The sequence below is a fragment of the Gobio gobio genome, assembly GCF_949357685.1.
Source record: "Gobio gobio genome assembly, chromosome: 2".
NCBI lineage: Eukaryota > Metazoa > Chordata > Actinopteri > Cypriniformes > Gobionidae > Gobio > Gobio gobio.
Genome location: NC_137098.1, coordinates 62,559,396 through 62,703,574, shown reverse-complemented (window position 1 = coordinate 62,703,574; position 144,179 = coordinate 62,559,396). Strand labels below are relative to the sequence as shown.

Here is a 144,179-nt window from a genome sequence, read left to right as displayed (position 1 = left end):
GGATTAGCCAGGACATTTTTAATATAATTCTGATTGTATTCGTCTGAAAGAAGAATGTCATATACACCTAGGATGACTTGAGGGTGAGTAAATCATGGGATAATTTTCATTTTTGGGTGAACTATCCATTTTATATGATACAAATAAATGATTAACTTATTAAAATATGATTTGTGTGTGTGTGTGTGTGTGTGTGTGTGTATCTGCTCTTAACTTTATGAGGTATAAGCATTAAACACATTTCTTACCTATTAAACCTTTTTAAACTTAAAGGGATAGTTCAACCAAAAATGAAAATTCTGTCATTAATTCCTCACCCTCATGTCGTTCCAAACCTGTAAGACCTTCGTTCGTCTTCAGAACACAAATTAAGATCTTTTTGATGAAATCTGAGATGTTTTCTGAACCAGCCATTGACAGCAATGTCATTGCAACTTTCGAGGCCCAGAAAGGTACCAAAGACATTGTTAAAATAGTCCATGTGACTCCAGTGGTTCAACCTTAATGTTATGAAGCGATGAGAATACTTTTTGTGTGCAAAAACCCCTCAAAATAACGACTTTATTCAACCATGTCTTCTCGTCTGTGTCAGTCTCCTACTCTGTTGATGTAGTAAAAACAGTGCAGCGCTTCCGGGTTCTGCATCAGAACGCAGACTCACCATTGGCCAACGCTGTTGACGTGAGCACCACAACGAATGCGTGTGATACTGACTCAGGAGCGTCCTGATGCAGAACCCGGAAGCACTGCACTGTTTTTACTACATCAACAGAGTAGGAGAATGACGTTGAAGAGAATTGTTGAATAAAGTTGTTATTTTTGTTTGTTTTCGCGCACAAAAAGTATTCTCAACGCTTCAGAACATTAAGGTTGAACCACTGGTGTCACATGGACTATTTTTCGATGTCTCACAGATAAAAATGATTTTGTGGTGAAGTAAATACTTCAGAAAAAACTAATGTAATTTCTACATGAAAAAGTTAGTTCAGGCAAGAATTAAAAAAGTAGGTAAATTCTAGCCTAGAAATCTAGACGCACCCTAGCGGCAGAACATTTATTTTGCCGCAAGTGTAGTCCATAGACCGTAAAAAAATAGTAGTCTAGCAACTCTCGGTAGAGCTGAGAGGTGGAAAAACCAAACTCTGGTCAGGCCAATCACAGCGTGTGTAGAGTCGGTGGGCGGGCTTAACATAATGACGGCACGTCACGGCAGAGTTGCGGAGGTTCTGCGTGCTACTCGTAAACAAAGCTGACGAACAGCGGTCTTTTGAATCGGCTTTGGCCGCAACTCTGGAAGACTTTGAGTTAAGCTTTTCTTTGAGAAAAGAACGGCACTGAAGTCATTCTTAAGAAAAGAAGATGTGTTCGAAGTTTTGCCTACCGGACACGGCGAAAGTCTATCAACTAACATTAGCTCCGCGTCACCTTCTTCTTCGCACTGGTTGGTTGAGGCGCTCATGGCGCTTTCCTATTGCGTGCAGTGGGAATCTGAAAGACAACCGTTTATCCCGCCCCTCAGATTGAGCCCTGCCAATGGTGAGTTTCCAGACCCAACATCTTGATGTGGGTCTGGCTTGTCAGGCTAGGTAAATTCTCTATTTTTACTCAATTCAAGCTTGTAGGAATTAAAGCGTAAATATCAACGTTATAAAATTAAGTAAAACTACTCAACTTTTCTCATTCTGGTGTTCCCATCATGCACTGGGGTTTGAAAAAGATTTTTCGCTTTTTCCAGCTCTATTTACACTGTTTTAACATTGCTTCTGTTGTTAGGTTGATTAACTTGCGATTTTGTGACATTTGGAGTTCATTTTCAACTCTCAAAACACTCAAAAACAATCCATTAAATGTTACCGTCACTGTGTATTGTGTACCAAGTATTGAGGTCTCGGTGCTCAGGTGCCGCATTATTTCTATTATGTAGATATGGTATCTACACAATATCTATTGTGATGTTTACTTAGATATTTCTAAGTAAAGCATACACTTAAAAAGTATGGTTTAACTCAATGTTATATTTATTGAGTAAAATGTATTGCAAAGGAAACTTCAATCTTATACTGGACAAGTTCAAATGACTTATTTTGTATGTTTATTATATTTAGAGTTTACTTAATTCCCTATGTAACCCCCAATGTTCGAACCGCCCGCTCCAAACGGGACTCGAACCCGGGTCCACCTGTATGAGAGTCGGATGCTCTAACAAGGAGGCTAAATGCTGAAACCCCTAACGTCAGTCGCTGGAGCATCTCTTGAGATCAGAGGAGTGAGGTTTACTCGCACAGCGACTACTAGCTGGCCTCCGTTACACCTATGTGAAATTTACTTAAAAAATATGCGTGCAAATACTTGATTTAAAAATTAAGTAAATCTTACTTATTGTTTTTTTCAGTGTCCCCTTCTGGGCCTTGAAAGTGTTAATTAAATTGCTGTCTATGGAGGGGTCAGAGAGCTTTCGGATTTCATCAAAAAGATCTTCTTTTGTGTTCTGAAGATGAACGAAAGTCTTACGGGTTTGGAACGACATGAGGGTGAGGAATTAATGACAGAATTTTCATCTTGGGGTGAACTGTACCTTTAATATGAAATGCATGATGAAAATGTGTGTAATATATCACAACAAAACAACTTGAATTATTCTGTTTATATGTTAACTCCAACTCTCCCGCCATATCTATATTTAAAATGAATCCTCAGGATTTGCCACCCTGGGTCACATGACCATTAACAATTAAATTACTTCCTTGAAATGACCATTGCATATTCCCTTTGCTTACAGATGTGTGGAAGGGCCCTTCATGAAGGGATTCAGTTGTTCACTTTAATTTGTTCTCACTTTCATTCCCTTCCCGAAGTATCATCCAAGGGTGCAAAAACAGCATCCATAGATCCTCCTGAACCAAAACAACCAGCTTATGCTGCGTTCACACCATAACTACTGTCATAAAGATGGAAACCTGTGACGTTAGACTCAGAGCGGTTTGTGACTCGAATTTATGCGTTTCAGTGGCAACGCTATCAACGCTGAAATGAATCTGCAGCAGTCAGGTGGTACAGGTCAGTGCTCTTTAAGTTGTTTACATTCATTATTATTGTAAAGTTATTTGCTTTCAGACAAGAGATAATTTAACGCTGTCTCTCAGGACGCTTTGCAGACTCTGCTGTTTCTATTGCAAGCTGCTCCAAAAAATGCCTACCCTCCCTTTAATAATACATTTTAATACGTTTTTTTGCATATGACAATGAATAATAATTATGTTTAAGCAACATATCAGGCTCTATTTTGTGTGGAAATACTCCATCAATACACATTTTGGATTCTTTATGTAGCCTAACCTGAATCAACTCATAAGCTCATTAGTAGAAGCTATGTGATATAGTAGGCCTATAAATTAACCTTATGTGTGTGCTATTTCATGGTTAATAAAATATTAGCATGTATTAACTTCAAATGGCACGTGAATTGTTTGCTTGAGCTGGGTTTTATCTTTTAATCCTAAATGTAAAATGTTGAAATGACAATTTCTAAAATCTTTTGTCATTCTTATCTCTTCTGTGGTCTCTAAAATGATAAGTAGTGCAGTCTAATCATTGTTTCCTAACATAAACGTCAATGATGTAAGATGTGTGTAATTCTGCTCTCCCTCTCATAATAAGACCCAAACAACAGGATGGTTTCCTGGCAATGAGTTGGATCTTCATGAGTCAGAAAATGAGCAAATCAGAGTCTGTCTGATTTATTATTGCAGACAGACAATTTTCCTCAGTGTTTTTACTATTTAATTTGCTACGCAACTTTGGCCTGCCAATCAGCTGAGATTTTAATGGATTAAACGAAGGAACTTCACGACTGCTGTCTCAGTTGTTATTAACAATGAAATACTACTTGAATTCCTCAGTGAAGTGCTCTGGAAAAAGTCCTAAATGTGTTATATCGTTAATCACTTCTCCGGGTGAACACTTGATGTCGCTGTTGCTTTAGGTGTGGAAACTGCAACATGTTGGCGTTTGAGCAGCTTAGAAATGTATCCTAGTGATCTGCTGGCCAAATGTGAATCCTTCTTCCCGCTACAGTGGTCATTAATTCAAAAGTGAGCTTTGATGGAATTAACTCTATTTATTTTATGATTAGTCGTGCATAGTTTTGTTCAACCCTAATCTAGATCACACTGTTTTAAAGGCTTAAAGGGATAGTTCACCCTCATGCCGTTCCAAACCTGTAAGACTTAAGTTAATTTTTGGAACACAAATGAAGATCTTTTTGATGAAATCTGAGATATTTCTGTCCATCCGTTGACAGCTACGCAACTGACACTTTGACGCTTCAAAAAGAGATGGTAAAACTAGATTTCAGAAGAGACTCAATCACTTTATATGATGAACAGATTGAATTTAGGCTTTTATTCACATATAAACATTCATCAGTGAACATAAACAGAAGCTCAACCGAACCACGCAAGAACAAACCTCATTGGTTCTTGCAGAAGCTCAAACGTGATGCGTAACACGAGAATGAACCTCATTGGTTCTTGCTGAAGCTCAAACGTGATGCGTAACATGAGAATGAACCTCATTGGTTCTTGCTGAAGCTCAAACGCACTGCGTAACACCAGAATGAACCTCATTGTTTCTTGCTGAAGCTCAAACGTGCTGCGTAACACGAGAATTAACCTCATTGGTTCTTGCAGAAGCTCAAATGCACTGCGTAACACCAGAATGAACCTCATTGGTTCTCGCACATCAAGCGAACATGCTTGAGCTTCCGTTTACCACAACTGATGTGTGAGTTGATGGACTAAATTTAATCTGTTCTTCATATAAAGCGATCGAGTCTCTTCAGGAAATTTTGACTAAACTGCTACATTTATATGGATTAGTTTCACGATCTCTTTATGAACTTTTTGAAGCATCAAAGTGGGAGTTGCGTAACTGTTAATGGAGGGACCAAAAGCTCTCAGATTTCATTAAAAAGATCTTCATTTGTGTTCTGAAGATTAACGAAAGTATTACGGGTTTGTAACGACATGAGGTGAGGAATTAATGGCATAATTTTCATTTTTGAATCAACTAACCCTTAGAGCCTGTTCACACCGAGAACGATAACTATAATGATAACTAGCTTATTATTAGCCTCGACACCAACGCATAATATATTTCTGTTTACTCTTTAAGTGTGCTGCAAGATGAATTCTGAATGATTGGCTCAGTCAGTTCATCAGCTGGTAAAAATAGTTCTGAAAGTGATTCCAAGGATATCGTTCCACTGTGTCTTATCGTTATAGCTGGTGTGGATTCTAGTTTATGTTTAGAACTATTTTTATAACTGTCTTTATCGATATAGTTATTGTCCTTGGTGTGAACAGGCCTTTAGGCAAGTTAAAACCCATGCAACGAAAAAACCCACACAAATATACTTTTATTGATGACTGAAAGAACAGAGAAATCAGAATCCACAGTAAACTGGATACAGGAGATAATATAGTTTAAGTGCTACAAAATAACAGTTCTTTTCTAGCAGGTCATAAACATGTTATTACAACTAACTAAATGTACAGACTGAGGTACTTACGAGTTGTATGTTATTCTGGTTTGTGATGTATTCAGTAACAGCACAAGATTTTCTTGCCAAAAGACCTTTTGGCAATAAACATAAAAAAATCTGGTTTCTAAAATATTGCATAAAAATAATCAGCAAAATGCACTAAAATCTTCTACAAGGTAATGTAAACAATTAACAAAAATCCAATCATGGTTCCACTAACCAACAACATATAGGATTCAGCTTATTTACATTTGTAGTGCATTTCTCTAGTTTTTGTGAGCTTATTCTCTGTTATGACTAATAAATGCATGGTGACAGTTATCAAACATTAGATGAGAAAAGTGTGTGGCTCATATCTGTGCATGTACAATGCAAAAGGACACATCTTCATCTTCTAGGTGGCTGTGACTCTCTTCTTGTATTTTTACAGTACATTACTGGCAGCATGGTTGCCAGCAAGTTACTGTATTTTGATTCACAGCAATTGTACTGTAATTTAAATGTAACTTTTATTTTTAATTTTCTGTTTTAATGTTTTAATTTTAACTGTATAAAGCTCAGTTGTGCAGAACTTTGTTTGACAAAAAAAGTTTAATTATATTAAAAGATTAATTAAATTAACGTCTTTTATGTCTTAATTTGATTACCAGAAAATACACAGCACATAATTTGTGGGAAATCTTTTCATAGAAATGAAATTAAAAAGAAAAAAATAACATGGTTGTTTTTATTAATTCAATTTAAAGCTACACTGTGTGATATTTTCCCCCACCTAGCGGTTAAAAGGTATATGACCATCCAGTGAATATTAGTTTCTCCTCCTCTCAATTCCGATTTCGTTTTAACTCCTACGGTGGCCAATTTAGTCCAAGATTAACATGGCTTCCAGTGCGACCTCGTCCACATTCGACACGGTGCCATCGAGTGTTAAAACGCGAAAGGCAAAGCTTGAATTCACGGGTATGTCCCTCTTTGGCTGATGTACTTTCAAGATGGAGGGGCAACATGGCGACCCGCATTTGACCCCTCACCCGTATGTATTTTCAATGGCATATTATAAACTTACGAGAATACTTTATTACTTGAAAGAAGTAAATATACATTAATGAGCACATATATTTTTGAAAGAACTAAGTGTTTTTAGCTCAGAATAAACTAAAAAAAGTTACACAGTGTAGCTTTAAGTACCTAGTAGCTTACTATCTAGTACATATTACAGTATACAAACATCACAGACAATGGCAGACAGAGACCAGGGCAGCTCTGGCATAATGTCAATAACACTTCTATAAATGACTTACAGGTTATTTATAGTTATTGATGTAAATCCCTAAAGTACCGAAAAAAGGCACCGTTGGGTACTGTTGTGAATTTCCTTTTCCTCGTTTGAAGAAGAGACCAGGAGACGTTGGGATATCTTTAAAGCAGACGTTACTCGTATATTGAGAATCGTGCTGTTCTTCGGCTGAGGTTCCAAGTCTCCTGGTCTCTTCTTCAAACGAGGAAAAGGAAATTCACAACAGTTTTTGTGCCGTGACCCGGATAGAGTTCCAGCTTCCTCACCTGAAATCCAGATTGAAACTTCAAGCTCAAAGATAAAGATCTGCCCACGTTCCAGACTGGAATCCGGAGCGAAACTTCCAGCTGAACAAAGATTTCCAGACCGAATGTTTTTCTCAACCAAGGGTTGTGGTGAGTGCTGCTTTCTAATCCAAAAGAACCTAAGACCAGTACAAATTTTGTATCCTCTGTGCCGCCAGGCAGGGTAGAGTTATCAGACAGCTGTAGGGTTTGGTTAACTAAGTTATCCTCTGTTGTTCAGGCAGGGAAGAATTGGTTTTGCCTCTGTATTTTCAAGCAGGGAAGATTGGCTTCAAGCTAATAATTGTTTAAACCTCTGTTCAAGCAGGGAAGAATTGTTTTTGCCTCTGTATTTCAAGCAGGGAAGTTGTTTGCCTCTTCATTAAGAAGGTTAGCATAACGTGCTAATAGTTGTTTTGCCTCTGTTTTAGGCAGGGAAGATGAACATTTGGTTAATATTTGTGTTGTCCTCTTTTTTTTTGCCAAAGAAAGTTAACAATAGTTGAGCTGTGTTAACAAGTTTGTTGATCAGAGAAATCAATGTTTGTGTGTGGTAACAAAGAAATTCAAAAATGTTTAGAAAGAATGCTAGACTGACCCCCACAACTGAAAAAGGGGGTCTCGCAACTTCTTTGTGGACAGACAGTGATTTCAAATCACAGTTAGGAGTGCAGATGGATTTAATTGTCACAGAGAAAGTTAGACAAAAACTATAACTCAGAAATATGAGATCCATCCAGACAAGACTTGGAACAGCACGATTCTCAATAAACGAGTAACGTCTGCTTTAAAGATATCCCCACGTCTCCTGGTCTCTTCTTCAAACGAGGAAAAGGAAATTCTCAACAGTATCGAATTCCGGGTACCGGTACCGGTTAAAATGTGAACGGTACCCAACCCTATCTGTGACTGTCCTTGAGTGGCCCTGCCAGAGCCCAGACTTGAACTGGATTAAACATCTCTGGAGAGATATGAAAATGGCTGTGCATTGATGCTCCCCATTTAACCTGATGGAGCTTGAGAGGTTCTGCAAAGAAGAATGGGAGAAACTGCCCAAAAATAGGTGTGCCAAGCTTGTAGCATCATACTCTAAAGACTTGAGGCTGTAATTTGTGCCAAAGGTGCTTCAACAAAGAATTGGATTAGATCAGATTAGATTCAACTTTATTGTCATTACACAAGTACAACACGAAATGCAGTTTAGGTCTAACCAGAAGTGCAATAACAGCAAGTGCAGGATATACAACGGTTGCATAAGTGCAGGACATGGATATGTACTGAATATATAAATATAGAGATGGTCATTATTGAGCAAAGGCTGTGAATACTTATGCATGTGATTTTTCTTTCTTTTTTTCGTGGAAAAAGTGAAGCACTGTGAACACTTTCCGGATGCACTGTAGTTTAAGAGCATTACTTGTGTTTTACCTTATTTTCAGATAAGGTGGATATATGCACAAGACTGACTAGATGTTTAAGCAAACACACTGTGCAAAAGGCCAGGTTGTGTTTAGATGCGGGATGATACAGACCAACCTAAGCACTTTATTGTTATATGCTGCAACGTCATCAGTGCTAAAGCGGAACTGCCTGCGGATAGCGAGTAGGTAGGCCAACATGTTAGTACAGGGGCTGGTCATATAATTAGAATATCATCAAAAAGTTTTTTTTTTTTTCACTAATTCCATTCAAAAAGTGAAAGTGCTTGTGTATTATATTCATTCATTACACACAGACTGATATATTTTAAATGTTTATTTCTTTTAATTTTGATGATTATAACTTTGACAACTAAGGAAAATCCCAAATTCAGTATCTCAGAAAATTAGAATATTACTTAAGACCAATACAAAGAAAGGATTTTTAGAAATCTTGGCCAACTGAAAAGTATGAGCATGTACAGCGCTCAATACTTAGTTGGGGCTCCTTTTGCCTGAATTACTGCAGCAATGCGGCGTGGCATGAGGAGATCAGTCTGTGGCACTGCTCATGTGTTATGAGCCCAGTTTGCTCTGATAGTGGCCTTCAGCTCTTCTGCATTGTTGGGTCTGGCATATTGCATCTTCCTCTTCACAATACCCCAGAGATTTTCTATGGGGTTAAGGTCAGGCGAGTTTGCTGGCCAATTAAGAACAGGGATACCATGGTCCATAAACCAGGTACTGGTTGCTTTGGCACTGTGTGCAGGTGCCAAGTCCTGTTGGAAAATGAAATCTGCATCTCCATAAAGTTGATCAGCAGCAGGAAGCATTAAGTGCTCTAAAACTAGGGATGGCTGACGCGAAACTGACGTTTTGGGGCTTTGCCGAGATCCTGAAGCGCAGATGTTTCGAAACACTGCTCCGAACTGCGATTCGAAACACCCATGTCACGTGACTATGGCTAAATGAAGCTTCAAGTGTTTCATCAGGTGGCGCCTGTCGAAACTGTGTTGATTAAAGGGGGCTGGAACAAACCACACAGTCACACATCTGTTTAAACCTAATTCACCACAGTTTAAAAGTGAAGTAAATCCATCTTCACCTCGTGGGTTTTTGTGAGAGGAGAGAGATTTTGTGATAGCAGTGATTTTGTGATACAAGTGAGATTTATAGTGCGCTTTGGTTAGATTGATAGGTTTAGACAGTGACAGATAGGATAGATATAGTGACACATTCATATTTTAGATAGTGACAGAGAGCACAGCATAAGTGAGAGATATAGAATTATATTGATTCATAGGTGATATATAGATAGATATATTAATAGAATAGATAAAAATGGAGGCTCCACATAAGAGATGCCGGACATTTTTTTTTTTTTGCTGAACAAATAATCATTTACAAACAGCATGGCAATAACAGAACATTTTCGTATTACAAAATACAGATCAGGTGCTTGAAAGTACAGTAGAAAAATATATCAGGCAAATAAAAGAAACAAAAAAACATTAAAGGCGCTAGGGTTTTGTTTGAAGATCATATTCTTCTATAATGGAAAAAAGACTGATTGCATTTTCATAACTTTGAGGGCTTTTGTATAAGAGTTAAACTCATTATGAAATTAATAATATCTTGGTTTCACCTTTAAGAACTTGCATTTGTGTAGGCTATATACAATTTTCCCAGCATGAGGATGTTGTTAATCAGGAAGTTATCTTTGTTATTGTCCATTGCAAGAGATGCCGTACATCTGTGGTGTGGGTTCATTTCCATTTGGAAACACCAAATAAAGTGAGATGTGTGTATTGTGATGATAGGCAGCTAGCCTTCATGCACCATTTGAGGAGCACTCATCCTGGGATTTTGGAGGGTGCAGAGGACAACAAGTGTCCCATGTGAGAGGGTTTTTCAAAGGCTGGAGAAATTATATGTAAAAAAAAGAAGTCAGCTGAGTCCTTAAACAGCAGAGCAAATCATATTTTTGAATAAAAATGTTATGCAACAAATGTGACACATTCTGGCAGCTTCACGAAGCCTCTGCCTTCCCATAACTATCTAAAACTTCCTGGTATACGGCTGCGTTGACCTTGGACCTCAGAAAACACAGTGGACCAACACCAGCGGACCAACCTTGGACACAGAGCTCTGTGAACAGCCAGCCTCTTTTGCAATGACCTTTTGTGTCTTGCCCTCCTTGTGCAAGGTGTCAATGGTCATCTTTTGGACAACTGTCAAGTCAGCAGTCTTCCCCATGATTGTGTAGCCTACAGAACTAGACTGAGAGACCATTTAAAGGTGTTAAATCAACTTGTTGATGATATTCTAATTATATGACCAGCACCTGTACATGCAAGAGTGAAAAGTTTGTTACGTAGGCATTTATAAGCGCAGAGCAGGAGTTAATGTTGGGTTACTGTGTGCGTGCAAAGAAAGTAAGTGATTATTATCTGTATTCCTGTTTATTGTTAGGAGATCAGCTGTTTTATTCCTCTGATTATAGAAGTAGCCAATTAGTATGTACATCTTGTATTACCTGCTTGATTTCATGTGTGTTTCTGGGTTATGTTGAGGAGGATATATTTATTTATTTATTTGAGTTGATTTTCCTGTTCAATATCTTACAGAAACCACACATGTATGCCCAAGTTTCTTCAGTAAAGAACTCATCTACATACACAGAGTGTATCTCTTCAATTAAGAAAATATCTCATCCTGACAGACTGCCTGCTGTTTCGCACCCATCAATTTTAATACCCATGTACCGTCCTCAACATGGGAACCCCTTCGTTTCACACACATTCAAATAAAAGGACACCTATATGGCTAAACACTAAAATGGCTATTTAAATAGAACATCTAAGAAATATAATGGTAACAGTACCAACTGTAACAATTTCACTTCCACTCTTTCGACAGGTACAAAATGACGATGCCATAATGCCCAATACATGTGATCACCACCAATAACGCAACAGTGCACTTCTGAATCTTTGGTTAGGCCAGACTTCACAATTTAAATGTATAGAATGAACTGGTATCACTTGAAATTATAATGCATGTGCATTCGCATCTGGTGGCTGTTGTTCTCTGCAATGCTTCTCGTCTATATAGAAAATTGATATAGGAGATGAGCATGGTTACGTAATCCATTTTGCCTATTTGAACTGACAGTTTAATCTCTTCCTGTGCTTATCAAACAACTTGTTACTTGTGTCAGGGTGGGTCGCCTACAATGGTTCAGGCTGCAGGGTTGCCAAATGACTAAAGAAACGTTATAAGCAAGATGATAGAAAACTGTATGTTTCTCGTCTTTACCACCCACTGCAACTTAAAACAACGACTGAAATAAGCGCAGTTACAATAGCAAAATATGTGGGAGAGCGTTGCTATAATGTGACTATATTGTATTGCAATAGGTAGCACTTCATAGTCAATACCAAATCAAAACTAGTTTGCAAATCATTTGTAATTGAAAGAATTTAATGACAAAATCTGGTTATGGTTACACTTAAAATAGCTACAAAATAGATGTATTACATTTTAAAAACTTATACCATTAATTGTACTCAGCATGTATAGAATGTATAAGACAGATGGGTGTTGACAACAGTAAAGCAGATTTCTTTGTTCAATTTCAAATATCTTCGTTTATTTTCAATCCTACATTTGTGGCTGTGGTCTGGTTGACAGGGGAATCAATGTGCTTCAAAATTTAAAGGTCCCCCTGTGCCAAGTGTTCAAGGGCATCGCCCTCACAGCGCATGCAGTGATAGCCGAGGTCGGAGGTCACATCCCAGCAGCCCTGCTTTCGGTAGAAGTCAAGAGATGACTTGTTCCAGTTCAACACAGTGAAATTCAGCTGGGTGCAACCCGCAGCCAGACCAAGCTGAGGGCGATCATAAACACAAATCACAACAGATTGATTCAACAGCTTCTTATGACCGGCTGCAAATGCTGCCGTTATCTAGTATACACCCCCCCCCCCCCCCCCCTCACCTGGGAAACTTTTGCCATCAGAGCCTTACCAATGCCTTTCCCTGGAGATACTCACAGAAAATCAATAATCAGTTTGTTACATTCAAATAAACAAAAGCACACAGTGTTCTTTCCTTACCTCTGAACTCTGGCATCACATACAGATCCTCCATGTACACTGCCCGACCTTTCCATGAGCTGTACGAGAAGAAGTACAGAGAGTAACCAACCTTGGTATGACCTGTAAAGAGAATCATTCAGTCAGCTTGATGCAGAAAAAACATAATTTACAGACAAAGCATTATAAAAATAATCAGCTGCTGTCAGATTCAATACAGTCGCTGCTTTATCCTTCAACAAAAGCTTCTTTACAAACTCTCCATTACACTGTGCCTCGCTTACTAAACAATCTGCTTTCAAATGCTCCGAACAATTATATCATCCTCTGATGCCACCAGGGACACCATTAAAATAAGGCAGCGGATATTTACACCAAGTGCAAATAGTGATAGATGCTATTTACACTAAGTGTCACATCTGATCTGTGTCTTGCACTTGTGGGGACTTTTATGTTGTAGTTTATTAGTCCCTAGGTTCTATGCTTTGTTTCTGTGTCCTGTTTCCTGTGGGGTTTTTGTAGTTCTTGTAGTTTTTCATGTTGATTAGTCTCCCCAGGAGTTTCCCATTCACCACACCCCTTGTTATCTCATTTAGCTAGACTGTTTAGCTAGAGTGTTATTTTGTTCCTGGTTTTTGATCAGGGGCCCGTTCTTCGTACCTCGCTTAATACATCTAAGATGATTTGACAGATCCCAGATCTTTTAATCGTGATAACTGATCTCTGGCTAATTTGGTTCTTCAGACGAATTTGCGGATTGGATTAAAATATCTGGATTAAATGATCACAGATCACAGCGCGTTCTTGTGTTCCCTGAAGAGGGCAGATGCATCGATACTCGAAACCACGATCAGCAATGCAGCGATAGGTTGGCGTCAAGACAGCAACGTAATGACATCATATAATTAAAAAAGCCACCTGGCAAAAAAACTTGACAAATTATACAATAAAACCCCCACGAATTTCTGGACCTTTATAAGGAAACAGCCAAACCACCAAACCAACATAAAAGTTATGATAGATAAATTATAAATGTTTTTTTGTTTTTTTAACATGATTACCAATTATTTATATTCACGATTTTATACAGTATTTGTACACCCTTTACATTTTTATTTCAATGCTGTAATTTAATTTTTAATTCAATTTGGAGCAGATTTGTAACGTGACAGTATTAAAGTTTCTTAAAGGTCAAGATCAAATTCTCTGCATCTCTTGCGCTGCATCAAGCCATCCCATAATATCTGTCATCACTTAAATTAATGCACGGCTCAGAGTAACTTTTCAACATGTGTGTAAACCTCCAATAAAATTATAAAGTAATTATTCCATCACAAATAAATCGCTCAATCAAGTGGCTGTGTCTATATTATTATAAACAACATTATAATATTATATACATTCTCATATACATATACAATATAACATTTTTATTTTAAAATTATTATTATTGCCCCTGGTTCAGTAATGAACTCTTGTAATAAAGTAGCTGTGGCTGGGACAGATTTTAAGTATCACCTCAAGATGCAATCTAATCCTGTTTACATGAAATAAGCTGCTCCCGAGCAGGTTTAAGCTTACGGACCTGTTACTATGACAGCAAGTCCAGGATGAGCTTAGAAGAACCAAACAATCCGAGATCATGCCAAATCGTCAACAATCAAATCCAGCTAACTGAGTTAGCGACGTACGAAGAACGGACCCCAGTTGTTTGCAATATATGTAAACAGTAATTACATGTAATTTAAACTTTATTTTGATACATACTATTTGCACCTCAGTATTGTTGTACATTAACAGGATGCAATAATAACAGTGTAAATGATTATATTTATTAAAATTATTAAATGGATGCCACCTTAATGGGACAATAAAAGCCCTCCCTACACCTACCCCTACCCAATAAATGCTTTTATTATTATTAAACATTTCGTTAGGCACTTTATTTCCACATTTCGAACATTTTCTTAATTTTTATTAAAAGTAAATGCATTTCTGGTGTGATTTGAGAAAAGAGATAAGAACAAACTCTACAAAAGGCGGATTCGAATCCATGTCAAAGTCAGCGCCACTGAAGTCAAAGCACATTTTTAAATCGTGTTTGGCCCAACCAGGCATTGTTAGGCGGACTTAGTGCGAATAGCACTTGCCAACAAGGCACGCTATTTGCACTTGGTGTGAAAAGACACTGATTTAAAATAAATCATCTACTTGTTTCTGACGCTGGGATCCTTCTGAAGTCTGTACAGAGACACAGGCGAGCTGTTTAAACTGGACGAATCAAAGCAAATGTTCTTTCACTCTGAACATGCATCTTCTGTATACAATATCTAGTGTAGACAGTGTCAGTGATTATAATGGTTTTGCTTTTGACGCAGTGCTCACATCCAGGTTAACCAAATGTCAGCCGTTAAGTGACTGAACTGGCTATGATGATGTATAACTATTCATCAATGACTTTCTCTGGAGGCAGTCATATGTAAATGTATTTGCCTGGTGTATGAGCCGTTTTTAGAGCTTGATTAAATAACTGGTTTGTTTATAATGAGGTGGATGTTTTAAGCTATGAAACTTGCAAGGCGTTTTATGGTACAAAGTAGGGATGGCGAAAACTAAACATTTTCTTGACCGACCACCGAGCCTCATTAGCCGGTTGAAACCGGTTAACCGATTAGTTTAAAATATGCTGCGCTATTTGAAATAACAGCCGCGAGCCGCGCCTGCAATTTCGCAACTCTGTCGCATCTCTCTGCCGCTCTGCCTCCCGCTCTCACACACACACACTGTCCCGGCGCCGCCGCCTCCCTTCCACTCACGTCACTTTTTTAAAATCCCCTACAGCGCGAAACATGAGTCCCGCAAACGCGGCGCAGAGGAGCTTGTTTGTAATCGGAGGACGATGGCTCCTTAGTTTCGAAATGGTTTGGGTACAAGGTGATCGCGTTGAAAATAAAGGCATTTGTCTAGCGTTAGAAGCTCATCTGAAACATTGCCGCGGCTCATTTAAGAAAATGACAGCTCCGAAGAGACGCAGCTTTAGTTCGAGGTAGTGCTAACAATAATAAAGAAAGATGATGATCAACACCTTATGTGTTACCACTGAAATGTAGATGTAATATATTTCCAAATGTAAGCCCATCTTATGCGGAATGTTGTCTAATAGACTGCAACACGATAAAACCAATGGATAAAACAGGCACCTTCAGAATGCGTAAAAGACGCACCGGCCAAGGCAGGTCTAACTCACTGTGTGCCTTCTAATTAAGCACTGTATCACACAAGTTGCAACTTACATCTGTGTCGTTCTTTTTGGTGAAATGGTCCCACACACTACTTTTCTTTGCACGCTTCATACTGTCGTCTGCCCTGGCTCTAACTGCAAACCTTGTGAGCGCGCAAACCCAAACGCTGTGACGTCGCGCCAAATGTTTTTATTGGTTTATTAAGTACAAAGAGTCGAGTTATGAAAAATTGAGTGTGAGGGATTTGTTCACTTCACACAAAAAGATTTTGGAATGAGATGGCGAACTGTAGTAGCGTTTAGTCCACTGTCTATAATAGCCTAATTTAGAGATCACTTTTTTTTTTTTACCGACAACCGACAACTTTGATCGGTTAACGTTGATACGGTCAACCACCGGTCAAACGGTCATCGGTTAACATCCCTAGTACAAAGACCTCTTATAATCAAGGCAAAATTGATTTCTCATGTCATGAACCCTTAAAAATGTGTAGAAAATGTATATATGATGTAACTCTGGGGAGGTAAAGCAAGAGAATAAAATGGCAAAACAGGCTTATGTAACATCCATACACTCAGGCTAGACATGACACACAGGCCCAGATTAGATAACAAATGTATAACACAACACAGAAGGACAGCAGATTTTTGCTCGATTGCTGATCAAAGATAAATATCGAATCAGGCAGCCCAGTTCTTTTTTTCTCACCATCTCTGGACTTAAGATGCTCTGGCACTTCGGCAATAATTCCATGGAAAAAAGGGTTTTTGGAGAATCCATCCTGCTCCAGATCTATAGTAAAGAAGTATGATTAGTACCAGCTCCAAATTCTTACTAAAACAATCCACAGCATGAATTATTCCATACAAATCATTGTATTTGTATTGGAGAGATGTGACAATCATGCCTACCTCTTTGTGTAATCTTGATCTGGTCTAAAACTTTCTCATGCTCTGCCAGTTCCTAGTGTGAAAGATTTGACAATACAGACCAATCAGAAGCTTGGCCCACCCTGGCCCCATGCCAAATAAGCAATTTCAATAGTTCAGCTCCAGATTTTGAGAGAGATCATGGTTTTCGGTTGCTTGCCTTGAAAAAAATCTGCTTGTTATTTAAGTCTCTTTTTTCAGCTTAAGCATTCAAACGATTTTAAATCATTTCGCAAAAATACTCGGCCGCGCCCTATTTTCATTTTATTGTGATTTGGTTACAGTCAATCCTTTATTTTTTTCTTATCACAGACTGTTATTATATGAGTGCCTTGAACTATGGCTTATTGTCATGAGTCAATCAAATTTATTGGAGCATTTATTGGACAAAAATCCCTGTGCAGCTGCAATAGGGCTATCTTTGCAGGAAAGAGTGCAGAGAGCCAGACATTCAGCTGGTTGTAGCAAAGAAGTGATTCCCAGTAGTTCCTTGGGGAATGAACAATCTCACAAACGTAAGAGGCCTGATGAGCCTACCAGGTCCTCACGTCCTGAAGAGCCCAAGGACGATACTCAGTCACAAATTTTAGCAGCATTACATGACTTAGCTGGTAGACTTGAAATGCATAGTTCTCCAGTGAATGTACAACCATCCGCACTGCCTGCTGCATCCTCACCTGGAGATGAGTCAACATCATTTCAGGAAAGGAAGGATGATTCTATGGATGTCGTATCACTACATGCAAATAATTCACTTTGTGGTATTGAGGGGAATGTTGAAGAAGATGAGGAAGATGAATCCAGGTCTGACACTTCAGAAGAAGGCCTGCATTCTGATATTTTTTCACGCATTTTAAGTGCGTTAAGGAACCTGGGCCTTGATACTCAGGAAGAAGCCACAGCTCCAGTGCCCACACAAGGTGAATGGCGAGTATTTCACGTACGCAGCCTCCTGCGTCTAGTCCGGTGGCTGACGATTATTCCCAGATGCTGAGGAAAGCTTGGAAAAACCCAAAAGCTGCACCCACTTATCTATATAAATGACTGGATTGCTCATGACGTCATAAAAAGTGAAGCCGCTGCGCCGCCATGTTGGTATTCCCTAGTCAGCTCACGCGTTCTATTGAATGAATAGGACATTATATGATATTACTGAGAAAACATTGTCTAAGGAGACACCGTTTTTATATCTGTAGTCTCCCTGTACATTATTACAACACAAACGTCCTGTTTATAGTCAGGAATTTCCCCAGCTGATTAAAAAGTTACGTTTAGTGAACATCAGCTCGGCGGGCGGACGAGGCACTTCTGCGCATGTATTACAACTGTCAAAGAGCGCATTTTGAAATCGGAATAAAGATTTATGCCTTGTAACCTGAAATCGCCTTGTACTGTTGCGTTTATGCATTTATGTTGTACTGTAGTATTGTTTTATTCATACAATACGCTAACTGCAAATGTTGTTTCAACAATGATTTCGTTAACAGCATGCATTTTGAAGCAGTTCATTATTTAAATGATGATTAAATAAATATGTAATTCAACAACATGGCATACAAAACACTTATATAAAATACTTATGCTCATATAACACTTGGAATATATGGCAACTCATATGGAAACTGTAACGGCACAAATTTGCGCTGTCTTTAAGAGTCTGAAATAGACGTTGCTCAATCAGGAAATAAAATCCACACATCATAGCGCGGACTACTTTATTTCCGAGATGATGCATGGCAAACTTTGAATTGTAATACAATATAGTGCAATACAGAGGCTTGTATTAATATTGTATAAGCTATTCAATTTCTGCAGCTACACACACAAAAAAAAAAATGTTTTACTTAACCTGTTGTCTTAATGAGAAAGAATGGAAGAAGCCAAAAATTTTATTCAGCACCGCCCATATAATTGCACATGAAAAATTAAAATGCGTTTATTCTTTTGTGGCACTTGAAAAAATTATTTGGCGCCTAAGTTTTTCCCTTATAGGAGCCAATGGCTCCTTAATTGATATTTTTGTCTGGAGCCCTGAAACGGTAAATTCTCATGAAGTGACAGTTTATGCGTTCGTGTCCTCATATGGTGACCATAGACTGTGAATATGGATGTAGAGAAACTGGGGGAGGTTGCTGCTTGATAGTGACACATGGCAGAGATTACAAAGACAGTGAGCGAGTGTCACGCGCGTGTGTGTGTGTGTGCGCGCGGGCGCCCGCCATCCACACAGAGATGAAATACTGCTAAACATACTGCTAACGCGTTTTCATTTCCTCTTCGCTGGGGTTGGTATTTTTTTAACAGTCTATGGTAGCAACACAGCACAACTGTGTTTGCAATGCATTCTGAGCAGCGAAGAAGAACCGTGCAACGGTTAGGCAAAGCTTGCGGTCATAATAACTAGGTCTTGTAAGAAAATGGTATCGGATCGGTACATGGGTTCAAGTACTCGCCGATACCGATGGCAGAATTTGCTGTGGTATCGGTGATATTTCCGATACTGTATCGGAATCGGAACAACTCTAATAAAAACTATCACTGACAACTTTTTTACATTCACACGTGAGGCTGCGCGCTGAACAGAGAGCGCTGACACATCAGATGCGCATTTAAAACACAGACAGCGAAATGGTGTGAATACAGAACACTTCAGTACATGTTTCCAAATCATTATAAAGTAATTAATTTGTTGACTAGATGCTTCATTAGCAGGGAAAGAACAGCTATGTATGCACTTTGTAGTCGAGGCTGAGAGGACATTAGCATTAGGATTACATTAGCATTAGGATTACATTAGCAGTAGCTCAAGCAGTTAAAACAATGTAACAACTCGTGACGTGAGAAAGCAAACTGTATCGTCAAGCAGCCGACAGAAATATAAACAAATCAGAAACGTATTGGATTTCAATACATATTTTGTTGTTTTGATTAGATAATTGGCAAATGTTCTAAAAAAGCTGACTGTTTGGATTTATATGAAATGTTAACGCTTTACAATAATATTTAATTTGTAACAATAAGTATTGTTCATTGTTAGTTTTATCTATTAACCTTAGTTAATGCACTATGAACGAACATTAATTAAAGGTACAATTGTATTGCTCAAATATTAATACATGCTGTAAAATGTATATTGCATAATGCATATAGTTCATGTGAGCTAGCTAAATAAGCTAATACATCCTTGTTAAAGGGGTGGTAAAACACATTCTTTCGAAGGCTTGTGTTTGTGGGGTGCACTGTTAACATGTGTTCATGCTTAGTTTTTAAAAAATTTCATTATTTTTCATTTATTTGACCTTTATTCTACACTGCTCTGTCCCTCCTTGTAAAACCGGTCTGATGGTTTTCGGGTTGTATGAAGCCAGTCCCTCAAAAATACGCAGTGGGCTCAGATTGGTTAGCTGGCCCAGTGTGCTGTGATTCGCTAACCGCAGTGCACATTTGTCGGAAACGTCACGCCCCTTACCTTTACCTGTAAACTGTGCTTTGGTCAGTATTAGAAACAATGGCGTCAATAAAACCATACCAATCTGAGCCCGAATCAGACCCAGAACATTTTAGTGAAGATGATCGAGCAGAACCTGTTCAGTCCTCAAGAGTAAAGACTGCGGGTCTATAGTGATCGCTACTGAATGACACTGTTACTTTTGTATTTTTAGAACGATTATAGCCAAATATCTGTGGCAAGAACTATTAACCCAAAACGAGCGCTAAACATTGGCTTTACTAGTAGCCAAATCACACACAGAACCATGTTTAGCATGCCCGTAGATAAACAATACACAAAAGCTCTAATCAAAGAATAATTTACACTAATGCCAGGTTCGCTGTTGAGATTTTAACGTTAGTGTTTGTAACGTTAGGTGTTCGTCGGATAACGTTAAGTATGAATGAGCATTTAACAGACTTTGCAGAACAGCGTTGTCATCTGTTTACTTCCTTGCTACAACTTACAATTAACCTATTACAGGAAAACACATTGATGAAAAATAAATCAGACTTACAGGTTGTGGCCCGTAAACAGCTTCTGTTTGTAAATCCATCTTTCAGGACAAGCCGTTGTGCGAATCCGGCATTGAACTTGCGAAGATTGTGGAAGCTTTCCTCCGTGAAATGTGCAGCGGGAGCCGTTGTGGATTCACACACTGGCAGTGTTTGTCTCGCGCAGCTGAACCGCTGCTCATGAATTGCAAATACAGACGAATATTGTCCATTATGTCACATTTTCCAGTCTTCTCCTCCGACCCCTGTCTGTCTCGTGATTTATGATGGGCAGCATATATCTGCGACCTGTTCCCCTCTGTCACAAACACACATGCATATAACATACTGTATGTTAAAGGGTTAGTTCACCCAAAAATGAAAATTCTGTCATTAATTACTTCCCCTCATGTCGTTCGACACCCGTCAGACCTCCGTTCGTCTTCGGAACAGAAATGAAGATATTTTAGTTGAAATCTGATGGCTCTGAAAGGCCTCCATTGGCACAATGCACGGTTCACTCTCAAGACCCTTAAAAGGTCCTAAAGACGTCGTTACAAAGTCCATCTCACTACAGTGGTTCTACAATAACTTTATGAATCGGCGAGAATAGTTTTTGTACGCAAAAAAACCCTAAATAACGACTTGTATGGTGATGACGATTTCAAAACACGGCCTCATGAAGCTTCGAAGCGTTATGAATCAGCGAGTCGAATCAGCGGTTTGAATCGCCAAATTTCAGCAGTTTGGCGGTTTGACACGCGATCCGAATCATGATTCGACACACTGATTCATAACGCTTCGAAGCTTCATGAGGCCGTGTTTTGAAATCGTCATCACTATATAAGTGAGATGGACTTTGTAACGATGTTTTTAGTACCTTTTAAGGGTCTTGAGAGTGAACCGTGCATTGTGCCAATGGAGGCCTTTCAGAGCCATCAGATTTACACTAAAATATCTTCATTTGTGTTCCGAAGGCGAACGGAGGTCTTAAGGGTGTCGAACGACATGAGAGCAAGTAATTAATGACAGAATTTTCATTTTTGGGTGAACTAACCCTTTAAACGCTCTGCAACACACCCCCGTCCCTAGGAAGGCTGAACAAAGCAAGTACCCCAGACCTGCAATCCGGATGAAAATAACAGCGTTTCGTCGGCATTGGCCTTTATCACAGAGGAATTGAATACCGGAAGTGCGCGTCGAAGCAGTGTGCTGATCCTTCCGGTTATGCATGTTTTCAATGTGCTGTGAACACCTAGCTGAACAAACGACAATTAAAATAAGCATCTGGAGGATGATTTAAAAATCCGGACATTTTCCGAGACAGGAGAAGAGATAAACTGATCATTACTGTGTACAGGATTTTCCAAACTCTGTTGAACTTGTAGTTTTTTTAATCCGACATAAACCGAGGGTCGTAAACATACGTGATTATTTCACCACACGTTGTCAGTGCTCGTCTAAATAGTGTCCGCGATGAAGTGTGTGTGAGACCTGACGAAAAAGATCTGAATCAACATATTGATTTGTATTAATATTTTAGTCATTGTTCTGTAACTTTTCAGTGACAATCATTTCATTGTAGCCTACAGTAAATGTAATTCACACATTTATGCCAAAATTCAGTCACGCTGTTAACGTATTACTGTTTAAGATTAATTAAATGCTTAACATCGTTTACTTTCTTTAAGGCAGTTTCCGCGCATTCATTCATCTATTTATTACATGAAAATGAACCATGGTTTTATTACAAATAAAATAAAACATGGTTATTGTAGTTTATCGTGGTATTTGTAAAACTAATACAAATGGTAGTCAATCCATGAAAAAAAAACATGGTTAACTTACTACATTCTTACTATAATAAAACCATGGTTAACTTTCGTAAGGGTGTTTATCAGTCAAATTAATTTAAAAATGTAACAACAGGTATGAAATATGATTAGTAAGAGAAACACTGTTAATGAGAAGACTCAATCACTGGACTGCGGCAGGTTAGAAATGTATTTATTATTCAGAATGCACATTTGGATGGGAACATTTTAGCAGGCTGACGATATGAGACGTAAACATCCGCAGTTTGGAAATGCATAGGCCTACAACACACAAACATACAACTTCATCCCACCATATCAGTCTCACCCATGCTCTCCTCTATTCTTTTAGTGTCAGGAAATGGTCAAATCTGAGGTAAGGATGTCATTATTTAGTATTAGAGCACCGGATCGTTGCAGCTACACCCGCGTTTTGATTGCGTCGCGATGGGACCGGAAGTAGTGGTGCACTGCTTCACTTACCGGAAATAGGAAGTGTGATAAAGGCCTATTGCAACAACACCACTCCAGCCTACTAACCACAACAATGCAGCGATACAAAATGGCCTCATACCTCCTTATTTAATATTCTCGGAGGAGGGTTTTATGTAAATATTGGGGCTGGTGATGTCAGAGACCCGGGAGGAATGTGTGTAGTCGCCTGCTGGCCGTTTGCTGTAGTCCTTAGAAATTGATTTCTTTAAAAGCAAATATCTCCCTTTGCTTTAAACTGTGAACGTTGTAACTTTGCAGATGTTGTTTATGCTCAAGCAGCAACATTACACGCTAGCTAAAGTTAGAATAGTGAAATCGTGGTTTACCACCCCTTTAACAAATGGGACTTGTAGCCTGTTACCTATGACATTTACATATATTTTTCTTGGTTATAACTAAAGTAACATTTATAATATTTTTTTAATGTTTAAATTATTTTCTGTAGAATTTGTTCTGTTAAAACTTTTTTAATGTATCCATTTTACATATATAATTTAGCAATTTTCATGATTCAGTACTGTTTTTTATTTATTTCTTGTAATTAAGTTCATCACTGTTATGTTTATTTATTTATTTATTTTTATCCAGTACCCATTTTAAAAACTATCGGTTGATTAATCGGTCATCGGCGAGTGCGGTCCAACCTAGTTATCGGTATCGGTGAAATCCACTATCGGACGACCTCTATTACCAATTACTTTCTAAATCCCATATCAATCTTGACCAGTTGAACAAAGATAGACATAAAACTGCTCTTTTAATTCGTTCAAATAAATAATATAAAATTGCATTAATTATTCTTGAACTGACCAAAATATTTAAAGGGAGAAGGTTACATTACAGTGTAACATAAGATGTAAAATTATGTTAAATCCACTATTTTTTTATATAGAAATGTTGTTGTAGTCTACAGTATTTAAAATCACATCAGAAGTAACTGTAAATTACAAAGAAATTAAGAGTAATTTCTTACTTTACCTTGAAATTACAGTAATTAATTAATTAGCTAGTAATGCATTACACCAACACTGATTATGCAAAGGCTGTGTAAATCCATTCATCTGTTAATTTAGTTGATACTGACTTTATTTGATTGGTAATAGACATACAGTGTTGTCTTATTCTGATTGAATTGATTGATTTACCGTAAGAATCTGACAAAAGGGGACACAGATATAACAATACATTTATAAATACTATTCATCTCTGGCTTTATTGTGGTATTTTAGGGTTTTGATCTTCTCTTGACTGAGAGACGCATCCTGTATTTTATTGTATTCACAAGTTCGTTTACCCATATACTCTTTAGCTGATAAGGTTTTTAGCGTATTTGGCTTGCTGTCCGCGGTGGAGGGGCTTGAGGAAGCCGCTTCCACTCAAGCTTAGATTTACCCCCCAGGGACTACTAGTGCTAGGAAGAAGAGAAAGGTAAACATGAATGTAAGTAGGTGGAGTTGGGGAGGTGGAGGGATGCAAACGACGGATGCCTGAAGGAGGTAGGAGGCTGCTTATATGCTTAGCAGTTGATTGAAAGATTAGATGGGTTCACTCCTCCCGAATTTGCGTTTGTGTACGTTAATAATTGAAAGATTACATGGGTTCACTCCTCCCGAAATTATGTTTTGAACTTCACTTATAATATATCTCTAAACTTTGACTATGTTGCATATTAATAAGTATTGTTCATTGTTAGTTGTATCTATTAACCTTAGTTAATGCACTATGAACTAACATGAATTAAAGGTACAATTGTATTGATCAAATATTAATACATGCTGTAAAATGTATATTGCATAATGCATATAGTTCATGTGAGCTAGCTAAATAAGCTAATACATCCTTGCAATACATTTCCAATGCAGTCCACTAGCTCGAAGACAAGTGTCAGGTTACAGTGTGTCAAATGAACATGTCTTACTGTAACCCTGCCTTCAACACCGATGCCATTATACGCAGGTTAAACAGCAGAGTTAGGAGGATAATGAAAGACCGCGCGCGCTGTCGGTGACGCAGCAGATGAGCGTTGCAATCCTTCAGTTTCTAAAATCGTCAGAAATGGACGCACGCACGCAGGCGCTTCGACTCACCAGAAGCATGCGCGAGATGTCCTTACAGTCCTCGAGCGTGGCGGCCCGGATTGTGAAGTCCATCCTGAGATCAACAATAATAACAAACTGAGCAACAAAAGATGAGTGTTTGTCAACGTGGAATATTTAGAAATGGAAAGGAAGAGAGATGTGTTTACGTTGCTCTGACTCTCAGACGAAACTGCTGATCAACAGCGCCATCTGCATGTTCTTATATGACATGTAGTCCTATCATCATCACTATTGGCCAGTTGGTTTAAATAAACCCTTGTAAACGGTGGATTAAAATGTGTTGGCTATAGACACTCATTATTAGACATATATAGATGTATGCACGCCATTGTTTGAAGGATTGACCACAGAAACGTTTCTTCTGTACAGTAATGTTATATTCATAGCGGACTCGTGACAGCTGCTTTAAAGTCCCCATGAAATCAAAATGGAATGGCTTTTAGTATAAATATGTTAGCATTACTGTTATCTATATGCTAGTGTGCTACAAAATAATGACAACATTCACATTTAGAAGATAAAAAGCAGGGTTTGAAATTCTCATAGTTAATGTTAATACAACTAATGTTAACAAATGAAACCTGTAAAGTGTTACCAAAAAAATAAATAACGCAGATTAACTACATCACACACTGTAAAAAAAAATGCAGGTCCCCAATTGACCTATCGGTAAGCCCCGCCCCCCTTAGTTACTGTTGCTAACTCGGACAAACAAACGGAGTTGCTATATCTTCCAATGACAGTTGTCAGTGTGAAAACCTTATCCCAATATGTTTTTGGACACAGAATGTAGCGTATATCCCGTCCGAATGATGGCCAAACTTAACTGATGGTTTATCAAGTTTATTATGTCCTTTTTCACTCTAAAAAATCATCGTAAGAGCTGAACAAACAAAGCATAAGAAGTGCGCATTAACGTCTCATTCACAAACTATCTCTCTCCGTTGCATTACCATTAACATACACAACAAATTACACAGAAACGCTCATAAAACTAACAGTAAACAAACATACACACAGACCGTATGCCTTTTCAGGAGTGCAGTTAATAACTGGTAAACTTTGTATCTGCAAAACAACTCCGATAAACTGCAAGTGCGAGCTCTTCCTTTCACTATAATTCCCATCAAAATAGGAGTCCTCCTTAGTAGGACAGATAATGTAGACCTTAAACATATCTAAAATCAAATTAATTTACATATAACCAGTTTAATATGGAGAGGCACTGAAATGTAGACCTTCGTGTTTTTGACCTACAGTGTTACATGACGTGAGAACAGTTAGTTATTTCAGTTTGTGTGTTAGCAGGGACTTTAATCGTAACTTAACGAGAGTATGACAAACAGAAAATCCTCTTAGGATCCCTGGAGTCAGTGTTACAGTACGTCAGGCACGACATTTTAGCATTTTTGTAGCATAAACACCATCAAACCGATGAGAGCTTCGGATTTTCCAATGTTTCTCTATGGCGCGGACAGCTAAAGATGTCCGAGTTCCGGACTGTGCGCGACTGATACTCACCTGCCATTGGCTCATCTGCGTTCGAGGGGAGGGGCTTACCGATAGGTCAATTGAAAATGTTCTAGTGACTGATCACATCTAATTTTTTTAGTTGGCCAAATAGAATTTCTGTGAATTGATGCAATTTAATTCACAGAAATGCAATTTGGCCAACTAAAAAAAATTAGATGTGATCAGTCACTAGAACATTTTCAATTGGGGACCAGAATTTTTTTTTTACAGTGTGTGATGTAGTTAAACCTGGTTTATTTATTTTTTTGGTAACACTTTTAGGCTTCTTAAAATGCACATATCCCCCCCCCCCCCTCTCTCTAAAATCTGAAGCCCAGCCCCATACATTATAAATACACTGAAGCTGAGGCTGCAATCGGTCACTTGACTATTTTCTACATGGTGAATGGCACATAGTGCTCTATAGGGGATAGGGAACGATTCGGAAACTGCGGTTTTACCGAGCTCAACGGCTCTGGCCGAGCTGTGATATAAACTAAACGCTACTGGCTATTTTAAAAAAGGGGTGGAGCTGTTCAATATGTCCCGCCCTGTCTTCCTGTTTCAATGGAAATTACTTCAATATCTCGAAAAATGCTGTGCGTTTTCAGTCACTTCTGGGGCCTTTAACTGTTACTTTCATTATTACTAGTAATATTACCGTTTACTGTGTGGTTTAATTATTAGCTTGTGCTGATGCAGTGACCAAACTATTTCTCCCTCACACATTCTTTCATATGGTACGGTGTTGCCTCCAGGCAACATAGTCTATTTTAGTTTATTTTGAATACAATGAAACACCAATTTATTGGTCAAACCTATTTTAGGGAAGAAGAACTCAAATACTAATCAATGAAAGTGCAAAAAATTGGTCACATGACCCACAGGGGTCAATTTTGTGTCCTGTTTCAGCACATGTGCACAGGTCACATGGCTCCATATTTTCTCCAATGAAAGGTGCATTTTTCACTAGTTTCCGTCCAGTTAATCACCCACAAAAATATGAGTCACCTTCACTAGTAAGTAAAGAAGTATTTTCAAGAACTTTACATTATATATCATCAAATGTTTTAAAGTAAATAACAAAAAACTGTGTGTTGCCTCAAGGCAACATTGTACCATAATGGAATCGCATAAGCTCATACCAGACACACTGGGTTGGATGCAAATATAGTATATTTGTAAGGAAAAGAGTTCTCAAATTCTCAAAATGTATTTGCATTTTTGCATGATTTTGTAATGCACATATAAGATTAGTAATTCACATACTATAACTGCATATATTATGATCTGCACGTTTTCTATAGCATTTAAAAAAAGGTATAAAACACAACCGATGAGGAAGAGGATGAGGTGTCATGTGATGAGGAAGATGAGGTCATAGTGACAATCCGGCAGGGAGAGATCGAAGATGGAGATGAGGATGAAGATGCATATGATAACTTGATATGATAACTTGACACGATCTATTGATATGATAACTTGACATGATAACTTGATGTGATGGTTTGGTAATACTTGTGTTCCACGATGGTACAATGTTGCCTGAGAGCAACAGCTGAATTTGAAATGTTACTTTTTATTAAATATGAAATTTGTAATACATTATAAATTGGATAAATGTGTTTGTTCAGGTGTCTGGTTAAAGAAGTTGATGTTTTCAATAAATATATTTCTTTTTTCTACATGAAAATGTCAAATGTTTAAATTTGTCCGTTGTGGTACAATGTTGCCTTGAGGCAACAAACTTTTAAAATATAAATAAATAAAAAAATTATGAAAAATTGTATTGTTATTGTTATAGTGTCCTATTTTAAGCAGGAAAAACACCACAAATAATTTTTTCCTCAATGAAATCATATTGCGTACCATAGAGGGTTAATCATTCAAATATGACGCATATTCAACCAATATTATAGCTGGAAAAACCTTGAACAAAACATAAGGAGGACATAAAATGTTTGTTGGCCAACATTCATTATAGCAGACTTATTTGATATGACCATATTGTTCTTTTAAAAAATTAACTTAATACATGATGCAACTATCAGATACAGTAATGCAATAAACTCAAAGGCCTTTTATTCTCAGGTTATTACTGTAAATAATGTAGCCTATATTATGTGACTGAACAGTATAACAACATAAACATATCTACATATAAAATAAAAAAAGCATGAATCATATTGACGTTTACAAGCATATACAGTGTTTAGATTATATGTAAACAGCCCATAATGTGATCATGAGCTTTTTCATTCATTTAGTGTCAGTTGTGGCATTAGCTCAATAAATGTAAGGCCTACGATCAATAGCAGCACACATCCACACCACAAAGTCGCTGTTGAACTCTGTGGTGTAAAACTGTATTTTCAGAGTTTGTATATGCTGCTAAATATAGATTCGTTGACTCAGGCATACAGACAGGGTGGGGATGCTTTCATTTGAACAGTTATATTCAGATTTCGCTCTCAGAAGCTGGCCTCGTGCCACGCAAAACAGGTCCAGTGTTGAAGTAACGGACGCTGCTGACTGAACCGTTGTCTGAGGCTGACTAACGCAAGCGAGGGGGAAAATACTGCCGTTTTCCATCAGCGACGCATGATCTTCAGATGACGTCGGTCGGTCTGTGAATGATCCAACCGAATGCACTCAGTGCCCGCGCGCGCGCGCGCGCTTCTGTCCATTCAACGGGAAGAGCGCGCGTGGGTTTCAGACGGAAATAGGCTATAATGAGTTAGTGTGCTGAAAGGACAGGTGAGGTCAGACAATAGCTACATCTTCAGATAAAATAGGCTACTTGTTAAATCTAATTACCACATTCCGTCAGTCCTTGACAGCGCTCTCATTTTGAAGGTCGAGGCTAATTCACCACAGTATTTGAATTTCTAACGGTTTGTAGTATCACGGCTACCTTTTGTTTTAAAATTACACACCCAATAGATAAATTGTACATTATACCTAACCTAACACAAATAGCCCACCTAACGTTAAATTGGCCGCACAATGTTGCTTTATAAGGACTACAATGTTGTCTGATTTGTCCTGGGAAGTTCATATTTGGGAAGTGGTGTTGTTTACGACATCAGGTGCGTTCAAGTCACTTTTGTCGGCGCAAGATGGCGGTACAGCTTTTAAAGGCACAATATGTAAGATTTTTGGATTACAATATCCAAAACCCACTAGAACAGTATATTTTGTTGACTTGTGTACTTGCATTATCCCAAATGTTTCCAAGAACGTCTAAATCCAGAGAAATAAGCAATTTTAACCAGGACACAGACTGTGTCCGTTGCTTATCATGACATCATACCTGTTTTATTTTGTAGAAACCATGGAAACAACAAAGACACTTTAATATAATGTTTTATTAGACAGATGAGCAACTGTTTCGAATCGAATCATTATTATATAGCTCAACACAGTCTCATTGTTTAAATCTGTTTTACCGCGAGGGTCTCACAGTAGCCGAGCGAACGCACAGAGTAACATTATAACATAACTTTCGACACACTCAAGTGTATCTAATATGATAAAACTCTAGTAAAAAAACAATAATGTGCATCAGGTGTGTTTTGCTTTATGTTTGTAATTATTTTATGGAGCCACTGCCAACTTTATTGCTATATATATATATATATATATATATATATATATATATATATATATATATATATATATATATATATATATATATATATATATATATATATAGTTTATAATTTAGTTTAATAATTGAATAACCAATGACAGACCAAGTAGAAAGCCAATAAAAGAGATTTATCTGAAAGTTAAAATGATTCTATGAAGTCGACTTATGTTCAGGCATATGAATATTTTAATATATGAATATTTTAAGTTAAGATATGTCATAATAGAAACATATTGAAATCAAATGTAATGATTTCACTCAATTAACCTATAGGTTTTAATGAAAGCGAAGATGTCTGAAATGTAAATCTAATTCTTGGAAATATTAAATAATAAAACTGTTAATTACAATAATTATTACATTTAAAAATAATAACACTGGTAACAACATGCCAATTCTGGATGAAGGATCATCTTACCCCAAGGGTCTAATTTTTTCTTCAAATTAATAACTATAACTTTTACTCCACAAATCCAAAAACAAATGCCTCATTAACTAATACAAACTTTGATATTCTACTTAATTCAATGGCATAAATCACTATTTTCCAGAGACACAGAATTAGATCATTTAACCTCAAAAATGTTTTGGCTGACAAAATCTCACAAATGTTGATATTCAGATAAAATGACAAAATTAAAAATAGCGTAGCCATCAAAAGTGCTGAGATGAGATTTTGTGTAATCTAAAATTAGGGGGTGGGGGGGTCGGGGGTCATCTTGAAGAAAACACAGAGCTTCCCACTAGCATTTATGACTTTGTGGGGGCCTTCATGTGCTGTCAACTCGTAAATATGATCTTTCTGACATGACTTGAACACACCAGCATTCTTATATATAGCCTAGTTTAAGTCTTTATTTAGTAAGGCTAAAGGGACATGGTAAAATCCCCTGAGAAACTTTGAATTTGCTTACAAAATGTTTGTGTTCCCCCAAGAAACTTTGCGTTCACTCGCAAAGAACAGGAACGTTTTGACTTATTCGTTTTCCTCCCATCTCATATTTTAAAAAAATGTATTAATTAATTAAACAGCAGCTTCAAATTCACATTTGGGGTATAATTGTATGTGTAATTAATAAACAAAACATAAATCTCTCTTCAAGAAATGTTAACTAAAGACCTATACTTTCCTATAAATCCATAGTAAATGTATGGTTAGGATCAAAACTGGACTGGAAGTTGACTGGAAAAAAAGTTAATTCTCTTCTGGGTTTTAGGACTGCAAACGGAACATCTGAATCTGTGTCTGAAATGTCAAGGACTTCACTGACGTAAAGAGGACCAGTGAGTGATCAGCAGATGTATGGAAATCCTGAAGGTGTGGCAACATGAAAGGGAAAATGGATGCAACTTTTTTCTTTACGCTACATGGTGCCCCGGAATAGGCTCATTAGTAACAGTGCAGCGCCAAGAACCATTATATAACTGACATTAACACTTTTAACTACAGCGCTTAGAAAACTCATGCATTCATGGAAAAATAACGGCCCTGACGTCACAGCCAGTAGCCTAAGCCCCTTTTAAACACACCTCATAAAGAACACCAGATGGAAGAACAAGGCTCAGTCACTTCACTTATGGGATGCAAGAACCTTTATGCAGAATGTGATTGATCCAAACACTGAAAGAAACAGAGGATTTTAGCTGTATGTCATTGCAAACAATGTACATGTACACTAAATAGCAACTGTCTACACCCAAAATAACATCAGCTGAAGGTCCGCTCGCAGCCTACAGACTATAATGCATTCTCCACTTGATCCTGTGCTGGGCAGGAAACCGTCTTCCTTTCCTGTTTAGTCTATGACGGGATGACATTCTTTTTCTGCTACTATACTAGTATCTTTTTTGGGGTGCTTTCATTAGTTTAAATGTGGCATGTTGAAACCAGAAGGAAAAAAACGGAGCCAATTTAATTCAAATAAGAAATAATAATAACATTTTATTTTCAAACTGGCATCCAGGACCCCTCGAGGGACCGCAAGGAAGTGTTAGGGGGTCCGTGGAGAAGTTTAATAAATAATTATATTTCAAACAAAGAATAAAGGATTTATATAAATAAATTGATTTAAATAAATAAATACTACATCAAACAGTACAGTACTATGAGTATAAAAAAAAACATAGTAACATAACATAGAAACTAAACTAAGAAACGTAATATTTTATGCATATTATTAAAGGAACACTCCACTTTTTTTTTGCTCCCACCCATTTTTATTTTCCAGCTCCCCTAGAGATAAACAGTTGAGTTTTACAGTTTTCGAATCCATTCAGCCGATCTCCGGGTCTGGCGGTAGCACTTTTAGCATAGCTTAGCATAGATCATGGAATCTGATTAGACCGTTAGCATCGCGCTCAAAAATGACCAAATACTTTCAATATTTTTCCTATTTAAAACTTGACTCTTCTGTAGTTACATTGTGTACTGTCTAAACGCACAGTTACCTGACAAATATTTTTAAAGTAAACCTGACTCTCCATTTTCTTCCACCCCAGATAGGGTATTTCATCTTTATTTTTTATTTCCTTTTAATTCCTATTATAACTGTAATACTATATATATATATATATTTTTTTTTTTTTTCACTTATGACTATTTTAACTTAATTTCTATGTAAAGCACTTTGAATTGCCACTGTGTATGAAATATGCTATACAAATAAACTTGCCTTGCCTTGCCTACTAAGACGGAAAATGAACAGTTGCGATTTTCTAGACCGATTGTTTAACTCTAGGGGAGTTGGAAAATGAGCCTATTTTCAAAAAAAGTGGCCTGTTCCTTTAATTATTCACGGTTTAAACTGGGTCTTTATACATGAAATAGCTACCTCGCACCGGAAATGGTCATATATGAATATGAGGACTATAGAATCTAAAAGATTGAAAACCCCTGGCCTATAGAGTATATCCATGTAAAAGTACTACTAGCTGTACAGTATTACAGTTCAAATAAGCACAATTAACCAACTTTTTGAATAGCTTGTTGTCTGCTGATTGTTTTATATATAGATCAGATAAAAAAAGGAAATGAGCTCATTCTCTAGCTGATGCAACTGAGCCGCAAGAGAATTCAAGAGTGAGGTAAAGAAAAAAAATCTGTTATTCAGTGTACAGGACCAACGGCCATATTAGGAGAAGAACAACTGTTTGTCATCCCTGCCGTATCTGAGTGAGGAAATAGACTGAGCAAACGTTGGCTGTCAGCATTCAGACGCATTAGTCATGTGACATTCAGTGACTTGTGCTGGTCATGTCGGGCCGTCCAGCACAAGACTTAATATTTTGTTAGACATTAACCGTTTCAGTCAGTGAGTGAGCCATTCACCTAAACTACATCTGCTAAACAGTACATATAGGTAAAAGCTTATTTTCACTAAACTGACCTCCAGGCAGTATTCTTGAGCTGAAATAGCTGCTCTTCAGGGTGTGTTTGCAGCCAAAACAAACAACATTTTCTAGTACATGTGTTATTTACACATCCAGACGACTATGAGTAGAGGCACTCATGGACATAGTGTGCACACACCTACTCATGCCAACAAGAAAGTACATTGAGGGAATTATTTGAGATGCCGTGAGTGTGTAAGCACTGCTTGCTATGCACATTTTAAGATCTTTTCTAAAGAAAAAACAAGAACACTGAATTGAGGCCTAATACTTGCCTGATTGTTTCAGAGTGTAATTCAAGTTGCTTTTGACAGAATGACTATGGGTGCGCGACAACAATGCACTAAAAACGGAAAAGATTCTCCTACAGGTTTTTGAAAAGTTTCGCTACAGTCGACAACACGGATCGACGAAAACGCTGCATTATGCCGCCAGGCCAGTAGTTGGCAACGTCATTTTGTAAAGAAACACTGTGGGCATATAGAGTGAACATGTAATACACATGCGCACGATTAGCCTGGTCCTACCAGACTCGTACTCATACATTTCATTTGTATAGAGAGTCTGGCCACTCTCCATTGACTTCCAAGCGTTCACTTCGTTGAAGGCGGGAACTCTGTTGAAGTTTAAAACTACTGGATCTGCCCAGAGCCACTCTGGATCTGCCATAACCAATCGCTAACGTTTGGTCGTGACGTATGTCATCTCAAACTAGCGCACGACATCAGCGTCATCGTTCTCAGCCACTCCCTCTGTTCGCTGATTGGACCGGTTAAAATTTGACCGGAGAAAACCAGAGAATATACTGCGATCCCAGAGGGAGAACTGAAAGAACACAAATTTGTGTTTTTGTAGTTAACAAAACTAGGAGATGATAATGGTATCGTGTTTCAAAAACTTGCACTTTCACTCTCAGAAAGAAATGTGCAAAAATTTTAACTTTAGGGGTACAACAGCTTGCGACTGGGTCAGGACATCTTTGTACCTTTTTTACACCTAGGTTCATAGTAGTAGCCTACCTTAAGGTACATATTGCTACTCTAAGGTACTAATATGCACCTTTTAAAGGGATAGTTCACCCAAAAATGAAAATTCTGTCATCATTTACTCACCCTCAAGTTGTTCTAAACCTGTATGAGTTTCTTTGTTCTGCTGAACACAAAAGAAGATATTTAGAAGAATGTTTGTAACAAAGCAGAGAGAGCAACCATTGACTACCATAGTATTTTTTCCCTACTATGGTAGTCAATGATCGCTCTATCAGCAGAACAAAGAAACTCATACAGGTTTGGAACAACTTGAGGGTGAGTAAATGATGACAGAATTTCCAATTTTGGGTGAACTATCCCTTTAAGGGTGAAAAGGGTACAAAAATGTCCTTATAATAAGGGTACTAACATGTTGTACCCCTAAAGGTACAAATTTTACAATTTTTTTCTGTGAGAGTTCAACCTGTTTTCAAAAGGCTGTTGTTGTGTAAATGGACAGCCAAAGCAGATAATTTTTTTTTAATTTAATAAAATTTAAATATATTAAATATACATGTTTAGTAAAAAATGGTGTGGTGTAAACAGCCCCTAAATATTAATTGATATTGATAAAAAGATTTGGTATTATGTCTGTCATTTTTTGCCCTTTATGTTCTCTTATCATTCCTTAAAATTGTATTTGAGTAATATTTGTAGGTTACATTGATTTAAATGGTTCAAATTCTAAGAAAAATGTAACAAAACAAAACATTCATCTTACAGGAAAACATGGCATTGAATGTGAATTCATTTTATTGACTTGTTTTCAAATCATATGGGTAAAGAAAGAGCATTTGAATGTATAAAAAGAAATAACGTTGAAACTATAAATGCAACATAAATCCCATATCTAAAAACGATAAACATGAAGCTCATGCTTAGAATATGATGTTTCTGCACGCGTGAAGTGTTGTTTTGTCAGATAAATCTAGCATGGCATTTGTCTTGTTTGATTAAAAGGAAGACTGTTGACGTCTCTTCTCACATGTAGATGATTACCACCTTACACTTCAACAGGGTTAATAGAAGCTCATCTAATTAGAAAGTATATTAGGCAAGACATTGACATAGATTGACATTATCCTAATGTTAAAACTCCACACATGCAGGTTACATTGTGTATTCAAAGCGTTTTATGTGGGAGATGCTGTACAAATTGTCACAACTAATCTAATAATGCTGTTTATGGCTCGCTCACCTTTACTAAATTTAGCACCAGTGCTTTGTCAGAGGTCACACATAAATATTCAGCAAGCAGCTGTCTCTGAATCTGCTGCAGCAGACAAAGTCCAGTCCTAATAAATGTCCCTGTGTTACAAATTAAAACTTATTTTACAGCCCTTTGAAAAAGTGATTTATAACTTCACTAAACAGACATTAGTTTAAAATAATGTACTGTTAGAAGCATATTAGGAGTCTTTCCAAATCAAATACCACAAGTGTAAATGATGTGCATCTCTCACTGAATCATATTTGTTATTGACCTCATTATGATTCAGCATCATGACTTGAAGAATGTATTTGTACATGTTAATAAATAAGCACTGTGAAACTCAAGACGTTTATGTAAAACAGGTTAAACCACTTCAACTGAGGCATAGCAAACTGAAATATCATAACACCCTTAAGCCCCGTTCACACCAAGAACGTTCTCTATAATGGTAACTATAATGATAACATTTTGGCTACTAATGTAACCTTGGTTCCTGAGATAACGGGAACGAGTATCAGGTCAGTTACTGAAAAATCTTTCGACTGAGGAGCAGTAGCGTCAACTTGTGTGCAAGCATAACCCGGGGGTGCTTGGTGACAAGGGCCCTATAGAAGGCTACATAAGTGATAGGGAGACTTTAACGTTTGTCCAATAAGATGGGCTCGGGTCTAGGGGGCCGAAGCCCATGAAGCAAAACACCGCCAGAAGAAAACCCCCAGGAGGTTAGGGACTAGCTAGGCAGACAATATCCATGCCTGTAGTTCCAGATTGTAAATCCTGGCAGAGGTGGATGGCAAGGACCAGCCGGCCGCACAGATCTCAGCAATGGAGGAGGCCAGTCCCCTGGTGGAGTGAGCCCTTACCCCTATAAGGTACTGCAAGCCCAAGGACTTGTACACTCTAACCTTTTTTAGTGCTATATAGCACCAATTTTGGTGCTTCAGTGGTTCTTCAGCGGTTCTTCAGAGGTGCTATATAGCACCTTAGTCAAAGAACCGGTGAAGAACCTCTGAAGCACCACTGAAGCACCACTGAAGCACCAAAATTGGTGCTATATAGCACTAAAAAAGGTTCCCCTATGATTACGAGTCAAGAACCATTTTCGGTGCCATATAGAACCTTTTTTTTTTTAGTGCAGGCCAGAGCTACCGAGTCCACTATCCATCAAGAAAGTCTCTGCTTTGTAACTGGCAGCCCCTTTGACCTCCGAAGCACACAAACAGCTGCTCTTATTGCCAGAACTGGCTAGAAGGCATAATGTACACCCTGAGGGCCTGACCTAGGCAGAGTGGGTGTGGCGCCTGCTCATCCTCAGTGGAACGAAGAGCAGAGAGCATTACTTGTGCTCTAAAGGGCATGGAAAATACCATTGGCACATAGCCTCTTCTCTAAAGACGACTTTACTGTCATTAGGCCCAAACTTGAGGTAAGATGCCTCCACTGAAAGTGCCTGCATGTCTCCAACTCGCTTGACCGATGCCAAAGCTAGCAGAAGGGCAGCCTTTAGCAAAGAGGCCGAAGGCTGAGTGGCTCAAACGGGGGGCCTTGAAGTGCCTGTGGACAGGTCCCAAAATGGAACCATGTGGGGGCAAGGCAGATTCAGCTTCCTGGCCCCTCTGAGAAGGCCCCTGGCCCCTCTGACGACCAAGTCGTTTCTCCCAACTGATTGGCCAGACTTAGGAGCATGGTTCGCTGCAATAGCTGCCGTCCAGCAGCCATCCAGCAGCTCCTGCAGGAATGAGAGTATAGATGCAACCTCACAAGATAGAGGGTCTATATTTTGGGCTGCACACTCTGAGATCGTGTTCATAACCTCTTTGGAAAGGCGTGAAGATTCCCTTCGAGAGGCCATAGATGGAGGCTCCACAACTCAGGTTGGGGAAGCCAAACTGTCCCTCCCGCTTGGGAAAGGAAAAAGGAAAGGAGGTCCCTCCCCAACGAGATTGGGCATGGAGCAGCTGAACCATCCCTGGGAACCGCAGCTGGTTCTGCCAGAGTGGTGCCACCAGTAAAACCGAGCATCTGTCTTCCCTGATTCGGCTAATGATCAGAAAGAGCGGAGCTACCGGAGGGAAGGCATAAAGGCACAGAGGAGGCCACCCGAGGGCTAATGCTTCCTTTTTCGTACGAGAAGAACATCGACCAGTGGGAGTTCTCTTTTGATGCAAAGAGGTCCACATTCATGAGGCTCCAAATCATGGAAACCGTCTGGGGGTGGAGCCTCCACACCCCCGGCGACAGTCCGTTTAGGGACACCATATCTGCTCCCGTGTTAATGGAGCCCGGCACGTGCACCGCACTCACTGAGGGCGATTCCACTGTCAAGCTGTCCGACTGGGCCAGGACATGGTGCCCCCTGAGCTCTGAATGGAACTCCTTGAAGGCCGAAAACCCTATCATATCCAGTCTTGGAGGCGTCTGTTACAAATACTTTCCTTCTGGAAACTGAGCCCAGTTCTACCCCCAACTCAGATGGGATGACTTCCAGAGGCTTTGATGTAGCCGTGGGTCACCATAAGATTGAGGCGGCCCTTGCGCCACAATTAGTTTATTGTAAGCACACGCTGCAGTTTTGTCACCTGTGGCTTTAAATGCTCGATCTCTTTAAAGCAGGATTGATTCTGATCAATGGCTATCAATGTTTTTATCATTCATTAGCTGATAAAAATCCTTCTGAAAGTGATTCCAGTGAAATCGGTATAGTTGTGCTGTGGCTATTCTTTTACATTGAAAAACGATTTTTATAACTATATCTTTATAGTTATTGTCCATGGTGTGAACTTGCCTTTAGCCAACATCCATCAGGTTTCTGCAAGGGGATCATCTTTATAATAAGTGTCACTCTGGGGTGTGTTTCCCATACAAAGACGTAACTCGCTGCTTAACTACCATATGGTGCATCGTTGAAGAAATGAACTAGTCATGACTGTTTCCCGAAACCGTACTGTCGCAAATTTGTCGTTCAACCGCGTTTTGGTTAATGAGTAATAACTTCTTTTAGTTAATCCGTTTGAGATCAAATGAATGCCAGATTTTTTGCTATAAATTATGGATGTGGCATCTTGAGGACTAAATCTCATTTTCTCATTTTTGCTTTATTTCCAGATTCAGTCGTTCTTACGTAGGCTACTTGAGATTGCACATGCACACTCTTCAAAATGACGCTTTAAATCTCTTGACAAACTAAGTGACGTAAATTACATTTGTATTCAAAATCAAAGATATAGGTTGCACTGAATGTCAGCTTGCTGAAACTATTAACCACAGGTCGAGAGCTGTCATTTCAACCACACAACTTTGCGATGCTGTTTGCGAAATGTTCATTGGAACTATGGTTTCGGGAAACACGACTCGATAATGACGTGACAACTTGTGATAATAGTTAACAATGCTTTCAGGAAACATCTGCTAAATGGCTACCTGCTTATGGAGAGAAAAAGCCCAAATCACATTTCAGGCAATTAAAAATGTCCCCTACTTAGAGCAGGCGCTGTCTGCTTTTTAAGATTGTCTTGTTTTTGTTGGAAAGCTTTAGTTTAGGCCTGTGAGATAAGATATGGAGGTTTTCAGAAAGAAGTGGGTGGTTACTCTGATTACTAAGATGCCGAGTTGAAGAAAGAAAACAGCAAACATTTTGATGCTTTGCTTTCCTGAAGTTCTCAGGCTCCACAAATAGCAACCCCACCCCTAAAAACAACAACACAACTTAATGGACATTAGATTGAGATCAGAGATACAACCAAAAAGATCACAGATATGACAGATTTATGGTCGTATTTATTTTTATACAGCTGTGTTTGTATTACATTTATATAATATTTTTTTGCACGCATGATGCCCTACTTCTTCATGCCAATTTGCCATCCTACTGGCAAAGACATGGAGTGGTTTACGTCAAAAGCTTTACCCGTGACAATTGTTCAGTCATTCCTGCTTTGGCACTGTGCAATGAACCTGGCACACTATGTTTCTCATGTTGGGTTTACATGAAAGACAGTGTGTTTGTACTGAATGTATTGGACTCATTATGCATTCGGTGTGTGTTGTGTGTGTTGTTGGGGGGGGTTTGTGGCGTCATTGGCAGTTGTATAATAGCACTGCTGTGCTACCAAAGGTACTTTGGTGGGTGTGTCTCCCAAGCCTCCCATTTGCTGATTACACAGGGGCTCAGTGTTCCTTTCTCAGTACACACATGGCATGAATTAACTCAATTCTCTTTCACCTACTCTACTCAAAAACCATTAAAACACATCAAAATGTTTCAAATCTTCTAAAATAACACATCCGATCTACTTTATTCGTGGACTCTAGTTCACTTTGAAAAAAATCGAGAACCACCATTTAGGATACAAGATTCCCAATTTCACAAAAACAAATAGAAAGAGATGAGTGCTCCAGAGAAATAATATCATACAATACAACTAAACAATAAAAGTACAGTATAAACACAGCACTGACAGAGCGAAGCATAGCAGTGCGCTAGAGATGATTATAAACAAATTACAGCCAATTTGCTAAACAGTGAGTAGCAGTTTGAGGGGGGCTGCACAGTGTGAAGGCTTTGGTTGCAATGGGAAAGATGCTGTTAAGGGACGTACTGTATAGTACATTCATTTCAGAAACAGTTCGCCATTTTCTGAGGTTAAGTGCCTTGCTCTGGCACAATAACAATAGATAGAACACTTTATTAAATTCTGCAGATGATGCATCCCCTCCATTTGAGAATAAACAAGCAATGTTGACATTGATGGCCCATGATCATTAACCTTTCAAGTACTCGCCCCACTAACTAACTCTTTGAAGGTTGTTTCATATGCATTGGTGTTAATGTGCTAAATTAAAGGATTAGTTCGCTTTAAAATAAACTTTTGCTGATAATTTACTCACCCCCATGTCATCCAAGATGTCCATGTCTTTCTTTCTGCGGTCGAAAATAAATTAAGGTTTCTGATGAAAACATTCCAGAATTTTTCTCCATATAATGGACTTCAATGGGCTCCAAACGGTCCAAGGTCCAAATGACAATTTTCAGTACAGCTTCAAAGGTGTTGGCCCTGTGTTGGCCCTCTACTTGGCCCTCTACTGTTCAATATCTATTTGTTGCCTCTTGGGATGATTATCCGGAAACATGGATTACATTTCCACTGCTACGCTGATGATACCCAGCTCTACATCAGTACTAAGCCTTCCACACCTCTTCCACCACTGACACTCATCAACTGCCTGAAGGACATAAAGCTATGGCTGGTCAGTAACCTTCTTAAACTCAACAAAGATAAAACAGAACTCATAGTGTTTGCTCCTCAGTCACTTCTTAAAAAAGTTGATGACTTCGTACTGGATGTGGATGGCTGCTCAATATCAGCATCTCCTCAAGTACGCAATCTGGGCGTCATTATGGACCCTACTCTCTCCTTCCAGCAACACATTAAACACACTACTAAAACGGCGTTTTACCATCTCAAGAACATCTCTAGACTCCGACCATGCCTCTCCGACTCTGTAGCTGAGACCCTTATCCACTCCTTCATCACCTCCAGACTCGATTACTGTAATGGTATCCTGTTTGGTCTGCCCAGCAAAGCTACCGACAGACTCCAGTATGTACAGAACTCTGCGGCTAGGATGCTAACCTACACAAAACTCGGTTCTCACATTAGTCCAATCCTAAAGAAGCTTCATTGGCTGCCAGTTAAATCACGGATCAAATATAAATTCCTACTTCTGACGTACAAATCTCTACATGGACTTGCACCTCAGTATCTGACGGATCTACTCCATCCGTACTGTCAAGCTCGGTCCCTGCGGTCCTCAGACAAGGACCTGCTCGCTGTCCCTAAGTCCAGGCTACGGACATTTGGCGATAGAGCTTTCTGTGTGGGTGCACCATCACTCTGGAACAAGCTTCCTCATGCCATCCGCTCTGCAACATCTTTAGCAACCTTTAAAAACCAGCTTAAAACACACCTCTTCACTGAGGCCTATGGGCCATAGATGCTCTGGTTTCTCTCCTTCTTATCCTTAACCCCCCCCCCCCCCCCCCCCCCCACCTTCTCCACCCCTTCCCTTGCTATTTGTTAAGCGTCCTTGGGTCTTGTGAAAGGCGCTATATAAATTAAAGTTATTATTATTATTATTATAAAGGGCTTTAAACGATACCAGACGACACTAGCCGACGAATAAGGGTCTTATCTAGCAAAACGATCAGTTTCTGCGAGAAACCGAACAGTATTTATGCTATTATTTTACCTCTTATCAGATGAACGTGATAATCTCTGAGCTCAGCCATAACTTCCGCTAAGTGAGGTCAAAATACGAGCCTGGTCATAGATATATCGATCGTAGATGCCTCATTCTACTGATCCGTGCAGGCGCTAATGAGGCATCTACGTATACATCTATGACCATGCTCGTATTTTGACCTCACTTAGCGGAAGTTATGGCGGAGCTCAGAGATGATCACGTTCGTCTGATAAGAGGTAAAATAATAATGCTCTTTTTCTCGCAAAAACTGATTGTTTCGCTAGATAAGACCCTTATTCATCATCTGGTATCGTTTAAAGCCCTTTGAAGCTGCACTGAAACTGTCATTTGGACCTTGAACCGTTTGGAGCCCATTGATATCCATTATATGGAGAAAAAATCCTGGAATGTTTTAATCAAAAACCTTAATTTATTTATGACTGCAGAAAGAAAAACATGGACATCTTGGATGACATTAAATTCTCAGTAAATTGGTTGAAGGTCGATACGCGGTCTGTGTTTTTTAGCTGGGCTAAATGGATTTAATTCTAATATATCTTTATCTGACTCCATTTAATCATAATCTCGAATTTAGGATAGAATGCCAATCGGTTGTTTGGTCATTTAAATTTAATAGTTAGTCACATTTAATCATTCTGTTTTAACCTTTTGTTGCAATTATACCATTCCGTACTGAAGATAGTTAATAATTACAGAGTAATTCAGAAAGGATAAAAAATGTTACAATTTATTAACGGTCAGGTAATGTACAATGCTAATTACATATATTAATTTCAAAGATAATCCATACATAATATCAAATACTTTATAGCAAAGAATAAGATATTGATACCTGACTTCTGAATATTACATTCGGCCAACCTCATTACAGTATTGCGTGCCGAACTCACTGCTACATCGCTTTAAGTAACTCAGACCAGACCAAAACCAATTTCAAATGGAAACATCTGATAACAAAGGGAATTTAAATTGAATCGCACTCCCATCTGTCTGTCTTGAAAAGAAACCAAATGGCTCCAACAGCCACACCCACCATCATAAGTAAAAATATCTCTAAGCTCTAAAAAACATGTGAATTAGAGCCATTAGAGCCATTCTGTGACATTGTCTCAGATGAGAGTGATAATTGTATGAGTGGATTGTCCTCCACCATACAATCTGAGATTATGCAAGTTTTCAGTCTTTCAATTATCCCATCATCACGGCACCTGTTAGTGGGTGGGATATATTAGGCAGCAAGTGAACATTTTGTCCTCAAAGTTGATGTGTTAGAAGCAGGAAAAATGGGCAAGCGTAAGGATTTGAGCGAGTTTGACAAGGGCCAAATTGTGATGGCTAGACGACTGGGTCAGAGCATCTCCAAAACTGCAGCTCTTGTGGGGTGTTCCTGGTCTGCAGTGGTCAGTGTCTATTAAAAGTGGCCCAAGGAAGGAACAGTGGAGAACCGGCGACAGGATCATGGGCGGCCAAGGCTTATTGACGCACGTGGGGAGCGAAGGCTGGCCCGTGTGGTCCGATCAAACACACGAGCTACTGTAGCTCAAATTGCTCAAGAAGTTAATGCTGGTTCTGATAGAAAGGTGTCAGAATACACAGTGCATCACAGTTTGTTGAGTATGTGGCTGCATAGCCGCAGACCAGTCCATGCTGACCCCTGAAAGCGCCAACAGTGGGCAGAACTGGACCACGGAGCAATGGAAGAAGGTGGCCTGGTCTGATGAATCATGTTTTCTTTTACATCATGTGGATGGCCGGGTGCATCGCTTACCTAGGGAACACATGGCACCAGGATGCACTATGGGAAGAAGGCAAGCCGACTGCGGCAGTGATGCTTTGGGCAATGTTCTGCTGGGAAACCTTGGGTCCCGCCATCCATGTGGATGTTACTTTGACACGTGCCACCTACCTAAGCATTGTTGCAGACCATGTACAGCCTTTCATGGGAACCGTATTCCCTGGTGGCTGTGGCTCTTTCAGCAGATAATGCTCCTGCCACAAAGCAAAAATGGTTCAGGAATGATTTGAGGAGCACAACGAGTTTGAGGTGTTGACTTGGCCTCCAAATTCCCCAGATCTCAATCCAATTGAGCATCTGTGGGATGTGCTCAACAAACGAGTCCGTTCCATGGAGGCCCCACCTCGCAACTTACAGGAATTTAAGGATCTGCTGCTAACATCTTGATGCCAGATACCACAGCACACCTTCAGGGGTCTAGTGGAGTCCATGCCTCGATGGGTCAGGGCTGTTTTGGTAGCAAAAGGGGGACCAACACAATATTAGGACGTATCATATTAGCAATATCATAATGTTATGCCTGATCGGTGTACAACTTACTGATGATAACAAATCATTTAACAAACATTAACATTATGGAAAATCAAATGTTAAATTATACTTTCATACCTCTGTTTTTTTTTGTCCTGTAAATTATATTTTTAAATGCTGTTTTACAACTTCTACTGGCCTTTCAGGAAGGTGGAGGTCATGGTTAAACTGATGGTGTTACATACAAATCACCCAACACTCCCTGGTTTCCTCTGCGTGTCAGCTGCTTAATAAAGTGTCAAATCTAGGCCTTGAAATTTAAATTTGGCATTGAATTTAAAAGGTAATACTAATGAAGCTATACACTGGTCACTGGTGAAAGTTTTATAATTAATTTACTTTTTTGGCCTACACCTACATTGTATCACCTGTAGCCTACGTGCAGGTGAGCAGTGAACGTGCAAAAGTACTAAATATAGTCACACACACACACATGCAGGTGTGGTGTTCCCTTATTGTAACTTACAGCAAGATCGTAATATTTCGATGTTATCTGTTCTTGAGCATAGCCTATGCAATTTCACTTTCTCACTCCACCGCTCCAAAAGACAAATCGTCTTTGTCACTGGTGAATCTTATTTTTGGGTACATCGCTGACGCTTTCTTCAGGGCTGAACTTTACCCACACCCTCCTCTCACTCACATACTACCAGCACTCGTTAACTCCGTCGTCTCATGTTTTCCTCACATCTCCCCGCGGAGGCGTGCCCACGCCGCTCAAATACAGCGCTGCGGACGCGCGCCTGAATCACTCGGTTTGTCAGAGCGCGCGGTGAGCTAAGCAGAGCCGCGCTGCCCACGCCAGGAGGACATGCGTTTGTCTCGGAGTCGGTCCATATCCACTCCCGACGGTTTGAAGCAGTGCGTTCGTTTCAGTGTGTCGTGAAGCGACAGTTTCGATCTTAGTGGTAAACGTTTTACAAAGTGAAGATAAGTACGAGGTTTGGACGTCTACTTTCCATTCAGCTGTTTGTGGAGGACGCATGATTTTTCTGTGCCGGACCAAAAGCGAAGAGTGCATGAAAGGTGAGAGTCTTTTACTCAATTGTGTTTGTAAAGGAAGTGTACACAATTTAGTGTGCATGAGTATTTTGTTCTTTCACCCTTATTGAGTTTAAGATGGGTTTTCAGCCTAAACAGATGGAAAATAGCTACTTGTCTCATCTATTTCATTATTTTTTTTTTTTTTTTACTGTAGTTGGTAAGTTTTATATTTGTCTTTATGGAGTAATGGATGTCTGTCAGACTCAATGGAACAATTATTAAATTAAATTGCATGTCATTTTTTTTACCTGATCAGAACCACAGAAAAACCAGGCTTGAAGAAGAGTATGCAATTGCCCACAGCAATATCCATATTGGCATTAGTTATTTAAAAAAAAAAAACATTAGTGACTCAACCACTATGAAGTAATTGCTCTGGCTTGTAATCAACTCTTTGGCCACAGTGAGAATCTCAATAGAGACATTTAAAGTCAGCAAGAGATTAGTTTTTCCTAAGTGTTGACCACAGCATGTTTTAAAAAACGTGTCTATTATTAGCTGCAAGTAGGCGATAACCATCAGAATGACTTTACATTTACGTCTGGTTGCCTACTGTATTTGACTATACACATCCTTATCATGCGAGTACATCTGAGGCGACATCAAACACAGACAGATTAAAATGCAGTGAACTAAAAAAATTGCAATTGGAGACAGGAGCTCATTCTGGCTCAGATGTTTACAAAGGTCGGCTAACAGAGAGGTCACTTCCTTACAGGTGTGTGTTGTTGTTGTTGCCTCTAGATCAAATCAGCCCAAGTTATTTCATGTTGGCATTCCTCACGACACATTGCACCATTGTCTTTGGGATAAGAAATATTTTGAACGTGGCGGGATGTCTTCTAAAGCTGTTTCCTGTAGAAAGTTTCTCCTCAATAGGCATCAGAGCTAAAAACAGTTGGAAGTCTGAGTGGTGACCAACATCAGAAGCCTCTGGGGAGGCTCGAATAATGGACCAGGAAGAAAGACAAAAAATGCAACACAATGCTATCTGCCACATGGCCAACAGAATGTGGGAATAAAAGTGAGATGTTTTCTGGAACGCAAGACAAAGGGGAAAAAACGGCTTCACGTGTTACATCATTTCCTCTTCAACTTCAACGCCCCTCCATGCATTTGGGCTTGACCTAATGAGGCCCTCAAGGGTCCGTTAACACTAGGCTTTGTTAAAGTACATGTTTGAAATGGGTGGTGTGCATGTGGGCCACTGTTTGTACCATATTGATTATCAGCCAATGTTAGAAATGTATTCATCATGTATTAGATATTTAATTATGTGCATGCTCATTTCCTAACGCTTACCTGAAATTAATCTTTAAAAACAGCAATTTAATAACATTTAAATGTAATCTTTAGCAAATCTCAGAATGCATATTTATTTTTCATGAGGTTCTGATGCCTGAACTCACTTTTAGTGTTACTATTTTTAGTTTTATTTATAGGTTTTAATATTGGTCATTTTGCAGTTATTAGCCATGACACAAAACGATTAGTTGCGTATTAGTTTTGGGCAGAATTTTCAAATTGTTCCATCCTAGGGTTACCATATTTTGATTACCGAAAACCAGGACACTTGGCCCGGCAATGAGATACTCAAATGATACTCAAAGATTCCTTATTAATTTCAATTCATTTAAAGTGTGCCCCCTCTGTATGAATAGAAAATTGTTATATTAGGGCCAGGACAGGACTTGAAAACAGGACATGTCCTGGGAAAACAGGACGTTTTGTCACCCTATTCCATCCCTACTTGGAAGAGAATCTTAGCTAAACATAAACAAAGTCTTATAAATAAGTCCCTTCAAAATGGTGTGAAGCTGTTAAATTGAAGTGGAAAGTACTTCTTGATGTCCCCACACACATAAGATCATTAACATCTTTTTTCCGCCAAAGTGTCTCGGATGACTTGCAGATGTTCTTCCACTCTTACTAGACGCAAATGTGGCCTGTTTAATATTTGAAGCTCCTGTGCTGCATGCAGGAGGAGACAATGCACACGTGTGTGTTAATGCTTGACTGAAACCGATCCTATCCTGAGATCTTGGGTGTGGGGTTATTTGTGGCCATTTTTCCACGACGAGCTCACATACAGTTGCAGTCAGATTGCAACATAAGAACATACTATTCAGGGTCATTTTATTCTTAAGTGTGTGGCTAAATATATAAATGAAGTGTAGCAACTGGTTGTGAAAAGACCACACTTGAGTAAATGTCTCTCTTGGGTAAACAATTTCAATAATGCCTGCTTTGTTTAATGTGTTTTCCTGTTGTTTTTGCGATTTGAGTATGACCGTTTCTTTCTCCTCCTCCTTTGTTTCAGATCTCAAGGCTATACTCCGCTGCGCCACACTGGGAGGCTTACTGGATAAGCAGGAAAAGGATCCCTGTGACTCCAAAAAAGCTCCCCTTCTATCTTCTCCCACGATGGCTCTGGCCTCCTTCCATCTGATGCAAACTCTCAAGAACTCACCAGCGGCTCTGCGGCGGCGATTCCGTCGCGACCGCACGGAGAGCCTCTCTCATGGCGATCCCCTCTTCAAAGTGCACTACCTCGGCACCAAGAAGATCTTCTCCCTGGATCTGGAACAGGCGGAGGATGCCATCGATCGACTGCTAGACGGGGCCACCGGGAAGCTTTCTAAAGACCACGCCCTGGTAGTGCGACCCCGATACGTTGAAGTCAAAGAACTGAGCACTGGAAGGCAGCTCACCAAGACCTACTTGCAGGACATCGCGTACTGCGCCTCGCACACGGCCAGACCCAATGTGTTTCTGTACATCTGCAGGCAGCCCGGTCAGCAACTGCAATGCAGAGTGTTCTGGTGCAGTCGGGCAGAAAGGGCAAAGGACATGACCGCCTGTCTGGCGATGTCGTTTCAGCGAGCGCTCAATGACTGGCAGGGTGGGTGCGCCACCTTGCCGCAGGGGGACGGGATCACTAAAGAGCCGGAGATGCCTGGTACGCCCACTGCACCCAGAGGGTCAACATTGCCAGCCAGTTTGGGAAAAGGTGAGTTGAAGAGGGACAAACTGGAGAGAGAGTTGAGTGCAAGATTCCTGTAGCACACATGTCAAACTCCCCTCCTGGAGGGCCACTGTTCTGCAAAGTGTAGCTCCAAAACACCAGCCTGGAAGCTTCTAATGATCCTGAAGACCTTGATTAGCCGATTCAGGAGTTTTTAACTGGGGTTGGAGCTGATCTCTGCAGGACAGTAGCTCTCGAGGAGCTGAATATGACGCCCTGCTGTAGCTCAAACAGTTGAGCATGGTGCTAGCTATGCCAAGTTCATGAGTTCAATTCCAAGGGCATGCGTGAATTGATCAAATGTATCACTTGGTCACTTGGGATGGAAGCATCTGCCAAATGCATAAATGTAAATGAGTCCAATGAGGAATGCAACCACTAGAAGAGGGTTTCTCAACTCTGGTGCTCTAAATCTATTGTCAAACTAACAACTATGCTGTGTTCGAAATCGCCCCCACTACCCTCATTCACTATAGCCGCGTTTCCACCGAAATAACCAGGAACTTTTTTCCCCCCAGACCTGCTACTGTCTGCGTTTCCACTGCGGTCTAAAGTACCGCGAAGATTAGGCAAATTAGTCTGGTGATGTAGGACTGCGTGCGGCTGTTCCTCCCAGTCAGAGACGGACAGGAATCATTTACTGTCTGTAACAATAACAAGTATGGAGGAGATGCAAGCAGCGCTGCTTTTGCTAGTTATGTATTGGTTTACTAAAGAGGTCATTAACAAAACTGCGGAAAAGAGACAAGCACTGATACTAAAGCATATTCTGAAAGCTCGTAAAGCTAGATTTAAAATAAGACAACTTATGTTATAATCAGCTATTACGGAAATTGACCGTGCGATTGCTGAGACGAACGCTCGCCATCGGACAGAAAGAGCAGGACTGATATTTACTGAAGGCAGAACGAACCTCGCAAAAGACTTTTAAAAATGCCGGTTGAAATAAAATGCTGCGTGAGCTCAACCAATCAGCATGTTCAGCGCCCAAGTCCCACCCCCGAAAGTTCCCGAACTTTGAAAAAGGGAGCAGGGCCGTTCGGAGGGGGAAATATTTACCCGGAACTTCATTTAGACCCCGGTTCCTGCGGTCGAAACACCAAGTACCACCCCGAAGTCCCTAGTTCCTGGGGAAAGTTTCTGCGGTGGAAACGCGCAGTCCTATGTAGGACATAACACTTATGTCCTACATTACCCCACTAATATAGTTTACTTGAAAGAGGGATTGAAAACGAGTGAGTGAATTCAGACACTGAGTAGGCTGTGCAAACGTAGCAAACTGGCAGCTCCGGCTCCATCTTTCTGTCAAGATGCAGGAATTCATCCAGTGCCCAACTCTCACAGTACGCATTATGGGTATTCTCTAGCCGTTGAGCGCACATCAGTTGTACACTCATTGTTGCGGTGCAATGTGGGATTGAAAGAGTGCACTCAATAACGTCCACTATGGTTTTGGACACCACTACAAATGGTTGTCCCCTTCAAATAGTGCCCTATTTAAGGTGAGACACGGCAGGTGAGAACATCGTTTTTTTTCACGCAGTGGTCAATTTTGAGATTTTGGGCCAGTTTGCTCCCTTAACATGTAAGCTTTCATGTCAAAATAAAAAATGTCAACATTACACATTAAGGTGGTTATTTCATTATATTTTGTCAACTTGCGCCTTTAGATTTCTACCGGAAATTATCAAAAGTTAGCATTTTAACGTGAGCTTCCGTGCCGTGTCTCCATTCACAGAAACATGTCTGGTATCATTGTAAAGCTCATACACAGCACTGTCTAATCCAAATATGGGCATTTCCTTTGTAGAACTAACCAACAGCGGAAGTTTGCCGGAGCCGAAAACCACATCTGATTGGTCGATGTGAATTTCCGACTACGGGATTGGCTGCCACTTCCTTTGTTTATACTCCACCTGAGGAAAAAAAAATGCAGACAGTGCCGAAAGCAGCTCATAAACGTTCACCGAAAAGACGGAAACAGCTGTAATTTGCAAGAGCTAGTAAAAAGAAACTAAACAACAACTGATTAGACGATAAGACCCCGTCAGCGAATTAGAATCAATTAGTTATAGATGGACATACAACAAACGGTGACAGTTCGTTTGCAGTTTTTGTGACTGTTGCTAGGTGTGTTTGTTAAGGGTATAGGGGGCGATTTCGGACACAGCCCTTGATTAGCTTATTCGGGTGTGTTTGATTTAGGTTTGGTGCTAAACTTTGTAGGACAGTGGATCTCGAGAGCCAGAGTTGAGAACCCCTGCACTAGAATCTTGTAAAATCGAAATATTTCTTTCCCATTTCAAATCGTAACTGTGTTTTTGTTCTGTGTTGCAGTCCGTTGGAAGAAGAGGGGGTCGGTGTCCCGCAGTCCTCTCCGCTCCATCTCCAGAAGAGGTTCTGCCAGCGACAACTGGCATTGAGAGCCCCCGTCACACCCTGGACCTTAGTTTTGTGATGCCTGGGAAATTCCAGAATTGAATGTGAGGAAAAGGACAACCACACCTACAACTGGTGGAACTTTTGAGCTTTGATAGAGTTTGCAACTCAAGCTTGTGCGAGTCCGTGTCTGAGCAGCCAACACATTTAAAGTTACAGATTTACCAAAGTGATAAACCATAGGTTTCCAGAGAGAATTATTTTTGGTTTAGGAAGTTGATGGGTTCAGTCATTTGCTTAAGGACTAAGAGACAACCAAAGCTGTTCATCTGCACCGGACTGGTATCTAGTTTTAAAGGCCATGTGTGCTTGAGTTGAGGGTTTCTAGTCAGTCTCCTCCTCTTTGTACATGTCTGGGTAGTTTGTTAATGTGACTGATGAGCAACGAGACCGCTTTTGTTTGTTTTAGAGGTATCAAGAGACGATCTGTGTGGAAAGTGGGTGGATGCATGATGGTAAACAGTAGCAGCAGGATCAGAACGTCAACGTTAAGGCGTTTGGAAATTGTTTCTGTCCCAAATGCACAACAGAAATGCTTTGTATGCTGTAAATGTACATGGTAAAGACAATCCGCTCTTTATCCTGAACTACTGTAGGCTTCCAAGTGCTCTTTTTAATGTGGCCAAATCTCTACACATTGTTACTAATGATTAATATTACATCCTCTATATGAACATCATCCATGGGGAATCACATACTTGGCATCAGGACCGACTTGACAAACAGGACTGGTTGTAATTTGGCATTGGGAAGATGGAGGTACTGAGATATTTGTTTCTGGTGGTCTATCATAGCCATATCATGCTTTGCCTGGTTCTACCTCAGTTTGCCATTTTTATTCATAGTTTGAGTCAGTCAAGCTTTAAACTTGAAGTGTAGGTTCTAATAACCAACAGATAATGAAGTGTAGAGATAACTGTATTACTCTGTGCTCTGAAAATGAGAAGTATTCTCTCTATGCACCTGCATTCCAGCAGTTTTTGAGGCCATAATGGCTTTTAAGGCCATAATCACCCCCCTTTCCTTTTTTTCCCTCTGTAACTGCAAGTTGTTTTACAACATCAGCCCAGAAAAAAAGCCAACTAAGCCACTGTCTCCAGGCAACTGGTATGTTTGCATAGAGCGTCATGTCCTTGGACATAGCAGTTATTGTATTTATGAAGCGCAAGGAAGCATTTTTAAGTGGCCTGGTTGCATAAACCAAGTATTTTAAACAAGGACGCCCTGCTTCGCATGACTGGAACAATCAAGTTTCCCAAGTTCAAAGATTGTCTAGCACCATATGTAGCCATTTCCTACACACGTTACATATGCTTACGGAGAACTGCATCATGTATCACAGTAGTATCCACTCAGTCCCTCGTGGTATTAAATATTCTGCCTGGTGCATTAGGGCAATTACGTCAAAGGACCCCTTTTTATCCTTACGGATTTTAGACGTATTAAACCATATCTCGCACTACAAAGACTTCAGATCTGTTGTTGGATCTGTTCTGTCTGCTTTATGAGGTGTTTAATGTTCTATGAATGTTCTTGTACCTTATTTTAAAACTATGTGCGTGTACCTATTTAAATATTAAATGTATTTTATGGAATATTAAACTTTTTATACATGAAGCATTTGTGTCTTGTATTGTATTCATGCATTAAACACACAAAACACTCTTTACAAAAAGGTTCTTACACTCTTGAAAATAAAGGTTCTTCGGCAGGGTGTATGGTTTCATGAAGAACCGTTAATATCCAAAGAACCCTTCTATTGCACAAGTTCTTTGTGGTGTAGAAAGGTTCTTTAGACTATAAAATGGTTAGGAAAAAAATGGTTCTTTAAAAAACCTTTCATAAAATGGTTCTTCTATGGCATCGCTGTGAAAACCCCTTTTTGGTTCTTCCTGGCGCCTTTATTTTTAAGAGTGTAGTTGGCATTGATGGTTCCGTGAAGAACCTCAAACATCCATGGATCCATCCATCCAATTTCCATTCCACAAAAGGTTCTTTATAGTGGAAAAAGGTTATTTTAAGAACTGTCGCTGAAAGGTTCTTCTATGACAAAAAACACCTTTTGGAACCTTCATTATTAATAATGAAGACACCAAGAACTTCTAAGGGTACGTTTACATGCCAACGATGTACTAAAAATGGAAAAACGATCAGAAACGATCCATGAACACTAAAAATGGTGTATTCTGCATGTCAGGCCAGTAGTTGGCAATGTAACTTTGTAAAGGAACGCTCCGTGCCTATAGGCCGAACATGTAATACATATGACGTCACAGTTTTCACAAATCCGGTGACGATAACACTTTGAAACCTGTTATTGTGTAACGCTATTGTCCTATTTTTAGTAGAAAACCGTGTCGTGTAAACAACCCCTAAAAAGCCAGTGGTTTGCTTGACTTCCAGGTCAGACTAGATCATTAAAGAGGGAGCAGTTTCTGCAAAAGTCATGGGGTGTAAATCTTTTAATGCGAGGGATTAAAATTCTCCTGGTCAGATTTCATAACTTTTCAAAGACATGTACGTGCAGTGGTTCACAAAAACATGCCATGGCGGACATTTAGGAGCTTAAAGTCATGGGGCTAAAGCTGTCATTATTAAATCACTTTGTGTACACAAATTATTGGTCCTTGGTATCAAAAGTTAATAAATAAAGAAAGAACTGGACATACTGTATTAGTTCTACTTAGTTTAACTTGTTACAGTTCTAGATTGTGATTTTGGAGTTTTAAGCCACTTGGCAAAAATCCATTGGTATTTTATACCCTTGCATCAGTTCTCATTTGTCAGGTAAGGGACTTGAAGTCCTGTGAAACCTGTCTTGAAGCTTCTGGAACTCAGAGAGGCTTTGGAAATGAAGTCGTCTCAATGGCACCAACTCTGCCACAACTGAGAAACAAAACAGAAGAAACAGAGATGGTAAAAAACTAGCCTAGCCTGATACAGTGAAGTGATTATATGCAACAGACAGGAAGTATGAATCAAGACCTCGCTGTGTTTAGATTTTTGTATTGTTATGCTTACACCCCTTCACATCTTGTGAGCACAAAGACAAAAGAACATTCAAAATATTTAGATCCTAGATTTCCCGGACTCTAATCTTTCAAAGAAACTCGAGCTCTGTGCTCACCCAGATCATAGAACGGTTCCTCTCGGCTTCCCTGAACCACAATCATCTCCAGGAAATTCAGGAGGGCCCCAGTGGCCAGGAAGCGCTCTGGGAGGGACAGGGTTTGGAGGTAGCGCATGTCCAGAGAGAAAGGGTTGTCAGGAGGCGGCATGGTGCACAGTCCCACCAACTCACTGACTACGTCCCATACATGAGTTTCTACAGGGCAGATAAAAGTTCTGCGTGTTATGCAAGGACCCCATAAGGGTATGTTTACACGACAACTACGTACTTAAAACGGAAGTTTTTCCTTTAACGTTTTTCGCGTACAAAAGACAAAGTTGTCCAGAATCTATAATCTATATCAACAATTTCTGCCTTGTGATGCAGCCTCAATCGCACCTTGTTCGTTTGTTGGTTTCAAGTTGGAGCCTGGTTTCTCCCAAGGCTTTTTTCCCCTCCATTCTGTCACCTGATGAAGTTTGGGCTTCTTGCCACTATTGCCTCTGGGTTGCTCAGTTGGGGACAAACCAGGCCTTAATATTCAACAATTTCATTGATTTGACTGCACTGACACTATTGAGAACTGAACTGAGCTGGACGAGGACATCACTGTTTTCAGCAGAACTGCTTTAGAAGCCGCGTTTCCATTACCCTTCAAATTGCGCAAATTGAAATTGCGAATTTAAAATAGCCCAATGGAAACGCGTCAATTTCGCAAAAACTCCCATATATCGCAAAAAAGTTTTTACACTCGCATGAGGTGGTATTTCAGGCAATTCGAAAAAGGAAATTTTCGCAAAACTGCAATGGAAACAGTTTTTTCGCATTTACAGGTCACCTGGTACGGTCACGCATTGCTCTCACATAGGGCCTACATATAATTTTTCCACTCAAGTATGTACGAGATCTTATGTCGTTAAAACGACATATATAAGTGGCGTAACTTTATAATGACGGACCCTGGTGCAACCACAAATATCATAACTATCTATAGGCCTACTGTAATTATGACAAATATTCAAGAAATGTATTAAAACAGAAAGACGCTATAGTTTCAGCCTTGCTCAAAGACTAGGTCAATCCATTCCCGACGATCTTGGTTTGCTTCTTATTTATTAAAGTTAGCCTACAGCCAAATAGTTGATTAAACATTGATCAAAATTAAAATACAATTTATACAAAACTAAATTAATTTTAAAGAAAGACTTTCTAGAAAACAATTCAATTGTGCTCAAAATCCATGTCTCCAGACATATGCGCATCTGATTATGTAGCCTTACTCATGCTGCTCACTTTTCATAATCAACATATGAAATTAAAAGATTATAATATTTAGACATAGCCTAACTATATGAAACTAAATAGGCTACGTTTTCTTTAACCCTCTTTCCGACAAAGCCGTTGTCGCCTTTTGATGAATTTTTTCCTTAGGCTATTACAGCGGAAACTTAAAATACTCCGTCATTTTTAGCCATACAGATGAGTGCAAGACATAATTATAAACTATAAACTGTCTACTTTTATTTACCCCTTATTACTCACTAACTTATTACTCCCTTTTATTACTCATGATAACAGCAAAGGCCGTGGACTCAGGGAACAAATTATTTTGTACTCCACTCCAAACGCTGTCTTCATTTCAAAAATATATTTTGTTTATTAAACGCAAAGTTTTTCATTTCAAAAGCATTTCTAAACTCAGTTTATATTTCCAAAAAACGAAATTCCGAGCCAAAATAACGAAGTGGTAAAAAAACGTTGAGTTACCACCATGCAAATTCAAACTTTTCGTTCGTCTCTGTATGTGGCAATGCGTCACAATAACCTGACTTATGTAAAAGTCGATCATTCTTTACAGATGATGGTATGTTTGGACAGAAGACGAGTTCTTTATTAAACTCATAAAAAAACAATAGAATATAAAATGCCACAATTTATCATAACACCTCATATGTGCCGCTCAAGTATAAGGTGCTTTCCTTGCCATCAGTGCTACAACACGCACGTCTGTTTCCATTAAAAATAATGGCGTGCGGTGGCTGGGATATACATAAACCTAACAACATACGTAGCATGATTTTTGGAATGATTTATCGCGAGAGGAAAAAAAATGTTTTAGTCGTATAACATCAGTTAATGGAAACGCGGCCATTTCGCAATATTTTTTTGTCGACTTTTAGAAAATATCGCAAACGTTTTGCGCAAATCTGTAATGGAAATGCGGCTATAGATGAAGTGATGATCTTTATAACACTGAACTGACTTCAGATAAACAATGACATTATTTTCTTTTAGAGCTGCTGTACAGCCAAAATGAACTGTTTGCATGATTGAATCATTTTCCTGTTATCACTGTAAAGCTGCTTTGAAGCAATCTGTATTGTATAAAATGCTGTATAAATAAATGTGACTTGTCTTGACGTTGTCAAAACGACCCCCTTTCACACAGATACGCAAAAATGGCTAAAAACGCTGTATTATTCATGCCAGGCCAGTAGTTGGAGATGCCAAAGAAACACTATAGACTGAACACGTAATATGCAGTCGCATGACGTCACCGTTTTACAAATTCGTGGTTTTGCAGTTTACACCGAGATGATAACGGTGTCGTTTTCAAAAACGTGCACTTCGTTTTCAAACGTCTGTGTTTTCAGGCCACCAAAATGCCATTGTCGTGTAACCGAACAGCCAAAACGCTATAGAAGTTTTACGTTTTTAGCAAGCGGCAACCTCCTGCAGTTTCTCTTGAAGCCAAAACGGAAGAGACTTAAACTGCAATTCATCGACTGGGCACTAGAGACAGACTGCAAAAGGGAGCAGAATCTCATTGAGCCCCATGTTAAAATGCCCAACTTTACAGCAGAAAAAAACATGTTTACAGTCTGGTACAAAAAGTGGTTTTGGTCTATACAGCTAATTTTGCCCTTCATGACAACTGTGAGGGGGGTGATTTTTTTTTATAACACATTCGTTCTCATTATATAAAGCCTTAAAGTTCTGCATAATTAAGGGCGTGGCCACTTTGAGTGACAGGTGGATTGCCGTTTGTCTGCTGTCTGTTAGTCATCACGTCACCTCAGCTCCGCCCACGTCCCGCCTCTTTGCCCATTTTCTGTTATCCGGGAGTGACCCGCGATGACGCTCTGCTAAGATGGCAATGGCCAGCTCGACCCTACTTTACGCTTCAAAACTGCTCTTCAGAATCCTATGGGTGACGACACGGACACCACGTCCATATTTTTTTACAATCTATGGTTTTTAGTTATTGTGGACACGGTCACTAAAATTAAAACTTCATTATAATTAGGGGCCATTTACACGACACTGTTTTCACAAAAAACTTTTAATGCGTTTCAAAGTGCACGTTTTTTTAAATTATACCGTTATTGTCTCTGTGTAAACTACAAAAAACATTGACGTCATGCGTATCAAGTGTTCAGTCTATAGTGTTTCTTTACAAAGTGACATTGCCAACTACTGGCCAGGCATTATTAATACACCGTTTATAGTCATTTTGCGGATCTATGTGAATGGGGATCGTTTTAACAACGTTGTTGCCTGAACACGAAAAAACACAAAGGAAACACTTTTCCGTGTTTAGTACATTGCTAGCGTATCCTTAGCTAGTTTAGTTATTTTGCTAAATTTTAGATAAAGGCGAGATGTCTGATCACTGTCCCTCTGTTGTGCTGAGGCGTTGATATGCATTATGGTGACACAAAACTAATTTGTATGTACAACCACCATAAGCCACTAAAGTAAGTCACACGTGCATTCATACATAATCTCTAACCTTTTAAAAGTTTCTAAACCTTGAGCCAGGAGCATGAAGAAATTGTGTATATAAAAAAATTGTGAAATTATGGCCAATAAAAGTTGATCTTAAAACCTTGGGATGTTGAAACCCAGTCTGTGATGGACTTAAGTTTCATTGGTGTATCTTTGACTAGCGTATCAGTTCCTCCAATGTTTACTAGGCGCTCGTGATTGGATCGAATCCAGGCATAAGGTTGCCCATACTTGGCGTAGCCGGCTAACAGGAACAGGGTGCAGTTCATTTCCTGCAATGAGAGAAAAACTCTTTTGAGAGCCTTGACCACTGCAAGACAGTCTGAATTTAGTCTTGATATTTTAAAAAAAGCTCAAAAGTCAAAGGGAATATACAGGGTGCACTATGCAACCTATACTGTATTTCATCTTTATGTCTCTAATCAATATTTACAGGATATATTTTTAAAGAAATTAATACTTTTATTCATCAAAGATGTGCCATTATGCCTTATAGCGTATCCGTCTTATTGTACAAAAGTCTTGACCCCTTCAATGAAAGTCTATGGGGCTTTTCGTAGTTTAACAATTTAATGTCAAGCCTAAACTAATTGCTACGCTAGTGTATTTTAAGATTGGTAATGTTTGCTCTTAATCTGTAAATTTGACATTGGCTTTGAATCTGAAACGATACTCACAGGAACAGCGATCTCTCTCTCACTGGGTGAGGCTGGGAGAAGATGAGAATCAGCATCCCTATAAGTGAATAATGAAAAGAATTGATTTACAGCACTTAGTTTCTAATTTCTAGAGTGAGTCCAAGGATATTTCCTCTCCACCTGCTGGGAGTTTGTTGCTGTGTGGCCTCTGGTGTCTGGTGTCTGTGTTGTGGAAGAGGTTCTTCTCCTGCTAAAGGTGAGCTGGCGTAATCGCTGTCCAGACTGTAACTGCTACTGCAGGTTGAGCTGGTGTAGGTGGAGGCCACAGACACGGCAAACCCAGGAGAACGCCATCTCTGTGAGCAAAGACTGTCACTGATGTAGCAGCACTTGTTTCCAGAGATATACTAGTATGTGTTCATAGATGTTTGTAGATGCACTACCACTGATGACTTAAAGGGATAGTTCACCCAAAAAATGAAAATTCTGTCATTAATTACTCGCCCTCATGTCTTTCGTTCATCTTCAGAACACAAATGAAGAGCTTTTTGATGAAATCTGAGAGATTTCTGTCCCTCCATTGACAGCTACACAACTACCACTTTGACGCTTCAAAAAGTTGATGACTCGATCGCTTTATATGATGAACAGATTTAATTTAGGCTTTTATTTGGACTAAACAGCTCAATTTATATGGATGAGTTTTATGATCTCTTTATGAACTTTTTGAAGCGTCAAAGTGGTAGTTGTGTAGCTGTCAATGGAGGGACAGAAATCTCTCAGATTTCATCAAAAAGCTCTTCATTTGTGTTCTGAAGATGAACGAAAGACATGAGGGTGAGGAATTAATGATAGAATTTTCATTTTTTGAGTGAACTAACACTTAACATCTCCAAACATCTTAAACACATTTATGGATATAAAAACTGTGAGAGAAAATAAAGAGAGATGAACTGATTAACAAAGCCCACCATGTCATCGTTGACCACGGTCAACAGAAGTTCCTCTCTTCCTCTTAGCCAGGGCTGAAAATAATGGAATCCCTACAGACATAAAAGACAGTGAAAACAGTGGCATGATCTTTAATTACATCAAAAACTTTCATTAAAACCGCAGTTTGAATTATGTTGGCTTGACAAAACCAACATACTGATCTACTATTTTAGCGGCATCTAGTGGTGAGGTAGTGAATTGCAACCACCCACCCCTCCCTTTTGAAGCACATAGAGAAGCTACGGTGGCCGACACAGGACAAAGATGTCGTCTGAGACAGCAGAGAGTAGCTAGCGCTCTGTAGAGCAGTTTGTCCTTTTAGGGCTACTGTAGAAACATGGCGGCGCAAAATGGCGACTTCACTGTAAGGGGACCCGCGGCGTATGACGATAGAAATTGTTCATTCTAAGGTAATAAAAACGGTTCATTATGTAAGGTCTTTATACACCACTGAAAACGTAGTTATGTATATTATATTGCATTTCTGTCAATAAATCCTCATAAAAATTACACACTGCACCTTTAAGCTTCTTCTTTTTCTAAATTTAAATGTAAACAGTATTAACAGCACATAACTAAACAATATATAACTAAATTTAAACAGTATTTCATTGAGGGGGTTAAAACTTTTGCACAAGAGACAGGGGCTGTTTACACAACACCGTTTTCAACTAAAAAACCGGAGATGTTTTTTATGCGTTTTGGCTGTTCAGTTACACGATAACGCCACTTGGGCGCCATTTGGCTTTTGAAAACGAGTTATTCTCTCAGTGTAATCTACAAAAACGAGAATTTGTGAAAACAGTGACATCATGCGTATTTCGCGTTTAGTCTATAGATGCGCAGCTTTCTTTAGAAAGTGACATTGCCAACTACTGGCCAGGCATGAATAATACAGCATTTTTAGTCGTTTTTTGCGAATCCATGTGTCATTTTGACGTTATCGTCTCTACACGAAAAGCTACTCTACCGTTTTTAGTACATCGTTGTTGTGTAAACGTACCCTTATAGAGTATTCCAGCTGTCTGTCACTATCAAAGCTTAACGACTTTTATTGGAAACATGTTAAAACATGCACAGCATTCTAATTCATCCTAGTGATGTGTTAAATTCAAGCTAGAAGCACATTAAATCATATTAGAAAAATGATCAATCATGTCAGCAGCATACTAGCTTACATGCTAAATAAAGCTAACATGTTAAATCATGCTAGCAACAAGCTAATTCATGCTAGCTTTGAGGTAAATCATGCTAGCAACATGTTAAAACATTCTAGCAATGTGCTAAATCATGTTTACAACATGCATGCTAGAAATGTGCTAAATCATGCTAACAACATGCATGCTAGAAATGTGCTATTGGTGGAATTGGTGGCTTCACTTTTTTACAATGAAAGATAGTGAAGAGGCGTCGTCCAACTTTTTTTTTACAGTCTTTGCTTTTCGCAAACTGTTTTTCGAATATTATGAATTTGGACGTACTACTCTGTTGGTGTACTGTTTTTAGTTTGACAACATGTCAAATCATGCTAGCAACGTGTTTGCAACATTTCAAATCATGCTAGCAACGTGTTTACAGCATGTCAAATCATGCTAGCAATGTGTTTTTGAGTTATTTCAAAAATTCAGACAAGGCTTTGTCAAGACAACATCAAAATTTGTTCACAAACTTCACTCATCTAGTTAAATATTAAATGTTATTTTATTTAGTACTACTCAGTACCAGCCCACCTGTAAAGAACCCAGTATTGCAAGTTCGGAAAGAAAGTTCTGGAGCCTGGTCTTTTGTTCTTCTTCCTGCATCTGTCACAAAAGGCAAACAGCTTATACGATTAGCTGTTCTTATTTGGACACAAGACACACTTATATAACAACAAATTGTTTTTAACCTTCTAATGTTGAATGGACATGATTTGATGAAGCCCACATCTACTAAGGGCTCCGTTACTAGGCAACGGCAGCCAAGCCTGTCATTGCCAGCGATGGGTTGAGGAGAAAATAAAACCACTTGAATTTAGTGAGTTAACAAATGAGGTTTTCCCTAGACACATCATAATAATACGACATTTGCCACACCGTTTATGACTGTCAAACAATATCTAACCGATTAGCGAAATAACGAGAGACTTGAGCATAAAGACGCATGCAATCAAGCGCATTTGTAGGTATATACTTACACCAGAACTCATGTTTACATGCACGCCGATGGACAATCACACCAATTTGAAGTAAATGTGATGCATTACATTAGATAAATTACTGCAAGCACACTGGCACGCCTATTTCCATATCCTCTTCTCTGTCTCCCCCCAATTAGCCTATAGCCTACATTGTTTCACTTTCCGTGGAAATTAATAATGCGAGCAATAATCTCTCATAATGTGTTTCATCCACGGGTTCAGTGTGTCGGGATTCAGCTCTTATTTCGTATTTCTCGCGCTGATCATTGTGCCGATTCCTCCATCTCCCGCAAGGGATCGTCTGCGTCATGTGCTCTTCAAGAAAAACGTAAAATCCCACATCACCTCCTCTGTATAATACTTTTAATGCATTTTTGGAGCATTACAGGGTTGATAAATCAAATCAAACCCAACACGAATAGTCCATGACGCTTGAAAGATTCATGATTACCTCAGCCGTAGCCTACAGTCATTTATGACCGACAAAATCTGGAATTATAGCCACATGATTTTATAGCCATCTGCCGTTTTGTGTTCAGTTATAAGAATTTGCCTACTTAATGTTTGTTAGCCTATAATGGATTGTGGTATATAGCCTACAGCTCTGTAATTTAGCAGTAGGGAGAGTGGGGTATGATGAGCCAAGGGGTAAATTGACCCGACCACCCCCTTTATCTTGGCAGCTGTACACTTTTATTATCATGTGACCACATATTTTGAAACCACCCATCATTTCTGTCAGACTGTGAAAAGGAGAAGCACATGGGAGGGAGTGCAAGGCACCCATTTACTTTAAAAACAGTTTTTGGTTTGTTAAAGTAAGATTTTAGTATGACAGATGTAACGGCTGTTGCATCGAAGCAAATTTGTCCAGGTCAAAAAATATGTATGATCCATATTGGTGATTAGTGACCAATTATTCAGCTAAATATTAGCCTGAATTGGTAAGCTAGCTAGTTTTGTCCACAATGGTAGCTATTGGGAAAAGTGAGCCTAATGCTGTGGGGTAAATTGAGCCAGCGTTTTAACTTACCCCACCATAAGGCACTAGTTAAGTTAAATCTCTGAAGTATAAACTGGTATAATTTCAATGTAATATTATGCAACTGGTTTAGTTTATTCTTTTTTATTATTCTTTTGTTTTTAGTTTGAGTTTATTTTATAGGAACAATGTACGAGCACACCAAATCCTTCTCTGATAAGAACCAGAAGATGCTTAATCACATGTATCTTTCCACCTCTAGTCCATAATGGCCTAACATGGTCAATATTGCAGAAAAATTTCCATGCCAACCTTTTGACTAAAATGTTTATTACTTTCAGTGACATTTATTCATTCATTCTAAATCAGTTTTTTATTTACTTTTACTCAACAAACTCTATATTTAGTGTGTTTTTGGAAAGTTTACAACTTTGGTGTTCAACGTATTGTTTCAGAAATCCAAACAATTCAAGAAATTTAAATTTCAACTTCATTTCGTTGGTATAATGTTGTTCAAATAAAAATCGAATTAAATAGTTTTAAATATTTAAATTAAATGGCTTTAAGAAAATAAATATGACTATTTGTAAAAAGGAAATGTGATTATTAAATTAGTTTCTAAAAGAGGCAAATTATCTTTAAACTTTCACATGGGTTTGATTCAGATTCAGTTAGATGGTCAGTTTACCCCCGGATGGTGCAACTTACTCACTATCTCCTAACCTGGGGTAAATTGAGCCACAGGAACACCTTTTTTATAAGCAGCCATATTTGCCATACATGTATTCTGATCATTTAAAATTATAGGAAACATGATATTTCTTTAGGTATTTTTTATTGTACTTCTGCCTAATTTTCTCTTATCTTGAGGACCACATAAGTAGAAAATGGCTCATCTTACCCCACTCTCCCCTATAGCAAGGTCAGCCTATTATTTGCATTTAGCGACATTGTCAGGTCATCACATATGGCCTAGTGACAAATGTTAACTGATTTAATAAAGAAATGATGCAGTATTAATGCGTTGTATGTGAAACTGCGGCTTGACTTGAATGGGTTAAGCTGGGGTTTAGATTGTTGGCCTGGTGGTCTCCCCGCCTGACCAGCTAACAAGTGCCCAAATAAACCACCCTAAAACCAACAAACCAGACAGCAGTGTGTTCTTTGATTAATGTGCTGAAATAATAATAATAATAATAATAAAAAAAAGAGATTGACCTTAGATGTGGGAGACAAATGATTCTATATTACATGTATCAAATCCAGTCTCAAAAGAAAGGGCACAATCTGTAGCTGTTAAATTCTGAGTAGACCAGAATTCAACATTCGACAGGCAAATGACTCACTGCATAAATCAAGCCCACAACAGGAAGTGAACACAATAGCAGCCGCCCAATGCTGCCAGAAGAGATTCAGTGGAATGTGTATTGTCTACTAGCTCCAAATATACTCTGTGGGACATACAGTGTGTACTTTCTGTTTTAATCAGGGATTTTATTAATTTTTCTACTTTATATGACCAAACACTGTACCACTGTAATGATGTCACTGTTTCACTTTTAGTCACTTCTTCTCAGAATATAATAAAGAAGTATGATATAAGAAATATGACGTGTTTCTCATTATAGTGTGTGATGAATTCTTCCTCTTTCTCATGAGGGGATCTTCCTGAATGCTACTTCTGGTTTCAAATCAGATATTTATTTGTAAATTGGAAGCCACAATGGCTTCAGAAGACATTTTATAGCGTTATATATGTTATCAGTTGATTTCAATTTTGAAACTGAACGTTGTGTTCTTTAATGAGATGCTGTGAAGCTTACATAGCCTGCTATACAAAAAAGTGCAATAACCACTGTTTATTTATCAATGAATATAATTCACTACAGGACGTCTGACCATCTTTATAACAGAGAAGGACAATATGGCTCTGTTCAAACCGAAAAGCTTCAATCTAAAAAAATGCTAAGTTGTTTCAACCCATGTTTGTGTCAAATATGGACAAACCCAACTGTTGGGTTTAAAAATGTGTCCGTATTTGACCCAAACATGGGTTGAGACAACCCAGCATTTTTTACAGTGTTGTTTAATCCATTGATTCTGTATATGCCAACATCTCCCCATTCATACAAACCTTTCACATGTCCCCTTAAATATATAAATACACGTATATATTTATTTTATTTTCACCCTGATTCATAAAAGCTGGAGACTGTGGTGAAGGTTGTCAGTTCATTCTTTTGGTTTTAGCTCAAAGGATTGTTGATTCCATTGAGCACTGTTGTCTGAACAAAGCTTTAAGTTCAGTCCTTGAGTGAATTGTTCTTGACCTTTTAATTCTGTTTCCTCTCTTCTCTGGTGAAGTGTTGGATGCTGATAAGTGGATGAGTGTATGAAAAATGAAAACACATACAGTAGCAGACATCAATACACCTTTTAGAAAAGACAGTTTAGCAGTCCATCATAGAACTGGTCATATAGAAAGCTGCCAATAAGATTCTTGAGATCTCTTTAATTTTTTTTTATGAACTGAAAATTGAATCTTGTTTAAAAACTGCTTTATTTATCATGTTACATGTTCATGAACAGTGTTGAGAGTAATGCGAGATACGTAATCAGATTACTAGTGAAGCATTACTTCTAAAATTACAACAAAATATCTGAGGTACTTTTTCAAACAAGTAATGCAAGTTACATTTCCACATGTACTGACTGACAGCTCTGCTGTTCCCATGTTGAGAGAAATCGTGAGTAAGTGCAGAGGCGTTGTGTGCGCTGTGTGAACATGACGCTTATTGTAGCTCTAGTCTAGACTAATGCCGCCTTCACGTGATATCAGAAAATTTCCAACTTCCCACTTCTGAAGTCGTGATTACGAGCTCATCGCATTCAGATTTTGACTAAAGTTGAGAGGGAGTTCATGTCCAATTTTTTAACTAGGAAACTAGTATTTACGATAATTCTGATAGCACATGAAGGCGAAATCGCATACTTCCCTACTATATAGTAGGCGACAAAACAGTATGTGACAAAAAAAGTATGTCCGAGTTCACAGTACTCATAAAACATTAGACAAAAAGTCCCCGGATGACCTACTACTTTTGGCGATGGACACTTTGCCGTCCCATGAGGCCACGGGGGAGATTTGTGACTGCCAGTGAAGCGACACAACTGATGCTGGTAGGTCACATGATAATGACAACATGGCGAATGTAGTGTGTCCAGATTACATTCATACTACACACATTCATATAGAACATACTTTTTTAGCAGTTGTGGAGTACTTACTTCTTCAAAATAAGTACCTACTCAAGAGAGTATGCGATTTCTGACACAGCCCCAAAGCAAGCATGCATTTACTCATACATTTACATTTGCTCATACTCATAACAGATTCAATAACTGAAATCCAAACTCACAAACATCCAATAGGCCTTATTAAAGGGGTAGGGGAGAACCGGGGCGAAAGTAACACGGGACGAAAGTAACAAAGCAATTTTCTCAGAGCCCTTGACTATATTTGCATTTCAAGTTATGACAGCACGTTCAGCACTCAACCCTTGACGGATCTGCCAAATATCACGTGATTCCGTCATTGTTTTCCGCGGTTAGGTCCGAAATATAGTTTTCAAGTACGGCAAGTAAATTAATGAAGCGGTACTTTTTTTTCTAATTACAAGTTGTGTTTCTTGTTTCATGTGTCACAGTAATGATCAATCTACGGGTTATTTTGTGCTGTTACACACCCTGAAGGTTTGTCTTTTCAGAGTTTTTCAGTATAAAAGTAAATCGTGTTTAAAGGTCAGGACTTCCTGTCGGGACGAAAGTAACACGCTATTATATATAATGCATATTATGATAAACTTTAACATTTAAAATGAAAATGTAATTTAATATTTATTTTGCAAAGATAAAGGACAAAATATGTTGCAGTTACATATTAACATGGTCATAGTCAGGTATGTTTAAAAAAAACTAAAACAAGAGTATCACAAAAAAATCTAGCTTGTATTGTTGTGTTACTTTTGACCCACCTGATGGGGTCAAAAGTAACAATGTGCAGCTTATGTTCAAAGTGAAAATATACTGTAGTCATTCTACATTTGTACAAAATACCACCTGCTATTTATAGACCACACTTGTGAGTTATTGACCACAGCAAAAATATATCTCGGTCTAAAATATTATCTTTTAAAATTACGTTTTTCTGAAAAATGGTACTTTCGTCCCTGCTCTCCCCTACTTCAGTGCTGGGAAGATGAATGTGTATTTAAACTGGGTCATTTATGTAGCCTAGTAGAAATGTAAAATTATTTTTGAATTTGGTGCCTTCTAGACTGAGAAAAGACTCATTTTTGTCTCATGTGGATGAAAGACAACAACTCCCAGAATACACTTGCCTCGCTGCCCTATGAGGCCACTCCTAAAAGCCACGGCTACTGGTTTATCACTTGCCCACCAAGACACCACTCCCACCGTCGTTTGGATTTTCATAGTAGCCTAATACAATCATTTCGTTCAGTTAGAGAATAAACTAAAAACTGAACGTGTCTTTTCAATAAAGTGTGAGTGAGCCGAACGAAAGTTGCGGCACAGACGCAGCAGGAGTCCGAGTCAGAAAACATGCGGAACAGCTCCTTTTACTGGCTGTAGTCTTTAGCCTCTGGCCAAAAAATCCTCAGATGATGCGAAATGACGATATTTGCGCCATCTGAGGATTTTTTTCCAGAAATAAAATGCATTATTCTCTTGTCTCAGGGGGATATGTGGGGGGAAGGAACCATAATTTGAATATACTACCAGTTTTCTACTAATACAAAGCTTACTGCTAAATCACGGAAGTAACTTTTTAAATGTTAGCCTACATGATACTAACATAAAAAAAATAAAAAAAAAATAAAAAAAAATCCTATGTGTTCTGTGTTAGATTAACTGAGACTTGTTACAGCACTTGCATACTGTAGCCTCTGACTGTTGTAGTTGCTTCTATTGCTCTCATTTGTAAGTCGCTTTGGATAAAAGCGTCTGCTAAATGACTAAATGTAAATGTAAATGTAAATGATACAAATAAATTAATCAATGTCTTTGCTGCTGACTTTTGATGATCCAATTGAAGCATACTAATAAGCAAATGACTTTAGATGAACATCACAATTGTGTTTTGATTTTTTGTTTTGTTTTTATAGCTGAAGTTGAACTTTTTCTCCTGCGTGCTATTCTTCTGCAGTCCAGAATGGCAGCACAGCAGGTTTGTTTGAGCCGCGCCCTCTACTGTACAGACGGGAATTTGCATTTCCTTCAGCCAGAGGCTTATTCATTTCACTTTGGTGTGAAAGGGCCTTTATATTTAGCAAAAATATAACCGTTGTTTTCTGTTATTAGTGAACAAACAAGCCCAGGTGAGAAAAAGTAACGTAAAAGTAACGTGACACATTATTTTTCATAAAAAGTAACTGAGTAACGCAATTCGTTAGGCTTTTTAGGGAGTATTGCAATATTGTAATGCATTGCTTTTAAAGGTAACACTGCTGACGAATTGCTGGGTGCAAGCATGCCATGTCACAGCACAGGCGACAGTGACACATTCTCATGATTGGATGGACAATCTGGAGTGCTAATTCATTCTTCTTTTTTCATTTTTTGTACTGTCCTTGTGAAATTGTGTTATCTCCCTTTAATTTTTTAATAAAAAAATATGATGGCGTTTCTGTGACTTTTTCTATTAAAGGCTAATTAAAACTTACTATGATTAGCCAATAATTAGGTACTATAAAGAAAGGGAAATTGTATCTCAAGTAGGCCTAAGTATGACAACTTGTACAAGAAAAAAACTCTATTTAGCTTGATCTATTTATTGGTATAGTGACTTCATGTATTACATAATTAGTTTATTTATTTATGTTATTATTTTTTTTTCTTTATTTCTTTCAGGATTATCAGGTTCTGAGATTTCTGCAGTCGATGACACTCAAAATCATACCCTGGCACATGTGTTATGTGCCTTTGCTCCCTCCTTGTGGACAGGAACATTATTACACTGGTTCAATAATTTTTCTTTAGGCAGTTTGATCAAATGAATGACTGAAATGAATGAAAGAAGTATTTTATGATTATAAAGTAACATTTTGAACAGATTAATCTAAGTTTGAAGTGTCGTTTAAATAAGCCATTTTAACAATATGCTGCAGATTTTATGTATTCATATTTCCCCAATCATTATTTTCCATCGAATTCTTGGAACAAATGTTTGATTAGTTTACACACCATATAACTTTCCTGTGGATCTGCTCATTTTATAGTGACTTTATTCCAGGCTATTGTGTATATGTTTTTTACAGGCCAACAGATATCAGCCTGAAAATGGTTTATGACAACAGCAATACCTAACACAGGGGTTTTCAAACTTTATGATGCCAAGGACCCCCAGATATGACGAACCTTTTATGAGGGACCCCCTTCCTAAAATCCATCTGTATATTTGTATGTATGAAAAAACATTTAAACTGTTAGATAAATCGTAAGTGTGACATTATAAATACAACATATTGTTCCCAAACTTAAATTGGCTATACTTAGTGTTGTATGTATAAACCTGAAGAACATTTTTCAATGAAAAATTATTTGTAGGCTACAAGCAACTTTCACAATAAATGTATGTAAGCAGCTCACGTACTGTGTTAAGAATAAAGATAAACTCACTAGAAAGATACAAAGAAAACAATTCTAGAAAGTATGTACGGCAAGAAAGGAGAGAAACATTTAGAAATGAAACAGAATGTTTGGTAGACTTTAACCATATTTTTTGCTTTTTCTTTTTAGGGTGCACACTTGGAAGAACCAAACTCAGACTCCTTTAAGAGGACCAAGAGGTGAACCAAGTGAAAATGGACCCAGTCCTCTTCATGTTCACACTGTCCCTGTACCTGAAAAAGGACTCAGATCCATTTTTAGTCCACTTTAGTAGGAATGTGGTCTCAGACCCCTTTGTGTTCACACTGTTGCTTTTTGGATCTAGTCCAGTTCAGTGTTTGATGGCTGACCCTATGGCCTTCAGCATTTGATCCTATTCACTTACATTGTTTTTGCCTCAGTAGCCAAGATATTAAATAAGTTTTCAAATAAGTTTGAAAACCCCTGGCCTAACATACATGTGTAGACCTTTAATTTCAGTCATTAATCAGACAAAACATGTTTCTGGTCATATTTTCCTTCCAAAATTGCATCGATGTCTAGTGTTTTACACAGCAGCCCACATTTAATTCATGGTGGAAGTCCTTTTTTTTGTTTGTAATTCCAGCAGCAATGTGTAAAATTACTCTTTACTTTTTTTCTACTAATTTTTTTACTATTTTTCTTTTTTGAACAAAAACGGGCCTTTTTTGAGCTCTGGATAATGGGAAGAGTTTTACAGCCAACCAGGAAGTTCTGTGGGGGTTATGCTGCCTTCACGTGCTCTCGTAATTATCGTAAATACTAGTTTAGGTAAAAAATGCACATGAACGCCCTCCCATTCCCAGCTCCTAATCACGACTTCAGAAGTAGAAATGATCAAATTCCCGATAGCACGTGAAGGCAGCATTAATCTAATCAGTTAATGCAGGCAGGTAATTATGACTCTAATTAGCACAGCTGCTGTTGAATTAGCCAATCAGCACGGCTAGTTCCTAACAAGCCAATCAACATCACCCATATAAAATCTAGCCAGCAGTCAGATGTTGTTATTCCTAGCTGTGGAGTTCAGAGTAGTGTGATTTAGTGTTAATGTAGGTTTGGTAGTGTTTTAGGCTTCAACACTACAGACACTTCCGTTAATCAGTGGCTATGGCTATTGGATTTGTTGCAGGGTAATTGTTTTTTTAAACCCAGTTTTAATCTCTGTATGTGAAGTGAATCTGACTCAGCTTTTTCTCTCTCTTTCTTTAGAGAGCTGCTCCTCCTGTGTGCAGTAACTTGTGCTCTATATGACTCCAAAGTCCCATCCCAGCAGTCCTCCAGACTGCCACAAGGTAACGTTCTTCTGAAAAGATGTCTATCATTGGGAGTTTGTGTTTGCTTTTCTCCAAACTATGTCTTTGTTTTGCTCCTAGTTCCCATTGATGTTGAGTGCAAGGCCCGCTCCCTGTACATCTCAGTAGACATGCCTCCCTCTGGCATTGAGCCCCGTTTTGAGGCAGTTGGTGTGTGTGAATTGTTCATCCTTTTTTAATGTGTGCAATAACGCTAAAGTTATTAAGTGCAATAACTCGTGTTTCTCTATCCTTTTTAGATGCCACAGGTGTGCATCCTATTACAGAGAGCTATGGAGCTCAGTGTGGTTACACTTACTCTCCCAATCCCCTGTTGGGTCGTGTTGATCTCAGAGCCTCGTACTTTTCCTGTCACACGGACAATCAGGTACAGAACACCCGTAATGATGGACCACTTTCAGGATATTGCTCATTTAAACTAACAAAGTTTAGGTTCAAGTATTTTAACTTGTTGTAAATGAGTGACTTCCATTTGTTAATTTGGTTTCAAATAAATGGCCTTTTTTACTAATAAATCCTGAGAAACGGTAGTTTGCACGAAGCAGAATGAATAAGAAATGGTTCTTGAGCACCAAATCTGTGTATTAGAAGGATCATGTGACACTAAAGACTGGGGCAATGGCTGCTGAATTTAGCTTTGCCATCACAGGACACGCTTTAAGAGCTATTATAATGGAAAACTGTAGTTTTGATCAAGACCTTTCTAAAGCCTTGACCTAAATTTTAAAATGGTAAAACTAACTTTATTTTCTCAGAATGATGAGGTCTTCACCTTCCTGTTTGGTGTGATCATTATGGATGAGCGTGGTCAAGAATTATCTTTCAATGTTTCCAAGACCTGCTCTGTTCCTCCTTTTTCTCAAAGAGAGATTACTTGTGAGCAGAACTACATGGAGGTATGAGTGACTGTCATCTGATGGGTGTTCTGTTTATGTTCACATTTATTTAGTTCTCTTTTCCCCTCTAGGTGTCTCTGAGCATTGGTCCTCATTGTCCTAAAGGTGGTTTCTCTATGGTAAGTAACTAGCTCTTGTTAATGGTTCACTTTGAGAGCTTGTTTTGGCTGCACTGTTTTGCTTCAAGGCTGGAAGTTCAGCGCCGGAGGCCTGGCAGGTGATGCTACAGCAAGAGGGACGGCAGTCTGAAGTCATGTCAACTGAAGCTGCTGCTGCTCTGGGCTACTTCATAACGGTCACACCTGGCAGACTTGTTTTTCGGACAGCCTTTGGACAACCTTATGCTTCTGTCAAAATGGTATGCCACAACCAAAATAATGTCACTTCCACTTAGCCCAGATCTCAAGTGCTTAACACAGACATTTAGCACTGTCTTCTGGATTTAATCACGGTTTAATTTGTTTCAGGTCAGTGGCGTTGCTGTTGAATCGATCCAAGCCACAGTGTTTTTTAGACAGAACTGGATCTTGGTCATGATGGACCTAGTTGCTGCCTGCTCACTGGGTAAGAACCAAATATGTATAGGGTACTAAAGGCGCACCCTAAAATAAGTGCTTTCCATTACTCCCATAGTGACTGACTGCAGAAGAGTTTATTTTTATTTAACATTGCTGGAGTTATTTTTTTTTACCCCACAGAAACAAAGAGTAAACAAGCATGGGGCAAAAGGCACAAAATTTATACAAATACTTTGGCTAAAATGTTAACTGTCTAGTACTTAAAACTATCACTTTAGCAATTTTCTTTTTAGTTAAAGTTAATTTTTCAATATATTGATTAATTAACTCATGTATTAATTGCATTCTTTACAGTAGTAACATGTATATGTTAATATAATTTTTAATTACATCTTATCTCATAAGGTGGACATACAATTTGATATTTACCATCTGAATCTTGTCATGTCAAATGAAGTCAGCCAGCAATTTAATTGTGCCTTGAACAAACTGAAAAACAAGACCGTTCTCAAATGCACAATTTTATAATTTCTCATTTGCTACATAAGTCTACAACGTTTTAAGAAGCACTAAATATTAAATTAAATCAACTTTATGCTGCTGTCTGCGATCGCATCAAGGATCAGCCAAATTTCCATTCATCAATAGTGCAGTGCTGAATTTGTGCCATCTAGTGGTTTTAAAGAAGTCAAGTGTGCCTTTTTTAGGCTTGTACCCTATCTGTGTGGGTTTAAGTTGCTAATTTTAACTAATTGAAACATTGGTAAGAGCAATTTGTTGTGAAGGGGACACCTGTGCATTGACTGTTTCAGGAGTTCAATATCTATAATTTCTGTTTCAGATGAAGGCTCTTTTCAAGACTACAGCCTTCACTGGAGGACCCCTGCAGTAATGACTCCTCTGGTTGTTGGACCCTCTGAGTTAAGGAGCGAGTCCATAGGCATGGGAGTTGATGGTGAGCTCCTAGATGATCAGTCTTCAATAGGCCGAGGCTACTCTGTGGCTGTCCATGATGAGACGGTTGTCAGTAGCATTCCCTTTGCTGCCGAGGGAGGGATCAGAAAGGTATCGTCTGTCGAGTACTATCTGTATGATTCTGGATTAAGCATCCAGGTTATGAGTCAAATGTTAACTCTGCCTGCAGAGCTTTGTGATTGACGGTATGTATAATGAGGTGTACGCCGTCCAGCTGACCTACCAGCAAATGTTTGTGGACCAGCGTGGTATGAAGACCAAGTACAGTGTGGTCCGGCAAATGGCCAGTCCTCTAATTCCTCGTCCTCCCTTTTCAATTAACCGTGAGTTGGCATTAATGTTAAATGGACATGTCACGGCTGCTCTTTTGTGAGGGTTCAATCCACTACGACTTTACTGATTCTTCCAGAAACTGTCCCTGAGGAACGGTTCTTCACTGTCTACCTGGGTAATATTCCTTTTGATGTGGAGCTGGTGTCCATGGAGCTGAATGGGGTGGAGGTCTCTTTGCTGACTGCCATGCAGATGGGGTACTCCATCACCAGAATCCCAGAGTCCCAGGACAATAATACCTTTGCATACATCCTTAGGGTGCCATTTGAGGACCAACTTGTTCTGAAGCAGGTGAGTTTGTTAACTGCATTCTTCATTCTCTAGGTCAGGCTAACTCTTAGCTACCATGACCATTTTGAAGGGGTCCATTGCAAAGTTTGTGGGGAAACTCAACTTTAATGCATTTAGACTAAGTTAAGCTGACATCAAACCTGTGTTAAGTGCCAATCTTTGGAGAATCTGGTTTTTAGTCTTTGTCTCCCAGTATATTACAGAGGTCCTTGTGGAGTACACTTTGGACATTAAATGGACATTGAACATCCTTCCTCAAATGGATGCCTATTACCATTTTTCCTCTGTGACCGCTCTCGTTCATGACATCAGTGCGGATCCTTATTTCTTAAGAGGTTTTGTATTTTTCTGTTGGACGTTTTCAGACACTAAGCCTTTTGATTGGTGTTATACATTCTGCCATACTGAGGTGTAAATCTTCTCGACAGCCCCACCCCTCTTTGAGAGCATGTGTGCTGACAATGGCATACGTTTCATGAAGGACCCTCAGGAGTACGACTACTTGTGGGACTTTGCCATCGGTCACTACCCACTGACTGAACAGCTGGCGTCGGAGCGTGGCTACATCATGACCAATGACAGCACCACCTTCATATTGGATGTCCCTCTGTTCACAATTGGATACGTCTATGAGGTTTGTTAAGCACTCGCAGGGCCTGACTGTAGAAGTGATGCTACACTTCAAATCGCTGAAACTAACATCCCTCTGTTGTAGAATATAACTCTCCAGCAGTTCTATGGCACGTTTGAGCTTCTCACCAGAAATGCTAGGACCCTGGAGGTTGCGCAGCCCTCAAGTAAAAGCTGTCTCTTCCGAACCACTGAGCTCTTGGGTAACGCAGCGGTTCTTATTGGCTTCGCCCAAATTTATGGCATTAGCACAATTCTGAGCTGGTTTTGGTTTGCCCGATGGGTCTAGTAATAGACTGGTCACTTTACCCAATAGTTTGGATGGTTTGCTTGAATTTAATGGTGTCTTTTCTTTGCAGTGTGCTCTGCTGATGGGGTTATGACTGTAGTGAGTGACATCACCAAAGCGGTACCTAATGCAAACCCTGCCCGAACCACACTATTGGACCCAAGCTGCAGACCTCAAGAAACTGACGAGACCAGAGTCCTGTTCTCCTTTGGACTCAACACCTGTGGCACTAGATTTCAGGTGTGGTTAAATGGGTCTCTCCTTCCCCTCTCCATGCATATGAAAATTACTTGACCCTTTTATATATTATATATATTTTTCCTTCTCAGATTGATCAGCAGTATGTGACTTATGAAAATGAGATCATATTTCATGAGGTGTATTCAACTGACAGCAAGCCAGTAATCACAAGAGATGCTGCATACAGGTATTATTAGCCTTGTGCTTGTCTATTCTGTCGTCCAAAGGCAAAGCGCAGTAACTACACATTTGGTCAAAATTGAGTTAAGACTTGAAATGGGCTTTGACATCTGTTCTGTCTTGTGACAAAGTTTGCTGGTTCAATTTTGTCCAGTTTTAGAGAAACGAGCGTGTCAAAATTGCAGTAACTACAAAATCCAAGCCAATACCAAGGCAAACCGCAGTAAGTATGTTACTGCGTTCTAGCTTTGTTTCCCCGTTTTTGACACAGCAGATACTGCGGTTTCAGCCTAGTCATGATGGGGATTGTAACTTAAGCGGTTTGCCCCGATCGTAACACACAGAAACAATCCTGCAGCCATATGATGGTTGAACTTGCGTTAAAACGCAAATATTCAAAGACCTTTTAAGGAAGATGGCAAAATAATAACTCATAGGAAGGCAACTGACAGCTTTATATTCAGTTAACATTTACTAGCCAGCCGCTAGCAAATTGACTAACCTGTGCTGCTCCATTAAAGGCAATATCCTGACACCAAAGATAATCCGATTTAATCACGGTGTTTGTTGATTCAGACATCTCTCTGTTTCAGGCAGCTAATCCAATTCTATTGACGGGTTACTCCTTCAAAAGTTAGCTGGGTTTGGTAAAGTTATCTTGTTAGACAAAGTTACTCTAAAAGTTAGCGGCGCCAGTCAGCAGGTGACAACCAGACGAGCGCAGCCGGGCCGTCAGCAAGCGCACTAGGTGAAAAAGTACTTGCATAATGTAACATTACTGAAAGTACTCTATTTTCACGCACTAATATTCGTAGGCTACTTAATAAACAAAAAAAAAGTGCCAATCAGTTTTTTGGATTTCACAGATAGGCTAGCTAAGAATACATAATTATATTTTAATTATAGCTTTAAGGGTGTAGATAGCATAAATAGGAAATGTACATGTTTGAGAATAGAAGTTGGGGTAAAGAGAGAAGAGATGCGTAAGTTAACTTGCTCTCTAATTCTAGGAAATGATGTATGGCCATATTAAAGGGATAGTTCAACCGAAAATGAAAATTCTGTATTATATTAAGTTTATCATTACTATAAACATGTATTAAGAAGCATGAGAGTTGGATGAACACATTTAGTTTGTAGATACCGCACTTTGCCTTTGCAATAGTGTTTTAGTTGTTTAAGGTCATCCAAAGGCAGACTGCAGTATCTGCATTTTGGGGGTCAAAGATCACATCGGTGGTCATGGTTTTTATCTAAAATTTCTTAAGGCAATACATGAATGCATTACCACTAATCTACCCACAACATGTTTGACTGGCTGGTGTAAACTTTAAAGCCATTTTTCTCAGTTTCAGTGTTTGTGTAGTTACTGCACTTAGCCTTTGTAGGGCAGTATTAGTGGCCTACTTTTGTAGCAACACAGCAACTCTTTTCTTTTTCTTCCTCTCAGGGTAACACTGAGGTGCATCTACCCTGTACGTGGTATAGAAAGCCTCTTTGTGGACCGGCAGTTCAGAGCGGAAACCCCTGGAATTGGACAAATGAAGAACCCTGTGATGGGCAAGTTAATAGGCTTAACTACCTGGGAGCCATTTTGTCTGTGTAGGCCTAGAATCCTGAATTATTTTTTTCTTTCCAGTTCCTTCCCAAAAGTTTAAGTCGATGCAACTGCAGAAACAAACCGTTGTGACTACTTCTCGGGCAGTTGCTGCAACGAAGCCGGCTGAATATGTCCGTGGGGGCCAGGGGAAGTTTCCAGTAAAGAAACTTGTTTAGGTAAACTTTTTATAGATTATATATTTATATTATGCATTTAAGTGTATTTTAAATGCATGTTTGTTTCTTTTTCAGGAGGTAATGGAGGCTTTTAGATTGAGTTATTTTGAATTTAATAAACTTATATCTTAAGCTTTTTGTCGTCTGTGCTTTTTGAAATGAGAATCATTTTTCCTATAGTCCTTTTCACATAACTGGTTCTTAAATTTGTGAAGATGAGTCTGCCTTGACACACTTTAAAAGAAATAATCTTTTAATGAAAGTTCTTATAGGTTAAACAACTGTACACATCAAGTTTTGCCATTATTGGGTATTAGTCCAGGGTTTACTTAAACTGTCCTGTATGCTCAAATGAAGCCCATTTACCATAGAGCCTCGGTTATAAAACAGGCCACCGGTTTCTACATTGTGCAGGGCGCTCCATGTCTGCTGATGTCCTGTGTGAAGGGGTAAGGGGTGTGCTTTAGGGACAATCTGTGGATTCTGGTTGAGAGCGGTACTACTGGTTGGGCATGTACTCTGAGTCCTTGAGCTTTGGAGAAAAGCCAGCTGGTTCTGTGACTGGACCAAATTCTGAATCAGATTTTGGGTCAGGATGTGATTCTGATGGTGGGTCTGGTTTAGGTTTGTTTGAGCCAGTCCTCTGGTCAGGTGGTTCTGGTTTGGGTGTATCTGCAGTTTTTCTCTCCAGTCCTCTTGCTGCTGTCTGTGGATCTTCATGTGAGCATTTCTACTTTTTATTTTGTAGAACATCCTGGAAAAATTTTCCAAGGTCAAAAGGAAGGCTAGACACCATAAGCGTATGTACACTGAAAGCATGGTGTTTTTCAATTGCATATGTAGGCTACTACAGCATGGGCAATTTATTCATACTTACTTTCCACACTGTTTACAGGGGAAACTTGTGGGAAGTGGTGGGTTATGAATCAGTCTCTCAATACTGGCTTGGTTCACTAGCATCTTTGGGTCTGGAAGAACCTGTGGAAGAGTTTCAAAGTTATTTATTTTTTTACTGCAAAACTGGTGTTCCACATGCCCTTCAAAGAATATGGAACTTGAGCTATAGACTCAAGGAATAATTCACCTTAAAATTATCCCATGCTTTACTTTCCCTCAACCCATCAGGTGTATTTGACTTTTCTCCTTTCAGACTAACACCGTCTGAGTTCTATTAAATATCATTGATCGTCCAAGCTTTATATTGGTATTGAATGGCAGTCCTGATTTTGAAGTCAAAAATAACACATCCATCCATAAAAGTAATCCATATGGCTCAGGGGGTTACTGAAGGCCTTCTGAAGCAAAGTGATTGTTTTTGTAAGAATCCATTTTTTACTTTATAAACTAAAATAACTAGCTTCCAGCAATTGGCCAAATAATCCTTACTCTTGTCTTTTGCCATAAAATCGACTGTTAAAAGCTAGTATTTTAGTTTCTAAAGTTTAAACTATGGATGTTTTTCTTACATAAATGCTTCGGTTCAGAAAGACCTTTCTAGACCCTTTTCACAGACTGACTCGTTTTAAAAATGTATGTACATTTATAACGCATACTTTGTATAAAATTACAAAAAGCTAGTTGCTGCTGGGAGGGTTTTTCTAATACAGTGTCTATGGGAGTAATGGAAAAAAAACAGCAAAAACACTGCTATTATCAATCCCACTTTTTTGTGAAAACAGCATTGTGGTGTTTTTCTTTTGCTATTTGAGCAAATGGACAAATCTATTTAATGTATTCTCATTCACCGCTATACAAGTTAACCCAACTGACAACTCCCACTCTGAGAAACCCAGAAATGTGAAAAGGTTCTATTAACCCCCCTGGAGCAGTGTGGAGTACGTTTGAGGGATGGATGTTTTTTTTTTGTGGGCTTCAAAATCTCTTCCCCCATTCACTGCTATTTATAAGAGCCAGGAAGAGCCAGGACCATTTTTAATGCATCTCCAACTATATTAGTCTGAAAGAAGAAAGTCATATACACCTGGCTCAAAGGTGAGTGAATCATGGGCTAACTTTCATTTTTGGGTGAACTATCCCTTTAAACGTTGTTTACAAACAGATGCATGTTTGTAATGCTAAATAAAAAAGGCCACAGATTTTTAAAGGACTTTATAAAGAAACAAAACTTAACTGGAGGGAGAATGTTCCGCAAAAACATTTTTTTCCCCACTGAACATAGCATAGAACATAGTGTTTATAAATATAAATTCTATCAATGTCTTTAATTTATACAATTTGATATATTTTGACGCGCATGCGCGATGTAATGTTGCCCGTAGACTAGCGTGCTGTGAGTCTCTTTTCGCATTCCAGAAATGAATTTCTCACATTTGCAGATGAGGATATAACAACAAAACGTAAGTTATTTACGCTGGAAGAACATTTCTCAAACGCAGTACGGCACACGGCAATCTATCAAAGCACGTGACAGGGCAAACCACGCTAAACTATGCCTTTTATTATAAAACATTAGCGATTTTTGGTCAACTTGGGCCGTACAATGTTACAACTAAGCACCGCACTCTGTGACCCTGGCTATCTTTCATATGTTTTTCACTATAGTAATGGGAGAAACGAAGCTTTTCGAACCAATTGCTTCGAGAGTCACTTTGACAACTTTTAAAAGCAGCTTCAAATGTTTTCATAAAATTGTATTCTATTAAAAGTAATCTATAAATACTGAAATACCTTTTAAAAATGAAGGTTATGTAAAAAAAAATATTAGACGGCATGGCAAACTCAATTATATCATCCTCTTTGAATTAAATACAAACTCTCCTATGCAAGTTTGATACTTTGAACCACTGACTCGAAACAAATGATTCTTAAATGTTTTGAATCTTCAAGATGTCAGTCTTACCTGGTTGATGACGGCTGCAAGTCTCTCTTCCTCCAAACTTTCTTTCTCTCTCTCCATCTGCTTCCTTTGTTTCTCTGAAAGCCTCTTGGAGTTGTAGTAGAATTCAATACACTGTGGCACCTGCTTTGTTCTCACCTGGAAGTATGAACACGTTGAACTGCAAATGCTGTGATCTCGAATATTTGGTGGCTTAGATTTACAAATGTTTGACATATTACCATTTTATGTACAAAGGAGAAATCCTTTCCATAAATTGTGAAGGCCTTATGGAACAGTCTTTGTTCACTCAAAGTCCAGATATCCATTCCTAAATGCAAAGTGAAATAGGATTAGCATTGTTTCATTATCATTTGTTGACTAAATGTGTTTTAAAATTAAAGGTAGGGTAGGACATTTTTTATGAGGACTTTTTGTTATACTGGTTGAAACGCTCTTCACATCCTGATAGCAATCAATAGTATAATTCGTCTAAATATTAAAACATGTACATATATTTTCTGTGGAAGTTGAGAGACCAAAAAATGTTTGTCCATTCATTGCATACGGTCCGAATGCAATGATACAATGTCCTGTCTGCCTGTCAATGCCTATGCAGAGTTGTAGACAGACATTCATCGAGCACCACAAACAGCCACTTTTACAGTTCTTCCTGAACCAAAACAACCAGCTTATGCTGTATTCACACAATGTCATAACCGTAATTACAGGATGGCTGCCCGTGATGTTATACCCGGAGCTGTTCATGTCCTCAGACTCGGATTTATGCATTTCTATGTCGACACTATCAACGCCGAAATGAATCTGCAGCAGTCAGGTGAGACAATTAAGAGCTCTATAATAATAATAATAATGAATGTAAATAACTTACAATGTTATGTAGGGCTGCTCGATTATGGCCAAAATCATTATCGCGATTTAACACAATTATCGGTGGGTGATATGATTCAAGTCTTTTCATGATGTGAGTGATGTTAGATGTCAGTGAAATTTCACAATTATCGATACTTCAGCAAAAACTAGTACTAGGTTAATTAATGCAAGTAAAAAGTCCTCAAAACTGTTACAGGAGATAAGTAGACCGTCAGCAATACAATAAGAACAAAGAAATTAACAAAATTAGGATCAAAACAACAGAACAAAAATACAAATGAAATAAACAGTGCTTTAGGTTTTTCAGGAAGATGTACTAACAGTGGTATTCAAGGTAATAGCCTACAGAAATTGAATGAAGTAATTAAATGTAAAATAACACTGCTGTATTAAATATAGACTAATCCTTATACCTACAGTTTATTCTATCAAGAGCAGTGAGTGATCTTTGTCTTTTGTTTGATTAACAATAATGACTGCATCAGAATTATTAGGCTGCTGTCACTTTAAGAGCTAATGCCAGGGTTTTTCCTAGGTCAAAAATGGTCTTCAGTGGTGGCTGACAGACATGGACACACACACACAGTAAAAAGTACTCTACCCACGTGATCTGCAAGCGCAATACTGACAATAAATTTAAAATAAATTCAAAGAAACATTTTGTAATGTTTGCTTATCTTGTTTTGATACCTTGATGTTTTGTTTTTGTTCCTAATTTTTTACACTATTTACAGATAACAGTTTTGGTATATAATCATATCAATATTAAAAAGTAGTATTAAAAAAATTATTTAAATGCCATATACAATTTCATAAAATTATCAGCTAGCTAACAACAATTTTGTTCTGGTTTCACCTCACTCCAGTCTAAACTACATGATTTTAGGCAATTTATTTTACTACACAATGTGAACATAAATAACCTGAAAGACTGTGATAATTAAAACAAATTCTTACTATCCACTCTTGATAAATTGTGTAAGCACACTTGTGTTCTCATTTCAGAGGTGTTCTAAATGATTAAGCTGATTTGTGAGTTCAGTGTTGGACTGATCAGTTGTTCTGACAGTCGTTAAAATGATTCAGTTCAAAGGAGTCATTAGGTCGCGAATCGGACATTAGCAGACGCGTTGTGTGCGAATTCCGTCTGTCAGTAGTTCAGAACATCGCGAAAGATTTGTCAACACTTCATAACCGGATAGGATTTGTTTACCGTTTATTGAAAGAACTGTTTGTGTCAGCTGGTCAGAGCAGAGTCAACGTTTTTTGAGCGCAATTCACAGCCAGCGGTAATTAAAGGAAAAAAATGGGGCCTCAGCGAGCTCTGTAGGGGGGTCATGTCATATTTTGAAAAGTTGAGCAATGAGTATTTAATAAAAGTCCTTAACTTTTTCTGTTCAAAAATTACAAAATGAGCGAGTTCATCATGAATCCATATTCCAATCCGTGTTTTTGTCTGAACCTGAACCACTATGGTACACCTATAAGTGTTTACATTGGGACTATTTTACACTGGTTCGGACCGCTGCCGCTGCGGAGTAGCCCTGTATTTGTATTTATTTATTTATTTGGATGGGACAATGCATATTGATGAACGTAGAATATAAATTGACGTAAATACACAAAGCTAACTTCCATCCGTAGTCCCAGACATGGATAAACAAACAAAAACAAAACAAACATAATACCAAACATATAGAGATAAAAAAAATGTCAATGCATAGATAAAATACTTGTTATAATAATTATTTCAGATATTTAAAAAGACAACTATTCCTATGCATAGGCATCCTAAAGTGCTTATAAATATACCTATTTTATTAAAGTGCCAGTGCATAGTTCTTACCTAATGTTCACAGTTTTGGTTGTTAATCAGCCATCTTTTAAGCTGTTTCTTAAACGAATTAAAAGTGGGGCTTTCTCTAATTAACGTTGGTAGTCACCTGCGTGACTCGTCATAGACATACACAGAGAGAAGTAGTTCTGGCTACAATGTTCTTCTGAAAGACGCATTATTCTGTTAATAAACGCAAGTTTATTATCGCTCGCGATAGCGCCAAAAGCCTCAAAAATAAAGCCTCACAAAGGCAGAAGTCATTTAGTAATAGCCTATATAATTTTTTTTTAACCTACACACCAGTGTGAATACTGATATTTTTGTTATTGCATTTCAAAGGGCCTACTAACATTTTTGTTATTGTGTTTTCAATATTATAGGCTATTATTTGTGCATAAACATATCTGGTTATAGTATATATACTGTTTGTTTGAAAACAACACCATATTTTGTCATCCTTGCTCCAAGCTTACTAGAGTGATAATATCATGAAATGTGAAGGGGGGGGGGCCCTGAGATATTTTCTTGGGAAAATGGGGGTCTCAGACAAAAAAAGGTTGGGAACCACTGATCTACATCACTCATAAATCACAATAACGGATCAAATAAGGCTTTGGCGGGACAAAATTGCTTTGGCGGCCGCCAAAAAATGTAGGAAAACCCTGGCTAATGCACGGATCCAATATACTGTTACACATATCCAATATACATGTTTTCTTTCTCAACTTTTGACTGTGTTTGAGGATTCTTACCAAAACAGCATTTCGACATATTTGTATGTAGGCTATTTGACCGTTTAGGTGCGTATCTTCTGAAGCGCACAAGTATACTTTGCTAATGCGTGTGCTGCCCCGTCTCGGAGCGCGCGCACAGAATGCCGCCAAGGGAACAGTGTATTCACAGTTTAATACGCTTTTAATACACTTAATAACACTTTGTAATATCAAGCATGTCCCGCAGTTTAGCGACAATAGACAGCATTTTACAACGCTCACTTATTTCAGCTTAGGGAGGAATGAAAGTGCACCGTTGTGAAGAAAATGATGGTGCGCTGGACGAAATGCTGCAATGGCAAAATAATCGTTTCACGTCGATTATTTTGTTTTCATAATCGTTGGAAGCGGAAAATCAAGTACGATTAATCGCACAGCCCTAAGATACATGAGGTAGATTAACGGCGTCTCTAGTGACGCTTTGCAGACTCTGCTGTTCGCGGTCATTTGTTTTGAAGGAGGCGTGGCTTTGGAGACGCTCTGAAGGGAGGGTGGGATCTCATACTTTCAAAGCTAGCTTTCTATCACTAGCCTCTCAGAAATTGCCTACCCTACCTTAAACAAATGAGTATTTACCTGAATAGTGATAGTTTTCTGATGGAGGGGAGTCTTTAAACAACAGCATCTCCAGCGCTGCCTGTTGTGTAAAAGAAGGAAATTAAATATTACATTGAATGAATTTGTGGAAGACAACTTAACAAAAAAAGTCACGACCATTTTGGAGAGGTAATTGTGAGGCTTATGAACATAAATTCATAATGAACATCGCACTTACTAGAATGTTTCCCTTGCAACAAGACAGGCTATGAAGGGCAAGCTCCAAATTGGCGCCACCTCCTGGTAGAACACTGGAGGCACTCAGGTCAAGAAGATTCTCAACTGAGGTTTGAAATCCAAATCACACTCATCAATAATGTTTCAAAAAAACTACTGGCTTGATGGTAATTTGAATAATGTTATTACCATGCTGTAAAAGAGTGTCGCTTTCTTCTAACTCCGCCCAAGGTTTCCATAACAGCTCCTCCCTGACCGCTTCCTCTGGACATTCCCCATGCTCTCGTCCCATTATCAGATCTGGCAGCTCAGCTTGGAACTCTGGGCCTATATTTATGCACCTTGGGTGGGAATGGGATAGAAAGTTTAATGACATCTTCTGTCCCACAAAAAATAGGAAGATTTGACACAACCAAGCAGATTCTAACCAAATCAAGAAATATAAAACTTGACACATTTTTTAAAATTATTATTATTGTTGTCAAATTAGTAAACCATTCAGACATGCTCTTAATAAATCAGCATTTGCTTCGGGGGGAAATCATTCTCTGCCTCGTATAGGACATCAATGAGCGACTGAGAAGAAACGAACAAACAGCTCACCTTTGTGAGTCATCATCTTTCCTCTCGTCTGTCCACAGTGCTCTGTTTTCCACGGCAAGGGAAGACAGCAGGTTGCAGAAGAGCCCCGTTCCACTACGTGCCGGGTTCAGCATCGGAGGTGGCGTATAGTGAGGTACAGTCTCTTCCCAGTTCTCCGTGTACTCCCTACTCAGCTGGATCACACTGTTGAACGGGACTCCAGTATAGACAGAACTGGGAACATTCTGCATGAATAAAGTTGCATGTAAGCGACGCTACGTAAAATGTTGCTGCAGAGCCAATCACAGCTTATAACAGGCGAAGGCATTGTGGCTTGTGGTTTTAACTTAGCACTCGTAACTGTACATTATTGTATATATACACTGCTGTTCACAAGTTTAAGGTCGGAAAGTTTCTCTAATGTTTTTTTAAGATTTCTCTTATGCTCTGCATGTAGTTGATCTAAAATGCAGTAAGATCAGTAATGTGAAATATTATTACATTAAAACATATTTATTATATTCTATTAATATGGGTATTTTAATATATCAGTAAAACAGTGTCACATGATCCTTCAGAAAACATTCTGATATGCTGATTTGCTGCTAAAAACAATTTTCTTATTATTATCAATGTTGAAAACGGTCGTGCTGCTTAATTATTGTAGAAACCTTTTTTTTTTATTCTTTGATGAATAGGAAGTTCAGAAGAACAGCATTTATTTGAAGTAGAAATTGCAATGTAGAAATCCACAATTTTGAACTGTTGTGTGTATGTATACACACACACACACAGTACCGGTCAAAAGTTTGGAAACATTACTTCAAGGAAACATAGTTTCATTTTATTTGATAAAAAATATAGTAATGTTGTGAAATATTATTACAATATAAAATGATAGTTTTCTATTTTAATATAATTTACCATATAATTTATTCCTGTGATGAAAGCTGAATTTTCAGCATCATTACTCCAGTCTTTAGTGTCACATGATCCTTCAGAAATCATTCTCATATGATGATTTGATAACCAGTTATTCTCAAGGTTGGAAGCAGTTGTTCTGCTAAATATTTTTTTGGAACCTGTGATACTTTTCCAGGATTTATTGATGAATAAAAAGTTAAAAAGAGCAGCATTTAATTAAAATAGAAATATTTTCTAACAATATAAACCTTTACTATCACTCTTAATCAATTTAACACATCCTTGCTAAATAGTTTTTGAATGGTAGTGTATATTCTTACAAAATATTTCCATTTTAAATAAATGCTGTTCTTTTTTTCTTTTTTTTTTTTTTACTTTTCATTCATCAAAAAAATCTGAAAAAAAGTATATAGGTTATAAAAAAATATTAAGCAGCACAATTGTTTCCAACTGAAGACTGGAGTAATGATGCTGAAAATTCAGCTTTGATCACAGAAATAAATTACATTTTAAAGTACATTAAAATTGAAGACCATGATTTTAAATTGTAATAATATTTCACAATATTACAGTTTTTTTTCTGTATTTTTGATCAAAATAAATGCAGACTTAATGAGCACGCAAGACTTCTTTCAAAAACATAAAAAATAGCAATGTTTCCAAACTTTTGACAGGTACTGCATATATATAGATAGATATATATGGTCAAAATGAAATGAATTAGTAAATTGTTGGTCTCATGCCTGTGTGCTGGAGGACCCCGGAGGTTTGTCTGCGGACCCAGGACTGAAGTTCCCTCCAAAACTGAATCGTGATCCTTCTCCTGGCCCTGACCCCTGCACATGGAGGCTGGACTGGTGCAGAGAAGGTCCATATGAATGGGAGGATTGCCCCATCTGTCAAGATGAAAGCATTGGTTGTGAATGTTGCCAACCAGCTTAAACTACAGAACATGAGAATGATGTGAAAGCCATCGATGCATCGATCGAATATGCTTGACCAGGGTGGCGATCTGTGTGAATGTGCAGATGACAGACCTGAGGCCATGTCATGTGATCTTCAGATGCCCCGGGCTCGTGACCCATCTGTTGCTGCACGCACGACTGGGGATGATGATGTTGAGCCGGTGCAGGGTTGAGGGACATTTGCATCGAACAGTCTAAGCAAGAAAAACACGTTTCATTAAAAAAATCACACACACAGGTCAACTCACAAAACATTGCGTTTAGGTTACCCGTACCTTTCTGCAGGGAGTTTATTTGTTTCAGGTGAGGGCTTCCATGCTCTGAATAAACTTGGGAGGAGTTTGAATCTTGTTGGAGGTGCTGCGATAAGTCCAAAATGTCGCTGCCCTCAGCTTGCAGCTGGAGCCAAATTGGGTGATTGTACCGGCCAGTGGACGGCGAAGGTAGAGAGGGAAAGAACTGCAGCGACCCATCCGTCTGCGTTTGCATCTGCGATTGGCTCAAGATCTGGCCGGGGAGGAAATGTTGAGGTCGTTTGGGAGGAGAGAAGGACGGAGGAGGCAGGGGCGTCGGAGGTGGACTAAGCACCAGAGGGAAGGAGAGGGAATGTGAAGGAGGAGTGGAGTTGAAGCCGCTCTGCTCTCCTCCATCCAGCATTCGCGAAGTGCTACGACTGCAAAACGCCTCGGAGAAAGAATCCAGTTTTTGTTGCTGATGCCCAGTTGCTTCGTAACAGTCTGCCGCCTCCTGTTGGTGGCAGAGTGAAATCCAGTCGGTCTCATACGCTCCAACTTGTGCCTTGATCCTATTCAGTCCCATAGAGGACACAGGGGACGTATTCGCCCAATAAGCAGCGCTCGGCGATTGATCTATTCCATTCAGAGCGCTCCCCGTGCCATCCGTGGCTTCACACGGGACTTCAAATGAGCCGAGCCCACTCATTGAGCTTTGCTGGTAAAGATCGTGGCTTGACCTTTGACCTTCTGCCTGAGGTCGAAACATAGGAGCGAAGGAGAGCGACTCGGGTTCGGGAGATGTATGGTCAGCCATGTGGCGTCGTGTTGCAAATGGCTGAAGCACCCACGAGTTAGAGGACGCTCATAGCATCTGAAAACTGAAAAGACACAAGACAAAGATCGTAAGATGTCATCGAAACCCTTTCAACCTCACGAACGTTAGTGAGCCAAACCACACAAAACAACCGATTAATGGTTTCTTAGCATCTCCCTTCTGTAACAACTGCTTTTTAGCAGCAAAGAGAAACAGCGCCGGAGAAACAGAGCAACGTCTACAGCAACAATCAAAAGAACGGCCTTTGTTTGTTCTATGTTTAGCTTTTCACCTCTTCCTCGCTCTACTTGTCTAGTGCTTACTCACCAGTGCTCTTCTTTCTTTATCCATAACCTGTTGCTTTTGTTCGTGTGCTATCTATTCACGTCGACCTGTGAGCGTGCGAGCCAGCAAACAAAATTAAAACGCAGCCACGTGTGAAAGCAGCCGCGCTCTCTGGCTTGTGCACAAACGCATCATACCTAAACGTGAAAACACTTTCTCACACATATTTTTTTTTGACAGGTGCCACCGATCAAAAGGTAAGCCTTCGGTTGTCATAGAGTCACCCCCTCCCTTAAAACCCTGAACCGAAAGCCACATCCTGAGGAAGCAGTCACGGATCTCCCTCTATCTCTCGCTCTTTCTATCTCTCTCTCCCTCTTCTGTCTTGCTCTCCTCCTTAACCTCTTTTCCTTCTCAGTCTATTTTTATCTGTTCTCCTACATCACAGACTAAAGCAATCTGTGGTATACTCACAGTCTCCCTTTTGGTCCAACGAGGGCCTCGTTCATGACAGTAGAGCAAACGGCAGAATCCAGCAAAACGTATGCTTTTTTTAAAACAATTAACAAAAGCTGCTGGATGAAAGCGTGCTGTCTTCACTGATGTTGGCAGGCTATGAGACCTTTTGGGCTTATTGTGCTTGCGGCTCGGAGTGTTATCTTGAGATTCGCATCTGTTGTGGTTAGTGACTTGAGTGTAAAGAACGTAAGAGTTGTTTAACTGGCAGGTAAGGCGTGGGTGTTCGTGTAAGTGTATACGATATGAGTGAGAGGCAACGTTTCCTGTCGAGTGTGTGTGTGTGTCGGTCAGAGTAAAAACATGTTTGTGTATGTTTGAACTCTTTTCTTTGTGTTAATGTTGTGTTAAGTCTTTAACCTAATTGCTTTATTGAGGTTGAATGCATGCATAAGTGTGTGTTTCTCTGTGCTTGTGTTTGTGTGTGGGCGACAAGACATGTTTACGCCAGTGAGAATCTGTGGTTGCTCAAAATCATGTGACGGGAAGTTGACCATGAAACAACGACAGAACAGGAAGTGGACAAGGGAAACCTCCGTACACCCCGCCTCCGCTCTCTCGCTCTTTCTGCAAGTGTATCCCTCTTATACCCACAATATAAATTGTTTCCATACCGCATACATCGTCTCCTCACCCCTTTTTCCACCCACACATAGTGTTTCCCTCTCTTTCTCTCGCATGCTACACTGTAAACCTGAATAAGTAGGCAAAACAATAAAAAAAATTGAGGTAATCCGTTTAAGTTAAGAACGTTCGAGTAAGCAGAACTGGCAGAATTTTGTTTTGTACTCGTACAGTTTAATTGCTCTACTTTAAATATTTGAGTAAAACAATTCATACATTTAACTTAAAATTATGTAATCTCAACTTAAATATTTTAGGCTTGTTTTAAGTGCTAACTTGCTAATTGGTAACACAACAGTTGCATCCCAATTTGTGTACTTATGCACTATTCTATGGCGTTTTTAAGTATAAATAGTGTGAGTAGTGTGTTCACACTGAAAATTAAAAAGTTGCACTTGAAATGCCTGGATGATGCACTTAATTAACGAAGAAAACAAAGTGTGCTGGACATGCACTCAACTGTCGCAGCTTTAATTATGTAGCGAAAGGCGTGTTACTCAGTGTGTTTCAACCGCAGGAACCAGGGACTAAATGAAGATCCGGGTTAATATTTCCCCTCAAAACGGCCCTGCTCGCGAGGTAGTACTTCTTCAAAGTTCAGGAACTTTCTGGGGTGGGACTTGGGCGCTGAACATGCTGATTGGTTGAGCTCACGCAGCATTTTATTTCAACCTAAAAGTCTGTTGCGGTGCGTGCAGTAAGAGTTGTTTACTATTCAAATCAATGATGAAGTTTAAAAAATACGACCGATGGACCAACAACGAGGTTCAGACTTTATTAAAGGGTTAGTTCACCCAAAAATGAAAATTCTGTCATTAATGACTTACCCTCATGTCGTTCGACACCCGTAAGTTATGAATCAATGAGCCGAATGATGATTCGGATCGCGTGTCAAACCGCCAAACTGCTGAAATTTGGCGATTCAAACCGCTGAATCGACTCGCTGATTCATAACGCTTCGAAGCTTCATGATGCCTTGTTTTGAAATCGTCATCACTATGTAAGTCGTTATTTAGGGTTTTTTTGCGCACAAAAACTATTGTCGCCGATTCATAAAGTTATTGTAGAACCACTGTAGTGAGATGGACTTTGTAACGACGTCTTTAGTGCCTTTTAAGGGTCTTGAGAGTGAACCGTGCCATTGTGTCAATGGAGGCCTTTCAGAGCCATCAGATTTCAACTAAAATATCTTCATTTCTGTTCTGAAGATGAACGGAGGTCTGACGGGTGTCGAACGACATGAGGGTAAGTCATTAATGACAGAATTTTCATTTTTGGGTGAACCAACCCTTTAAGTTTATTTGTGGAGGACAAAATTCAGTGGGCTCTGGAAAGCCGCGTGCAGTCCTACGTCAACGGACTAGTCTTTACGGTACTTTAGATCGCTATGGAAACGCAAAAAACAACAGGTCTGAGGGGAAAAAAGTTCCTGGGACAAATTTTTCTGGGTAATTTCAGTGGAAACTGGTCTATAGAAATTGCTGAATGAGTAATTGCCAGCCCCGACCCCCCCCTTTAGAGTGGCAAAGCATGCTGGGAAATAGAAATCCCAGCCCAGTTTCAGTTACATTTAAGTTTGTCTAAATTAAAAGAAACAAGTTCAAAACTAAAAAAAAATTAAACGATTCAGTTCACTTAAAATGTGTCAGTTTTGGGAACTCAAAAGAAAAATACTCATAAAAGTTAATTTGATTGTTTAAAGCCACAATATATCATTTTTTTTTGCCACTAGAGGTCGCTTATTCAAAACAAAGGCGTAGCTTGATGACGCCTTGATTTTTTGGAGCTTTTATTCTGCCGGTCGCCGCTTCCTCTTCTTCCGCTCATGTGTATGTTGAGTAACGCAGCGCTGTTTTATCATATTAGATACATTTGAGTGTGTTGAAAGTTATGTTATAGTGCTACTCTGTGCGTTCGCTCAGCGGCTGCTATAAGATGCTTGTTCACACTGCAGTGAGCTAGATCAATATTAGACATGGTAAAACATGGTACTCGCGGTAAATCAAGAAAAGGAGATTTAATCAATAAGAATAACTGTGTTGAGCTATATTACAATGATTAGTTTTCTGTCAATGAATGTATCTAAACAGTTGCTCACCTGTCTAATAAAACACATAATATATTAAAGAGTCTTTGTTGTTTCCATGGTATCTACAAAATGAAACCGAAATCGAGGGTAACGTGGGTATGATGTCACTGATAGGTGACGCACGGACACGGCCCATGTCCTGCTTATTTCTCTGGATTTAAACAGTCTTGGAAACGTTTGGGATAATGCAAGTACACAACTCAACAAAATATATAACATTGTTCTGGTGGTTTTTGGATATTTTAATAAAAAAATCTTACATATTGTGCCTTTAATTTAAGCTTACCCCACTCAAACATATGAATTTTTTCGAGCATTAGGGTTTACAGTGTATCTTATTCACACTATTTTATATGAACTGTTCTTGCTTGGATCGTAGCAATTCAACTTAACCACTGCATTTTTATTTTGAATGAAAGGTCAGTACTACAGATCCTCCCACTCTGTCTCCGTGCCCCGCATCTCAGTCAGAGCCATTACACGGCCCCCGCACAGGTTGTAGGTTTAGCAGTTTTGGCTGATGAGGGTGATGTTAATTCAGTGGTGAGTACAGTATGAATGTACCTGCACAAGGCACCTACACAAACCTCACCATTAGCATAATGTGGGTGAAAGAATAAAGGTGTAAGACAATACGCAGAGAGAAGACGGATTCCTGGACCAGATAAATGGAGATTTTTTTACTCTCACTGCCCTACTTTTTTTTTCTTTTTTGCCTTTTAAATCTGCTTTGTAGAAGTTTTTATTATCCAAGAACGGCGGGTGTGAGAATTCGGGACTTTTTTGCATGCCTAAAATGCATGCTTAATTCAATATCGCATGCCCTAAATCCATTATGTCATCAGATAATACTTGAGAAAGGGGCGAGCGGGTTAAGGAGAGACTAAAACAACAGGATATAATTGATGGAAAGATGACTGTGGAGGCTGTTTTCTAGTTTTCTGTCAGATGTGTGAAAGAGCGAACAGAGGAGGGGGAAAGCAGCAGAGTGGTTTGGACTTTTTTTCCTCTCCTCTATCATTCTATCAAACCGTTTATCTTATCTATGAGAAAACCTTTATAAGTGCATGCAAAGAGATCAGAGATGAATGCGTCGAACAAATGAAAGAAGTCAGAAAGGAATGAGAGGAGAACCTAAACTCCTGTTGAATGTTTTCCTGCAGTTTAGCTTGCGCAAATAAATAAATGGGCTTTTTTTAAAGTGCAAATTAAGTCCCTTGAACCTACAGTTTATAACGAATTTAGACTCTTCTCCGTCATTAGTCTTCTCCTGTCTGATCAATAGTCCTCTCCTTGTCAATGTCAAATGGGCTGATGATGTATTTCAGGAGTAATAATTCACGTATTTAAACATCAGCAAATTCAAATGACGGAACTTTCCACTGAATTTCGGGACTAATTACAATAGACCACATGTGGCCATGAGAATAGATGGAAATGCATCACTACATGAAACTACATGATCTTTTACTATTGTGCACATTTACTTCAGCTGTAGCTTCGCCTCTTGTGTGACGAATTACTTGTGCTTTGAGGATTTCAATTGCAACTGGATAAAAGTGTCTGCTAAATTACTAAATATAAATAAATATAAATGAACAATTCAGATTCTTATACTTAAGTCTGGCCGTCCATGTCGTCCCATCTCTGAGCTGGTGACCTTTTTTAGGATGGCATATACTGTTATAAAGTATTTTTAGTTTTGGAATTGTATTGATGGTTTATAATAGCTGAAATGTAATTATAAACTTGAAATTAATCATTTAAATTATTAGCACAGCTACATTCGCATACTGGTTAGTGAACCGAATGACGAATGGTAAAATCTGCAATTTAGATTTATCATATGTTAATATTTGGATGAAAATGTATTTTTTTGGCAATATTCAGATTTCATGGTCAGTCATTTTCAGTGCTAAATGTTACACGTTATCAAATCGACCCTTACTTAAATAGTTTCTTTAAGGCGATGATCCTTGTCTCAAATGCACGAGTGTTTCCCCTGTAAAAAATAAATAAATAAATGAAAATTTATTTTGGATAAGTCTAGCAGTAAAAGCTTTCCCACGAAAGTGATAATGAATCAAAATAAGCGACAGTTTGAAAGTACGCTTTTATGATTACATGAATATATTTAGGTTCTGCTCAAAAGGTTTTCTATAGAGAGAATGATATATAAAATGACAATAAAAAGTTTTAAAAAACCCATGACTCTCACAAGCCATTGCAGTCTCACTGACATAATGATTATTGATCAGATTTATCACCAATATGATTCAATTCTTGTGTTCGTTTGTATATCTGTTTTTGTGTTTGTTTGTATATCTGATTTTTTTTTCATAGACGAAAAATAGCTAATTTGTGTCTTAATGTTTTTTATCTAAAAATGTAATTAGCGCAAAATGATAAACAAGAATGCATATAGTGACAGGCCTCTAAAGCAATCTGTCCTCATAATTGCATCAATAACATCTCGAACCAGTATTTGCATATCATATGTAAAAGAAATTTTAAACAAAAAGCTATTGACGTTTGTAGATTTCGTTTATATTAAACAGGTGCAAACTAAATTGAATATCTTGCCTTTTATTGTCAAATAGTATAGCATTTCCATAGTCAAATAACACGCTAGAACTGTTAAGTTATACATAAAAGTATTTGTTTAGCTATCTAATATATAAGATATATAAATTATAATTAATGTAGATTATAGACTCATTTTATTTATATATATATATATATATATATATATGTATATTTATATATTTACATCCAATATGTGACATTTGACTCTATCTGAAAATGCAATTTGTGTTTTCCTTAACGTATCAGTCAGATTACATGAAGCCAATCCTACATTTTCTTTTAAGTATTCCATTATTTTAAAAAGCATCGCTAATTTGTGCTTGGTGACCATCGTCATATTCAGTTCGACCTTATACGAAATAATGATCCGAGTTTTAAAACTCCCTTCGCACCTTACGAAAACCCATTCAATGGCCGAATAACAAAGACGTAACGCTGTACTGTTTAAGCAGCATTACTTATGCATATTAAAGCTAAATTTGGCCGCAGTGATCAGCAGACAGGAAATATGCCCTTGCTGGATGTCAACATCAGACATCAAAATCTTGCTTACGCATCATTTAAATGATCCAAAGAGGTTAAAGGCACAAACTAGAAGCTATTTTATTAGTAGTAGTATTCGCATTAAGCTTAATATTGTTTTACAGTGTAAAGTTTAAACACTGAACATTTTGGCTAATTATTTATTATATATATTTTCAGGAATCAGCATCGCTTGGATGACTTCTCGACAGCAGTCGAGTCATGGAGGCGGTTGCAGGACGTTATCCGTCATATTACAGGTGAGTTTAATTTCGGTAGCACTTTATTTTACAGTCCTGCACATACTATATACGGAAATACTTTATTTTACAGTGTCCTTGTTTCATATGTTACATGTACTTACCATAGTAAATTATGCATAATTGCATGCAACTAACCCTAATCCTACCCTAACCCTATAATAAGTACATGTAGTTACTAAATATTACTCAGTACTTATAAATATACAATTACACTGTAACAATGACCCCTTAAAATAAAGTCTAACCCTATATACTTATTATAGTAATTACAATATTAGGTACTAACCCTGAACCTCCCCCTAAACGCAACATTAACACATGCAGTTACCTTATATTACACTGTAAGTACACGTACTGTAAAATAAAGTGTAACCATAATTTCATAAATGACTATTCTCAATTGCTTTTCCACGCGTGACATTATACTTTGCAATAATAGCGAAAAACCTTTCTTATTAGACCCCGCTTTGTAAATATGAAAAAGTACGCTAATGACAGAAGAATCACACAATGAATTATACATTATTAAGTGACTTCTTAATAGTCTGCCATCAACAACTAGGTCATTAATGACTGCAGTTTGTGTTCAAAGGAAGAGCCTTGCACAGATATCAGGAATATCAGTCCCATGATCATCCACGCCACTCTTTAATTGCACATAAAAGGTGAGCTAAAACAGGAATTAACCTTAAAGCTACAAAATCATTTTTTAAAGCTAAGAATTTACTGGACATGACTTGCATTAATAGAAATGATTGTTTTATTATACAGAGCACAGAATCAAAAAGAGCTCGGATTTCATTTCTCGTGAGAATGACTCAGGGACACGTAAAACTCACAGATTATCGGCAAAATCGATGAACTATTTTGTGATTCGCAATACATCGAATGTTGCAGAAGCCACTGAAATATACTCAAGGAGCGTTACAAATGCTGTTAAGTATTATCATGTTTTGCATCTCATAAACTAAAAAAGATAAACCTTAATTAAGGCAAAAAGAGGTGCATTGTGGCACCTCATTCAATCCCTGTTGAGGTTCTAGCGTATCCTCTACACTCCAGCTGTTTTCCTAAACTAGGCCTCAAACACGCAGATCCATGTTTCTCAGCTGAAACTACTTTTGCGCAAGTCTACGAGTCTGGTGCAATGCATAATCTTATGACTTTCAAGCACAAGTGAAACACATCGCTTTACATTCAAGATGCAAAAACAAACAAGATGAGTGTCAGCGCAGCCAGGCCTGTGTCTTAAACAACTGAAATAGATACTTGTAAAACACTTCTGACACCGTTTTAGCACTTGCTAACTCACTTTGCCGTCTGTTCTTTTGTTGGCTTGTTCATAAACAGAGTAAGATGTCACTTACCGCTCTGAAGTCAAGGCCCGCAGGACAGTTGAACTCTAGCAGCTTCATGCACGAGTGAATGAAGGAGGGATGCACTGTTAAGGTAAGACAGACAGAGTGAGAAAGACTGCGGAGGTGTTGGTGATGGTTAACTTTTCGGTACGGCAGTCTTCTCTTGGTTCCTCTGATCTTTTGAAGCCTTTGTCATTGTGATCCTGGAAACGAGTGAGAAAAAAAACATCATACACCATAGAGTAAGAGAGAGAGAGAGAGAGAGAGAGAGAGAGAGAGAGAGAAAAAAAAAACCTGTATTGCTCCGACTCAGACCTCAGCTCTCAGTTTGACAAAGCCTGTCCTTGCCCCTACCTTTTTTTTTTTCACTCTCTCTTTCTTATCCATCTTGCGTTTGTTTGTTATTTACCACTATGAAATGCTATTTGGGAAAAAATGTATTCTACAAACATGTGTCCTATTGCTTGTAGGACGTTGATATAAATGGGATGGCTATTCTTCCTCCTGGGGTTTCAACCGGGTAGCTGAAGGTACTACATTAAGTCAATGTCGATAATAAAGCATAATAGAATTGATACCGAACATTGGAATAGCAGTAAGACAGCAGTTGATTTAGGATAAAACCTGTTAAAAGACGGTTTTAGTGCACTAGAAATAAATAAGGTAACATCTATGATCAAAAATCGAACCGAATCGCTTTAGGTTACACCAACAGAACTAGTTTTAAGAGTTTGAAAATTCGGTAACACTTTAGTATACATTCACTATTAACTATGACTTTTGCCTCAGTAAACTCCTAATTTACTGCTTATTAATAGTTAGTTAGGTAGTTTTTGTAGCGTTTGGGTAGTGGGGTAGACTGGGTAAACCCAGCCCAATCTGCCAGCGATTTGATTTAGCCCTGCACCTCAGGCTGGAAACCTGTACATATTTCTATCCTTCTTCCATTGCAAATCTGCAGGGACCAATCACAACGGCTTATCCAGCTGGTGCCCTATAGGTGAGTTTAACACAATGACGGAAAGAGAAGCGATGGATCGTTGGTCTGATTGGTTGACGGACTATCCAATTGCGTACAGAGTCATTTGAACTATGCCCATTGATCACGCCTCTTGTGCAGTAGAAAATACAGAGCAGACTCCCCACACCAATGTTCAATCTTAAAAGATTAATAGATTTAGGATGTAGAATAAGGTATTAATATCCAATATCTTAGTAATATGCATGCTAATAAGCAATTAGTTAATAGCGAGAATTGAACCCTAAAATAAAGTGAAACTTCTGTCATCATTTACTCACGTGGTTCCAGAAGACTTTCTTTCTTCTGCGGAATAAGAAAGAAAGATATATCAAGCATCTTTCGACTGTTTATATGTATACAATGAAAGTTAAAGGGTTAGTTCACCCAAAAATGAAAATTCTGTCATTAATTACTTACCCTCATGTCGTTCGACACCCGTCAGACCTCCGTTCATCTTCGGAACAGAAATGAAGATATTTTAGTTGAAATCTGATGGCTCTGAAAGGCCTCCATTGGCTCAATGCACTTTACACTCTCAAGACCCTTAAAAGGTACTAAAGACGTCGTTACAAAGTCCATCTCACTACAGTGGTTCTACAATAACTTTATGAATCGGCGAGAATAGTTTTTGTGCGCAAAAAAACCCCTAAATAACGACTTATATAGTGATGACGATTTCAAAACACGGCCTCATGAAGCTTTGAAGCGTTATGAATCAGTGAGCCGAATGATGATTCGGATCGCGTGTCAAACCGCCAAACTGCTGAAATTTGGCGATTGAAACCGCTGATTCGACTCACTGATTCATAACGCTTCGCTTTAGTACCTTTTAAGGGTCTTGAGAGTGTAACGTGCCATTGTGTCAATGGAGGCCTTTCAGAGCCATCAGATTTCAACTAAAATATCTTCATTTCTGTTCCGAAGATGAACGGAGGTCTGACGGATGTTGAACGACATAAGGGTAAGTAATTAATGACAGAATTTTCATTATTGGGTGAACTAACCCTTTAATGGGGTCCAAAACAACACTGCACCCTACAGACTTTATTCAAAATATCTTTCACATGAGAAGTGAACAGTTTGGAGCGCACACGAGGATGAGTAAACGATGACAGAGTTTTAATTTTAATGTAACAATTGCAGTTTCCCACCTCGATGTGTTGGTGACATATTTCAGTAGGCCATTATTGATGATTAGGTATGACAATGATCGCTGAAATTGCAGCACAGCTGCCCTGTTTAACTAGCCTATCTCTGCCCTCCTATGTACTTCCGCTCAATTTTCTTTTTCCTTCATTACTCCGTCTGGGATCGCAGTATATTCTCTGGTTTTCTCCGGTCAAATTTTAACCGGTCCAATCAGCGAACAGAGGCAGTGGCTGAGAACGATGACGCTGATGTCGTGCGCTAGTTTGAGATGACATACGTCACGACCAAACGTTAGCGATTGGTTATGGCAGATCCAGAGCGGCTCTGGGCAGATCCAGTAGTTTTAAACTTCAACAGAGTTCCCGCCTTCGAGGAAGTAAACGCTTGTCAATGGAGAGTGGCCGGACTCTCTGCACAAATGCTACTGTTTCATGCAGAGATTTTGAAGAGTTTGACAAACTATGATATTTTTGATATTGAAAGTCACACTTTTGATGAGGATGATATAGAGTTTGGTGGTGATGATGATGATGATGATGATGATGGAGGTGTTGATGCTTATGAAGATGGGGTTCGAGATAACAGGGTTTAATGAAATCTGAGTAGGCTGTAGCAGTAAAACCGAGAGTCAGGCATGACTGAGCATTGTTCGGCAAGGAGTTTCACATCAACAGGGCGAGAGGGGGCGTTGTGTCGTTCTCTCTCTTTATCTATCTCTTATTGAGAAGGAGGGAGGAAAAGGAGAGAGAGAGAGAAAGACAGAGATGATAGTCATTACAAAGCCCAAATCAGATGAGAAGCGAGTTTTGTGGTTGAAAGTTACCAGAAATGTTTCCTGATTATAAGGGCATTTCAAGTGAATGCCTAAGGCTTAATAAGATAAGTGGCTATGAGATTTGGCTCCTTTTTCAGAGAGACTCAAAAAACCCGATTCACTGCCGTCAAAAGTTGCCCAGAGTCAAAATGAAACCCCCATCCCCACAGAAAAGACACACACAATCACATATGTACACACACACACGCTCAAAAGACACATCTGACGAATACATGTAACGTACACACAGGTTTGTGACCACACTCTGTCATCTCAAGAGTGCGCCGCCGTGTTTTACCAGAAACCCGTCGCTGTCTCCGTCGACTCTGAAATATCACTGTACCCCCGCTGACATTCAGATCCACACTCACATGAACAAACAGCTGGTGTAATGTCAGTTACATTTTCACAAATAATATTAATATGAACAAAATCTACTTCATTTAGGGCACACTTTATTTCGATGGTCCACATTCTAGTTCTGTGCATGTCAACTAACTCTCATTAGAGTATTAGTAGACTCTCTGCTTAATATCTGCTAACACTTTATTTTGATGCTAAGTAACTTTGATGCAAGTACATGTCAACTTATTCTACTAACCCGAACCCCGACCTAACAGTCTACTAATACTCTAATGAGAGTTAGTTGACATGTAGTTGCAAAGTTACTTATAGTTAGTAGAATGTGGAGCATCAGAATAAAGTGTGCCCTGTTTTAGTCCTGTTTCTAAAGTTAAGATTATGTACCAAGTCATTTCCAAAACCCAATACGTTGGTCTCTTTGTAAAATAATCATAAAAAAGTGCATAAAATGTTCAAATGATCATAGAGAATGAATGTTTGCAGCAATTAAAGAAGCATTTTATACCTCATATTGTACATTAATTGCAATTACTTTGCTGATCGTACAAAAAATGACACCAAAATTCGTTTTTTTTTTTTTTTAAGGAAAAAGTGTTTAAATAGTTATTAAATGTAATAAAACTGGAAAGCACAAGGTAACTTGGATTCTATCCATTTTAATGTGTTTAAACAGCAAAACTCTGGAGGGAAATATGTTTATATGTAGAACCAGTGTTGTTTTGTTCAGTCTTTATCGAAACAACATCTGACCTGGATGTTTTTTTTTCCCCCTTCTGATTTTACTTTTTACCAAACACTTGTTCTCGCCAAACATTTTTGCGGTCTATTTATATTCTTTTGAGTACATTTATATGTTGAAACCTCACTCAATTTGTAATTCTCATATTAAAAGCATTGAATTGAATGTGATTGGTAACAACTCAAAAGTGTTTGGGAAAAATAAAATCAGAAGGGGAAAAAACATCCAGGTCAGAAGATGTTTCGATAACGACTGAACAAAACAACGCCGTTTCTACATAAATATATTTCACCACCAGCATTTGCTGTTTAAACGCATTCAAATGGACAGAGCTGGCTTGTGCTTTCCAGTTTAATAACTATTTAAACATAACACTTTAAACAACTCATTTTGGTGACATTTCTGTTGTAATATCAGCAATTTTATCAATCAAATGTAATTGTGTAATTTATTGCTTTCATGTTATATTAGATGAAGCTCTTTAGGCATTAGAAAATATATCGATTGTACTTTTAAAGGGTTTTGATTATTTATCGCTCCGACTTAAGAAAAGCTCAATTCATTGTGCTCTACCATTCTAGTCAAATGTCTTAATTTTGAACTTTTCTGTACCACAAAAATGTGCTTGTCTGTGGGAGGACATGCAAACGAACAGCCCTCGACACCTTTCATATCAGGGAAAGTTTACAATCAGAATTAGACAAAGATTTCTACAAGATCTCTTTCTGTCTCACACACACATTAACGTTAAATTCAAGAGCAGAGGCTTATTGCGGAAGGAAAAATGACACAGGACAGATACAAACCGTAAGTAAAATTTCAGATTTGACCTATGACCTCACATTGATCAACACGAGATTGTCATAAAAATACATAAATGAACAAATCCTGTAGTTTTATAACTAAAAAAAGACCTTTCTCTTATATGTAGTAGTGCAAGTCCTAAGTAAAAAAAGAAATAGTGAACCAAATTTAGTTAGAGTTACTTATTTCTCAACTGAAGAGCTTAGATTTATGACATGATCCTGCATTTCATGCCGAGCCCGTTCAGATCTAGATGCTGGAAGAAATTGTCCTGCTTTTTTACGAGCTAAAGTGTGCAGGAAGTAATAGAGTTTTATATAGTACACATCGCACATGACACACATACACACACCTGTTGACTTTACAGTCTTCCTTTTCCTGCCCTGAGAATTAACGACAAATGGCATTCAGCCAAGACACAAGCGCACAACAATAATGTATTGTGTGCATAAAATCACAAGGAAAAAATTCAAAGCCGTACAGACAAAGAAAGCTGTAGCACTCAGTCCTGTTCCCCGTGTACATACTATGTACTTATTATAGTATTTGCAATAATATATGTTATAACTAGGTACTAACCCTGAACCTAACCTTATCCTTAGTTATCTTAAATTACCCAGTACTTTCTTAGGTTAGTACACTGCAAGTGCACGTACTGTAAAATAAAGTGTAACAACCCCCCCCCCCCAAAAAAAATTCTGCATTATAACAGACAAATATTGACAAAAAGACAGACAGATATATCAGATTTGTAGTTAAGCTGATTTATTTATTAATATGTCATTGCACTGAAAGTACACTTGGCAAACCTTTTTATTCAACTTTTTATTAGTAGAGAAGAGAAGTAAAATTGAATACACACACTGATTGACAAGTAAGTATCGAAGCCCATTTACACCACATCAGAAAAACAATCATAGTTTGGTAAATCATAATTTTATGAGATGATGATAAATTTGGTAACACTTTATTTTAGAGTGTTCTTGTTACATATGCATGTACTATTACCATAGTAATAACAGTAAATTATGCATAATTACATGCAACTAACCCTCAAACCAAACCTTAACCCTGCCCTAACTCTGTAGTAAGTACGTTGTTAATTAATATTATACTCAGTACTCAAATATAGAATTGCACTGTAACAATGACCTATTAAAATAAAGTATAACCAAAAAGTCAAAATTATGACTTACCAAGTCATAATTATGAGATGAAAAGTTTAAATTATGACTTTAAAATTCATAATAATGACAATTTTTTTATATCATGACAATCAGAATTATGACTCAAAAAGTCTCAAACTAGGACATTAAACAGATGAAATTATGGCCAAAAGTCCATTTTTTTAAAAATCTCATAATTACTTAGCATGTCATAATTTCTAATGTATCAATTTCAACTTTCTACAAGATAACTATGACATAAAACTTGAGACGATGGCAGTGACATATTTTAAGATATGTCAGTGCAAGTTTCTTTCAGTTAAAACAGCTCAAACATGCATTTTAATCTGGGACTAGCTTAAAACTTGTCTGTGAATCCGGGTGTTTATCTTATAATCATAACTTAATATGTCATAATTTCTTTTTAACTGGTAATTATGACCCTTAGGCTATCAAAGCATGATTTTTTCCCCTCTTATGTGGCAGAAATTAGTTCCATAAACAGAAATCATTCTACATCACTTTAATTTCCAATTTAAATGCTTTTTTTCAGCTTCATAAAGCAGAAAGGCTCTAAAACTAAAACCGTTCTGAGATGATATGAGGATCTATGTGTGTGTGTGTGTCTAACCAGCGTAAGGATAAGACAACAGGACAGCCTGTTTGGGCCGAAGCTCTAACTTCTCTAAGGACACCATGCGATCCACGGCCAGATTCTCTGCATCTGTGGTGAGGAGAACCTGAGCTTGAGCCGGCAGGTCGCTGTTGTTCAGAGTCATGGTGACAGAGTCATTTCCCCAGTTCAGGACCGTAAGGAAGCGTTCGCTCTGATCCCAGAGGCGGAGAAATGCTAATGAAGTGGGTGAACTGTAAAGGCTGACAAATTCTCCGTGCAGAAGCGACCGCTCTCTTCTTTTCAGATCGCTGAGTGCTTTGAAGAAGTTACGCACTGCGATTCGCTCCTCCCGCACAGCCTGAATGAGTGGAAGATGGAAAGAGCAAGACGTGCTGGGTTTACATTTGTAATTAGTTCAGTGATGAGATCACATCTACTTGTTATGAATAGCCGTGTAAATAATAGTGAGAACGTACCTTTGCTGTTGCATTCGTCTCTTCTACTGGGTTTTCCAAGTCCCACATTGTTCGAGGTTTTTCCTGTAAAGGAGGAATGTTAAGTCATCAGCATTATGACAATAACTTGGCCGAATAGAAACATAGCTTTCTATGTTAAGACTAAGGCCTGAGAATAGCAGAGAAAATAAAGACTTCCGCTGTCTCGCTGAGAACGTTAGTCAGTAGCTGTTTTTATCCAACCTAAAGTGAGTTTTTAAAAAACTCTTTAAAGTTGGCATGAAATGAAAATGCACCGTATCTATTTTCTGAATTAATATTATTGATGTAATTATGAACAATTGATCTGTGCATGTGTTAATTTATTTTCAATTTTAACCTCAATTCTTAATTCACTATATAAAAGAAAATATCAGTCGCTACTTCGATTTCATCGTAACTTTAAAAAATTGTGAAAAGTTTGTATAGGCCTGAAATATGGACAGATGGATGGACAAATACAGATGGATGAATAGACGGACGGATGGATGGATAGATGGGTGGATGAACAGATGATAGATAGACACGGACAGACGGACAGATAGCTGGATGGATGAACTGATGATAGATAGATAGATAGATAGATAGATAGATAGATAGATAGATAGATAGATAGATAGATAGATAGATAGATAGATAGATAGATGATAGATAGATAGATAGATAGATAGATAGATAGATAGATAGATAGATAGATAGATAGATAGATAGATAGATAGATAGATAGATAGATAGATAGATAGATGATAGATAGATAGATAGATTTAGATAGAGGGATGGATGGATGGATGGATCTGCAGTCTGGTAAATTCTCTTCCTGTCATTCCCAGTCAACTTCCTGTGGAGTGTGACCAGGGCTGCATTAAGACCTCACTGGGCCCTGGGGCTATGAGTTACTACAGGGCCCCCGTCACAATAATAGTTTTTACATATCAACATTTTTGATGCACTTGTCACCAATTTCAGTATCACAAAAAAAAAAAAACTAGCCAAAGCTTAAAAAAAACCTACAAAACAAGCTTACTGAACACAAGTAAACAGTCACAAATTACAATAAAGCGAAGATACTTGAAAAATGTAAAGCACTAAATAAGAAATATTGTTAACACTACAATATGGGTGCTCTATGCATTTATTCATACTTAACTAATGCACAGATAATCATATGTTAATGTATGACTCATGAAGAATTAAACCATTAATGAATTATTACTGCATATTCAATATGATTAATAGGTTAAGCAATATATGAATTGTTATTAATTCAATGTTTCATAATGTATTAATTCCTTAAAGGGTTAGTTCACCCAAAAATGAAAATTCTGTCATTAATTAACCCTTTAACCCTATGTCGTTCGAGACCTGTAAGACCTCCGTTCATATTCGGAACACAAATGAAGATATTTTTGTTGAACTAACCCTTTAATAATGTATTAATTAATAGTGTAAATTAAAGGGATAGTTCACCCAAAAATGAAAATTCTGTCATCATTTGCTCACCCTTGAGATGTTCCAAACCTGTATGAGTTTCTTTGTTCTGCTGAACACAAAAGGAGATATTTTGAAGAATGTTGGGAACCAAGCAGATAGAGCAACCATTGACCATAGTATTTTTTCCCCTACTATGGTAGTCAATGGTTGCTCTCTCTGCTTGGTTACACACATTCTTCAAAATATCTTCTTTTGTGTTCAGCAGAACAAAGAAACTCATACAGGTTTGGAACAACTTGAGGGTGAGCAAATGATGACAGATTTTTTTTGGGGGGGTGAACTATCCCTTTAACCTATTAATCATATAGAATCTTTATTAATTGCTGATGCATTAATCATTAATTAATGGTTTATTTCTTCATGAGTCATACATTAACTCGTGATTATCTGTGCATTAGTTGAGTATGAATTAATGCATATTAGTGCACCCATATTGTAAAGTGTTACTTAAATATTATATTGTATAAAGTACAAATACACAGGATAGTTTATTAACTGTATTAATTCAATATACATTCATTCTTAATTATTTTTACAAAACTGATTCAGTCAAGGACTGAAATATTAGCAGACTGAAACAAAGCAGCTATATTAGGATGCTTTAGATTCAAAAGTTTAGAGGGATAGTTGACACAAAAAATAAAATTCTGTCATTATTTACTTTCCCTGAAGTTGTTCTAAACATGTATGTATTTATTTATTCTGTTAAACACAAAATAAGATATTTTGAAGTATATTGGTAACCAAACAGTTGCTGGACCCCATTGACTTTCATAGCATGAAAAAAATATAGACTAGTATAGGAGTCAATGGGGAACAATTTAAGGGTGAGTAAATGATGATAGATTTTTCATTTTGGGGTGAACTATACCTTTAAAACCTCATTAATATCAGGATCTCATATATAGCCTACTACTACACATGCTTTATCTTAAACTTTTAACGTTTATTTAAGACACAAATGACTACGTTTACGAGGACACTCGCAAAGACAGGGATTTTAACACATACTATGTGTATTTGAACGTCAAGCACAAGACACAACGAAATAGAACTCAAGATTTAACACGCGCATTTACCTAAATTAATTCTCACTCGCTGCTTAATGTGTCTGAATGGTTTAAAAACAATGGTTAAAAAACGTTGATAAGCTTACATGATGATGGCACAACGATTGAAATATTTAAACTGGCTGTTCCACAACTTCCACTCCATTAACAGCTTTAGTAAAATTACCTGTTGGCTTTGGAATTTCCTAACTCGATCTCTGCTCTTTGTCTTAGTTTTTTCCTTATTTAAACGGTTTTTTTTTTTAGAATAGCTGACATTTATACCTGTCGAACTTTCTTTGCGTGACAATTTTCAGATTAGTCTACACTAGAACAAAGTGAAGAGTGTGGAGGTGATTGGTGGATGTGGACATAATAAAGGCACAGCGATCACCTAATACCTGCAGATTGTTCAAAAGTCACATAATAGAATAAATGCATTTGATTTCAAACTTGACGTTTCAATCCCTAAATAACAGCGCTAATAAGTGGGGGGCTTGTTGGGGCTTTGGCGATCTGCTACCGATAGCAAGTCAATCTACTCCACAGCCAATCACGGGCCCCCTCCTTGCTCGGGCCCCGGGGCTTAAGCCCCGTCTAGCCCTATGGTTAATGCGGCCCTGAGTGTGACCCATTTGATTCAAATTCCAAGTCGATAATTGAAAGGAAGCCAACTTTACGATTTGTGCCCAAACACTGATTCAATTTCCCATTTATCCATCTATGCTGTCATCTAAACTCACCCCTGTCTTCAGTCCGACCTCATCTCCAGCGCTGAACACAGGTGTGCCGGGCAGGGTGAACAGCAGGGTGTGGAAGAGCCTCAGTGGCACTGCTGGAGATCGGGAAGCCAGAGAGCCCAGAGTCCGTCCACTCAGACTCCAGCCCAGACTCGTCTGCAGGTGACCAGAGTACAGCTTCTGTATGACCTGGGCCTGTCTTACACCGGGCTCAGCCGGATCCAGCAGTCCCGTCAGGAGCAGGTCAACACCTGAGCGGTTCAGCAGGAGAGAGACTTCATCCACAGAGAGACCGGTGACTGATCCCATCAGAGCTCTGAAAGTGATGAGGAGAGAGAAAGGATGATGGAGTGGTTTGAGTAAGGTCAACCTGTTCAAACCTGTCAAAAAATAGTGAAGGCTAGAAAAATAGTTGGTGCTTGTAAAACAAAAGAGAATAAATCGATGGAATTCTTTTTGTGGCAGTGCTCATCACCCCATCCGGCCAGCAGGTGTCTCTATTTCATTAAAGGGGTGATGAATTGAGAAATCAACTTTCCTTTGAGCCTTTGATATATAAAAGTTAACCATGATATAAGAATATCCTGTAAGTTTCAGAGCTGAAAACATCCTTGTTAGTCAAAGAAAAGCTTTTATTGACACCAGGCCCAGAAAACGATTGATCTCAGAATATGTCGACCACTGACGTAATAGAATGCAGAAGCGCCGCCTCAAGCCCGCCCACCGACTCGTGGAGCTGAACGGGTCGCGCTACCGAGCAATAAACATGCCGGGTCTGTAAGACATTGCGCGTTTGTTCGCTTCCTTTCACCGCAGAATCAATTGCAAACAAGATACAGGTCGAGACTGGATTTGCAGAGTGAGATTAAAACACAATGCTGTGCCTTTTATATTGGATCCGACAGGAACGGTGCAACACACTTATGTGAGTAAAACACGTTTTTTTAATGTGTTAGTATTGCATTGTTACATATCGTTTGATATCTATTGATTACATACCTTAGCACGCGGTCACAGGCTGGAGAAGGTGCCATTGGTTCATTCGTGATCAGACTCGGACTTGTAACGCCAGTGCTCGCAAATGTCCCGGGGCTATGTGTTTTTCAGACGGGCTACCAAAACGTATCACCGACTTGCCGAAGGGCTATCTTAAATAGTGAAATAACATTCCTTTCTTGCGCGCATGTATGTGTGTGTGTGTACGGTTCGCGGTTATATTCACTGATGATCGGGCGGGCCAAGTAATACAGAAATAACATTCCAGTCAATCGCGGGTGGATGAGAGACAAATTATTGTGTTTGTTTGATAAAGGCATTTTGCGAGCCCTGTGAGCGTTTCTGCAGATGCTTTCAAATTCAAAACAATCCCCACATCTACTGAGGGGAGCTGAAGCTCATTAAATATGCAAATCTTATCCAATCCTCAAAACCTCAAAACCAAGGCAGAAAATAGCCTATTAGTTATTCATTATGATGTTTCTGAATGTAAAAACCACGTGAACATTATAAGTTGACCTCAGACAACTATATATATATATATATATATATATATATATATATATATATATATATATATATATATATATATATATATATATATATATATATATATATATATATATATATATATATATATATATATATATATATATATATATATATATATATATATATATATATATATATATAAATATATAAAAAGCCAGACACCTTTAAACAAATCAGCAGAAAAGAAATGACAAATGTGCAGTAAGCTTTTACTGAGAAACACTGTTGAACATTTAAAACAATGGCAGTGAGCAGTCATACGGAACCATTTAGCTTCAAACGCGAGTGGATTCAAAATGTTCAAGCGTCCAACTAGACTCGCGTCGATTTGGACGCTTGAACATTTGAATCCACTCGCGTTTGACGCGAAATTGACGCTCAATCTGCGTTCAGTGTGAACGCAGCATAAGAATTTATATCTATGAACACAACTACAGAGACGTACGCTTTTGTAGTCTTCTCGGTTTGGTTGAATATAACTTGTATAGATGGCAAGAAATCGGTTTCTACAATGTCCAATCTCAGGTCAGACAGGAAAATGCCGTCAAATCCTTTTGTCAACCAGTATGCACACGCTTCCTAAGAATTCAAAAACAAATGAAAGGGTTCAAAGTAAGTTTGGTATTATATACTTTTGTATATAATGTAAAATCTGCTTTTTTTTCTCATATGAGTGAACTATCTGTTCATCTACCCGTATTCACCCGTAGTCCACATGATTAGGACTTCCTCTGTCTTATCAGCACTTACTCTGATTTTCTCAGCAATAGCGTTGACATCGTTGAACCAGACTGAAGCTCCTTCGTAGTCGGGTGTTAAATTCAGCACTATGGAGATACCTGCCAAACAGAGACAAACACCAACAGAAAGAGACAGCACGGGAAAAGAAGAAGATCATCTATATAGTTTACACAGGCTTAATGTTTCTATTGTAGTGTTCATTTAATTTTCATTCGAAAATATAGTTGAAAATAGTACAAATCGCAAGAGTCTTTTTACACTGCTAACATAATGTCACTACCGAGGTCAAAGGCTGTCCGATTGTAAAATGGCTTCAGTGTTTACAGGTCTTTATGTCGTCGTCGAGGATGATTCAAATGTGCAGCTCTTTGACGGATTAGCAAGCCTTCAGTGGTAGTCAGAATTTAAAAGGTACTTCTGGATGAAAGGCCATTCAGGGTCAAAGGTCACCTTTTTTATGTGCTTGCTCCAGCAGAGATTCCAGTTCCTTCTCGGTGCCTACTTCAGATTTAACTGAAGTTAGATTTAGTGTATCCAGCTTGTTTGCTTGCACCGTGTGTATCGGACCCAGAACAAGCCCCTTGATCTTCATCTGGCTCAGATAGTCCAGCTTCTCCTCCACTCCTACAGAGAACGACAGATGGTATTGCACTGAACACTGAGCCTGTTTTCACATTATGATGACCACTATGAAATTAACTCTAAAGTAGACATTTGTAACATTATTAATCTGATGGTAGATTACTTACAACTTGTAGTCCGTTACAGAATCAAAATTTCATCACAGGAATTGTAATTAGTAATGTAATCTGTTGTGGTTACTTTTAGGGCCCTTTCACACCTACCTTGTTTGGTCCGGATTTTCTGACTTTTCAGTTTGGTCCGAATCAAAATTGCAGGTGTGAAACGTCCCCCGTACCATGGGGTCAGATGAGAAGAGGTAGTCTCGGTCCGGATCAAACTGAACAAAGGTTCGGTTCGTTTCTAGTGTGAAAGCATTTTGTGTGGCTCGGACTTCCAGACCATTTACAGGAAGTTCCTGTTTATGTTTAAATATTATAATGTTATTTTTAGATTTCATCTCGGCTATATTGATTATGAAAATTGAAAAGATGCGCAATATGTCTGAAGACAGAAGGTCAGAAATGATTTTGACCACTTCATAAAGTTTTGTTTTGTAGAAAGCCTTTCTTTAAAGGCCTTGTTTTGTATAAATTGTATCTTAATTTTAATCAATGTTTCATCAGCCAATTTCCTGGATTTAATAAATAAGAAGCATATAGTCTATAGCAGACAATAATCGTGACATGGGGGCGCCGGAGCGATCACTTGCATTGCTCTTGAACATGTCTCATAAATAAACCCAAACTCAGCCGGCTGAGAAATATGGGTATAGAAAGTTGGAAAATCCACTTTTAAACAAAACAATTCGAAACGAAAAGAAATAGTTAAGCAATGCGCACTGTTCACTAGTGGCAACGATACGCGTCTGTTCATTCATTCTTGTCAAAGACGCTGACGTCAGACGCACGTCCGTTTACAAACCAATCAATGTCAAGACGCCGCCCACATAGATGATGACGACAGGACGCAAGTGTGTCATGTAAAGTTCTTTAGTGCGCTCGCATAACTGCAATGTGAAACCAAAACTAACCGAATGTATAAAATGTATCAAAACATGAACTTTGGTTCGGACCTTTGGGGTGTGAAAACTGCCATAGATTACTTTTCACCTAACTCGTTTTTCAAATTGATTTGAATAGGACAGTCTTGATATCAATACCATGCTATATTGATATTAAAATATAAAGAGAAATAAAAATGTATTCCACAATATGAATGGCATTAAACATTACATTACATCAGGGTACATTACATTACTGTGGTTTGTGAAGGAACTGCAGAGGGTTAGTGATTAAATAAATTAAAACAAAATACATGTAAAATAAATACATTATTAAAACAAATCATTGATCAAAGATATATAAATATGACCCAAGGACACAAAACAGACAAAAAAATACGGAAGTACAAGCAAAGAATATGTGAATGTGTTGTTAAATTAGTGACTTTTGAATTATTAATTATATTAGGTCAAAAGAAGTTCAGATTGGGAATAACTGCATTACATGTAAATATAAAATGAATTAGTGCATAATGTGTGTGAAAGACAAAAGTCTTACAGTCGTTTGAATTATAATAATTCAAATGTGTCAGGAGTTGATTAGATATGCAATATTGAGAAAATACTCCTTAACCTTAATATAAATTCAGTGGTCAAGTGTTGCACTGGTGTGTGCAATTCCACAAATCGAGAAGACTTTACGAACATATATAAGTGATGTGCTGTTTTTTTAGAAAGGAAAATTGAAAAGGTGGGGAGAATCAATGAATATGTAATCTTGTAATCAATAAAAATGTAACTAGTCTGATTATGAGTAAAAATGATATAGTCCAATTACAAGTACTTAATTTTTGGAATCTGATTACATAACCCAGATTACATGTAATCAGTTAAAACCCAGCACTGCTAATATAGCACTTTGTATATAGACCGATCAGGCATAACATTATGACCACCTTCCTAATATTGTCGTGTTCCCCCTTTTGCTGCTCAAACAGCCCTGACCCATCGAGGCATGGACTCCACTAGACCCCTGAAGGTGTGCTGTGGTATCTGGCACCAAGATGTTAGCAGCAGATCCTTTAAGTCCTGTAAGTTGCGAGGTGGGGCCTCCATGGATCGGACTTGTTTGTTCAGCACATCCCACAGATGCTCGATTGGAAACCTCAAACTCGTGCTCCTCAAACCATGAACCTGAACCATTTTTGCTTTGTGGCAGGGCACATTATCTGTTGAAAGACGCCACAGCCACAGCCATGAAAGACCAGGCCACCTTCTTCCATTGCTCTGTGGTCCAGTTCTGATGCTCACATGCCCACTGTTGGTGCTTTCAGCGTTGGACAGGGGTCAGCATGGTCTGACTGGTCTGCGGCTTTGCAGCCCCATACTCAACAAACTGCGATGCTCTGTGTATTCTGACACCTTTCTATCAGAACCAGCATTAACTTCATGAGTAGCTCGTCTGTTTGATCAGACCACACGGGCCAGCCTTCGCTCCCCACGTGCTTCAATGAGCCTTGGCCATTTTTCCTGCTTCTAACACATCAACTTTGAGGACAAAATGTTCACTTGCTGCCTAACATATCCCACCCACTAACAGGTGCCGTGATAATCAGTGCTATTCACTTCACCTGCCATAATGTTATGCCTGATCAGTGTATATTTATATATACTCACATTTCCATTTATCTCACCTTTCAGTCCATTGTCAGTGAAAGCATTGACGTCAGATATCTGGTACAGAAGACCTTCGTTCCACCAGTTCATCTCAGGAATGGGTTTACAGCGTGGAGCCTGTACTATGATCACTATCGCTCCGGCTAACATGCCAACCCAGCCGAGCCAGAACAGAACCAGCAAGGCCCACCGAGTCCGGACCCACCTGAAGAAAATATGCAGTGTTTATCAGGCAGACAGAAAATGTCAAATGTATTTTTAATCCTCATATAGATTGCGTACCCAGCTGTTCCAGCGATTTTAATCAACTCGTCTTTGGAGAGTCCATATTTCACTGCAGTGTTCTCTGGGACCGTGACCTTCACGCAGCCGTTGTTTTCTCGGGTCATTAGCTGTTTTGCCTGATCCCCCTCCTTCAGTTCTAGGTCCTTCATTTCTCTTCTCGTACGCTTGTCAAAATACTGAACTAAAACATACAAAGCAAAAACTATTAGTTACAACAAATTCATTACATTTCAGGCAACAAATGGACTGATTTTAAGTTAAGTTTATTAATTATAGGCAGCCATAAAAGTTTAATAATAAATAGACCCTAAAAATCATTATTTTTAACAAATCAAAGAAGCAACAGAGTGACTGTAAACTAAGTAGGGTTACAATAACTGCTGCTCGCATAGCATTAGCTATAGTTTGATATTAAGGTGACGACATAGAATAAAACTATAATAAATGATAAATAAATAATACAAAAATACCTGAAGATTGCTGAGTTAAATCCCTGTGCAGAGTTCAGACGAGTCCTCCTCAGTGTTACAGACAGAACACAAGAGCACGGCTTAGTGGTCAGTTCACTTTTATGAAGACGACTTCATCTGTTCCCGCCCCTAAAAGCCAACAAGTACACACAGAACTGGAGGAGTGAGAGTAGAGAGAATCACCCGCAACCAAATTAAATACATGTGCTTAATTGTCATGTGCACAAAAATAATCAAATCAGCTTTCACACGACACAATGTTCACTGAAGTATCAATGTCTTTTCATTGGTCCTTGAGAAGAACAAAGTGATGTTTTCACAACTTAGCACAAGTTTTTATAGAGTATATAAAGACCTATATTTCCATAGATAGATTAATATAGTGTATAGGCTAAACAAAAGTACTATTGAAAAGCACATTTGTAATTAATACAATGTCACATTGCAAACCTATTCCCACACTCTAAAAAAAAGGTGCTATATGGCACTAAAAGTGGTTCTTTGGCTCGCTATCATAGGGGAACCACTTTAAGTGCTGTATAGCACCAATCTTGGTGCTTCAGTGGCTCTTCACCGGTTCTTTGGTTGAGGTGCTATATAGATAGATAAGATATGGTGCTATAAAGCACCAAAAGTGGTTCCCCTATGATTACGACCAAGAACCACTTTTAGTGCCATAGCACCATTTTTTTTAACCCTCTGGTGCTCTTCTGTCATTTCTGACCGGAAAATTTTCTGTTTTGAATTTTTAAAAATCACTGCTTCATCGGAATGATATGAAACTTGGTGACTTTTCTAGCAGTAAACACACACAAAATTGGGGTCATGATTCGAGCATGCTAATTGGTCGTAAAAAAAAAAAAGTAGCATTCATTGTCTTCGGTCATAAATGACCGACCATAGGAAATGAATGGGAAATCAGCAAAAACACAAAAATTCTCAGAATATTTGTGTGTACAATCTACAAATCGGCCACAATGCTGAAAAAAGTACACAGTAGTAAAGGGGTGACACTCTAAAACATCTAGAGTGTGATATTGACACATCCACACACACGCACACTCACACACATCTATGAAAAACTGAACCTATCAACCATATTTTTAATTTTTAATTCGACAACTTCAAGTTTCATATCATTCTTATGGTGACTTTTCTAGTATTAGGTATGTTAACACACACAAAAATTGAGAGCATGATTCGAGCATGCTAAGTGGTCATAAAAAAATACTCCCACTTGTGCTCTTTGGTCAAAAATGACCCCCATAGGAAATTAATGGGAAATCTGCAAAAACACAAATTCACAGAAAAAAAATCCATATTTCTAACAAAATGTAAAAAATCTAAAACTTTATAATAAATAGTCTTTGAGATTTTTTAAATATCTATTCAAATCCATCAACAAAAAAAAAATTCCTTAAATGTGTTCATTAAAAGAGCTAGGGAATTCTCAAGCCTCTCCATATACCCCTTTTCCACCAAGGCAGTGCTGGTCATAGCTCGGAGCCAGAGCCTTGTTTCAAATTGGTTCTTTGTGTTTCCACACCCAAAGCACCAGCTCTGAGCCAGGAAAAGTGGTTCTTAAGTAGCACCAAAACATTGCTGGGCTAGAAGTAAGAATCGATTACGTCAGGCGCTGGGGGCGGGGTCAACAAGACCAACACAAACTTGAGATCCGCCATTGTTGAAATAGCAGCAAATGGAGCTAACAGCTGCTGTTCGTTTGTAATCTCCGTCTATACAAATTACGGCGAACTACATGAATGCGTTAGCCTGGATGCCAGCCGAACTTAGCCCCGGCATTCACCTTCACAATTTCTCTCAGAAATGATGATCGTGTTGGTACTCTATGTATCCCCGGAAAGATCGTTTACACTCATCTTTTTCTTCTAACGTTACTTATTCCAGCGTGCGGTCAGACAGGGTTGCCAAGTTTTTACAACAAAACCCGGCCAATTGCTACTCAAAACCAGTGTTGGGCACGTTACTTTAAAAAAGTAATTAGTTATAGTTACTTCTTACAAATAGTAACTGAGTTACATCATTATAAAAGTAACTAATTACCAGGGAAAGTAACTACTGTATTACTTTTTTTTTTTTCTTCAAATGTTCAAATTTGTCAAATAACTTGGATTCCCCCAATATTAGATGTTAAATGAATGAATTGGACACTAAATTATAAATTATAAAACATTGTACATTAATGTACACTATTGTAATGTTCTCCAGGAAAAAAATGGCATTTGGGGGGTAAAATATGTGTTATTTTGGCAGGGCTGCCTGCTAAAATTCGCATTCCTGGGTCTGTATATCACATAATTGGTCGCTTCAACCCGCGGACATGATAAACAACCCGCGGACTTGGCAACAGTGCAGTTGAGTTCTGTTGACATTTGACAACTAACGTTATGCGTCGCTCCGTTGCTCTGATTGGTTGTAGGTAGGGATGGGCATTTTTGTCAATTTCTCATTTCGATCATCGATAGGTCTCAAAAACGAGTACTCGAGTAATTGGGGGCGGGGCATGTCCGTCATTGAGATAATGAAAATACTGTTATGAAAATGGTTGTTGACAAATAGCTACAAACGTGACATGAAAACGGGTATATGAAAACATGAACATATAAAACAAAAAATAACTGCTAGATTATGATGCATAAATGTCTTTGAAAAAGAAACATCTTTATAAAATGACCGTCTCAAATAACCAAGTCAGTAATATCGAGCATTGCCTTTGAGCTGAAACTGTGAAATAACACCACCCTGCAGAGCTTGCTAGCTGGTTAATAAACTCAACCAAACGCACCCTATATCAATATTAATATGAAGATTATTATGAACCTATTACGACATAAATCAACACAAAAGGACGTGAATGCGCACGTGAACTTCAGCGTGCTAGATTTTACAGCCGAAGGGTTTGAAACGGAACATTTTGAATGCGCTCTTCCCTTAACAACGCTGATACACGGACAACGAAAGCACACAGAAACATTTTATTAAAATCCTGTTCTCATTATAATGCTTTGACAGATTGACTCTGCACATCATGCACTTCATTTTATTATTCATGATCGAGCGTTACAGACATCACTGCGCGTTTTCGAACTCATAGCGAAAAACCAACTTTAAATAAACTAGGTCTACTGTTAAAAAAATACGAGAACAGTATAGCAGTGCTCCATTACTAATATCAATGATTCTGAGAAAGAAATAGCCTATCTGAAAAGAATATGACTGTCTCTAAACCATAATGTCGAGCATGAAATATGCGTTTGAGCTGAAACTGAAGAGAATGAACAGCCGGTATAACGGCAGCGCTTTTCTAGCTTATTAAGCTCAACCAAACGCTTCTTATATTAGATTAATCAGATATAGACAACATAAAAGTAATCTTACAACGTGCATCTGCAGATAAGGACGCGAATGCGCACATGAACTTCACGCGCTAGTCTGAGTGTTCTCGCTAGTTTCTCTGTGGATCAGCTGATACACGGGGAACTAAGCACAGATCATTTACAGCATTCTAATTTCCATCGTGTTTTCATTATAATGCTATGTAGGCTATGACAGATTGGCGCTGCACATCTTGCACTAACCATTCAATGATCTCATGATTCCAGACATCACTGCAGTGCGCGCCTTTATTTCGCCGCGGTCTGGAGGCGTGCTGTAAAACGCTAACCAATCAGACCTCCGCAAAACGATGCAATAACCAATAAAAAAAGAGACAAATATATTTTTTTCAGGGCGATCATCGTTCTCATGATCGATGATCGCTGTCACGTTCGAGTACTCGATTACTCGACCACTGTTGCCCATCCCTAGTTGTAGGTCTATCCAATTGAGGTCTTCCCTGGCTCGGTTGAAACACGCCCCTTAATCACAGCCCAACGGAGCAGTATGAGACTCATATTCTGACTAGAATTGAGTATGACGACGTCAGGCTATGAATGCGTTGGATTCGCTGTGTTTTTGTTGTGTTTTGATGCCGATGTAGGATTGTAAAGCCATGTGCATCAATAGTAACGCGACGTTTGCATAGTTGATGGAAGGCTTGCTCGAGATGCAGAGGTGCTGTGCAGACCGATCGCCTTATGAAAACGAGTATAACGAGAGCATACGACTTTTTGACGACGTTTTTAAAACACAAAATTGCTTGCTGAAAATATATATTCATATTTCAAAATATTTCATGTTTTGTCTGGTCAACTTCATGTCATTTGTAAATATGCATCCTTTCCTGTCATTCAGACCTGCAACACATTTCAAAAAAAGTTGGGACAGTAAAGCATTTACCACTTTGTAATGTTGCCATTCCTTTTCACAACACTTAAAAAACGTTTAGGGACTGAAGACACCAAGTGATGAAGTGTTTCAGGTGTAATTTTGTCCCATTCTTCCTGCAAACAAGTCTTAAGGTGGGCAACAGTACGGGGGCTTCGTTGTCGCATTTTGCGCTTCAAAATGCGCCACACATTCTCTATTGGAGACAGGTCGGGACTGCAGGCAGGCCAGTCAAGTACCCGTACCCTCTTCCTCCGCAGCCAGGACTTTGTAATGTGTGCAGAATGTGGTTTTGCATTGTCTTGTTGAAATATGCATGGACGTCCCTGGAAAAGATGTCTTCTTGAAGGCAGCATATTATGCTCCAAAATCTCTATGTACTTTTCAGCATTAATGGTGCCTTCACAGAAGTGCAAGTTACCTTTGCCAAGGGCACTGAGACAAACCCATACCATGACAGACCCTGGCTTTTGGACTTGTTGCTGGTAACAGTCTGGATGATCCTTTTCTTCTTTGGTCCGGAGCACACGGCGTCCATTCCTCCCAAAAAATACCTGAAATACTGATTCATCTGACCACAGTACACGTTTCCACTGTGTGATGGTCCATCCCAGATGCCTCCGAGCCCAGAGAAGTCAACGGCGCTTCTGGACACTGTTAACATAGGGCTTCCTTTTGGCACAGTACAGTTTTAACTGGCATTTGTGGATGTAACTACGTATTGTGGTAATTGACAAAGGTTTGCCAAAGTAGTCCTGAGCCCATGTGGTGATATCGCTTATAGATGAATGACGATTCTTGATGCAGTGCCGCCTGAGGGATCGGAGATCACGGTTGTTCAGCTTAGGCTTGCGCCCTTGTCCTTTACGCACTGAAATTCCTCCAGATTCCTTGAATCTTTGAATTATGTTATGCACTGTTGAATGTGAAATATCCAAATCTCTTCCTATCTTTCTTTGAGGAACATTGTTTTTAAACATTTCAATAATTTTCTCACGTATTTGTTGGCAAACTGGCGATCCTCGCCCCATCTTTGCTCCTAAAGGATTAGACCTTTCTTGGATGCTGCTTTTGTACCAAATCATAATTACAATCACCTGTTGACATCACCTGTTTCAAATCACATCATTATTTAACCATTTTACCTCATTACTAGCCCTAAATTGCTCCTGTCCCAACTTTTTTTGAAATGTGTTGCAGGTCTGAATGACAGGAAAGGATGCATATTTACAAATGACATGAAGTTGACCAGACAAAACATGAAATATTTTGTGTTCATATTGTCTGCAATGAAATACAAGTCAAAGTAAATTTAGAAATCACTTTTTCTGATTTGGGGTTGTAATTTACAGATAAAAACTGTCCTCACGGACAGCAAAATTCTGTTAAAAAGCAGGCAAAGGCTCTGTTAAAGTAGGCCTAAGATAGACGCAGACATGGAGCTGCTTTTTTCTATCACAGGAAGGTGTAACCAACACAACTCAAAGACACATCTTCCCTGCATGCTATTCTGTCTCCTTCCCTCGGTTTAAGACGAACAATCCCAGCTGAGGGGAAGAGGAAGAGTCTGAGGAGTGTGGTTTGTTTTCTCAGCGCTCTGTACGGGGTCCTGGGGTTCACAGATGCTCTGCAGGGGTCTGGGTGGACCTTCCTAAGCCTGTCTGATCCTGCTCTCCAGAACCTCTTTCAAAGACATGACCACAACCAGATGGATCTGCTCTATTTTTTCCCCAAGCGTGTTTATTGTTACAGTTGTAGGCTTTGAGGAGTCGGTGTGTTTGAAGGCATTGCAGAGCTGCGCTTCATTCCAATGCAGGTCACTAGTTTTCTGTACAGTATAGTGAGATTTTTTGGGGGGGGGAGATGTAAATAGTATGGATTAAAATATAATATATGGTCAATTTTATTTGTTCACACTTCAGATTAGGGTCCAATTCTCACTATTAACTAAGACTTTTGCCTCAGCTCCTAATTACGGCTTATTAAGAGTTAGTAAGATAGTTGTTAAAGGGGTCCTTGATTAGGATTTCACTTTTTTAAACCTTAGTGTGTAATGTTGCTGTTTGAGCATAAACTGCAAAGTTACGACACTCACAGTTCAAAGCAAAGTGAAATATTTTCTTTTACAGAAATCGCTTTTTAAGGACTACAACAAACGGCTGGTAGGGACTACAATGACCTTCTTCCCAGGTTAGTGACATCACTAACCCTAACATTTACATAATCCTGCCACCGGGAACACACAACAAAGGCCATGTTGTGAAGAGGAAGAGTTGTTGTAGCACATTTATGCGTCTGCTCAAGCTGTCGCGTCTCTTTTCACATTTATTGCAATACAGTATGTAACGCAAATGCAATAGCATGTCATAAACGCAAGATGACAACATAAGTTATAACCGTAATTAAACTAAACTATACCTGTTCTTACAACAGTTCCCACACAAGCTATCTATAGATTATCATGACAGAATATGCTAATCAATGACTTGAAGAAGCTCTTCTTGAACGCATCGATTCGCTTCAGAAGGCCTTTATTAACACCCCAGAGCCGCGTGGAGCAGTTATATGACGGGCAGATGCACTTTTTATGGACTTCAAAAACAGAGCAACTATCAATCCAATATTAATGCTTGGATTAGCCTGAATTTTTGTAATATAACTCAGATTTTATTCGTCTAAAAGAAGAATGTCATATACACCTAGGATGACTTGAGGGTGACTAAAATGATGGGCTAATTAAAATTTTTGTGAGAACCATCCCTTTAAATCGAAGTGTGCGCCATTCTCTCCTTTGTTTGACGTCAGATTGTGCGCCGTTATCGCTTCTGTTTACATGAGTGGAGTCTATGCAATGGCGGACGTAGCTTTTAACAACTCTGCTAATAGCGCTTATCACATGTATACAGATACATGCGCAGTTATCTCATTGTATTGCAGAACAGAGGCGCCAGAATGCAATAATACAACATAGTAAGGCAAGTGTGTGAAACTTCAGTCCACTTGGGCCCTGCCCCAGTGTAGTTACCTGTCACTGAGTCCAAAGTAAACTTGCAGAAGGGTTTCACTGAGCCCATGGCATCCCTCAGTGCATCGCTGCCGTGGATGGGACCATGTGGAAATCAGGCAGCTAATCATAGCGTGGTTTTGCGTTTTCATGTGGACAGAGATTTTTTTTAAACCGTGCTTGTGTGGACGCGGTTGTTTTTTAAAATGAAGGAGGAAAAACTCTGGGTATAAAAATACCCGTGTACGTGTGGACTAGGCCTTATTTTACATTTTGTAAAGAGGGGCATTATAGGACCCCTTTAAGTTTAGGTATTGGGTATTAATCCTCAAGCCACCCTCGCATAACAGCCCTTGATCCCGCCCTCGTGGACACATTTGGGCATGAAGGTCACAAGTGTGATTCCAAATTTTTTTTTTAATAAATGTTATATCGCCATCTTTGATAAAATTAATTCTATCAATTTATGCCTTATTTGTGATTTTCGGATATTACTGAATTTATTTACCTCTAAAAGTACATTTTTTTAATGTAAAATATGCTCATTTTTGTTATATTTAATATTTCTTTAACTTAAAGAAAACTTAACTAAAAAACATATCAGCAAGTCCAGAGAGCCAAAACCTAAACATATGGTGACTTTGGTGACATCTGGTGACCCATGATGGTAATAATTTCTTTTTAAAGCTAAAATATCAATAGCCACATGGTAATAGAACTCAATGGCTGCATATGGGCTGAACTCTGTAAACCAATGTTGAACTCTGTAACCCAATGTTATTGGCTCATTTAATTCCTTTGTTTGTGTATGTGTGAGTGACTGTTTTTTATTTAACAAAAATAAAAAACTAAAACTCACTCTGTTATAAGCTCATTCAATGACTTTCAATGCAATGCTTTTGTGGATGTGTGTGTTTTTGCCACATTGAGAATGTTGTACAGGCTCACTCCTTCATTTGTGTGTATGTAAAAATAAAAAAAGCTCAGAATTACAGTTTTTTCCATTCATTCCTATTCCTATGGGTGCCCATTTTTGTCCACGAAGGCGGGATTAAGGACTTCTTCTTTTTTTTTTAAAGCACTTAACATTGTAGAATCGAGTCAAATTTTTTGTGTTCAGGTGGAAAACTTAGGAAAGTAGCCAAGTCTTGTACCGCTCAGATTAAGGAAAGTATTTTTAAAAAAAGAAAGAAAAAAAGATGGCTTTAGGGTTAAGGTATGTGCTTTATATCCTAGTAATATGCATGCTAATAAGAAACCAGTTATTATTGAGTCTTTACTTAACACAAGTAAAGACTTTGTGTCTACGAACACAAATAAAGTTAAATACAATATGATATAATGCTTTCCATACATATTGTAGTTTTTCCTGTTAGAATTGTTTAAAAAAACGATATTGTAATATATTGATATTACAAATGTATAATAAAAAATATTGACAACATGACATACTTGTAAAGTATGGTAGAGTATTATTGGGTTTTAAGGTGGTGTCCGTGTTACAGTGTGATTATACATTTAAGTACTAATTAATAATGATTAACTACATGAACTTACTATATTTAGGGTTAGTTGTATGTAATTATGCATAATTTATAATTATTACTACAGTAACTACGTGTAACAAGGACACCGTAATATAAAGTGTTACCAATTATTGTTAAATATATGCATTTGGATTTATATAATATGACTGTATAATGTTATTTTGAGAGTTTTGGACCATGAATTTCTGTGCATTGTTAGAAAGCTGCTGATTTCTCAAATTATGGGTAAATGTATATACACTTTTTAGTTGGCTGTTTAATGTGCAAAGTGTAATTGTGGGCTTGTGCGTGTTCTTTTTGACCAAAGACACGTTACTGGATTAACATATTTTGTTGATCCTGGAACAACATTTCTGTCTGAAAATGTAGTCCTAACCCTACCCATAACGTATCCCTAGAGTCAGAGGGAAATGATAGTCCAGTGACCACCACGAGCTGTTCACCGACCAATACTGCCACTAACAAGCCTTTATTTATGGCCTGATTGACTAATTGGAGATAAAACGTTTCATTATTTAACATTTTAAAAAGTTTGGGATCAGTAAGATTTCAGAATGAAATCTCTTCTGCTCACCAAGGCTACATTTATTGAATTGAAGATACATTAAAAACAGCAATATTGCTTTAAATATTATTTTAAACTCTATTTTAATATAATTTAAAATGTAATTTATTTCTGTGATGCCAAGCTGAATGTTCAGCATCATTACTCCAGTATTCAGTCAACATTTCTTACTATTTTCAATGTTAAAAACTGATATGCTTCTTAAAAGTAATATCCAATAACATGCCAATCACTCAGTTATCATGACCGAAAGAGTGATTTGTAAAGTGTAAAAGTCTTTACTGTCACGTTTGATCAATTGAATGCATCCTTACTGAATAGAAGTACTCATTTATTTTCTTTTTTGAAATTTTACTGACCCCAATCATGAAATGTAGTATAATTTTGTTTAAATATTTGCATGCATGGATGATTTTTTTTGTTAACTTTGTATACATAATCTACAAAAATAAAGTCTTGTTTTAATAATTAATATAATTTAAGTATTTACATTATTTCTCCTATCTCCTGCTTTATGACTAAAATGAGGAATTGTGGTCTGCAAAAAAAAAAAAAAAAAGCAAATACATTCAAGATGGAACAACTTTCTTTTGATATACTGTAAGCATTAACCACAGCAGTGCAGTAAAGTGGACAGTTTCACACAAAAACAGTAGCCATTTTGTTTTTTATTATAGCAGGGGTTTTAGTTCTACATGTCTCTTTACGGAGATCATCATCTATTCTACAACAACTGTGACAATTGGCTTTTCATTGCTTCAAAATTAGTGCTCCTAAAGGTATTCCTATACAATTAACACTTCAGTATAAACTCTTCTACTCAAAAGAAAGTCTTTCCAAACATGTGCACAAACGTGTCGACACTGATCTGAGACATTAAGGACTGTGTGTGTGTGTGTGTGTGTCTAACCAGGATAAGGATAAGACAACAGAACAGCCTGTTTGGGTCCAAGCTCTAACTTCTCTAGTGACACCTTGTGATCCACGGCTAGATTCTCTGCATCTGTGGTGGCACGGACCCGAGCCTCGGCCGGCAGGTCGCTGTTCATCAGAGTCATGGTGACAGAGTCATTTCCCCAGTTTAAGGCGACCAGGAAGCGTTCGCTCTGATCCCAGAGGCGGAGAAATGCTAATGAAGTGGGTGAACTGTAAAGGCTGACAAATTCTCCGTGCAGAAGCGATCGCTCTTTTCCTTTCATATCACCGAGTGCTTTAAAGAAGTCACGCACTGCGGTACGCTCTTCCTGTACAGTCTGAGTCAGAGGAACAAAAGCAAGAAACAGAGTATGTGCTTTTAAAATATGCATTTACTAGTGATGTGAACAGAAATTTGAAAATGCGATGATGAAAATGTACCTTTGCCGTTGCGTTGGCATCTTCTGCTTTACTTTCCAAGTCCCACATTGCTTCAAGTTTCTCCTGTATAGGTGAAATTGTCAACTTCATGAATAAAGTAAACGATTATTAACATCTTACTTCATTTTCATTGCATGCTCAACTCACCCCTGTCTTCAGTCCGACCTCATCTCCAGCGCTGAACACAGGTGTGCCGGGCAGGGTGAACAGCAGGGTGTGGAAGAGCCTCAGTGGCACTGCTGGAGATCGGGAAGCCAGAGAGCCCAGAGTCCGTCCACTCAGACTCCAGCCCAGACTCGTCTGCAGGTGACCAGAGTACAGCTTCTGTATGACCTGGGCCTGTTTTACGCCGGGCTCAGCCGGATCCAGCAGTCCCGTCAGGAGCAGGTCAACACCTGAACGGTTCAGCAGGAGAGAGACTTCATCCACAGAGAGACCGGTGACTGATCCCATCAGAGCTCTGAAAGTGATGAGGGAAAATTGTATTTCGAGGAATACATTTCTACACTCAGGATATTCTGGAAGTCTATTGTTTTCTTTCATCTGAATTCACTATCTGTGAGCAGTATCCCATTCTGTCCACCAGGTGTCTCTGTTTTACTAAATAAACTGAGTTCTGACCCCATTTAGTTCTTTACTAACCACAAGCACATACGTTTTTTTGGTCCCGTCAGTTTGGTTGAATATGCCTTGAATAGACGGCCAGGCGTCTGTGTTTGCGATGTCCGCCAGCTGAGACAAGAAGATGCCATCCACCCCCTTACTGAGCCAGTACACGCATGCTTCCTACAATTAAACCATAGAATGGATCAAATAATTAATAGAGTACTGAATAATAATGACATAACTCATAGTAGTAAAACAAACTTTTAGTTTCCATTAACACTACCGTTCACAAGTTTAGGGTCAGTAAGAATTATTTGATAGAATTTCTTCTGCTCACCAAGGCTGCATTTATTTGATAAAAAATACAGAGAAAAAAATTTGATTTTATAGATTTTCTTCCTATAATTGCAAAGCCGAATTTTCAGCAGCCCATTCAGTGTCATGTGTTCCTTCAGAAATCATTCTAAAGGCATCTTTACTAAGCAAACGCAGCACAGAAACCAAATCTGAAGCGGCATAAAAATCACAAAAAGGAGCATACACAGACCGTTTAATGCTTCACTGAAATGGCATAAATGCATTTACACAGGAATTAAAATCGCGGGAAACAATGCTTTGAACATTACTATTTTAAAACTACCGTTTTAACAAAGTGTTATAAAAAAAATAATGAAATACTAAATAAAAATACGGAATTTTACATTAATTTCCTCTGCGTGCTATACATACAGGCGCTTGTCATAATTCTCTACTGATAGGCTATTGTAAGCTACGGTATAGTTATTTTATATTTCTTAATAAAATTGTGACCGATGGAACAAATAAAGAAATTATGAATTATTACACCGGGTAACGTTAGATCACCGCAGGATGAAAAGTGGTGGAAAGTTTTTTCAAAGAGCCAGAGAGTCACTTAGGAGAAGTCACAACAAGTGAACAATGATAGTGTTTCAGGTAGGACAGCAGATATATCAGAAAATATTGTTTTCAAAGGGATTATTTTTGGAATGTAACATAAAAATGCACAATCACAGTGACGGCGACTGGGTTAAAGGGATAGTTCACCCAAAAATAAAAATTTGCCCATAATTTACTCGCCCTCAAGTCATCCTAGGTGTATATGACATTCTTCTTTCAGTTATATTACAAAAGTTCAGGCTAATCCAAGCATTAGAATTTGATTTATAGTTGCTCTGTTTTTGAAGTCCATAAAAAGTGCATCTGTCATATAACTGCTCCACACGGCTCTGGGGTGTTAATAAAGGCCTTCTGAAGCGAATCGACGCGTTTGTGTAAGAAAAATATTAATATTTAAAACTTTATCAAGTTAACTTTCGACCGACCGCATTCTGTGGAAAAGTGTTGGATGTTGAAAGTGAAACTCAAGATGCGTCCGTGACGTCATGACGAGCGGACCTGGTCGCGTTAGTTTTTCGATCGGCAGGGGAACTTTCAACCATTTTTCCATAAATTGAACACGGAAGGCGGTCGGCTGAAAGTTTACTTTATAAAGTTTTAAATATGGATATTTTTCTTACACAAACGCATCGATTAGCGTCATCCACTTCCACCTGGGGTCCGATCTTAATACCAGGTGCAAACAGCTGATTTGATACTCAAGAAACATTTCTTATTATTATCAATGTTGCAAATGGTTGTGCTGCCTAATATTGTTGTGTAAACTGTGATTTTCAGGATTCTTTGAGGAATAGAGTTCAAAAGAACAGCATTTACTACGTCTTTACTGACACCTATAAAAAGTGACCCCAATCTTTTGAACAGTAGTGCATATTGCTATGCTGATATCAGAAGAAAAATATTACTCTAATATCAGGAGATATGTCCTTCCCTGCTTGGCCTCTTTAAACATCTCAAAATCTTGTTGTCTTTTCTCTCACAAACTGACCAGCCCATCAATAAATCTACCCCGTTCCTGTCAGCACTTACTCGGAGTCGCTCAGCAACAGTAGCGGCATTGTTGAACCAGGCTGCAACTCCTTCATAATTGGGTGTTAGATCCAGCACTATGGACATTCCTGAGAGGGAGAGAGGAAAACAAGGAGAGGAGGAGGAGGAGGAGGAGGGGGGAGTTAACAAACCAGAATGCTTTTAAATGATCTTTCCTGACAAAACCAAAAGCCTAATGTTTGTCTTGTATGAGGCCTTCATTTAAAGGCATATGGCTTTATTTGCTGGAAACCACAGGGATGTTCTTCCGAAATCTGTGTTTGACTAGGCTGTGTTTACACTGCAAGTCTTAATGCACAGATCCCATCTTTTGACCATCTCCAATTCTTTGGCCCACCTGTTTACATTCACTTTAGACACGACTGGTATCCGATATCTGTGTTTTTGTTCATTCCTGCCCAAAATGATTGCCGGTAACCGATTAACTATGCACATGGTAGAGCCTCTGGTTTTGAATGGTCGTGCTATTGCAATTGTTTATATCATTCATGTCAGGTGGCCATGATTATTTGCCAGCATAGACACAGCTGTCATGAATGTTTTGCAGCGCATGAAAATACACAATCAATTTTGTTTATTATTTTATCTACAGCTCATTAGATCTAGGATTCTGAAGTGAAATAAAGTAGCCATGTAAGATTACTTCTTTTTTTTTGTATGATTATGAATGAATTAACGAGAGAGAGTGAGAGAGATATCGAGGGTGTGAGTGAGTAGCCTTACTAGTTAAGGTTGTTGGTTTAATTACAGCAAAGTTGTCACCTCATCGCTGAGAAAATATACGCCTGGTTTCAGACAGGTCTTAAATTAAACCAGGATTAGGCCTTCGTTCAATTGGGGCATTTAAGTAGCTTTTATAAACATGCCTTAGAAAAAAAACATCACTGATGTGCATCTTGAGACAAAACAATGGCACTGAATTAATTTAAGATATGTCAGTGCATTATGCTTTCAGTTAAAACAGTCTGAGACTAGCTTATTTTGAGACTAGCCGGGGGTGTATGTAGTGAAGCTGTTTTATTTATAAAACTCACAGGGCATAGGTTGAAAATCAGTTCCTGAATGTTTCTGGCGCAATTTCTTTCCTTTATAAAGTTTCCACCTCAATAAAAATTCTGTGAGCGAGCGCATACAGGCACATCTGCTTCAGAATACAACATTAAAAAGCTCTCTTTGTGTCATCCTCGCCTTGTGGTGGCTTGGAATTCAAAGAGGAATCAGATATTATGGGGCGGCTGTCCAGATATTAGATCTGATTTAAAACCACATTTGGAAGTTGAAATCGGATGCAAAACAAATGTTATTTTTGTGTTTACACGTGTGCAACAAATTCCGATCTTTGTCAGATTTCTTGTGCCAGTGTAAACGCAGCCTTAAGGCCATTACATACTCTGCAAGAACAGAGAAAAAAGTTCTCGCTCCCAAGGCTGCGAGAACAAAATTACGTCATTTTGGTTTGGGAGTTCTCGCAGCTTGTTCCCGACACATCATCTGAGCAGAACTTTCTTCTTGTGGGTGTCCGAGAACTATTGTGTGATTGGTCAGAACTGTAAAGTGGGCGGGGTTAATGCGGAGAAACGGAAATGTTCGGCATCTGCTTTTCTCGTGAAGTATGGAATGTCATGGCCAGAACGAACTTTGTTCTTGCTACCTCGAGAAAACGAACACATTTCTTTGTTCTTGTGGAGTATGTGCCAAGCTTTAGTGTGTCATTTCCAAGCCAGTCCTCCATGTTGTCACTGAAATGGTACAATGTTTTTTTTTGTTCTTTTTTTTTTTTTTTTTTATTAAAGGGTTAGTTCACCCAAAAATGAAAATTCTGTCATTAATGACTTACCCTCATGTCGTTCGACACCCGTCAGACCTCCGTTCATCTTCGGAACAGAAATGAAGATATTTTAGTTGAAATCTGATGGCTCTGAAAGGCCTCCATTGGCTCAATGGCACGGTTCACTCTCAAGACCCTTAAAAGGCACTAAAGACGTCGTTACAAAGTCCATCTCACTACAGTGGTTCTAAAATAACTTTATGAATCGGCGACAATAGTTTTTGTGCGCAAAAAACCCTAAATAACGACTTACATAGTGATGAAGATTTCAAAACACGGCCTCATGAAGCTTCGAAGCGTTATGAATCAGTGAGTCGAATAAGCGGTTTGAATCGCCAAATTTCAGCAGTTTGGCGGTTTGACACGCGATCCGAATCATCATTCGACTCACTGATTCATAACGCTTCAAAGCTTCATGAGGCCGTGTTTTGAAATCGTCATCACTATATAAGTCGTTATTTAGGGGTTTTTTTGCGCACAAAAACTATTGTCGCCGATTCATAAAGTTATTGTAGAACCACTGTAGTGAGATGGACTTTGTAACGACGTCTTTAGTGCCTTTTAAGGGTCTTGAGAGTGTAACGTGCCATTGAGCCAATGGAGGCCTTTCAGAGCCATCAGATTTCAACTAAAATATCTTCATTTGTGTTCTGAAGATGAACGGAGGTCTGACGAGTGTCGAACGACATGAGGGTAAGTAATTAATGACAGAATTTTCATTTTTGGGTGAACTAACCCTTTAAGCAACTCTGCATTGTGCCCAAGCAGAATTTCCTCTTGGGGACAATAAAGTTAACTAACTATCTAACTAACTACAATATCTATCTATGAACTGCCAGGGGAACATACAGATTGTTTGTGAGGAGACAAAGTTTTGTATTCTGTTTATTTTTATATATTTCAAATTAAATAAAGGAGTAGTCATGGAAACTATCTATGTATATAATGATGATTACATCATTTATATATTGTGAGATATATTGTTTTTGTACATATATCTTCATGGATTTATATCCATTGACTTACTTTGTGATTCAGTATGTGAATTTAATACTTTATATACATAAATATACACATTATATATATTATTGTTTTATTTTCTTAAAATCTTTTTTATATATATTTTTAATTTGATTTAATTCCTTTTCCTTTTCTTGTGCTGTTTAAAAAATGTTTAGACTACTTGTCATAGTCTGGCTTGGTTGATCATGTTATCTATGTAACAATGTGACTCTTTAAATCAAGATGGCTCCTGCTCTAATCATCGTAAGCTTGGCATTGACAAAGGTCACATGTGACTGAAACGTTTGCCCTTTACTCAGTAAAGCATTGTTTTTTATCTCGCTATTAATGACTTCTTCTTTGGTAGAGTGTGTGAACTCTCTCTTGAAGTTTCAAATTAAATTTTTTGGAATCTCTACACTGTCAGGTTTCGTATAGATTTTAAAAATTGGATGCTTACTTATAAGGCTTTGCATGGTCTGGCACCAGATTTTTTATCAGAACTTTTAATTGTTTACAGTCCAATGCGTGATCTCCGTTCCTCTGACTCTGGCCTTCTAACTGTTCCCTCAACTCGCTTGCGCTCTATGGGTGACCGGGCTTTTTCTTCCCTTGCTCCAAAACTCTGGAACTCTTCAATATGAGATTAGCCATGCGGAATCTGTTAGTGTTCTTAAATCTCTTCTTAAAACTCACTTTTTTAGACTTGCGTATATGTGATTTCATAGTTTCTATTAGTATATTGTATTTTTGTACATCTGGTTTATGTTTGTAGTATGTTTAGTATTTTTTTGTGTCTTTGAGAAGTTGCATTTTAAGGCGCTATATAAAATAAAGTTCATTATTATTATTATTCAATATAAGAAAATAGTTCAAATAAAGTTGAAAATGAAGCTAATTGTATGAAAAAACAATTATGCCACATAGTCAGGCTAAGAGGTCAGAGGTTAAACTGACAGCTCACTGTTATTTCAGACATCCTTCCTCTAAAAGGTCTATTCCAGTGGCCTATTTTGTGATTTCAAAATAGATCAATATGTGACGTGGCTGATATTTTATTTTGAAAACCTGCAAAGCAAACAAGTGAGGTCACCTTTTCTATGAGCTCGGTCCAACAGAGAAGTCAGCTGGCTTTCAGAGCCAAATTCAGGGTTAATGGAAGTTAGATCCAGTGTGCTTGGATGGTCTGCTTGCACGGTGTGTATCGGACCCAAAACAAGCCCCTTCACCTTCATCTGGTTCAGATAGTCCAGCTTGTCCTCCACTCCTACAGACAGAATGACAGTTAGAAACGTTAAAAAGAAGAAGAGGAAGTGAATGATCAGTTAAGGCGCTTCCTTTTACTCCAGCCACAGACCTCAGAGCGGTCTTTTAATTATTAATCTGCTTTGATTGTATAACCACAGTACTGTGAACACCTGAAGATATCAGGGTTTAAGGTCACTGTACTTGATTATCTTAATGTAGTCTACTCTCATGTGTGTGAGAGTGTGATTACTTGTGCAATATCACGATTACAAACTCAGCCAAAGTTGTGTTGAGAGCAGTAATGTGATGAGAGGGCAGAATCCTGCGCAGATCAGCACATGCTTCCTCACATGAGGGAGTCACAAGACAGTCAGTCAGTTTTAGCTTAGCTACAGCATCAGCAAATCTGCCAGTTTTTATCAAAACAAAGAGCCAAGGACTTTCATGTACTTGATGCCTATTGTCTGATTTGTTTATTAAGACGTATATGATTTTCATCAAGAGCGTATGAAGTTGAGAGATGATGGCAAGATGTGTTCCCATTTCTTTTTAATGATTAACACAAATGATAAGCATATGACATTAAATGGAGACACTCACCTTTCAGTCCATTGTCAGTGAAAGCATTGACGTCAGATATCTGGTACAGAAGACCTTCGTTCCACCAGTTCATCTCAGGAATGGGTTTACAGCGTGGAGCCTGTACTATGATCATTATCGCTCCGGCTAACATGCCAACCCAGCCGAGCCAGAACAGAACCAGCAAGGCCCACCGAGTCCGGACCCACCTGAAGAAAATATGCAGTGTTTATCAGAGATACATACATACATTGAATCATTCAGTCAAAAGATTCATTTAAAACACTGATTCATCCAGTAAAAAAAAACAAGTGAAGTATTTACGAGGGAGTCATTGAATCATTCATGCAAACCGACTTTAAAAAAAAAAAAATATTCATTCAAATTAATTAAACATTTCAAATAGACTGCATCAATTGACATTTTGTCAGAACCTCTAGTAAATTACAATCTCTATTTGAAACACACACAAAAAAATCTTAATTCACAATTTATCCAGAATCGTGCAGCTCTAATACCAATAACGTTAGATAGATGGATGGATGGATAGATACCCAGTTGTACCGGCGACTTTCATTAACTCCTCTTTGGAGAGGCCCGTAAATTTGACCTCTGTATCCTCGGGCACTTTGACCTTTACGCTGCCGTTTTTTTCTGTGCCTGTCGGAGTTTCTCCGGTCATCGGTTGCTTTTCCTGATCCATCTCGTTCAGTTCGACGTCCTTCATGTCGTCGTCTTTATTCATGTTTGACAGTGATTTCAGTGCTGTCTGTATAACGGAAAATTGTGATTAAGTTAGCTAGTAATCGAAACAACTGACGCCAAAAGCAGCATATAGGCTCTAAACTATATAGCTGTATTGTAAAAAGCGCTATATAAATAAAGGTGACTTGACCATAGACCTTATGCAGAGCAGCGCCTTGTCGGTTATGATTGAAAGCGAGGCTATGAGGGAAACTTACCGTGTTTTCAATGGCATCAGCTGTAAAAAAAAAATAAAAAAAACTCCTAGATAGATCACTTATAATTTTCCACAGCAACAACACTTTTTATAATAGTACTAACGTACTTGAACGGCACAGCCTCGCTTTCATTTCCGTTATAATCAAAGATGGCGCTGCAGCGATAAGGATTTACGATTAATTGAATTCCAAATTAATCGTAAATGTATTTTTTTAAATTGAAATACAAATATAGCCTATAGAGCTAGCCTACATTATAGAACCTCTAAAAGACTACCTCAAAACAAACAACGGTCTAAATAATGTCAACCACAAAAAAAAGAAAGATTTTAAACGATTATAAAAAAGATTTTTCAAATTTGTTTGAAGAAAACAATATTAGGCTACTTTGTTTTGCACAATTAGGCTATGTTATATATATATATATATATATATATATATATATATATATATATATATATATATATATATACATAAAAGTATGGTATGTTAAACAACTCCAAACACTGAATGATAATAATGAATGAGACATACCTGCAAAAAGAAGAAGCTTCCGTTTCAAGGACTCCCGCTGTTAAACTCTAGATCTGAGACTAGATTTGACGGTCAATCCGGTTTATATAGTGCCGACTTCACTTGCAACCGCCCATTCGCTATCTAAGGAGGAACTCCCATGCATGTAACTGGGAAACTGATAAAACTATGCAACAGTCTTCTGCGACAAATACCATCAAATAACACGCCTTATAATGTAGCTTACTGGATTTACATACTGCTCGAGAAGTTACAGTACAATCACGACTTTAATACAATCATAGTTCCCAAAGAGTTTCCACCTTAAATATCCCCTCCCGGGCGCTTCTTTGAGCCTGAGTTCACTTGAGTGAACTGGAATTCATCCTGCAAACATCCCCATGAGAACAAATCTCTCTTTGATGAAAAAGAAAAGAGCTAAAATCACAGTAATAAAAATGTGCTTACTCATAACTTCCAGGCAGTTTTAAGACTAAACAGCAATAGCCTATTTGTGCAGTACTCAAACTCTATGTATTGCATAACACAATACACCAGCACACAAAGGCAATTGATCAAGATAATGTCTGTTAATAAGAGACTGTAGGTCTATCAAAGTTTTTTTCTTCTTAAAAGTCCTCAAAAACTAGATTGCTCATCCTGGTTGCATGGGTAAAATGTAATATTTTCATTTCATTGTTATACACATATGTAAAAGGTTACAATATTCTTTCAGTTTTGGTTCCGTAAATGTTAAAAAACCACAAGCCACAGTCACTGATGAGCACTTGATGAGTTGTTTTCATGTGAAACATGCTAAAACACAGAGGTTTAATTTTATGTCTGTTTTTCTTTTCTTTTCCAGAGGTTGGTTGTATAAATACACAGCTCTATCCCTTTTACAATACAAGGAGGAGGGAACAACAAAATAAGTGATTTTTAGTGCCACATGACGTACTTTCCATACTTAGCATGGTTGTTGTCTGCTTGACCAACATTGTGCAATGAAGTCCAGTCAGTTTCTTTATCTCGTGACTGTAGTTGTCATTTCAACAATGAACTTTGTACTTCTAACTCTACTGTGCTTCCCTCGTTAGTCCTACAATTTTTATTTTTCCTGAACATTTATGAGATTGTTAAAAAATACTCCTGACAAAAATCTCTCTCCCGCAAAGTAATGTTCACTTTCCCCTCTTAGCCTACCAAGAGAACAATGTGTGAGTGTTTTTCCCATGTGACAGAACAGTATGTTGGCCCCTTCTGCCTCACAGTGAGGAGAATTTCAAACAGTCCTGGGTCACAGGGATTACCAATAATTCTCTCTGCTGGGAAACTGTCTTTTCAAGCTCTGCTTTAAAGCATCCTGTAGTGCTCTAATCTAATCAGCCTGAGATTGTCCATGAATTCCTAAAGATTATTACTTGTTTTATGCTTGCAAAGTTCATAATTTCACTGTTCAAAAGTTTGGGGTCAGTGAGATTTTTCATATTTTTTTTAAAGTCTCTTAAATGCTCAGCATTTATTTGATTATAAATAAATAAAGTAAAACTAGTAATATTGTGAAATATTATTAAAATTTAAAAGAACAGATTTCTATTTGAATATATTTTAAAATGTAATTTATTCATGCAATGCTGCATTTTTCTTGGTTAAAATCGTGGGGCCACCAAGCCCCGTTCACGAGACACGCAGCGACATGATCAGGTGGAGATGGTGGTCCAGTGGGTTAAACCACTGAACTGATACACAGAAGGTTGCTGGTTCTATCCCAGCGGTCACCACCAGTGTGTCCTTGAGCAAGGCACTTTACTCCACATTGCTCCAGGGGGATTGTCCCTGTAATAAGTGCACTGTAAGTCGCTTTGGATAAAAGCGTCTGCCAAATGCATAAATGTAAATGTAAATGATCACACTCATTTTCAGTGGAGGGCTGGTGACTTCCGGCAACACGTGCGACAGAATGTAGGCATGTCAAACGATGCGAGTCACAGACAAAAAAATCAGAAAAAGTAACTTTATGCAAATGAGCAGCAACAGCGGCCCCTAGAATAGTCACCACCTTTTGCCCCACTAGCGTCAACCCTGCCCTCACAAAACAAAAACAGCAGACAGAGTGAATGATATTGTAAAATTACTCTCTGACAGTAGGTTGTCGCTTACAACAGCGAAATAGCATTTCCTCGGTTCTTTGGACATTATTTCCTGAGCGCATTCAAAACATCCGTGAGCGGCGATATGGTCTATAAATATTTCAATATTTTGAGCATTGCGAACAATGAGCTTGCTCTGCCTGGTACAATATTGGCCAAAATAAAAATAAATATATACATACATAACTATTGAGCGTAGCATGTGAATTAGGTCAACCAAGTCATCTTTTGTTGCAAAAAGTATAAAATAATGTTAAACCTTAACCTTAATAAAAATTATTTCTGTCTGTATGCAAAACATACATTCTCAAATAAACAAGGGGACAAAAGGTCAATCTGCTAGCAATCACATTATTCTCCACAGGCCACGGCTGATTGGTTCCTGCTGTATAAGTAGCCAATGAGCTCACTGCTGAACCTTCAAATACTTGGTCAGCTTTTGCTGTAGCAGCCAAGTCAGTGCAGGATAGTAATGAGTTACCAGATCAGTGGGCGTGGTCATAAACTGAGGGCCGTTTTCCACTGTGTTACCTGATTTGTCCACATCACAGTGTGGGTAGGGTTTAGGGTTGGTTTATAAACAGCCATCAGTTTGAAAACACCCCCAAATTTATAAACGCCCACTTTTGTTCCGCTGAGACCTCATACTCGTAGCAGCAGCCAGACTCCGGAGCAGAAGGGCGCCAATAAGCTGGATGTCAACCACCGTAAAATAGAAAGAAGAAGAAGCAGCTGTAGCAGCCATAGATATCCATAGATGTCTTACGGCGGAGTCTCTAACGTCATCACGGCGGCCATCTTGTCACAGGGAGGGCTCTGTGGTACCTGATGATCTGCATGAACACAAATACTCTTATCTCGCTGAAATCTTAACGGATTTACAAATGGTTTGGTTTCTTACAAACGTTAATAACATGGCTATAATTATGGATGCTTGAACAAATTAGGAATCATTATTCATAAGTATGCAGTGTCATAACTACATCTCTGACATTTATAACAAACCAAACCGTTTGAAAATCGGTAGAAAATTGAGCAAGTTATGGTTATTTAAAAAGTGCAAGTACCATTAAAACACAATGTTACGAGTGAGTGAGCTGACCGTGACAAGATGGCCGCCAGGTGCGGACGTTGACCTCCATTGGCCAGCAGCGCGCACGAGACATCTAGCCTTTATTATGGATATCTATGGTAGCAGCAGCACACTTTCAGAAACCCTCCCCCTTCCCCAGCTCCACCTGTATAGATCTGCTACGGGTAATTCATGTGTGCTTCATTGTGCAACAGCGGCATTGCGTATGTATTTGGCAGTAGCAAATCCTGTACTTGCTTTGTAGCAGATCTACTCCGCCAAGACCAAACATATCAACGTTGTCATATCCATTACCATGCCTAACATTTTGAGAGTTGTCTTGACAGAAATAATGTTGTTTCAAAAAACAAAATTTTCAAATAAGTTGAACCCCGTTGAAACATCATTTACCATTATTATGTCCTGCATTTGTATAGCTTGTGTAATTCCAGGGTGTGCAGTGCTCTCTAGTGGGGACTGGGATGATGTTGTGACTGGAATGGCCTTCAACAGCAACACAGGCCAGGGTAAGCTAAATAACAAACTCTTAAGCACAGCACATTCACATTTTAATTATTCACGGTTGATGTCATAGATGTCATTCCTAAATTTAGACCAAAAAGGATTATTTTTGGCCAAATGAATGAATTTTAGGACAGTGTACTCAGTTCTTTTGCAGGTGAGCAGGGGTGAATGCCAAAGGCAAGAGTTCTCTGAGACTGGTCTTCTTATAGGTCCCGTCTGGCTTAGTGAGGTAAACGTCCCATTCAGTGCCAAACTAACACAACACAGGGTTGGAGAGAAGGATAAAAAATTAAAAGAGAAAGGCCATGATGTTCAAAACGTAATGACTGACGAATGTGATAAAATATGAGTGCAGCCATACCTCCATTAACACCTGTCGACAAGCACCACAGGGTCCTACAAAACTATCTTTGATATCACTGTTGGTCAGATGAAAAGAAGGATTCTCAGATATTTTTTTTCTCAGTGATTAAAATGGCAACATTTCAGTATATGGAATTTATGATATACCACGTGACAGCTATGGCTGTAAATCTTCTGTAGCCTTCAGCGACCGCTCTCTGTATCGCAGTTCTCTCCGCACATACGGTAAGGCCATAGGAGGCATTCTCAACATTACAGCCTAAGAACAGATGATGGCGATCAAGATCACTCTTACAAGATGATAAAGAGCTGACTATATCCTCTTGGGACCCATGAATAGACTTTGCCCCTCTGTAGTAGACATTATATTTTTGTGAATTTCTCTGACACCATACATTATCAGTTTTAAGTCTGGATGTCCTGTAAAGAGCTTTTCAGATACCAAATGTTCACCTTCTGCTTGGTCTTGGTCATGACTGACATTCCTTTAGAGATCACATTTAGCACTCTTATAGAAATATGATCGTATTTTGTAATTATAATTTAAATCTGAATCATTTCCAACATCTCAGGAAAATGTTATGGGGTTTCTAATCAAAATATGACTTTCTGTTACAAAACAGTGTCCACTGTCGAGGAGACCAGGACATGTTTATCAGCCATTTTGGGAGACACAACAAGTAAATAGGGAAAGAAATTATATATCAATATTCCTATGAAATATTAGATATTATTATGAAAATGTTGCCAGTTATTAGGCTACATTTCTTTTTTCTACACATGTTACCCCAAGAACACATTTATGTGCAAAATCGATACAGTTTACAGATATAGACAGGCCGTTTACATACTGCATGAAGTAAACGGTATATAAATTCATTCCATTATATCTTTCATAACATAATTGACAATTGCTGTATACAAAGTTTGGGTTTTAAAAAATCCTGAAGCCTAAAAATTGATTGGTGAATGAAAAAAGTCCTGGTGTCCACTAGTGGACATATATGTATATGAATATATATATATATATATATATATATATATTATATATATATATATATATATATATATATATATATATATATATATATATATATATATATATATATATATATATATATGTATATATATATATATATATATATATATATATGTATATATATATATATATATATATATATATATATGTATATATATATATATATATATATATATATGTATATATATATATATTTTTTTTTTTTTTTTTTCTCAAACATTGTAATGACATGAAAAAATAGTCAATACTTTTTTCTGGGTCTCAGGAGGATATGGCAGATAAAAATTGCGGTTGAATCATGTTGCTTCAAAACAAACACGAAGTGCATCTGCTTACCAGTGATAATGGCGCCCCCTGTCGTCAAAATGGCGGCGCCGACTGAAAACCCACTGTACGGACAGTAAGCCATTTCCCGTGCCTTCAAGCATTTTGCCACTAGTTCCGCAACTTAACCAGAACGGTTAACCCATTACAAAACAACAAGAGAGAGAGCAAAACAACGGGACAAAACAAAAGCGCATCAAAACTCAGCTGCATGATAGCCTACTGCTGTTTTATTTACAGAAATGCGCCATACCACACAACTAACGTTAGCTATATTATGGTTGAGGGATGCATATGTTCTGCTTTACTTAATCCACTCCTAAAAGTGGAAGCTCAGGTTACTTACACACGCCAAACATATAGATAACGTGCATTAAATACAAAGCTGCGTCGAGTGTCTATTTTACAATGGATTAAATGTTTACCTACCAGCCATAATAATAAGGGTCTCGTTACGCTGGACTAGATAGTATAATACTTTTGACAGCGTGTTTTTCTTTCTTTCTTTTTTTTCTTCTTCTTCTTCTTTTTTTTTTTTTTTTAAATATAAAGCAGTTTGTTGAACAATTGTTGTTGTTGACTTGCCAGGAATAATGTTATTTTTGGACGGGTGCTGTGACAGGACAACTGACATCGCGCAAGTGTTGCGGGCGGGGAAACAGCCTAACAACCTATCCTAGACCTCCTTGTTAACAACCCTCTCATGCATTATTCAACCAGGAAACAGTTTATTTCAATGGTCCACTTTAGGCATTCTACTAACTAAGTAACCAAATACATGTCATCTAACTCTCATTAGAGTATTAGTAGCCTATACATTTTATTTTGATGCCCCCCAACAGACATAGCCTTTTATGAGTAACTTTGCAACATGTCAAACACCTGACCTAACCAGTCTATACTGCAGTAAACTGATACTCTGAGAGTTGACATGAAGTTGCAGTTACTTATACCTATAGAAAGTCTAAAGTGGACCATCAAAATAAAGTGTAAACTTCATTCATATTGAGGGGAATACATTTTTTTAATTAAGCACTTTTGTTTTTTATTGATGTATTTTGATAGTTACATCTGTTCACATTATAAGATATAGCCTATGTCATGTAAAAAGGACATAAAGACCAGAAAGAAAAGTAGGCTACAGTTGTTAGGCCTGTATAAGTCTGTGTTTTGATTACTTAAAAAGTAGTGTATATATATATATATATATACATTATTAGGAACACCATACTAATACTGTGTTTGACCCCCTTTCGCCTTCAGAACTGCCTTAATTCTACGTGGCATTGATTCAACAAGGTGCTGAAAGCATTCTTTAGAAATGTTGGCCCATATTGATAGGATAGCATCTTGCAGTTGATGGAGATTTGTGGGATGCACATCCAGGGCATGAAGCTCCCGTTCCACCACATCCCAAAGATGCTCTATTGGGTTGAGATCTGGTGACTGTGGGGGCCATTTTAGTTCAGTGAACTCATTGTCATGTTCAAGAAACCAAATTGAAATTATTCGAGCTTTGTGACATGGTGCATTATCCTGCTGGAAGTAGCCATCAGAGGATGGGTACATGGTGGTCATAAAGGGATGGACATGGTCAGAAACAATGCTCAGGTAGGCCGTGGCATTTAAACGATGCCCAATTGGCACTAAGGGGTCTAAAGTGTGCCAAGAAAACATCCCCCACACCATTACACCACCACCACCAGCCTGCACAGTGGTAACAAGGCATGATGGATCCATGTTCTCATTCTGTTTACGCCAAATTCTGACTCTACCATCTGAATGTCTTAACAGAGATGAATGTCTCCAATTTTGGTGAGCTTGTGCAAATTGTAGCCTCTTTTTCCTATTTGTAGTGGAGATGAGTGGTACCCGGTGGGGTCTTCTGCTGTTGTAGCCCATCCGCCTCAAGGTTGTGCGTGTTGTGGCTTCACAAATGCTTTGCTGCATACCTCGGTTGTAACGAATGGTTATTTCAGTCAAAGTTGCTCTTCTATCATTTTGAATCAGTCGGCCCATTCTCCTCTGACCTCTAGCATCAACAAGGCATTTTCGCCACAGGACTGCCGCATACTGGATGTTTTTCCCTTTTCACACCATTCTTTGTAAACCCTGGAAATGGTTGTGCGTGAAAATCCCAGTAACTGAGCAGATTGTGAAATACTCAGACCGGCCCGTCTGGCACCAACCACCATGCCACGCTCAAAATAGCTTAAATCACCTTTCTTTCCCATTCTGACATTCAGTTTGGAGTTCAGGAGATTGTCTTGACCAGGACCACACCCCTAAATGCATTGAAACAACTGCCATGTGATTGGTTGAGATAATTGCATTAATGAGAAATTGAACAGGTGTTCCTAATAATCCTTTAGGTGAGTGTATATATATATATATATATATATATATATATATATATATATATATATATATATATATATATATATATATATATATATATATATATATATATATATATATATATATATATATATATATATATATATATATATATATATATATATATGAATTAAAGACTTCGGTAACACTTTACAATAAGGTTGTATTAGTTGACATTAGTTAATGCATTAGTTAACATGAACTAACCATGAACAACGTTTAACGTTAGTTAATAAAAATACAGCTGTTCATGATTTGTTCATGTTAGTTCACAGTGCATTTACTAATACTTAATAATGCATTAGTAAATGTTGAAATGACCATTAACAAAGATAAAAAATGCAGTTCATTATTAGTTAATGTTAACTAATGTAGTTAACTAATGAACCTTATTGTAAAGTGTTACCAAGACTTTTATTCACATATAAACATTCATCAACTCACACATCAGTTGTTGTAAAAGCTCAAGCATGATCGCTTGATGTGCGAGAACCAATGAGGTTAATTCTCGTGTTACGCATCACATTTGAGCTTCAGCAAGAACCAATGAGGTTAATTCTCGTGTTACGCAGCACGTTTGAGCTTCAGCAAGAACAAATGAGGTTCATTTTCGTGTTACGCATCAGGTTTGAGCTTCAGCAAGAACCAATGAGGTTCATTCTCGTGTTACGCATCACATTTGAGCTTCAGCAAGAACCAATGAGGTTCATTCTCGTGTTACGCATCACATCTGAGCTTCAGCAAGAACCAATGAGGTTCATTCTCGTGTTACGCAGCACGTTTGAGCTTCAGGAAGAACCAATGAGGTTCATTCTCTTGTTACTTAAGCAAGCAGTTTCTGTTGAGCTTGTCTATGCTCTCTGATCAATGTTTAAATGTGAATAAAGTCTAAATTTAATCTGTTCTTCAGAAAATCTGGACTTAACCGTTCGATTCATGTGGATTAGTTTTATGATCTCTTTATGAACTTTTTGAAGCGTTAAATTGGTAGTTGCGTAACTGTTAATGGAGGGACAGAAAGCTCTCAGATTTCATTAAAAAGATCTTCATTTGTGTTCAGAACAAAAGTCTCCCGGGTTTGGAATGACAAGATTAAACTTTCATTTTTAGTGAACTATCCCTTTAATTTGTAACTCTCCATCCAGATCTTTATTGATGAAACAACCATTTTGAGAAAATGTCTTGTAACAAATGATTAAGGTACATTAATAATACAGCACATTTTAAGAGAATTACTACTGGCCTGCAGCTGAATTTTAACATGGATTTCTATCAGTGAAGACAACAATAGTACAGTTGTACAAAATCGTATACAAACAAAAAGCAAACAATATGGACACACAGAGAAAGCATATATTGTTGAACCAAAATGCAAACAGATACAGGGTTCTATGACAGTGGTTTCCAGTACTGGAGGAGTCATTATTGGGAGGATATATGGAGTAAATCCAGTAGGTACCTGAAAGAACAACATGTGACCATTACCTTAGTTTCACATATAAATAAAATATTTACTGGACTGAGAATAATTTTGTCCGAAACTACCAATAATGTAGCATGTCTTTCCCTCACCAGCAAAGAACCAGCACACAATGAACACACAGAGCATCAAGCCCAAGGCACTGCAGAAGCGAGCCAGTGGACAGTCATCCAAAGCGTTCCTCAGGTACATGAGCAACAGCGAAAACAGACCAGTCGCCCCGATCACAGTCATATAGATGGGGAGGTTTGGTTGAACCGGGCACTCATGGAAATGAATCGTTCCTAGAAACATTTATCCAAACAGCCATGCATACAACAGTGTAAAAGTCAGTGGTCTCCTCACATACAATTCTTAATTAAAAGCATTTACAGCAATCTATGATTTTAAAGGAATCATCAATATTTTACATTGTAAATGAAAACGGCTCTTTACCTAATCCAGTAGCTGTTATTAAAATCATCCACGCAATCATGTTAATCATCACTGGGAAAAAAATAGAAGAATACTGTTTTTCTGTTCTTTTTATTGTAGCTTATTAGTTATTGGAAAAAATATAGCTTGATATTCTTACCAATGAAAGATATTCTGGCAGCTCTCTCAGTAGTCTCCATCTTAAACGATTTCTTAAACAGGCCATACAAATCTGAACTATCTCTTATTAATTTGCCTCAGGCTTTCAAATATGAGGAGGACCCTAGAATTAGGACTGAATAGAGCCGCTCTGATTCAACCAGTGTGTTTTCACAGTTCTGTGGTCTCCAGTCTTGCAAAGAAGCATTGAAACACTTCCTTTGGTGAAATGTTGAGAAACTGTTTTAGCCAACCAAAACTGAAACAACATCCACCTTCTGCTTTGACAAAATCTGAATATTATGACTATTATACACTGTGGTTAACATGTTTAGTAACGCTATAGAGTACCTTTAAGTCTAAGCCTTCATGCAAATACTAGCCTTGGGATGCCAGCTGAACTTAGCCCCGCCACAACATTTGAGGTCGGGAAGTTCGGTCTGGACTTGATCCGTTGTGGAGTAACTATGCTTGAACCAGAGCTGTTTGGACCAATCAAATTGTCAGGGCGGGCTTTATACGATGATGGACAGATGATCAACAGTAACGTTATCATCTACGTCATCAAAGAGTGCTTGGGTTGAATTTGTTTACTAAACGGAGAACTTGTTGGTATATGTATTCACCTTTGCTATTTCTCTCAAAAAGGATGATCGTGTTGGTAAGTGCTCCGTGTATCCTTAAATTCTTTTCCCAACACAGGTAAAGATCATTTACACTCCTCTTCTTCTTCTACTTCTTCTTCAAGCGTCTGTTGACCACTATGCGTCACTCAACACGTCACTTACTCCGTTGCTCTGATTGGTTGTAGGTCTATCCAATTGAGTGCAGAGGCATTTTCTTTCCTGGTTTGCTTGAAACACGCCCCATAATCACAGCCCAATGGAGCAGTATCTCATATTCTGACTTGAATCTGAGTATGACAACGTCAGGCTATAGAAATACAGTACTATACAAAATCCCAAAAATCATATGCTTGTTGCTGAGAGTTTGAAGCCAATGACTGTGGTCTTTGACAAGAATCTTTTACACAGATATAAAGCACTGAAAATCCACTACAAAGCAACAGGACAGCCAGACAGCCATAACAGACTGTGTTAAACCAGAATGCAAAGAGGTACAGAGTTTTGTTGCAGTAGTTCTGTTCATTTGTTGGGTCATAACTTGGAGGATGTACAGTGTATATCCAGACACTCCCTGCAACACACGGAGAAATCATTTTAGTTGAGCTTAATATTTCTTTGATATCTGTGAAATTTGGATAGCAATGGCAATTTTCTAGGCTGGATGCCAGCTGAACTTCGCCCCGGTCTGGACTTGATCTGTTGTGGAGCAACTATGCTCGAACCAGAGCTGTTCACACCAATCAAATTGTCCGGGCAGGCTTTATACAATGATGGACAGATGATCAACAGTAACGTCATCATCCACGTCACCAAAAAGCGATTGGGTTGAATTTGTTTGAATCTGAGTATGACGACGTCAGGCTAAAGTACTCAGTTTATCCTTAAATTCTTTTTACATCACCAGCAAGATTGTTTAAACTCGTCTTCTTCTTCTACTTCTTCCAGCGTGTGTGGAGTTTAATTCTGTAGACAACTATTGAGTGCTGATGCATTTTCTTTCCTGGTTTGGTTGAAACACGTCCCATAATCACATGGGCCCAATGTAGCAGTTTCTCATATTCTGACTACTATCTGAGTATGGCGACGTCAGGCTAGCAATTTTCTATTTTATGACAATATTGTTAAGCTAAAGGGTCAGGTTACGTTGTAATTCGTTATGTTGCACTGGTGCCCACTACTGGCGTAACCCTTGAAATGTGTTTAAATGAAACACATTTGGAATAAATAAGCCGTTGATCACTTGGAATCTGATGGAGCTGATTTATTAAAAACATTTTCCCCTTATGAATTCATTTTATGCACCATTCTATAGGTCTGTATGTATGATTAGGCAATTCAAATGTATATACACTCACCTAAAGGATTATTAGGAACACCATACTAATACTGTGTTTGACCCCCTTTCGCCTTCAGAATTGCCTTAATTCTACGTGGCATTGATTCAACAAGGTGCTGAAAGCATTCTTTAGAAATGTTGGCCCATATTGATAGGATAGCATCTTGCAGTTGATGGAGATTTGTGGGATGCACATCCAGGGCACAAAGTTCCCGTTCACCA

The 144,179-nt window shown here is 38.4% G+C and overlaps 9 protein-coding genes across 14 annotated transcripts in view; 2 read left to right on the top strand and 7 right to left on the bottom strand.

Annotated features, from left to right (window-relative positions):
• Positions 1-12,009: 12,009 nt before the first annotated feature.
• On the bottom strand, positions 12,010-25,375 carry sat2a.1 (spermidine/spermine N1-acetyltransferase family member 2a, tandem duplicate 1). 2 transcript variants are annotated; one of them, XM_079809131.1, is made up of 7 exons: positions 25,347-25,375; positions 25,189-25,252; positions 16,791-16,842; positions 16,588-16,671; positions 12,659-12,760; positions 12,541-12,581; positions 12,010-12,430 (listed from the first exon to the last, which is right to left on the bottom strand). In XM_079809131.1, exons 2-7 carry the CDS (start codon positions 25,249-25,251, stop codon positions 12,257-12,259), a joined length of 516 nt encoding a protein of 171 aa, XP_079665257.1. In that variant the 5' UTR covers position 25,252; positions 25,347-25,375; the 3' UTR covers positions 12,010-12,256. The 2 variants fall into 2 exon arrangements, with proteins under 2 accessions (XP_079665257.1, XP_079665258.1); XM_079809132.1 differs by lacking the exons at positions 25,189-25,252; positions 25,347-25,375 and adding an exon at positions 20,816-21,111.
• A 19,957-nt stretch (positions 25,376-45,332) lies between these two features.
• On the top strand, positions 45,333-52,708 carry LOC307122724 (uncharacterized protein). The gene is made up of 3 exons (XM_079810904.1): positions 45,333-45,611; positions 47,950-48,639; positions 50,992-52,708. The coding sequence occupies exons 1-3, from the start codon at positions 45,569-45,571 to the stop codon at positions 51,075-51,077; spliced, it is 819 nt and encodes a 272-aa protein (XP_079667030.1). The 5' UTR covers positions 45,333-45,568; the 3' UTR covers positions 51,078-52,708.
• Positions 52,709-53,531: 823 nt separating this feature from the next.
• On the bottom strand, positions 53,532-62,120 carry LOC307143258 (uncharacterized protein). Of its 2 annotated transcripts, XM_079844641.1 has the most exons (9): positions 61,799-62,109; positions 61,511-61,588; positions 61,353-61,424; positions 59,601-59,672; positions 58,810-58,985; positions 58,669-58,726; positions 58,092-58,263; positions 54,221-54,418; positions 53,541-53,979 (listed from the first exon to the last, which is right to left on the bottom strand). In XM_079844641.1, exons 3-9 carry the CDS (start codon positions 61,422-61,424, stop codon positions 53,870-53,872), a joined length of 858 nt encoding a protein of 285 aa, XP_079700767.1. In that variant the 5' UTR covers positions 61,511-61,588; positions 61,799-62,109; the 3' UTR covers positions 53,541-53,869. The 2 variants fall into 2 exon arrangements, with proteins under 2 accessions (XP_079700766.1, XP_079700767.1); XM_079844640.1 differs by lacking the exon at positions 61,511-61,588 and having other exon boundaries at positions 53,532-53,979; positions 61,799-62,120.
• Positions 62,121-70,604: 8,484 nt separating this feature from the next.
• Positions 70,605-77,068, top strand: zpax4 (zona pellucida protein AX 4; the record flags this gene model as incomplete). Its single annotated transcript, XM_079804136.1, has 19 exons — positions 70,605-70,627; positions 70,707-70,789; positions 70,871-70,960; positions 71,050-71,177; positions 71,566-71,706; positions 71,778-71,825; positions 71,894-72,064; positions 72,174-72,270; positions 73,066-73,289; positions 73,369-73,522; positions 73,609-73,823; positions 74,017-74,158; positions 74,252-74,457; positions 74,539-74,656; positions 74,813-74,982; positions 75,072-75,169; positions 76,613-76,722; positions 76,802-76,938; positions 77,014-77,068. 18 exons carry the CDS (start codon positions 70,605-70,607, stop codon positions 76,936-76,938), a joined length of 2,355 nt encoding a protein of 784 aa, XP_079660262.1. The 3' UTR covers positions 77,014-77,068.
• Positions 77,069-77,176: 108 nt separating this feature from the next.
• Positions 77,177-96,031, bottom strand: LOC307140172 (uncharacterized protein). 2 transcript variants are annotated; one of them, XM_079839452.1, is made up of 12 exons: positions 95,826-96,031; positions 86,799-87,637; positions 86,596-86,717; positions 86,302-86,454; positions 84,656-84,879; positions 84,242-84,393; positions 84,054-84,157; positions 83,855-83,915; positions 80,017-80,105; positions 79,799-79,933; positions 77,816-77,916; positions 77,177-77,692 (listed from the first exon to the last, which is right to left on the bottom strand). In XM_079839452.1, exons 2-12 carry the CDS (start codon positions 87,571-87,573, stop codon positions 77,242-77,244), a joined length of 2,367 nt encoding a protein of 788 aa, XP_079695578.1. In that variant the 5' UTR covers positions 87,574-87,637; positions 95,826-96,031; the 3' UTR covers positions 77,177-77,241. The 2 variants fall into 2 exon arrangements, with proteins under 2 accessions (XP_079695578.1, XP_079695579.1); XM_079839453.1 differs by lacking the exon at positions 95,826-96,031 and adding an exon at positions 87,901-88,069.
• A 5,426-nt stretch (positions 96,032-101,457) lies between these two features.
• LOC307143450 (amino acid transporter heavy chain SLC3A2-like) lies at positions 101,458-112,681 on the bottom strand. The gene is made up of 9 exons (XM_079845033.1): positions 112,608-112,681; positions 112,135-112,318; positions 111,870-112,057; positions 109,002-109,175; positions 108,561-108,649; positions 108,256-108,389; positions 106,266-106,578; positions 102,965-103,027; positions 101,458-102,846 (listed from the first exon to the last, which is right to left on the bottom strand). Exons 2-9 carry the CDS (start codon positions 112,284-112,286, stop codon positions 102,499-102,501), a joined length of 1,461 nt encoding a protein of 486 aa, XP_079701159.1. The 5' UTR covers positions 112,287-112,318; positions 112,608-112,681; the 3' UTR covers positions 101,458-102,498.
• Positions 112,682-122,273: 9,592 nt separating this feature from the next.
• Positions 122,274-132,577, bottom strand: LOC307122501 (amino acid transporter heavy chain SLC3A2-like). Of its 2 annotated transcripts, XM_079810465.1 has the most exons (10): positions 132,094-132,151; positions 131,560-131,579; positions 131,152-131,366; positions 130,619-130,806; positions 129,864-130,037; positions 125,920-126,008; positions 124,022-124,152; positions 123,514-123,826; positions 123,367-123,429; positions 122,356-123,263 (listed from the first exon to the last, which is right to left on the bottom strand). In XM_079810465.1, the coding sequence occupies exons 3-10, from the start codon at positions 131,340-131,342 to the stop codon at positions 122,916-122,918; spliced, it is 1,497 nt and encodes a 498-aa protein (XP_079666591.1). In that variant the 5' UTR covers positions 131,343-131,366; positions 131,560-131,579; positions 132,094-132,151; the 3' UTR covers positions 122,356-122,915. The 2 variants fall into 2 exon arrangements, with proteins under 2 accessions (XP_079666590.1, XP_079666591.1); XM_079810464.1 differs by lacking the exon at positions 131,560-131,579 and having other exon boundaries at positions 122,274-123,263; positions 132,094-132,577.
• Positions 132,578-133,682: 1,105 nt separating this feature from the next.
• Positions 133,683-138,184, bottom strand: LOC307122502 (cytidine deaminase). 2 transcript variants are annotated; one of them, XM_079810466.1, is made up of 5 exons: positions 137,975-138,184; positions 137,558-137,668; positions 136,330-136,441; positions 136,181-136,238; positions 133,683-136,072 (listed from the first exon to the last, which is right to left on the bottom strand). In XM_079810466.1, the coding sequence occupies exons 1-5, from the start codon at positions 138,177-138,179 to the stop codon at positions 135,959-135,961; spliced, it is 600 nt and encodes a 199-aa protein (XP_079666592.1). In that variant the 5' UTR covers positions 138,180-138,184; the 3' UTR covers positions 133,683-135,958. The 2 variants fall into 2 exon arrangements, with proteins under 2 accessions (XP_079666592.1, XP_079666593.1); XM_079810467.1 differs by lacking the exon at positions 137,975-138,184 and having other exon boundaries at positions 133,689-136,072; positions 137,558-137,776.
• A 2,866-nt stretch (positions 138,185-141,050) lies between these two features.
• LOC307121352 (transmembrane protein 272) overlaps positions 141,051-144,179 on the bottom strand; it is a 5,638-nt gene continuing 2,509 nt past the window's right edge. The window contains exons 5-7 of the mRNA XM_079808900.1: positions 141,858-143,192; positions 141,515-141,706; positions 141,051-141,401 (exon numbers count right to left, since the gene is read on the bottom strand). Coding sequence (XP_079665026.1) covers positions 142,945-143,192 — 248 coding nt within the window. The 3' untranslated portion in view covers positions 141,051-141,401; positions 141,515-141,706; positions 141,858-142,944. The remainder of the gene's footprint in view (positions 141,402-141,514; positions 141,707-141,857; positions 143,193-144,179) is intronic.

Excerpts from the sequence above, each read along its gene's own strand:
- sat2a.1 (XM_079809131.1), bottom strand. The coding sequence starts at position 25,251 with ATGGACTTCACAATCCGGGCCGCCACGCTCGAGGACTGTAAGGACATC. Across the intron at positions 16,672-16,790 it reads GATCAAGATTACACAAAGAG|ATCTGGAGCAGGATGGATTC; the intron begins GTAGGCATGATT and ends TCTTTACTATAG. Across the intron at positions 12,761-16,587 it reads GCATCTTAAGTCCAGAGATG|GTCATACCAAGGTTGGTTAC; the intron begins GTGAGAAAAAAA and ends TTCTCTTTACAG.
- LOC307122724 (XM_079810904.1), top strand. The coding sequence starts at position 45,569 with ATGATTTTTCTGTGCCGGACCAAAAGCGAAGAGTGCATGAAAG. Across the intron at positions 45,612-47,949 it reads AAGCGAAGAGTGCATGAAAG|ATCTCAAGGCTATACTCCGC; the intron begins GTGAGAGTCTTT and ends CCTTTGTTTCAG. Across the intron at positions 48,640-50,991 it reads GCCAGCCAGTTTGGGAAAAG|TCCGTTGGAAGAAGAGGGGG; the intron begins GTGAGTTGAAGA and ends TCTGTGTTGCAG.
- LOC307143258 (XM_079844640.1), bottom strand. Across the intron at positions 59,673-61,352 it reads CAATACTGGGTTCTTTACAG|GGATTCCATTATTTTCAGCC; the intron begins GTGGGCTGGTAC and ends TTATGTCTGTAG. Across the intron at positions 58,986-59,600 it reads CCGTGGTCAACGATGACATG|AGATGGCGTTCTCCTGGGTT; the intron begins GTGGGCTTTGTT and ends CTTTGCTCACAG.
- LOC307140172 (XM_079839452.1), bottom strand. The coding sequence starts at position 87,573 with ATGGCTGACCATACATCTCCCGAACCCGAGTCGCTCTCCTTCGCTCCT. Across the intron at positions 84,158-84,241 it reads CGACACTCTTTTACAGCATG|TTGAGAATCTTCTTGACCTG; the intron begins GTAATAACATTA and ends TTCAAACCTCAG. Across the intron at positions 77,693-77,815 it reads CCCTGTAAACAGTGTGGAAA|GATGTTCTACAAAATAAAAA; the intron begins GTAAGTATGAAT and ends AAATTTTTCCAG.
- LOC307143450 (XM_079845033.1), bottom strand. The coding sequence starts at position 112,286 with ATGAAGGACCTAGAACTGAAGGAGGGGGATCAGGCAAAACAGCTAATG. Across the intron at positions 108,650-109,001 it reads GGAGCAAGCACATAAAAAAG|GTATCTCCATAGTGCTGAAT; the intron begins GTGACCTTTGAC and ends TCTGTTTGGCAG. Across the intron at positions 102,847-102,964 it reads AGACGAATGCAACAGCAAAG|GCTGTGCGGGAGGAGCGAAT; the intron begins GTACGTTCTCAC and ends CCACTCATTCAG.
- LOC307122501 (XM_079810464.1), bottom strand. The coding sequence starts at position 131,342 with ATGAATAAAGACGACGACATGAAGGACGTCGAACTGAACGAGATGGAT. Across the intron at positions 130,038-130,618 it reads CACTGACAATGGACTGAAAG|GAGTGGAGGACAAGCTGGAC; the intron begins GTGAGTGTCTCC and ends TTCTGTCTGTAG. Across the intron at positions 126,009-129,863 it reads GGACCGAGCTCATAGAAAAG|GAATGTCCATAGTGCTGGAT; the intron begins GTGACCTCACTT and ends TCTCCCTCTCAG.
- LOC307122502 (XM_079810466.1), bottom strand. The coding sequence starts at position 138,179 with ATGTCAGTTGTCCTGTCACAGCACCCGTCCAAAAATAACATTATTCCT. Across the intron at positions 137,669-137,974 it reads GACCCTTATTATTATGGCTG|TTGCGGAACTAGTGGCAAAA; the intron begins GTAGGTAAACAT and ends GTTCTGGTTAAG. Across the intron at positions 136,073-136,180 it reads GTCGACAGGTGTTAATGGAG|TTTGGCACTGAATGGGACGT; the intron begins GTATGGCTGCAC and ends GTGTTGTGTTAG.